This window comes from Mesocricetus auratus, unplaced genomic scaffold (genome assembly GCF_017639785.1).
Source record: "Mesocricetus auratus isolate SY011 unplaced genomic scaffold, BCM_Maur_2.0 Super-Scaffold_100015, whole genome shotgun sequence".
Classification (NCBI taxonomy): Eukaryota; Metazoa; Chordata; class Mammalia; order Rodentia; family Cricetidae; genus Mesocricetus; species Mesocricetus auratus.
In genome coordinates, this window is record NW_024429198.1 from 35,146,654 (window position 1) to 35,290,832 (window position 144,179).

Sequence of the window (144,179 nt, forward strand, 5' to 3'; positions counted from 1 at the left end):
CCAGACCTGCTGGACAGGGTTCCTCCCCTCATCTTATCTTCAGTACATCTCTAAACCTACCAGTCAGTTGGATGGATTCTTTTTGTTCTTTCCATATGGAAATTATGGGCTAGCAAGATAGCTCAGTGGGTTAAGTGCTTGCTGCCTGGCCTGAGGACCTGAGTTCAAACCCCGGACCCACATGGTAGAAGCAGAGAACTGACTCCTGCAAGTTGTCCTCTGACCTCCACACAAAGTGGCCCACATTTGTGCATGTGTACACACACACACACACACGTATGCGCACACACACACGTACACACACACACGCATGCACACACGCACGCAGGCACGCACACACACAAATAAATACATATAAATCTGAAAAAGCAGAAGTCGTGAGCCAGGAGAAACTCTTTCAAAGCTGGTCTTTGTAGCAGCCACAGGAAGGGAGAGCAGCAAGCAGCTGGCATTCTCTCTAGTGCTGCAAGTCTCGGGCATCTGAACCCTTTCCTGCAAAGGTTACAACTCCTGTGTGGGTGTCAGGATTCCTTAGCCTTTAACACAGCTGGTATCGCTGTTCTGCTTAGCACCAATCACAGCTATTGGGGGTCGTTTTTGACCAATAACAGTGTCAACCAAGCTATTCCTCAGCGGGACCACAAGGGCAGTGTTCCTCTGGCACAGACAGAACCGAGTGCTGTGTCATCTAGAGTTCATCCGGGCTTGTCTGGTATGACTGCTTCACGCAGCACAGCTGAGGCTGCTAGGAGTTGAGGCCATTAGCTGTCGTCACCATGTAGTCCTCTCAAGGAGGTCACAGAACATTCTATATGACAGGTCCTAGCATGAAAATAGCCCTGTTGGCCATTAGCTGACAGTCCCATTATTCAAAGCTGCCAGGGCAGGAAGGGAAAGTCCAACTAATAATTATTTGAATGGTTAACACCTGCTCAGTCCAGGCCCCCTTGTCTGTCTCATGAATACAGCAACAGCGGGAGTTACGTTTTCAGGAATGAATGAGGGCGGCACAGTACAGCCATAACGGGCATATGGTTTTTTGGTTTGGGTTTTTTGTTTGTTTGTTTGTTTTTTTACACAATTATTTCCTACTCTCCTCAACCCCACACTTGTCGAGATACAATAATTAGAGTCTGTGGTATCGATGCCTCACCTTGTTATTGGGATTTCTCTATTGAATGGTCACTGGGTTTCTAAATGAAGTGATGTTAAGGGAGGATTGACCAAACAGTGCGTGCAGTCAAGGATACATGGCTTGTCAGTTAAACAGTCTACTCCAAGGCCAGCATGGGGCAGTTTTTATAGCCTAAGAGAGGTCAGCTGCCAAGCCAGGAGGCTTTGTGTGCTATCAGATCTCCATGAGGCATGGAGGGACCCCCCCCCCAGCTTTCTCCACTGGACTCTCTACCATTGCCAACTGTGGGCGAGTTTCTCTGTGTCCTGGCTGCTGCTTCCAAATAACCACACTTATAACTCTGCCTATGGTGAGTATCATAGAAACTTCTGGAATTCAGTTCAAGGCCTAAAATATCTACAGAATGCTTTCCTAACTCCATGTAGCTCCCGTCAGGTTTGCTCAGTGTCAAATGACAGGGGAAGGAACATAGGGGACACGGTTACCACTTGTTTTCTAACAGAAGCTTGTTGCCCTTTTGGGCAATGCTCCTGACACCAGCGTTGGGCATGAGATTTCCAGTCTCCTTGGAGACACGTTCAACTATAACTCACCAAACAAAGGTGTGAGTGACAAGCAATAAAGGCTGCATGCCATGTAGAAAGATGTGTTACGTCCCTGAAGAGCCATTGGTGAATTGGTTATTAAAAGGGTAACCCTTCCCTACCTTTTCCAGAGAGCTATGATACAGATCTGCCTGTAGGAGGAGGGCTTGGACCAGGGTGGTGACCCAGGCTGGTGACTAGGGACAGTTACAGGGACTGCAGGTGGTAGGCTGGCCAGATACTTCTTTGTGACAGAGGGGAAGCAGATATGGAAAGATGCATGCTAAGGGAGCTATGTGGTGCTGTCTAGAATTAGGGGTGCCTGAGTGGGGCTTAGTTACATTTACATGGTAAATGGGAAATGTGAACAGAGAGGAGGGTGGATGTGTGAGTGCATACACACGCACACACTCGCACGCATGCAGCATGCACACACTCGCACGCACACACATGCATATGCACGCACACGCACACACATACACACACATGCACACACTCGCATGCATGCACACACTCGCACGCACACACATGCACACATGCAAGCACACACTCACACGCATGCACACATGCACGCAGCATGCATGCGCATACGCACACACATGCACACACTCGCACGCATGCACACACACACACTCGCACGCACACACATGCAAGCACACACTCACACGCATGCACGCATGCACGCAGCATGCATACGCACACACATGCACACACTCACACGCATGCACACACACACACACGGCACGCACACACTGATTTCCCCCATCTCTACTGGCTTTATAGACAATAGTGAGCACACCTACTAGTCAGTCCTTATTTCTAAATTGCTGTCTTCTAGGAGCAATGACTGAGCCCAGGCTGGGAAAAAACAACTAATTGTGCCAGAGAGAAAAGTGCCAGGAATGCAAAGCTACTAGAGAGAGCTCCTGGTGAAGTCTGGGGTTATCCGAACATCTCACTAAAGGCAGCCAGCTGTGGCCAGCTAAATGAAACAAAGCAGGAAGGAACTCAAGTCACATCAACAGAAATAAGCAAGTGTGGGAGAGGACCCTTTCCTAAGGTAGACCCACCTGTCAGGGCAGGAGGAAACTGGGAACTGCTGTCTGTAGCCCTAGATACCCAAATCTGGGAACATGCCAGTTACAGAGAACAACACCTTTGCTTATAACAAACCCAAACTCTCCTCCGGGTTACTTGTTAGAGCGCACACGGGAGTCCTGCGGGCGTGGTTGCCACAGTGCAGCAGCGTGGGAACGGGCGAGAAAAGCTTGCTGATGCTCAGTGCAGGTGCCACTTTCCAAGTCCACTTTCTTCCACGGTTGATGGAACCCAAGGGTGTGAAGCCCCCCGACAAGGTATTTGTGTAGAGAATCTCTGTCCTACTGTTTCCGAAGCAGTTTCAGAAAGAAAAAAGACAGTGAAGAAATGCTTGGCCATTGTGTACCTGGGACTAGAGGGTAAGATTTCTCAGCCCTCTGTAGAGCTTTGCTGCCAACAACACAAAGACTGCATGGATTGTGGAAAGCCCTCTCTTAATCAGTCCAGAGCAACTAGGGGCAGTGTGTCTGACCATAGAAGGACCTTGCTAAGTACTGCATGTTGGAGCCTTTCCTAAGGGGATATTTGATACTTGGTACATTTGTGGAAAAATTCATTGTGGGTTGAGGCAGAGGTGTCTCCAAGCCTCAGAATCTGCCTACATTCTGACAATATCCTTCCAGAAGCTATAGCTCTACCTCCCAGCCCAAGACAGCCAAGGGAGTCCCCAGGATTGAGACAAGGGGCAGTTTGAGTATCAGCACCGTAACCGCCAGAGGACAAGAGTGAGCCAGGGAAGCTGCCCAGAGAAACCTGACCATGGCGTCCTGCTTGATCCATAGTTATTCTCATGGTCAGGAAACCAGCCTTCACCGCTTTTGTCTTATGAGGCCCAACCCACCCTGCCTGGAGAAAGTGGCCCAGAGTCAGAGGAAGCAATGTTTTCCTCCCCAGACTGGTAGCCATGGAGCAGTCATGGAGGCCTGGAAAAACCTCAAGGCCCTTTACCCAAGGGTAGAAACACAGGCAGGGCTGGGCAGGATGTATGCGAGCAGTTAAGCCCATAGATGAGGTTTCCGTATCACTCCATGGCAGGCCGCAAGATAAGCACCTTACACATGGAAAGGCCGACAGCTGCACTCCGTGGCAGTAGCTCCATCATAAGCCTGTAGCACCGAGCCAAACCTTCTGGCAAGAAACAGCAGGAAGATAGAGAGCTGCTTCTCACCATCCCTCCCCACCAGCCCGCAACTGCCCCTTCAGCAGACCCAAACACTCTTCACTTACTCCTGCGGGAGTAAGAACTGTAGGCTCTATGCAGCCTGGAAGAGAGACAATAAAATGCAGCCATGTGCACGAAAGGCCTAGTCGTCGCCGCTCTGGGCCAGCCCCCAAAACTGCGGCTCACACCAACAGGCAGGTCTCTGTCACTTTCATCCCATCTAAGTCACTTTTAAACACCGTTTACATGACAGGGGAACAGAGTGTGCCCCAAAAGAAAGTCTGTTAGGCTGCGTGCCTCTAGAACACACTGGGCACATGATTACCACTCACCCCAGGCCACAGGAAGCAAATACACAGTAGTTTTAAAATAATACAAAAACTATTTTTATTGTTTTTAAAAGCCAGCACAGTGGCTTTTGGCATAACTATCCATTTCTAATACAAAACTGGATTAAATAAATATCATCCAATGTATAAATAGACCATGAGACAATTCTGAAGATAAAAAGAGAACTTTCTGTAAATTAAAAAATTAACTTTTGAATTTTCTTAGTGGTGGTTGAAGAACCATCACATCACTATGGCATTTTAGAACTTGTCAAATATACAAATCTTGATTCAATACAAAAATCTTCATGCCATAAGCATCACACATAGAAAAGATTAAATAGCACGGTGGTTTTGATTACTGCCTATTGCCCCTGACACACTAACAAATCTATACCATTCAGCCCATACGAAAAATGACCACAGCGCCTGTGCAGGTAGGATGTGAAATGAGCACATGTTCGCCTAACCTTGAGGGTACCTGCAGGGGAAGAGGACAGCCAGAGGCAGCGGTGGCCGACCGGGTGTGTGGTGCAGGCACCCAGCTTCCCACCAATTACAGGGCTCTAATTTTTAGACAGCAAGGAGGGCAAACGACCTGTTTACACAGCAAACAACCAGATTTCAAGTTGTTTCACTAGAATAAGGTAAAAAACAAAAACCAGCAAAAGTAGTTGACACTAAATTGGGCTATTGTGGGTAGTTTTTTGAAATTTTATTTTACTTGGCTTTTGGTTTTGTTTTCTTGAAACAGGGTCTCACGTAGCCCAGACTGGCCTGGAACTTACTATGTAATAGAGGTTCTGATCTTCCTGCCTCCATTTCTCAAGTGCTGAGATTACAAGTGTTTGCAACCATAGCTCATTTGAGAATTTCCTCTAAATTACATGACTTTTACCCACATCACATGAATATAAACCAAATGGACTATGGACCAATCTCACCGTGTATAAGGTTCACTACTCAGTAGCACTAGGCCCTGGGGTCACTGTTGGTCGGGGCTGGGAGAAGGGCAAAGTATGGATTTTGAAATAGGCTAGGGAGAAACCCCTTATGCAAGGAGGCATGAGATATCCCTTATACAGAACCCAAGAGTAGGCCTACAGATACGCACTTCCGCGTACAACGCTAGTTACAGATATCTATGTGGTGCCCTTTAGGTTGGAAAGTGAGTGTCAGTGACTGAATGACACTTCTCAAGACAGAGCACACAGGAAGAATGAAATCTACTCTCTAAAATCTGGGCTATACAGATACGCTCAACTCACAGGTGCTCATGAGAATTCTTTTAAAAATGGTGTGGAAGGCATACAAACAAGTGCATATTTTCTGGCGCAGGCTATACATTGTATCAGCACCACACTATGGAAGAAATTTCTGAGGAGCCTCTCTGGCCCTCCCCGATTTCTTCTTACTGCTACACAGCACCCAGCGCTGGGTGGAGAAGCATTTCCATTCACTCCACGTATCTGCTTTGATCTAGGGCCTTCGGAAGGGTCTGTTCATGCCAGATTCTCCTGTTGCCTCGGCCTCCTCGGCTGTGCTCATGACTGGCAGCACCATGGGTGCCTTCTAGGATCTGCCTAGCTGTTCTTCTACCAACCAGGAGCCTCCTTCAGGGACCAAGAGGCTCCACAGTACTCAAGGAGCAAGTGGCACCCGCAGACTACGCCAGATACAGGATGTGCTCAAGGACCATATCCGACTGTCAGCTCAACGTGCTTCAGGGAGACACCCAGAGGATACTCATTCTCTGGATTTCATACAGGTAAAAGAAATATTACAGTTCTTTTTTTTTCTGCTAAAAATACCTGAAATTTATTTCCCACCCAACCAGTGAATCCGAAACATGATTTAAAAACAAAACACGTACATCACATTTCCTAATGTCATTTTGCATTTAGTTATTTCAAAACAGATATGTTATATAGAGAGAGGTCTAAAAATACAGTTCTCTATCCTCTAAACCCTGGTTATACATGAGGCTAGAAACCACTTTCCTAAAACAGTACTTCGAACATTAAATACAGAGATCAACCTGTAAACCACAGTACTCAAGTGAGTTATCTTCTTGAAACCTGGTATTTTCAAGGAATGTTGGCAAGGAAGCAGCTTTGATAAGGACATAAGTCATAATGCATACATGTCATGTTTGTTTGCTAGTAAACTGAGAGAAGATGAAAGACTGATTACTGGTAGATTTTCTTTCCTTCGGATTCACCCAGAAAAGTCTGACTTCCGCAGGTCACTGACTGCCACCTGCATTCACTACACCATCGGGAAGCAGCTGACCTCTTTACAGATGTCCTGAGATGACATTTAATGCTGAAAGGAAAATAAATAACCCAGCAAAAACAAAAACTTTTAAATCCAATAATTTCAATTTGGGGGATATCTGTTCACTAAAATTAATATTTCTAAAATACTTTAATAAAAAATTAAAGAAAAGTGCATTAATAGCAGAGACTTCAGAACTCTCGCATGTTACAATTACTCTGAAAACACAACCTCAGCCGGGTGTACACACTGACATTCAGGGAGCCTTGGCGTCTTTAAGTCCAGTATCACAAGAAAAGTCAAGTAAGGCTTTTTTCTTCTTAAAAAAATATACAATACACAAATCAGTTTGGAAAAAAAGTAATAATATTTAACAGTTCTCTGACTTAAATATTTTCACATAACAAAAGTTTTTATGTCACTGTCAATATTACTTATATACAGATGACAAAATGAACAGAATCAAAAGATGCTCTTTTAAAACAATAGTGAAATGTCTCTCTCCAGGACTCTTAGTGAACAAGTCCACATAATATTTATAATAAAACTGCTCTCTTCAGGAACCAAGGAGGCAATGAGAGAAAATAAAGGCAATTTTTTTCAGAAAAAAAATAGAGCCCAGCTTTATGTTACAATGTAAAAGATATCCATTTATTAACAGAGTGAACACGACACTGGTCTGCAGTGCACCAGGGATGGCCTCAGATGTGCTCTGGGATGAGGACTAGTGCTTCTATTTACAAATATACTTCTCAGCCACACGGAGGCCCATATATCTGTCTATGTACACGGGTATTCACATATAGAACATATAAATAGTTTCAAGGGAATTGATATGAAGAGGGAACCTCCTGTCTTTGGAATGCTGAGGCGCACGCACTGCTCAGCCAGTGCAGGGGATTTGGTTTGGGATGTGTCTCATGTGGCACTGCTGATGTCACTGAAAGGATTCCCTGAAATGAAAACACACCTCCGTATGCATGAGGAGAAAAGTCGCAGGAGTTTGTGGGTCCTTAGCCTTAAAATACAGATAAATTTACTGAGGTGGACAGGGACAGCTTCCTGTCCCTTAAGAGACAACTCTGTCACTTCCTGCTCACAGGGTATGGCTTGTGCTTCTGCGGTGATCTAATACCATGTGACTGGACAGATTCATGCAGCAAGCGTGTGGACATCCATGTGAGCAGCTGGTCCTCGCCTGCAGGTCAGGTTTTCTCCATGGCCCTGCTGTTGCCAGATCTTGTGTTCTTCTAACTAGGGATTAGGTATCCGTGATGGAGAGAGAACTGGTCCAGCCATCTCTCAAGGCATCAGTTACATTAACGTAAGAGTGGGCTAAAAAGAACTGACTGTTACTAATTAGCAAAACGCAGAGTAAAAAGTGGAAAAACATCCATGTGTGATGGCACCACTTGTGAACTTCATGCATTACCATACATGTGTTTTTCCATATTGTCTCTTGCTAATAAAAATCTCACTGCAATGATATTCAGATCCAGGTCATCCGCTAAGGGCAGACACAGGCCATGAGAAGGTAAGAGTGACGGTGGTAGTGCCCAGGTTCTGTGATTTGTAGACAAATGAAAACAGTGCATTTGTATACATTTCCCAGTTTTCTCCTGTTAGTCTCTGAATGACAATGATTCTTCAAATAACTTTAGCTAAAAAACTACTGTGGTAGATTTTTAACACTTGAAGTTTTAAAACAGAAACTCTGAGCGATCTAATCTTCACAAACGTAGTTTTCATGGATGGTCTCAGCCTTCTTCCATGGCATCAGAACACATTGGTTAGGGTCTGCCACTCGCCCGCCGCCTCCTGCACCACTTCCTCTAAGTGGAGGGTCCTTAGCTCTTCCCCATCCTGTTCCTGGACCACGGCGGCTGCCTGCAAGGTTCCTGCAGAAGCAAAACGAAAGTTAGCCTCAGAAGCAGGTCAGCATGTACGTTTAAACAAGAGTATATGGGAACCATAGAAAAGGAATCTCTAGTTTGCTTTGCTTCCCATCTCAGTGAAATGAAAAACTCTGGACCAGGGGAACCATTTTCAACTTGTAATTCTAGGGTTAGAAGCCTAGGCCTCATGCATACAAACAAATGCTGACCCCTAGGTAGAACGTCTGTTGGTCACAGGCTCTGAGACATGGGCACTCACACCTTGAGGGCTATGCCAACACAGAATCAGTGACAAGCAACAACAATACAGACACTCCAACAGGCAGGCACTGCCGGCAACAGTGATCTTCCCTCCACACAGTAGAGTTCTACCCAGATATGTCTAGACATAGCCCCAGTGACGACACGAAGGTCAACTACATTCACTAACAAAACCTATCATCTCACAACTAAGTGAACTTTAAATAGACAGCTGTAAAACTCACTGCCCACTCCAGGGCTTGACTCAGCTTTTAATATTCCATATTCCTTTGTGTAGCTCCTGCCACAGTGCTACACGACCTAAATGCCTTAGTCTGTTACGGAAAAATGCTACTTCCGAGCTACTATGGGTTCTAGACCTCAAGCAGGACAGGTAGTTGTTCACGCCCTATAAGCCGATTGTGATGACATCAATATTTACAACCCACAGAGAAGGCACGACTTGTGTGGCCTGGACTAAGTAGATAGAATGGAGGCAGCGGTGTTCAACACAGAGTCTCTGTGCAGACTCCAGGCTGATCCTGCCTGCTGACACTTAGGTGTCTCTGACCTGCACACTCCAGAAAGGGAGACTGAAAACAGAGTCGCTGCTCACACTGACAGACAGTCACACTGCTCGGCCCTGATTTCCCTTTAGAAAGCACTGTCTGAAGCCGGGCATGGTGGTAAAAGACAGAAATCACAGTGCTCAGGAGGCAAAGGAGACTCAGAGTTGAGGGCAGCCTGGGTTATACAGTTAAACTCTTGTCTCAGGAGAAAGAAAGAAGCGGCGAGAAGGAGGGGCAATAAGAAAGAGGAGGAGGAAAAGAGGAAGGGAGGGCAAGGGGATGGGGAAGCAGACAGCACAGACCCCAACCCTGCGCAGCCGCCTCCCAGTTCCCTTGCTCAGGGCCTCTTCTATAAAATGCAGTCCTTACAGAAGCTCTGTGCACGGCCACTGTGAAATGTGTAAAAGCAACACCTGCAAATACCCAGAGATCAAGCTATCTACAAGTGTGCCTTCTCTGGGACAGACTTCTTACCCACAAAGCTGTGAGCTCGCTTCATGTGCAGTTTCATGTTGCTTTTCTGTGTGAAGCCCATGACGCAGTAGTCACACCTGTAGGGCCGCTCTCCAGTGTGTTTCTTCATGTGCACCTGCAGGGCGCTCTTCTGGTTGAAGGCTTTCTCACACAGAGTGCAGTGGAAGGGTCGCTCCCCTGTGTGCAGAAGGAACCAGTCAGTGCCATGCTCAAGACTGCACACTCTAGCACAGCACACACTGCCACTTACTCCACAAGACTCAGGGACAGTCCTCCGCCACCACCAGAGTGCTGACTAGCAGGATACTGACACACAATGAAACCTTATTCAATGAGTACCCAGACTCACAGAAATATCAGAGATAGAACACGCATGGTTTAAACAATATGCCCTAGTATATTTTATGTGACACAAGGAAAAGACATCTGAACATTAGAACATCAACTCTATTAAAGTCTACTTTCCTATAATCTTTAAAATGCTACTGAATGGCCTTCAGGTGAACACAGATCCAGAGGGGGCTGCCCAGATGACCGCCCAGCAAACCTCAGTATCTCCCTTGGCAAGCCATGGCAGCCCTGCTTCCTGGGAGCAATCCCCAACCACTGAATCATTTTGGGAGCCTATGGATGGGGTGTGGCCTCTCCCCCTTGACTACAAGTTCTTCCCATCTGTTCTGCCCGGCAGCCTGCTGCCGCACCAGGTCCCTTCCCCACAAGGCCTCCCAGACAGTCCCTGAACAGCAGGAGTCCATGACTACATGCTGAGTTCTTCTCCTTGGAGGCCATGCATAGCCAGTGAGGCTTTATCTCAGTCTCCTAGGGTGAAATCCCAAACTGAGAAGCTTCTACCCTCCTCCTGACTGAGTGCAGAGATTCTGAGCTGTTCATCGGCTGCCTCCAGGGGAGGAGACGACAGCCAGGCCTGGCTACGCGCACAGCTCTTAAAGCAGGCGTCTGGCTGGGAGTGACCCACACCCACAGATGCTAGACTCAGTCAACGGTCAAAAAGACAGAGGTGGCCTTTTCTGTAGAACGCCCTAAGCCACGGGCTGAGAGCTGACTCTGCCCTGTAGGACTGACTAAGCAGGGGCAGAGCAGCCCAGCTCAGTCACACCAGTGGTCTTGAGACCTGCTGTTGCACCTGCTACAGAACAAAAGGTGGCAACATTCTTCCCACCCTTGCACGGGTTAAGATATCAGCATATCTACCAGGACGTAAAGCACAGTCAAGAGTGCTCCTGCCCTCAGAGCTAAGAACAGCTGCAGGGAGAAGCAGTTCCAGCAGAGAACACTGGCCTGACTGGAGGGGAGCGGAGCAGCAGGCAGGAGCTCTGAAAGCACAGGGCGCACTGGGACCATCTCACTGACGCTCCTCCACAATGACATCCTGTTCAGGACGTGCGTGAAGGGCTCAAGCCCATCTCAGTCAAGCCGGTACGTCCACCCCACAATGACAACGTGGTAGAATTAGGTACCACCAATGCATTAGATTAGAGGGCATGAGGCAACCACCATCAAGTTCAATGTTTTCCTGGCAAAAAATATGTTGAAAATGTTGTTTCAAGTTCAGTCTCCACCACCCACAGCTACAGAGGGTACACAGCATTGTTAGTGCCACATTAACATTATAGAGGAAAGAATGGAAAAACTCAGAAACAAGAATGCAATTTTTACTAAGTGGTGGGGGTGTACGCCTTTAATCAACCAGCACTTGGGAGGCAGAAATAGATCTCTGAGTTCTGAGTTCTGAGTTCTGGGCTGACCTGGTCTACAGAGTGAGTTCCAGGACAACCAGGACTATTATACAGAGAAACCTTGTCTTGAAAAAATAAAATGGCAGCATTTTACCAATTACTTACTTGTATGTATACATTTGTATGTGACGGTGCACAGGTTTGGGGCAGTGGGGGGTGGGCGTCAAGACAATCTCCAGTGTCATTCCTCAGGAGCTGTCTATTTTGTTTATTCTCTTTGTTTTGTTTTTGAGATAGAGTAGTCCTGCAGGCCCTGAACTTGCTCCGTAGACCAGGATAGCCTCAGAGATTTGCTTGTCTCTGCCTGTCCAGTGCTGGATTAAAGATGTGCACCACCATGTCCAGCTTCTTTGTTGTTTCTTGAGACAGAGTCTCTCACTGTCTGGAACTTGACAGGAGGCTAGGCTAGCCAGACAGTGAGCCCCAGTAGCCTCTACTCTGCCTCCTCAGCAATGAAATTGCACACTACTGGGTCAAGAAGAAGCCTGTCTCTCTGCCTGTTTTTCCTCTGAAGAGGCTCAAGCAGATGCAGACAGCAAATGCAGCAGAGTGCAGAGGCCGCAGAGAGACCAGAGCAGTGGTCTAGAGGGCTGGAGGGTGCCTCCTCCTTCCAAAGGGAGGGGAGGGGCTGCAGCATGGAAGGGAGCACTCCTAGTCCCCAAGGTCACAATGAGAATTGTCAAATCTCAAGTGAAGAAGGTGTTAAGTTGATCAAAATGAGGACAAAGTGGAACACAAGGACCTTGTTTGTAAATAATGCATCACATCACGCAGACACATTTATACGCCTCACTCCACCTCCTCACCAATGACTCTCTGGTCAAAGAACAATGCACATCACATCTCACTACCTGTGTGAATGCGGCTGTGTCGCTCCAGCTGGCTTGGTTTGGCAAAGGCCTTTTCGCAGGTATCACATTTGAATACCCTGGGCTTCTGAGAGCTGAGCGAGGGGCCAGCCTGGTGTGTCAGCATGTGCTCCTGGCAGAACACACAGAAACCAGCACATGTTAGGCCCTAATGGAACTTGAGAGATCTGAAACAGCAACAGGAAAGAATTATCATGCAAATACAACTAGCTTCTAAGGCCAACATCATGGGTGACCTCTGTCTGGGATTTCAGGCCCTAGAGCTGATCATGGTAGCATGAGGAGGAGGAGCCATGGCCTGGGATTTCAGGCCCTAGAGCTGATCATAGTAGCATGAGGAGGAGGAGCCATGGCCTTGGTAGCTCCATGTTCACACAAGTGGCAATACCTCCCTCCTCAGGCTGCAATGACAGCTCAGGGAGACTGTGACTTTCACACAGTGTACTTCAGTGAAAAGCCTGTTCCCACATTTCATAAGATTATCTGGAAGTCAAGGCCCACAGCCAGCTCACAAAGGGCTTGGCCTCAAAGTCCAGGGAGACGGACATGGTCTCAGCAACTCTCACAGAACACTTGTAGCTCTGGGGAGGGTCTAGCAATTGCATAACAACACTGTCCAATGCATTCCACATCTTCCTACTATCAGATAGCTGAACTTTGAATGGGTCTGACTCAACCTGTCAGTGATCCCACATCTGTGTGATCTGGCTTTCTCAGAAATATGTGAGCCACTATGCTATGTCCCCTGAGGCTGGCACTGAGGCTACTTTCAGAGTTTTACAATGTGCAAATTACCCTGATAGAGGGGCACTTTTAAGTGCCCTACACCCTAAAGCAGGATTCAGAAAGAAGTAAACACTTTGACTGTTTGCACCTGCATCAGATTCATGAAGAACGCTATTCTACCCAGTCAAACAGAAAATGAGAAAACTGCTCTTAGCCAAGATGCTAAGGTCAGGAAGGGTTTCAGACAGACTGCAGAGCATAAGACCAGCAGTTAACACTGGGCTGTGCCAACTCAACGTCCGGAACTGGCACTTCCCCCCTTCAGCTAAAGTATACTTTATGTATGTGTGAACACCATGCCTTCAGAGGATAGGGTCATCTACTTCTGAAACCACTTCTTTTATAAAACCTAGGCACTTGATGCTTAGAAGACAGACGAATACAGGAGAATAGATAATCCCTTATTTGAAAAGGACCATGCTGTAACTCTGGAAGTAAGCAAGTTGCTGTGACATTAGTCGTGTGCACAGTACACAGGGGTGTCAGAGCTGCTGCTGGAGTTGATGCAGAGACGAGCCTGCACTGCTTCACCATAGCAGGTGGAGCGTGCTGCACTGTGAGTGGCTCTCCAGGACAGATGTTCTTGCAGGAGGGTCAGTCAAGTGTGGCTCTGATGTTGTCATCACAGATGCTGGCATGTCTGCTCTCTGCAGGGAACTCCTGCATATGTGTTGAGCAAAGGAAAGACTGAAGTGTGGAGCAGACAGACAGGTGGACAGAGCAGAGCCTAGGGGTGGGGGCATCATGGCCCTTGGGAGGCATGCCCTATGAGGAGCAGAGTCAGGGAAGGACAGCAGTGGCTCACTGTTCACTCCTAACCTCCCTTACTACAGAGTTCTTCACTATTACCATCAAATGATCAATTCTTCCAGGCTACCAGAAGAATAAAACCAACCCTCTGCCAAAAGTGACTTGCTCAGGGGGACAGAGAAGGCTACCCAGCAGGCCCTGTGTCTTGTCTAGGAATGGTTGCTGTCTCTTGATAAACTTCTTTTACAGCTTCAGGTATGGCCTGCATGCCTTCCTGGAGCTTCCATGGCAAAGAGCCAAGGCTTACAGGCATTCAGTCCTCTGACAGCAGGAGATGAGAGTACGGGACAAGGACAAGGAGCTTCCAGTAGGGAGAGATCTGAGAAGGTACGGCTACATATATGTGTAATCTATTCACAAACACTCAGCAGGCCTATTGCACCTACAAGTTGGTATACACATTTTCTAGAGTGTTTCTAGAATAGTGGGAGAAATGTGTCACTCAGTTTTCCTTTCGCTAGGAGTACTGTGGATCCCCTGGGTGTACCTTGAGGTGCGTGGCACGCTTGAAGGCCTTCCTGCAGACCCGACAGCCGTGGATGCGCTCCTTCCCATGCACCTCCTTGCTGTGGTGCATGAGCACGGCAGCTGACGAGAAGGCACGCTCACAGTCCAGGCACTGGTGTAAAGGGCCCTCCTTTTCAGGCTGGCTGTTAGGGGTCAGCTGGGCAGAGACGTCAGTCACCTGGACAGAGTCACAAGTCCTAGGTTACTAAAATACTGTGGTCTGCAACCACCACACAGGAAAGAAAATTGCTATGCTGTTGCCTAAAGTGGACACAGCTGGCCACCTTATTCCAGGAGAAACATCAGAAATGCTATAAGGCCAGAAAACACAGCTGCCTTGGAACCAGTGGGAACTGAAGCTAAAAACACTGGCTAATGAAGGAGTAAGGGGCCACACCCACCAAGGTCAGCGCAGCTCCCAAACTGCTCTTCTGGCCACATAAGCGTGTGCTTTAATCACAGCTGAACAACCAAGGACAGATAAGGCATATATGAAAGGTTCTGGCAAGTAAAGTATCAGACATTGTTTTAAAAATGCAGTGGTTTAGACCATCAAGATGTTTTAGCTGGTAAACATGCTATCTCCAAGCCTGATGACCCTGGACCCACACATTGGAAGAAGAGAACCAATGTCTCCAAGTTGTCCTGTAGTTTCCACCCCATGAGCTATTCGCCCACATACATACATGCATACACAAGGTACGTGCACAAAAAATACAAATGTAATAAAAATGCTCTGGTTTGTACCTCCATACACTGCACGAAAAACTTTAATAGCAATCAGTGGTGTTCCATCGAGTTTGTTTGAACCAAGTTATTTTACCTAAACTTTGCATAGAGACTAATGAGTAGGCTTTCAAGTCAATTTCATGGGATGCCACCAGAACTTTCAAGAAAAGCAAATAAAGCAGAAGGCTGTCTGTGCATCCCACAGAAACAGGAGACCTCTGCTTTAGGAATAAATCTAATGAAGCAACTACAAAGAAAATTTATGTGACTTGCCAATTTTTATTCCTAGTTTGTTAAATAATTTTTCAAAATACCAAAATATTCAAGAGTGTATAGAAAAAATTAGAAGACAAAGCAGAAACCAGCATAAGAAAAAAAAAAAACAATCAAACAAGAAAAAGATCTTACCTATATACATGCAGGTAATATGTACATGAAAAGTAAAGGAAGAAATAAAAGAACCAGTAAGTGCTTCAAGAAAATATACAAAAAGAACTAATAAATACAAGTAAAAAGCCATAAGAAGATTGAGCAGATAGCAGATAGCAAACACTAATTTGCAAGTTTATCACATCACTGTTGGTCACATCTAAGATGGTGGTTCTAAGCCATACCTACTACTGACCAAGGTCTGCACGCTATCATCTGCCAGGGCCAGAGACCCACAGAGTTCAGCATTCTGCTCTGGGGCTAACAGGGCACTCTTTGTTCATGACGGGTTATCCCACATGGCCCTTACACGGTCCCTTCTGATGCTGAGTATGAGTCATGCGAGCGTCATACCTGGTAAGCAATTTCTTCACCAGCAGTAGATGAGGACTGTGGAGTGTGGCTCACTAATATGACTTGTGGTGAGCCTGCTCCACCTTGGCCTGAGAGAGAGGGATCCGTGAGCAATGCTGGGAATTGCTGGCCCTGGTAAAAAATTATTATCATTTTAGAAGTTGTCACACTATCAAACCACATAGTCTTTTAAAAAGACCCTTAGAGGCTGTCAATATGGCTCAGTGGGTAATGGCATTTGTAGCCAAGTCTAATGGCCTAAGTTTTACCTCAAGACCTACATGATGGAAGGAAATAACTGACTTTCACAAGTTGTCCTCTGACCTCTACATGAATGCCAGAATACACACATGCCCAAACACACACACACACACACACACACACACAAATAAATAAAAATGTAATTAAAGACCTTTTATGGCACAACCACTTTGGAAAGCAAAATTCTCCCTATGACCCACAGCGAAAGAGAGGTGAAACCAAGGTCCATTTGACACCTGGTAGAACATCTCAGCAGAAGGTCTTGTTCACAGCAGCCTGACTTTGGGAACCACTCAATTCTCACCAACTTTAAGGGATACTCATGCAGAGAAGTATTATTGTGACCTGGTCACATAAAGGGATATTTTTCAGCAATAAAAAGGATGAAGCTGAGACATGCTATACAAAATCGGTGAACCCTGGAAACCCATCTGAGTAAAAAGGGCCATTTACAAAGACCCACATGATGTATGATGACAGTTACATGAAACACACAGAACAGACAAACCTGCAGAGAAAGAGTAATGGTTGCAGAGACTATCAATGAAATCAGGTTAGTGCTAACTGTCAACCGTATCTAGAGTCACCTAGCAAACTCTGGACATGTCTGTGAGAAAATTTCTAGGCTGTGTAGCTTGAAGAGGGAAGACGTACCCCAAATGTGGGCAAGACATCCCACTGGGCTGAAGAAAAACAAGAGAGCAAGGTGAGCGTGAGCATTCATCTCTCCACTTCCTGGCTAGGATGCCATGTGACCAGCTGGGGAACTGACACAGGGGCTAACTGGGGCTGGACACTGATGGATAGCTGCTGTAGAGGTTTGAATGACAAAGTCCCCATAGGCAGGCTCAGATATTTGAAGGTTTACTTCCCAGCCGGTGAACTGTTTAGGAAGGATTGGGAAGTGTGGCCTTGTTGGAAGAAGTGTGTCACGAGGGGGTGAGGGGTGGGGGGGGGGGGCTTTGAGGTTTCAAAAGCCTAGGCCAGCCCCACGCTCTCTCTACCTGCTGCCTGTGGATTGAGATGAAAGCTCTTAGCCACTGCTCTAGCACCATGCCTGCTGACAACTCCTGATCATGACAGACTAACCCTCTGAAACTGTAAGCAAGCCCTTCATTAAATGCTTTTTAAAAAAGATGTATTTATTTTGTATACAGTGTGCTGTCTGCATGTACATCTGCACACCAGAAGAGGGCACCATATCTCATTACAGATGGTTGTGAGCTACTGTGTGGTTGCTGGGAATTGAACTCAGGACCTCTGAGAGCAGTCAGTGCTCTTAACCTCTTGAGCCATCTCTCCAGCCTTAAGTGCTTTCTTCTATGAGCTGCCTTGGTTATGGCATCTCTTCATAGCAACAAAAAAGTTAATAAGACAGCAGGTCTGTACCTGATTATCAGGTACGTACAAGTCAATCTAAGTTGCTAGTTGATGTTATATAAGAAATCTAACCAGTTCATAATTTCCCCTATATATTACTTTATTGAGAAAACAAAACTATGTATTTAGTAAAGAATAATTCATGAAGACTTTCCAAAGGGTCCTACAAGTCCTCTCTGCAGGACACTCACCTGAGAGGTGATGTTCAATGTAACTGTGTCCAGACCTCCAGACAGCATGCCCTGAGTATCAGCCAGGGTCAGTGTGACACTGGCATCACCACCTACACCTGAAGAAGACATGACCAGGTTCTGGGTTGAAATGGCTGATGGGGACATCGGCGTTGTTGAAGGAAGACTCCCACTTGTAGGATTAAGTTCTAAAAAAGAAGCAAAATAAATAATCAGTAGAGAGCTGAGGAAGTGCTCTCATAGGGCGTGGGAAGTGCAGTCTGAAAGAGCTGAAGCCACTGGCATCAGCACTCTGTACCACAAGGAAATCACAGGTCATCTTTGATTCAATCAGATGAGACGCTTTCTTTGGTTTCTAAGCCTGTACAAAAGAACGTACTCTGCTTCTCCCCCACAATCCTGAAGGTGTGTCCAGCATTATCATCTACAAAGTTCATGCTTAGGAACCATGCAATTGAGTTACAAAAAGGCAAAAGAATCATGTTTTAAGTAAATCCATAATTTTGTGTTGGTCTGCATTCAAAGTTATCTAGTGCCACATACAGCTTTGCAAGTTAGACATGCCTGAGAGAAAAAACCAGAAGAGGGATGATAAGCCTCTGGCCCTAGTCAATGTAGAAAGAAAACTGGGCAAGGATTTCTAGGACCACAGACCACTGAAGAAAAGAACCAGGTCAGACCCCTAAAGCAACTAGTTACAAACTTTAGTCGACAAATTTGACTCTGTATTTCCTCACATTCACCAAGCTAAAGGTCTACTTATTCGGAAATGCAGGCTATCAAAGTAAACCTCACACAATTCTTTTAGTATTAACATATCCAGTATGATATCTTCATGTTCTTTGATGCAACAAAACCTTCAAATGTGTTACTGAGCAGCCAATGCTAAGAGAAGGGAAGATATTCAGAGCAGAATAAGCAAAACCAGACAAGGCTTTCCTTCTGGAAACACTCCTATGCCCTCCTGGCGCACGAGATGGGCTAGAATAGGACTGTCCATGTCCTGCAAGGGCACCAGCATTGAGCACACATGCACAGCCAGGTCTACATGCTCTGTCCTCACAACCCAAACCTGTAACCTGCAAACATATGCTCATCATCCTGGACCAAGTCGGGACCGGGCACGGAGGACCCTAAAGCACTACTGAAGCTGAGTTAAAAAAAAAAAAAAAACTGACTTTGTAAGGTATAAAAAGAAAACAGGCTCCTGCCGATACCTCTGTGACCTGTGTGACACCGATCCAGAGCCTCTGCTTAAGAGTCGGGGCCAACAGGAAAGCCAGGCTACTTACTTGTAAGTGCAGTTCTCCAAATACAAGGCCTCCATAGGTCCACACTCGTGGAGTCCCATAATGTGCTGCACAGACCTGGAACCTTCAAAAGCAGTATAACCATTAGGAGCCAGGATCGTGTGCACACAGCAGCCACTGGGGCGCCCTCCCACCTGCTCCCATCCTGCATGTTGCTAATATAGCAGATAGGAGTATGGGTCTGTGGAGGGCGTCGAGCACATCATCCCTACAGCTGCAGAACACCACCAACAGTGGTCCTTGTGCCGCCTCCACACGTCCTTGTCATGCACTAGCACATAGTTGCTGCACAAGTGAACAGAAACAAGAAAAGAAAGGTCCTCGGTGACACTGTGAGGAGCAGTGTCACAGAGAAACTGCCTGGAAGTCCAGGGTAACGGAACAGAAGTCTGTTTCTCAGAGTCCCATGTCAACTCATTCTTAAAATGAGCACACCAAAGCTGACTCCTGGGTGGCCCAGAGCTCAACCTCACTCTGCCTGTCTGCTGAGGTAAAAGAACCAAAGGCCTCCCCCACCCATCAGTTCAATGCACCTCACTTCCTAGTGATGATCAATCATCCATCAGAAAGTTCCAACACAGTACAAGAATCTAAAGAGAAAAATCAAAGTCCACTTGTTCAGGGAACAGCTTCAGATAATGCCACAGTTCATACACAACACCAATGAAGAATCTTTTGTACCATTCTCAACCAAGGCACTTTTCACAGAGACAGACAGCTGCCAAGAAGAGCTACCCTAGCACAACTGGAAAAGACATGGAAGTACAACAGGGAAACAGAGAATTTGTTTTGTTTTGTTTTTTAAACAACTGGGGATAAGCTATAAACAGCTCTTGGTTGTTATGTTAAAATCTCAAGAAGCCAGGCGTTGGTGGTGCACGCCTTCAATCCCAGCACTTGGGAGGCAGAGGCCGGCGGATCTCTGTGAGTTCGAGGCCAGCCTGACCTACAGAGAGAATTCCAGGACAACCTCTAAAACAATACAGAGAAACCCTGTCTCGAAAAACCAAAAAAAAAAAAATCTCAAGAAGATACAAATGAAGTAAGAATTAGACTTTTTTTTTCCTGAAACCACTGTTCTTCTAGGACACAACTTAATAAAGTCTTATTTTATTTGATGATCATGATAAAAGTAAGCTTTAAGAAGCACTGAATACGTCAGATGTGGCAGAACATGTCTATAATGCCAGCATACAGGTCACCAAGGGAGGAAGATCTCCATATAGACTAAAGTAAAACAGCTACCTAAGAAACAAACAAAAGCCATGTCCTATGAAATCATACTCGTGTCAATTTTGGGGGTTAGTTCTTGGGTAAATGGAGTCTTATTCAAGAAGTCCATTTCTGCACCTGCATCATGTAGGTACAGGCTATGCTGTCTTCCACTGGCTTCAGGAATTTGGTATTCAGGTTCACGTCTTTGATCCAGTTCAGTTCTTCTTCAGAGCAGTAGATGTGTGCATAATTTCATTCTTCTGCGTGTAGATATCTTATTTTACCAGCACCATTTGAAGATGCTTTCTCTTCTTCAGCACATACTTTTTGGCATCTTTATTGTATATTAAGTGGTTGAAGTTAAGTGTACTCATGCTTGGGTCTTCTTCAATTTTGTTTCACCGGTCTACATGTCTGTTTTTTGAGCTAGTACCTTAACTGCTTTTGTTATTATGGCTCTGTAATATATCTTCATAAAACTAAAAAGCTTCTGCACAGCTAAAGAAACAATCAGCTAGGTGAAGAAGCCAGCCAAAGACTAGTCGAGTCTTTGCCAGTTATATATCTGACAGAGGATTAACATTCAGAATATATAAAGAACTAAAGAATGAGTTTAAAAAAATGATCCATGGGCAGAGCTCCCAAAAGGGGAGGGAGTAGTCAAGAAATATCCCAAAATATGTTCACCATTCCTAGCAATTAGGGATAGATATGAAAATGAAAACAAGTTTGAGATTTCATCTTACTCCAGTCACAATGGCAATTAATAACTCCATTTTTAAGTAATGTCAGAAGCTATACTCAAGGTCTCACCAACATGACTGCCTAGACATGAGTTCAAAAAGGACAACAAAAGCATGCCAAAATGGACAGGACAAAGCCCAGGCAGGCAACTAAGGAATGCTGAAAAAGTTGAAGAAAACAGTTTTCTACAGGAAAGAGAAAACCTATTAATTATCCAATAACAAATGGTCAGCCCTAAAAATATGCACACAAGTTGTTCCAGGTGTGAGATAAAAGGCTGAACCAGGGGGCTGGAGAGATGGCTCAGAGGTTAAGAGCACTGACTGCTCTTCCAGAGGTCCTGAGTTCAATTCTCACAACCATCTACAATTCAATCTGGTGCCCTCTTCTGGCATGTAGACAAAACACTGTATATGTAATAAATAAATAAATCCTTAAAAAAAAAAAAGGCTGAACCAGGCAGAGTTTGATAACAGAATACAGTGTATTGCAGTCCAGAACCAGATAGCTGAACAGATGACCAGGCAGGCAGCTGAATAAGCCAACTTCAACAGTGGGGCTGTCTTACTTCTGGTGACTATTGCTGTGATGAAACAGCATGACCAAAGCAACTGGAGGAGGAAAAGGTTTATTCAGTTCAGCTTCCATATCACAGTTCTTCATCAAAGGAAGTCAGGACAGGAACTCAAACAGGGCAGGATCCTGGAGTCAGGAGATGATGTAGAGGCCATGGAGGGGTGCTGCTTACTGGCTTGCTCCATGTGGCTTGCTCAGCCTACTTTCTTATAGAACTCAGGGTCAGCAGTCCAGGGATGGCACAGCCCACCATCTACTGGGCCCTCCCTGACTGATCACTTGGGAAGGCTGCAGAGCCTTCTTTCTGGCGGAGGAAGCCGGCCAACGGGGGCAGGCTTTGAGGTTACAGCCTTACCCAACTTCCAGTTCGCTCTTTTCTGCTTCCTTTGTGCAGCTCAGATGTGATCGGTCAACTATTTTCTGACCCTGCTAATTGCCATTATGCCTCACCTGCCATTATGGTTCTCCATCTGGAACCATAAACTCAAATAAGCTTTTCCTTATATAAGTTGCCGTGGTCATGGCGTTTTATCACAGTGACAAAAAGTAATACAGTAGGCACAGTGATGCATGCTTATAACTCTCAGCACTGAGGAGGCAAAGGATGGAGGACTAGAGGTTCAACATCACTCCTGGTACACAATGACTTTGAGGCAGGCCTGGGCTACATAAGGCCTTGGTTTTTGGGTTTTTTTAAAGACTTAGTTTACATGAAGGAATAAATGCTGCAGAGCAAGGAATCGTAAGTCAACCATAACCGGGCCCATGCTACAAAAGCCGGAGCATATTGTGAGAGTGAGTCCCAGGAACAGGGATTTACAGCAAGGGAGGGGTGACACTTCCGACCAGTGACTGACATTAGGGGTGATTTGGGAATGTCAGGTGCTTTTTATTGCCAAATAGTATTTCCCACCTATTTATCGTCTTTTCAATGCTCTAACATACCTAAAGCTTTCTACATGATATCAATAGTGTTCTAGAGACACAAGAGTAGGACACATCATGATGAGTGATGTTTCGGTGGCGCAAGAGTCAAGAAGTTCTCACACCACTCTTTGCTAAGCAAGACATACAGCAAAAGTGACCAACTCTAAACGTTAACTCCATAATCAACACTACAGAACCAGGAAGTCGAGTGAGAAACACATGTGTTTCTGATACTGGATTTCACTGGATGTGAACCTGTCACATAATGAAATGTGAAGCCTTTATGCCACTGGGTGCTGAAGAGACACAAACAAGATGGCCTTAAGCTGGAAGACAAAAGACATCTAAAACATGAACTTACTAACCAGAGATTGTCAGTGTAATCTCCTGTGGAGAGCCCGAGGGTGACGTGGCAGCGGGGCCAGCAGCCTGGGCGAGGACCTGGCTGAGACTTGAGTTGTTGATGGTCAGGGTGATCTCGTGGGGGCCCGTCGAAGTAGACACAAGGCCTTGTGAAGTCATCACTTGAGTGAGGTCCTGTGTCCCTGTTCATCATCACAAAACAAATAGCACTGAGCTCTATTGAAACACACTTCTCCTGGTCTATATGAAAGGACTGTTGTTAAAAGACAAAGACTCAGAGTAAATTATCAGTCACTTCTAAGTGCTTTAACTAAAAGGATAAAACTTGCCCTAGAATTCACAAGGCCCTGTGTTTGATTCCCCAGTACCACAGAAAAGAAAGAGAAGAGAAGAAAGAGGGAGAGAAAGGGCACAAGGAAGAAAGAGAAGGTAAGTGAAATGACAAAACAAGGGGAAAACAATTCCATGGACAATGAAATGGACATATGCTGAATGTACACCATTAAAACTAAGAAAACAGGGTTTTTATTTCTTTGGTAAGCTTTACAAAGAGATGAAGAATAGCATTACACTAACATAACACCGAATGTGTTACCATGAGCAACAAAATAAAGACCCAGCTTCTACAGAATAGAGCAGTGGGCTCTTACCACTGCCGCTGGTGGTCAGCACAGAGTCCTGTTCCGAGAGTGGGCCAATGGTCAGATTGGCAGACGTCACTGAGGGCTGTAAGGACAGGCCTGAGATTGGTTGGATGACAACACTGGCTGGGACAGTGCTGTCTGATGTCTGAAGAGAGTTGCTCTGTGAACCTGTACCAGGTTCCCCTGTGACTGGCTGAGCAAGCAGGTTGCCCTGTTGGAGTGTTTGCTGCAGAATGCTTGGGTCAATCTGTAAAGCAACACAGATACGTTTAAGGGAAAATTCTGCACTTCCATGTGATTTAGGCAATGTTAACGCACAGAAAACTATGGTAGTCACCAACCTGCAGTGTGATATTGTTGATGCTGGAGGTATCAATTCCAGAAATCTGAACATTTGGTCCAACCAAATTAGCAGCCAGTTGTAACTGGATCCCTTCCAGGGTGGCCAAACTTCCATCAGTCAGAGACACTGTCAAGTCCCCACCAGCTGGTCAGAGAATGAGAAGCGAAAGGACTTACTGCTGTAAATGTTTTAAATCTAAAAGAACTCACTTTTTCCGTAGGAATTTTAGAACACAGAAGTTTTACATGTTGTTATAATATATCTAGTTAAGGACTACAAACATTTATACTACAGACATATCATCTGTCTTGTAAGAAAACAACCCATGTGAAATAAATAATCTTTCTATTTCAGACTCCAGAAAGCAGGCTGAAAGAGACAACTGATTGGTCCATCAACAAACACAACCCCGGTCACTGAGTGGTGGTCTGGCTCTCACACCCCCAGTGGAAAGACACAGAAGGGAAAGACCCACAGGATGTCAAATAACTGCAGGAATCGTGGCACTTATTTTTAAGTGCACAGATAAATCCAACTGGTATAAACGTAATACTTTTTAAGCATTGTGTGGCCAATGTCAATAGGATGACTCCACTAGATCAAAGTGGTGAGTGTCTGAAAATGACAAACGTCAGTGCTGACCAGGAGGGAGTGTGTTGAGACTCACTGCAGGAAAAGCTTATCAGAGCACTAAAGAGTTTAAAGCAGATATGGGGAGAAGGAAGCAGCTTTCCTACCACCTCTTGCAAAGGAAGGCTCAGAGGATTGTCTTGCTTTGGGAATGGATGAGAGGGGCATGCGATGGTTTCTTACCTGACACGGAGGCGGGAAGTATAGCCTGACCCACTAGCCCTTGCTGCAGCATGTTCTGCTCAAACTGCCCGGTTAGAACGGAGTTGTTCATGATGAACACATTAGGGTCATTGGAAGAGGAGTTGAGGAGGTTCACAGACTGGAGACTGTCTGAGGAGCTTCGGGCCACAGGCTTCCTGGCTTTCTTCGGGTCCGATTTGTAATGAAACTGCATGTGAGTCTTCCTTCGCCCGGAAGTACGGAAGCGCAGCTCACAGTGAGGGCACTTGAAAGGCTTTGCCCCCGTGTGCAGGCGCATGTGCACCTTCAGACTGCCCTTTGTGGAGAAGGCGTTGCTGCAGACGTGACAGCTGAACAGTTTCTGGCCTGCAAGAGCACCAGCAAGACTCAGCAGCAACCAGTGACAGCTTGAGCGCACAGGAACCTCCCCCAGGCAGCATGGACACACTGCACTGGCTTCATGAGCCAAAGTGCTTTAGGCTCTCAACCACAAAGGGAACTGCAGACATCTCCCCGTACACTGTCTACAACCTGTTTGCATACCCTCTGAGGTTTTGTACTCTGAAATCACTACACTCCATGGAACCAGGACTCAAGTATTTGATTTACTTTCTACAAGACTTAACCCTGGGCCACATTCCTGTCCTCTTTGTTTTTGTACAGAGGTTATGTAAGACCTCAGTGTATATTTTCTCTCTGTGAAACTAGAAAGAGAGATGCCAGCACAGACAGCACCACACATGGAGGGATGTGAAGGGGAACTCCATCCTCAGCCCACAGGCCCTGGGTCCGGTGTTATTTATGTATCCCATGACTTTCCCTCTCGTCCTTCTTATCATCACCTGTATAATAAAAGCCACCGAGGCACAAATGACAACGACTACCCTGTAAGAGCACAGGGTCAGAAACCCAGGAAGTGAGTGCTCTCTTTTACCCAGGATGACCAGAAAGACTCACACACACAGGCATTGGTAAGTCTGTGATCCTACATTGCTCTGGGGTCTCTAGAAGTCACCTTCATTCCAAAAGGGGAAAACAGTTTTTCTTACCCACGCAACCTAAGCTGAACTCCCACCCCGCATAGCCCGGAACAGCTGTGCTGATCTCAGGAACACACTGGGCATCAGCATGTGACACAGTGTGCTGGACCTGGGTCTTCCAAGCTGAGCAGAGTAAGCCCCTCCACCCTAAGCAAGTCCATAGCATAGTAAGAGACACTGGGATTCCAATGAAACACCAGGACAACTGCATATAAGAAAGTCTTCATAAATGAGTGTATCCATCAGGAAAGAATCATAGACCTTCACATAAATATATGAAATTCCATGTGTAGTTATTTGTTCAAACTCATGACCAAAAACTTTGGAATATGGGTTAATTTGATGATGCTACCCAGTGGAAAGAGTAATGATGTCTAACATTCACTGAAGAGTTCCTATGTCCCTACATACCAAACACACTACTGATAGTTATTTCTTAATACAAATAAAATCTCAATGGAGCTGGGGGTAGGGGGCTCTGTGACTATCAGCCTCAGGTCACACACAAGGTTCGTATGGCTCAGAAAATATGCCTTCTAATTCAGCAGTTCTCAGCCTTCCTAACACTGCAACCCTTTAATAAGTTCCTCATATGGTGGTGACCCCAACCATAAAATGTTTTATTGCTACTTCTATTATTATAATTATGAAACAAAATGTAAATATCTGTGTTTTCTAATGACCTTAGGCCGGGTTGTGACCCACAGGTTGAGAACCATTCTTCTAACAGCAGACTTTAAGGAGCAAAGATTTGTGGGGTTTTGCTTTGCTTTGCTTTGCTTTGCTTTGTTTTGTTTGGTTGGTTGGTTTTTTGAGACAGGGATTCTCTCTATAGTTTTGGAGCCTGTCCTGGACTCGTTTTGTAGACCAGGCTGGCCTGGAACTCACAAAGATCTATCTGCCTCTGCCTCCTGAGTGCTGGGTTTAAAGACATAAGACACCACCGCCCGGCCAAAGATTTGTGTTTTTAATGCAATTGATTTGTGGTGATATTTTGTTTATGATCTAATAAATAAAGCTTTCCTGGAGATCAGAATGTAAGCTAGCCACACTAGTTAGCCATACAGGTCAGGCAGTGGTGGCACACACCTTTAATCCCAGCAGCCACACTAGTTAGCCATAGAAGCTGGACAGTGCTGGTGCACACCTTTAATCCCAGCACTAGAGAGGAGTATAAGGTGGGAGGAGACAGGAGTGCAGTGTATTCCGTCTGCAGTCACGCTGAGGACAGGATCACCCCAGCCTTGATAGAGGTGAGAACTCTCTAGTGGTTGACTGCTTTGCTTTTCTAACCTTCAGCCTCTACCCCCATATCTGTCCCTGTGTTTTTATTATTCACGTTATACTGATTTTCATATCAAATTAGGTAAAGAAAAGGCCAAGGAAACAATACACAATTTTCCCCTTGATAAGATTTTCTCCTCACATAAAAAGATGCAATGATCTGGTAACCATCAGCAGGCTCACCCCCCAGCAAACTGAATCTCTGTGGCCAGAATGAAACTAAGAGGAACCTTATCAAAGAGGAGTGAGCTTGGATGAGAACACAGCGATTTTATAATTCAATTTCTGAGGTTTTACACCTCCCTCCCTTTAAGAATTAAACCTTTTCCTTATATCAGGAATAAAAATAAAAAACTTTTAATCTATTTTTTCATAGTTTCTAATTTTGAGTTTTGTGTAATTCTGAAGCATTTTTGCATAAAACATGCAGACACAGTCTAAGGAGTCTGCAGTGCTGAGGGATCAGTCCTTACCAGTGTGAGTCTTCACGTGGCAGTCTAGCGTGGACTTCACAGTAAAGCTCTTTCCACACTCATCACACTTATATGGCTTTTCTCCAGTATGGATTCTAACATGCCTATTAAAAAAGCACTTCTAATTAAGGAGTTTTACTTTTTAACTATATACATATTTACAAACAAGTTCATAAATTTATAATCATGAAAAAATCATGTTACTATTTATGATTAAATCTAGCCAAACAGAACTTATAAACGTCACCGTGTAACAAGGTGTGTAGTCGACACATGACATACTAACAAAGACTTCACAGCTCTACGGTTTATAACGCTCTACAGCCTCACCTGCCGGCTCTAGGATCTCCTGGAGCCAAGCTTGGTGCCATGATGCTGGAGGGCAGCACCTGGCCGTGGCTCCCTTGTTCCCCCTACACAGACCTGGCCCTCTCACCTTCTCCTATGAGTTTACGTCCCAAGTTCCTAACCACTCTGCCACACTTCATCTTGCACATCAGTTAGCTGCTTGGCCTGTGACATCTGGTAGTCTCTATAGTTTGTTCTGTGCTCTCACACTGACTGGCAGTCCTCTGTAAGAATGTATCTGCCAGTCTTCAATGCCTAACACAGCTTGGCACTCTGTGTTCCTCTATGAAGTTGGTTCATTTTCTATTTCTATCACAATCATACAGAAAACTGTGTAAGCAACAGAGTTCCTCGGAACCATTCTATATGAGCTCACTACCAAGGTGATGCAAGCTTAGAAGCACACACTCCATGGGTAACTTCCCACAGCGGAGTGAAAAGCATCAGGATACACCTTCAAGTCTGCAAGAGCTCTGGATGCAAGTGACAGTGTCCTCACCTCACCAGGTCACTGGGCTTCTTGAAGCTCTTGGGACAGTACGTGCAGCAGTTGGCATGCTTGGGTTCAGCCTCAAGCTCTGCTTGCTTGTCCTTCATCTCACTGATGCGGTCCTTTTCTGCAGCTGACTGCACCAGGACCTTCTCAGACACTGTAGCACTCTCTTGGGGCTGAATTTTGGCCAGCTGGGCTGTCTCCTCTTCTGTGAAAGTGATGACCTCAGGACGAGGCTTTCTTGATGCACCTCTGTCAGAATTTTCCTCCTCTTCCTCCACACATGTGTCTATTAACAGCATAGGAAAATGAGTTCAAAATCCCCATTAAAAACCAAGTTTCAACATGAGAAAAGGAAGATGAAGCACACAAGGTTAGTGTAGTAACTTAATTCAGCCACAGTTCAGACCGTCAGCAGCTGCCTTTCCAATTAGGGCTAAAGGGAACTCATCTGACCAGGGAAGAAGGAAGACAAGTGAAGGAGGGACCAGGAGTCCACGATGGTTAATGGACAGAAGCTGAAGTCCTGGGAACTGTCTGTTGATGAAGCTGACTGAATAACTAACTGCTTTGCCACACTGAATCAAAGCTTTTGTAATTTAAAGTGGTTTAGGCAAATTGTAAAGACTTACTTGTCAAATTGTAAGAGAAATCTACAGTACTCTCATTTTAGTATAACACAGGAGGGGCCCTATGGTCTGACTTGTAACCTCATGGGTAGATGACCACAAGCAAATGAGGGTAAACACCAGGAAGAAAGCACAGAATCTCACAGTATATCTCATCTCTAGTGCTGACCAGAAGGCTGTAAATGGTATGAACACTGTAACACAAGCAAAAATGAGATACACACAATACAAGGCCATGGGAGAACTGTCCTCATTAAAACCCTGCTGTGTACTGGTACCATCTGTGGAAATTAAAATAATGAACATTCTCATACCAGCTTCACTGGTATGAGAATTTAACAAAAGGAAACCATCTAATAAAAGCAGCATACGCACCAGAGTCATAAACCTAAGGTACAGGAGTTGAGCAAATTAGCTTATGTAACGTTTGGTAGCAAATGAGATTAGTCTCTCCAACCACACAGTGCCTACGTGATTAAATGAGGTGATGCAATATGGCACTGAGTACATTGGCCAGGGGGAATTCTCACAAATGTGGCTCTACAATTTCAGGGGAAATAAAAAATGAGCTCTACATTCATTCACAGAACATCATAATAAAATACGACTACGTGGCGCATCTGATACAGACCTGTGCTCACTAGTTTTCGGTAGAGGGATCTAAAGTGCATTATAAAGGCAGCCCAACCCCCAAGTTAGAAGGAACTCCAGGCACATGCAAGCTGCGTACAGCTGCAAGTCACATGCGAAGTTACGTTAGGTCTGTGCATGCTCACTGGGAGAGCTGAGTACCTTCACAGTGAGGCTGAGTTTGTTCTCAAAGGGCATGTAGGCTTTCATATTCAGAAAATACAACTCCACAGAGACACACAAACGATACCTATATTAATTCAGGGCTTCCCAGACACAGGCCTGGCAACTTGAGGTCAATGTCCAAGACCCATGCGAAAGGGGGAGGACAGCATCAACTCCACAAAGCTAACCTCTTACCTCTACACATGTGTCATGGCACATGCACCTACATACACATGTCCATTCAATAATACATTCTTAAATTAAAAACTCAAGGTGCTACTAAGCTTAATTTGTAAGATTACAATATTCAAACCAAATTGTAACTTGTAACTAAATTGGCAATTTGACCAGTAACCTTTCAATTCAAACAGAAAGTACCTCCTCCCTCTGTGTCTGCAGCTGCTGAGGTTGCAGATGACACTGCCTGGTGTCTCTTCATGTGCTTCTTACAGTGAATAGCTGTGCGAAAGCCCTCTTCGCAGAATGGGCACTTGTAAGGTTTCAAGCTCATGTGTGTGGCCATGTGCCGCGTGAGGCTGCCATTGGTGGTGAATGAGGCACTGCAGATGCTACAGCTGAATGCCTTGACTCCTATGTCAACAGACGGAAGCACGTCAGGGAAGTGTTCTTCATCATTTTGGAATCATAGGCATTCAAGGACTAACAAACAGGTACCAAGAAGAGGTTGTCCTGCTTACAGTTTAAGATTCGGACTGGATACTGCTAGTCATGACTCTAACCGAGCATGTCTGATCGTAGTCCCTACTACATGAAGAGCCCTCAGAAAAGGCTGCTGACAACAAACCTAGCCTGCTCTGTCCCCGTCTTTGACATCTCAGCTGTAGCAGCGCAGCCACAGCACAGGGCTTTTAGCTAGACCCAGGAGGAGCTGTGAGGCTTCCCATGGCCTCACTTCTGATAAGTTCAGCGTTACAGTCCTTTTCTGATGGAACAGAGCCTCAGAAGCACCTGGCCTGACCCTGCCTTCCCTCAATGGACTGGCTCTCCCTGCCTCCTGAGCAGTACTTCTGTGTACCACTGTATCAGGACCTTCAACATTTGCTGGTAGACATGGAAAATGGTTACCTGGAAAAGTTTGACTCCACTCAAAAGTCTACAGGTCAGCTTGCTTTTGCAGGGTTTTGAACCCAGGGCTTCATACATGCTAAACAAGTTTCTCCAAAACTCATCATCCCCAGAACCACCCCATCCCTAGAAAGGGCTATTCTTATGGCCCAACAATCATGTTCCTTGATGGACAAGTAAAGTCATATCCATAAAGAGTTATTCACAGAAGCCAAACAGTAGAACTGATAAATAGGTAAATCAAGCTTGATTTATCTGTCTAACGAAATACTATGGACCATTAAGAAAGATCATAGTACTAATACATCCTATAACATTGATGAACCTTGAACAGCACACTGTACTAAGTAAAAGAATACAACCACGCCGGGCGTTGGTGGCGCACGCCTTTAATCCCAGCACTCGGGAGGCAGAGGCAGGCGGATCTCTGTGAGTTCGAGGCCAGCCTGGTCTACAGAGCGAGTGCCAGGACAGCCTCCAAAACTACACAGAGAAACCCTGTCTCGAAAAAAACCAAAAAAAAAAAAAAAAAAAAAAAAAAAAAGAATACAATCACTAAAGACCATTTAGTCTACAGGAGACAGACAGTGCTGGTCTACAGAGCGAGTGCCAGGACAGCCTCCAAAACTACACAGAGAAACCCTGTCTCGAAAAAACCAAAAAAAAAAAAAAAAAAAAAAGAATACAATCACTAAAGACCATTTAGTCTACAGGAGACAGACAGTAACCTGTGTGTGTCTTCTCGTGAGACTTGAGGACGCCAGAGGAGACGAAACCACGCCCACAGAGCTTGCACTTGTAAGGTTTCTCCCCTGTGTGTGAGCGCACGTGCTGCTTCAAGTGGCTGGACTTCTTGAAGCCTTTGTTGCAATAGTCACATCTAGAAATGAAACACAGAGAACTCAGGCCCTGTTCACTCAGAACATGGCTACTTAGCAGCCAGACACCTGGCAATAGAGGGGAGCAAAGCAGCATTAGCATGCTCACCAAGTGGTCTGTTTTTGGCTAAACCATGCACTGTTCCATACTCGGGGCACAGAACAGGCAGTACAAGGCAGAGGCGAGGACATTAATTGCTGGATCAAGTTCTGTATAGGATAAGTGTAATCTTAAATGTACTACTTTGAAATTGGTAAATGCTGTAACTTCCCAGGAAATTATTTAATCATTATTCAAGAAGGACTTCTGGCTTCTCGATAAACTAGGGTGATGATGAAACCTACTTCCCAGTCTGAGAAAACTGAGCTGCAATGCAAGTGACCATTTGCTGCAGGCATTCAGTCAGCCCATAGCACTCAGGAGCTGGATCTCACTGTGATTACCTGTAAGAGCGCCTGCTCTGGTCCTCGCTGTCCTCCAGAAATTGTGCACGCTGTGTTTGTAGGTCTAGATCCTCTTGAGATGACTCTGGAAGCAAACGAGTTGCCTGAAATGATCAGAAATATAAAGCAAGAATAATGACTATCTACAAATAATATAAGATGACTCAGTAAGAACAAAGATATAAATGCTCATATTACAGATTTCAAAGAAAAAAACACAAGTAGTTCATTGTAATAGCCTGAAACAGAGAAAGTATAAGTTATTGACACAGGCATGACTAAGTATGTATTTACTTCCATTAAACTATTTATTCACAGGTTGTTTGAGGCAGTCCAAGTCTTGCTAGCCAAGACTAGCCTGAAGTGTGCTATGCTGATCAAGTTTGTGTCAATTTCATGACCCTCTTAGCTCACCCTCTCAAGAGTTAGGATTATAGAGGTGGACCTCATGCCTGACTAATAACCTGCTTCAGTGAAAAGCACAAACATGATTTATCCTAATAAGAGACTACTCTTTCATCAGCTTGACTCTACTACCTATGAAGGCCAATCTTAGCCATCCTGTAATATTCTAAAGGCCTAACTGTGGGGACTGGTAGAACCTTGGTGGGAGGACATACTTTGAGAAAATTGTTGGTAAGGGCATGCCTTTGTAGGGGAAATTGGAACCCACAATTTTCCCTTCTCTCCCCCAGATGCCACAAGGTAAGCATCTGTCTACACCATATGTGCCCCCAGGATGACTTTCTGCCATGCCACAGGCCCCAAAACAGCAGATAGTCATTCACAGACCAAAATTTCTGAAATTATGAAGCAAAATAACCCTTTCCTGCTTTTAAGATGGTCACCTGAGGTATGCTGTCAGAGCAGTAGAAAGAAACACACTGGAGTGAGTAAGTGTGCTACTTTCAGACAACAGTAAGACTTCTCTTGTCTCCAGACGCCTAGGGAAAGGAAAGCCACCTGTGCCTCTCAGAGACAATACTAAAGAGCAGTCACCCTGACCCCTACTCTGACATAAGGGCCACAGCCCACAGCAGCACATCAGCACTACACCCAGCCTAGTCAACACTTTGACTTCAAAATAGTAATGCTCACCCTGGACAGAGAGCAAATAGACTTCAGAACACCTGATGACTAAAGCATAGACTGTAAGCTCCCTGGCAAGGCAATGGAAACAAGGTCTTTTCTTACTTGTTCACCCAACTTCCATGACCAAATTAGACAAAGTCCCACCTTGCACTAGGCAGGGAACTCTATTCACAGGGATGTGCAGAAAAGCTCAGCTACGACACAACTCGTTCTCCACATCAGACTCATCACTCGCTAAAACTACGTAGTTCAACCTCAAAGAAAGTGCCCTGACTTTCCAGGAACACTACTAACATTGGCAGATTTTTAAAGAGAGAACTAAGGATTTGTCTGTCATTTTTAACACTATTTAAAAACTTGCAAAAGAAAAACATTCAAACAAACACTTCAGTGTCTCTAACCTAAGTGAAAAAAATTTAAGAATGAAAATGTTATAAGGAAATCTATTACTTAAAGAAATGTTTTGTATATTTGTTTTTATATGTCAACATTAATTTTACTTTCCTTCTAACATTTATGGCTCCACAAACAAAAAGACATTTTGTGCCGAAAGCAACATTCTTCAACATCTTATACAGCACACTAGTAATTCCAGGCTTTCAGTCAAAATGGCAAAGCTGCTCATGGTGTCAACCAGATGAAGTAAAGTTAAGATGCCTTAAGAATAAAGTTGGTTCTGTGTACTGCACATGCGGCATCATGTGAACTAACCCCGTGTACTGGACGTAAGCATGCCAAGATAAGCAAGTGCATTCGACATGACTACAGCATCAGACAGAACGCTATCTGTTGGGTGAGGGACTCTTCAGCCCTCCTACACTCACCACATTAATGGCATCAGAGCTGGGGACCTGCAGTAAGTTTTGCTGGTGGAAACTTGTCGACAAGGCCTGTGACTCAAGTGTGCTGGAATCCTGCAGCTGCTGCACAGGTGGGAATGGAGCCTGCTGATTGTACGTGTCAGTCACGGTGAAACCTGAAACAAATGAGGTACAGGAGCTCTACAATGCATGGTAATTATACAAATGGTAAATGTTAATTTACAAAGAAAAGACGTTTAAGCAATGTCGGCTTCCTCAATGAGAAGCAATATCAGAGTGGTGTTTTAGCAGCTCAAAGCTATATGCTAACAGGCAGAATGCTGTGCTCAGTCCATTTCCTTGGGACACAGGCTTTATACTCCAGCCATGAACACCAGTTCCCACCTGATCTTCATTCCGACCCATCACCTTCTCTGAGACGGAAACCCTGCATAGAATGGCTGTGAAAGTCATTTTTTAGGAGATGAGATTACAAAATATTATATAAAGAAAACATAAATGCACGCAATTATTGGTTTTAAACCATAAAATTTTACAGAAGCCCTCAAGAAATACCCTAAGATTTGCAAACTAAACCCAGTACAGGTCAGGTGGTTTGCAACTCACTGAAATTCACACTGACCTTGTGAAAGTTCTGCAGACTCAAAAGACTGCTGTGGCGTAGTCTGCTCTTCAAACTGGTCCATGTGCCCTGGGAGAGGGTCCTGGGGAGCTGTAAACCCATCTAAGGGTAAAAGAAAGAAGTACAATCTGTGTAGAATCATTTCCCAGCTGTGAGTTTTCAAAATTTAGCCCACTCATTTTGGAAACACAAGAGGAAGGTAATATTCCTTGTTCTAAAGTTATACACATATTGAAACATTCAGAAATGCAACTACACTTAGTAACTTTGTAAAACTCAGGTATCCTAGGGGGCAAAATGTGTACAATCCTGCCAATAGACTAAATACATCTTAGGACACCCAGAACAAAACTGTAAATGGGCCAGCAGACTGTCTGCTAACCCCTGGTATAGAGTTTGCTGGGCTGCAGAGCACCAATCATAATGAGCCCACTAAGGAGGCTCAGCTGGCGCTGTCTGCTGCCCAGCACTACGGATGAAAGAAAGCAGCAAGCTGCTCTACATTCTCTATCGGGACCCCATCTCACTGTGACTGGTGACAGTTACCAGCCTCAGTAGTCTGGGAATCTACATGGAGTCCTTGTCACAGAAAACTAATGAACACAGCTAAAAGGAAAAGTGTTGACAATGTATCTAAAGTTTATAAAATTTGCATAGAAGATCCTATTTCTATGAGCCATGAATATGCTGAATTTGGACACAGACAGACACACAGAAGGCCATGCTGACACATTTGTTTAGAAAACATCGAAAGAACTTACAACAAAATATGGACAGTAAGTTTTTCTGTAGGCCTAAGATTTCAAGTAATTTAAAAATTTGCCACCAAGAAGTCAGATTGCTTTGTGTTTAAAACAGACAACCCTTACCCACACCAGAAAAAAGCAAAAAATCACCCTAAAATAAAGTAATAAACTTGAGCAGCTGGTGTTCAGTTAGAGAATGTAAGGGACAACACTAAAGACCTAATATCACAGCTGTACATACACATACTTAGTACTAACTGTGATATTAAAAGGGCAAGCCAGACAGGGGACCTGGCTCAATCACAGAGTGCTTAGCCTACAAGGCTCTGCATGTCATCCCCGTACCAAAGGGAAGACAACAGGGATTGCACAAGGCTTCGCTGGGTTCATTAGACCTAAAGCTCCTGGAGTAGTACCTTCATCGGCTTCCAAAGGTTGATCTGCCAACTGCTGTCCAAGTTCCGCATCTTCTGTGCCTACTACATGCTGTGGCCCCAGTTCTAGTATCGCCTCGGGGTCTGCCGCCACGGTCTCTGGGGTCTGCTGCAGTTCTGCACTTTCAATCTCCACAGGCATGGGAGCTGTCACTTGCATGCCTTGCTGGTCCACAGTGCTGTCGTCCATGGAGGAAGCCTCCTGATGTTGCTGGAGCTGCTGAGCTAGTTCGTATCTTTGGAAAAGCAGCAACAATTCATAAAGGAGACACTGACAACAGTATAGACACATCTGTGAAAGATGTCATTTGCTAAATAACATTTTTATTCTTCAATTATTTCATTTTGACGCCATGGTGTGAATCTAGAAGAGCTGCCTACTTTATAATTCTAAAGAAAACCCTGTTGCCTTTAGTTGCTGTCAGCAGTCACAGGACTTGAAGGCAAGTAGAGACGGGAAGGACAACACATGCAACAATATCTTGAGGTTTAAAAATTCAGAAAGATAGTGCACACCTGTAACCTCAGCATTTAGGAGGCTGATGCATGAAAAGTGCTATGAGTTCAAAGCTATCCTCATTACGCAGTGACTAATGTATCAGAACAAAAGGCAATCTTGCAATCTGCTGACCCTTGGTGCAGGGCAGACAGTTTTTGTGGTCTGATGTCACTCATGGATACCCCAAGTCGTGGGCTGGAGACTTAGCTTCCTAAATGGCAGTGCTCACAAGTGAGACGCACATGGGGCTTCTGCTTACCTGTATAGGTGTTTGGTTCTCATTTTTATGAAGTTTACTTCTACAATCATGTATGTCTGTATTTCTTCTTTTGAATTTTGAGGTTATAATTACATCATTTCCCTCTTCCCTTCTTCCCTATTTCCTTGCTCTCTTTCAGATTCACAGCCTTTTAAAACTTAATTGTGGCTTCATAGCAGAAACATATATATTCCTCAATACATGAATATGAGTTGTTCAGTCTGAGTAATGTTACTCATTGTATGTTTTCGAGGCTGACCATTTGGCACTGGATAAACAATCAGTGTGCTATTCCCTGGGGAAGACTATTTCTCCTACTCTCAGCATTCCTGAGCTGCCTGTACTTCCTTAGGTAGGGTTGAGGTATCTTGGGCTTTCTCCTGTATTTTTAAAGCAAATGTGTATTGAATTTTGGGACCTCCAAAATAGATCAAGGAAGAAACATGGGATATATCACTCCTTGTAGGACAATTCAAATGTACAAAATTTGTAGCCAGTACCTATGGTACAGTATGACAGGCTGATTGGTCTCTAATACACTGCATAGTCACACAGTGATGCATTCTCCCACAGTATAACCATGACACACAGAGACCAAAAGTATTTGACTTAAGTCAAGAAACCCAGTAATTATGTCATTGTCCATCAGGATCATCAAGAGAGGTCTTAAAATCTGTATTTTCAACCTTTCATAGAAGGTACACTCTAGAGGCCCAGCTTCCTAACAAAAATAGCAGCATTTAACATGCCATGGAGCACCCTAACTCCTAAGCTCCAGGCCTCTCTATTGCTTGTGAGTCCCCTACTACCAAAGTAAGAATAGTACTAAACATTCCCATCAACAGGGATTCCCCGGTCCCAAATATCACAGCACTGAATGACCCCCACAGATTGCAATGTTGTACAGTCAGACATGTAACTATGAGGTGTACTACACCACCACCAATATGATACTGCTAAGGTGATCTGTAGCAGCAGGTAACTTCTCAGATAAACATTTCAAAATAAAGTCAATCCATCCTGTTAAATGTACTTAAAGTCTGGAAAAGACCAAAACAAAACAAAAATGACCTACTATAGTTGACTTATTCTACCACACAGGGAGTGGGGAGGTAGCTTTGTGGGGAATGTGCGGGCAGATTCATCAGAGTTGAAATGCTGTCAGTGTTCCTGGGCAGCAGGTTTAATACTCTTTCATTATGGGCCTAGGCTAGCCCTCACTTAAGATGAATGAAGATGCTTTGCACAGCACTACAGATTGATTCATAGGAACACTAGCCTCAGCCCTTAATCAGAAACATGTCGTTTTATATTAATTACATCATAGCTGACTAGCTTTGTCCAAATAAAAATATAGGTCACATTGAGTAACAAGCTCAGAGCATACCTGAGACTCATGGTCTATAATTCAGTATTAGAATGCCAATGAAATTCGTTTATGAAACCTAGAAATCAGGCCAGGGAGATGGCTCAACAAGTAAGGGCTATTCCCACTCAAGTCTGCCCACCTGAACTCAAGCTCCAACCAGCTCCCACAAACTGTCCTCATAACTTTCACATGTGTGCCATAGCAGACATGTGCACTCACACACACATATGAAAAATAAAGTTTTTTTAACCTACAAATCACAGGACTGACTAAAAGTTTCTTTTTAAAAATCTTCACCATGTAGCTGTGTTAGGGCTAGCCTTTGCCTACTAGCTCTAAAAGAGACTATACAGTAAGGCATTTAACCTAAGATAGACTGCGTAGGTATTAAAAGTAAAAACGTTGACTGGGTATGATGATATCCACATGTGTAATCCGCAGCAATCAGGACTTTGAGGTCATCTTGAGCTACACAGTGAGACCCTGCTTTCATAGGAAGGAAAAAGGAAGGGGGGAGGGAAAGAGAAGTGTGTGTATTGGGGTTGGTTTGATTTCTTTATTTGTTGGAGACAGGGTCTTACTCTCTAACCCAGTCTGGTCTTGAACTGACAGCAATACTTCTGCCTCAGCCTCTCATGTCCTTAGATTATAGGCATGAGCCATCAAACCTGGCTCAAAAAAGCATTAAAAAAATACACATATAAGTTTATGCTGTCATCTACAGCTCTCATTAGATCCCTAAGCACAGAGAGTCAAATTTCTCAACCCAATACACTCCAAGTTAGAAATAACAATTTTAAAAAAGAAAGAACAATAGACAACAATATAGGCATCAAAGACAATTTCTTATTAACTGGTCCCCAGACCATCTGGAAATTATAAAGATAATTAAACACCAGGTACATATACCTACCTATGAGTTTTCATGTGTTTTTTGCAGTTTAGTGAGGTCTTAAATGTCTTCTGGCAATAGGGACACATGTAGGGGCGGAGGTCATTGTGTATGCCCATGTGTCGCCGTAAGCTTCCACCTGTGGTAAAGGCTCCATTGCAGATCAGACACTTGAAGGACTTCAGTCCAGTGTGTGTCCGAACATGGGCTTTGAGCACTCCTGCAGAGACGAAGCCTCTGTCACACTGAGAACATTTGAAAGGTTTTTCACCCGTATGTGATCTGCAAAGCAGGAAAAAACCTTAGTGCATTTATTACACATTTATAGCAGGTGTAATCTCAGAGGTACCTCACTCTATGATACTCTCTAACAGGTAAGTTCTCACTTTCCACATTGTGAGTGAGCAAGTCTGAGACTCAGCTACGTGCTCGCCCAGAGACACCAAGCTGCACACACTCAGGTGAAAACATGCATCTTTGGCATAGTTCCATTTCCAGAATACCACACTACCTCTCAGGAACAAATTTTCTACTTTGTTTAAGCTCCGGTGAGAACATGTAAAAAAGTTAAACATTCTAATTAAAATAAAACATGCTGGAAATTGTAAACACTAAATATAACTGGAATATAAATAAAACTCAGGGGGAATTTCTGACTAAAATATTTGAATGAATATATTCAAGAATTTTTTAAAAATTACAGATAAATATTTCTGATCAAATATCTTAACCACAAGCTAGCAGTGCCATCCTGAACACCTGTCACCAGATCCCTGCTCTGCGCTTGCACTCCATCCCCATCCCCACCCCCCTGACCTTACCTGATGTGCTGCTTAAGATGGCAAGACTTTTTGTATGCTCGAGGACAGTAAAAACATTTGTAGGGTCTATCTGCTTCGTCGCCAAAATTATTATTAAAATAATTTTGGAAAAATTGGTTTTTTGGAATGGGTTGGATAAGACCTATAAATCCAAAGCAGGAATAATTTACTGTTAGTGTTACTATTAATATGCCAAAGGCATTTGCTTCAAGCTAACAGTAAGAACTCTGATGAGCTACAGACTCCAGTGCCATAGCAAATACATATTACATCATGAATTATCATCTATTTAATCGTGTCATTTCATCAATTACTATTTTCTGGCACTGAAGAATGTGTATATTATTATAAATATACACTAAATCACAGTATGCTTGGTATTGATTTTGCTCAGGTTAGATTACTTTGAATAGGAAAATTATTTAATATGGAGACTATATAAAATGTAAATCTACCTGTAAAACTTAGTGAGTGCTAAAGTCCAAATGTTTGCATCCATATGGAAATCTTACACTGAAAATCTAAAGGACAATGTGACAGTAATGAGGAGGGAGCAGCACACGAGATGACTAGCCATTGGGGTGGAGCCCTCATGAATGAAATTAGGGTCCTTATAAAAGAGGCCCTGGAAAGGTCAAGGCAGAGACTCATAAGTGGTCAAATGATGAGAATAACTGACTGTTTAGACCTCAGTCAAACTGCAACATCTACACCCCATCCAAAATCCAGAGGCGGTCATGGAAGAGGAGGGTGGGAAGAGGAGGGCTGGAAGATGAAAGGGTATCTTCTGGGTATGGCATGGGTGTTGCAATTCCAAACACAGAGATGAACAACAGAGATGACTTCTTGCATGATGTCTGCATAGGATAAAGACATAGAAGTAGAAGGGGGCTGGCTGGGAGGGGAAGGGGCTCAGTGGGAACTGAAGGGAAATGAAAGATGTCATCAATGAACTGTGATTGTGAGCACAATGCATACGTGTAGGAAACTGTTAAAAAAGGAAAGAGAAAAAGAGGCCCTGGAGAGCTGCCTGGTGCCCCTGTGAGGAGGGAGAAGGCTCTCACCAGACAGAGAATGTGCCACTGGCTAATAAAATCATTTTATGTCTTAATTATACTATCAGTGACAGTAAAAAAAACTTAGAAACCAGATTGAGTCTCTGTTTCTTTCCGATGCAAAGGCTAAGCAGCCAGAACAGGAATCTTTAACACACTACATGGAAATCCAGAGACACAAATAACTACTTGTTCTACATTAAAAATCCCTCTTCACCTTCATGGGTCCACAGAGGTGGAAGTACCTCTTCAATGAGGACTCACAGGACTACTTTTCCTTTTATACTAGCTATCTAAAACAAAAACTGCATTTTGAGCAATACTTTAAGATTTTCATCTTGACTGTGTAACATACTAGTCCAACAAAGCAATTTCTAAAGAAAACGTCATCAATACTGTGCCTAAGCATTTTCTGCATATAACATAGTGTATATACATCCCTCACATGGTCCAAAGGAAGAACATCTATGACCCATCTTACCTAAGTCAGTTATGAGAATTGGTTCCTGCAAAGGAATGTCGGGGACAGGAACACTGGTCTTGCCGACCCGAACCTTCGCAGGTTTGCGCTGGTGCCTCATCTTCCTCAGTTCCGTGTGTTTAAAGTGGGAAGTTATGTGAGTCTTCCTATGGCCTGAGGTTCGGAATTTTTTATCACAGTGAGGACAAGCAAAAGGTCTAACTCCTAACAAAACAAAAGGACATTTTAGAATTATTTCAAGGAATTACATGTCAACAACAACAAAAAAAATCCATGTAAAACACTTCAAATACTTGATGATGCTTATTCCACATTTAGGACTTCGTGTATTTTATGAATCAGTTATTTTTTTCTTGCTTTTAATTAGTACTATAATAGATGCTAGACTATACAATGGCTTTTCTAGTAAGAAAAGGCACATGCTTTTTTTAAGAACAAATCCAAGTTGTAAAACGTGTACATTCAAATAACAAGTCATCCTAAAGAAGTCCAAACAGTGTCAAGAGTTCTGTCTCCCCAACTAACATGCATAAAACAAAATAGACACTCCCCATGGGAGGCAGGTGAGATTCCACAAACCAGTATTCGGACAACAGTTGGTATCTTGTAAGAAAGCAGTGACAGGCAACGGTCATTAAGGAGTATGATATGGCATAGACATCCCCCCATTGTCCTCCACTATGGTATCCCTTCTATAAAAGTTATTTCCTCTCATAAGTTTACTAGTAAATGAAAATGAAGAGTCCTTGGACAAACATGTAACAAAGAAGGCCAATTTTAGTTTCTTCAGTCTCCTCAATCCCAACAAAGGAGTTCTAGGTTCATGACTGCCAGTGACTGTGAAGCTTGGGGTATGAGGGGATAATAAAGGTTTCAATTACAACCTCATGAGCTTTTTTTATCTCAATAACACTAAGTGTGGTCACCGATAGGAATATTTCATCCATTGCAAATGTATTCAATTATTAATATTGCTTTTCTAATGCCTCTCCCACCATATCCTCGTTTCCATGAGGACCAAGCCCTCAAAGCAACAAAAGGAAGAGGAACATGGAGGGAAGGAAGACCTTGGAGAGCTCCACCACTGCACTTCCTGTGCCCCAGCCAGCATGTGCACACCTGTGTGGAGACGGATGTGCACCTTGAGGCTCCCTGAGGTGGAAAAGCTCTTCATGCAGTACTGGCACTTAAAGGCCTTGATGCCAGTGTGAGTTTTGATGTGGGCGGTCAGTGTGCTCTTCACGGCAAAGGCCCGGAAACACTGTGGACACTTGAAGGGCTTCTCGTGGGTGTGAATGCGGATGTGGCGCACGAGGTCACTGGGCTTCCGGAATTCCTTTGTGCAGTAGGGACACACGTGCCACCGTACCCCGTTCTCCTCACGAATGGAGCCTGCAGTGACAAGGAAAAGAGAATAACCCAGATGACCTAGAAACTACTATAATACCACATAAAGGCCGTGCAGTGCCCTGTCCTTCCAGGAGAGGCAAGCTAAGGCAGCTTACTGCATCAATGGAAAGCTGTAAGTGTTGTGTCAAAAACACATGATCCATCAGAGAGAGATGAAAGCTCTACATTATGGACATTATCAAGGACAGTAATCTTGAGGGCAGTACTGTGTAACCCTGGGTTCAAAAGAACAGAGTACAGTGTGGAGAAGAGAGAAAGCAGGTGTAGTCAAATGACTCCATGACGGTGTGGAGTAGAGGCTGAAGAATGCTCAGCCCTAAATGGAACTGCACCCCCACTAGGCTCAGGGAACCCTGAGGAAGAGTGTAAAAGGTGGCAGGCTGCTAAAGGAAAGTGCTCTGGACACAGCGGAGCGGCTGTACACATGAAGTCAGCAGTTTCAACAACCTGCACAAAGCCTGTACAAGCCCAAGCAGACTAAATCCTAACATGGAGATAGGAGTCAGGTAGAAAGTCCTACACACTAGCCATAGAGCTGTTGGCAACTGCTAGCTGCTGGAAGAGGGGAAGACAGCTCTCTTTAAATAATAACTAAAAAAAAAAGACACAAAGCCAGGTGGGTAGAGAAAGGGAAGGGTAGTTTTGGGCAGAGTTAGGGAAAGGCATGAGTTTAATTCAACTATAAATGTTTCTTTACAAATAACTCCATGATCCACTTGAAGGATGAGGACAGTAGGAAAGACATTTGAGATTGATTAACCATCTTAAACCAGAAACATAAAGTGATACAAGTAATAAGGAAATCACCAGCTCTCATGCAACAGTAGAGAAGTAATAGCTAAGGCAAAAACACAGCATGTGTGAAGCTGGGGAATTCATAGACCAAAGAGAAAGATTCTGCCCTCTACCACCATAGACACTATTAAACAGCTGGGAGTGTAGTTGAAAACTATGGCTAGCAGGAAAAAAAATGACAATGTATGGAAATAAGTGATTTATTAAATTAAAATTTGAAATAAAACAGTCATTTTTACTTTTAGTATTTTCTTTTTGAAAATATTTCATTGTAAGTATAAATAGGGGCAGGAAGATGCACATGAAAGTTCAGTGTCCAGAGGCCTTGAGAGTGTCAGATCCCATGCAGCTGCAATTACAGGCATGCTGTGGGTGTTGAGAACTGAACTGCGGTCGTCTGAAAGAGCAATATACATTTGAGTTCACTGAGCCATCTCTCTGGCCTGCCTTTTTCATATTTTCAGCCAGATTTACCCATGAAATCAAACATGTATTCATAGTAATAACAAAATATTTAGATAGAGAACACACTTAAAATTACACCGACTTTAGTCAGGCAAATGAAGTTTCAACTCAAATTAGTTTTAACCTGTCTGTACAGGAAAAAACAAAATCTCTCATCTCCTCTTCATGGTCATAAAATACAAAGAATTTTCCATCTATGCCAAAGGAATAAAAGATATTTTCTGTAATAATCTGCTTTGCAAGAATAATTCAGACAGAAAAGAGAATGAGGGAGAGAAAGAAAGGAATGGAAAGTAGTAACATAACTACAATATCTACTAGCTAGACTTGAGAAGTCACCCTAGAAATCAGATTTAGTTTCTAGACATGAGAAATATGTACTTAGACATATAAGAGGATATAATATAAAACTGTCAGGCTGTAATTATTTCTAGGAATAGACTGTAACAGGGACTACAAACTTACAGAGCAGACACTGTCTCAAACATTATATGTTTGGAAAAAAGAAAAACTGAATCCAGATTTTCAACAAATAGAAAGATCTGGAAAACAAGATCTGCGTTAGTTAGGCAAGCTTCCCGAACCTCAGACCATAGGAAGATTCGTATAACTTCCCACTTTAAACACAAGGAACTGAGGAAGATAAGGCACCAGAGCAAACCTGTGAAGGTTCAGGTTGGCAAGACCAGTGTTCCTGTCCCCGACATTCTCCTACTCCCCACCCCACACACACACACCATGCTCCCAATTTACTCAGAAGATCTTGTCCTTTTTCCCCTTCTCGGGGAGTCCATATATGTCTCTTGTAGGATCCTCCTTGTTTCCTAGCTTCTCTAGGGTTGGCGACTGTAGGCTAGTTATCCTTTGCTCTCTGTCTAATATCCAGCTAAGCACTGAGACAAACTCCTGGAATCCAGTTGTAGAGAGGGAGGAGTGATGGGCAAAGGGGTCAAGAACAGGCTGAGAAAATCCACAGAAACAGTTCACGTAAGCAAGTGGGGGCTCACTTAATCCAGACAGACAGTTGGGGAACCTGCTAAAATCAAACCAGGTCCCCTGAACGTCGGTATCAGTTGGGAGGCCTAGGCAGTCCATGGGGCCGCTGGCAGTGGATCAGTATTTATCCCTAGAACAAGAATGGACTGTGGGAGCCCATTCCCAATAGAGGGATGCTCTCTCAGCCTAGATACATACACCAGCCCCGAATGATGTTATAGCCTTTGATGATCCCCCATTGGAGGTCTCACCCTCCCTGAGGAGTGGATGGGGGATGGGATGGGGATTTGGTTGGGGGAATGGGAATGAGAGGCAGAGGGAATTGGGTTTGGTATTTAAAATAAGATTGTTTTTAATTTAAATAAAAATTAATTTAAAAAGAAAGAAAATACTATAATACTTAAAGTAAAATAATTTCTCTAGCAGTAAGTGGCTCTCTCCTAGCTGTACTCTGAAGCCAGATACTGGATGCCAAGACCTTTCTGTTTCCCTCACTCGTCAAACAGCTTACCCAAGAGACAATACCTGGGAACATGGCCCAGTCAACTCAGTCTCCAACATTAGCAACAGCCACAACAGAGAAAAAAAAGGGAGACAAAATGACAAGGTGGACCTTCCCGTTGGTCAGCCCCTGGCAGTGCAAGAGGGGTGAGACAGCAGAGTGACAGGAGGGTCCCTGGGTTTTCCTGTGGTGTCAGAGGCATGCTTTATAACAAGAAAACTCCCATCACAAATTAAGACAGTCTGGAGTGGTGGTGGCAGTAGTGCACGCCTTTAATCTCAGTACTCGGGAGGCAGAGGCAGACGGATCTCTGTGAGTTTTTGGACAGCCCGGTCTACGGAGCAACTGCCAGGACAGCCAGGGCTGTTACACAGAGAAACTCTGACTCAAAAAACAAACAGACAAAAAAATATGACAGCGTGTTAGTTACCTTCTGACCACTATGACAAAATACCTGACACAATCCACTTCAAATGAAGTTTATTTACCCAGTAGTTTCATCAGTGTCAGTCCAGGGAAGGCAACACAGAACAGAACAGCTCATACTGAGAATGCCTGTGCAAATAAGGGCTCTCTCCCTTTCCCCCTTTTATTTTGTCTGGGCCTGTGGGATGGTGCCACCCACGTCAGTGGGCTTTGCCTCTGGCTAATTCTTTCTGGAAATACTCTCAAAGACACACCCAGAGAGGTGCTTTATTTATCTCTAGATCCAATTAAGTTGACAATCAAGATTTGCTACCGGGCTGGAGAGATGGCTCAGCGGTTAAGAGCACTGACTGTTCTTCCAGAGGTCCTGAGTTCAATTCCCGGCAGCCACATGGTGGCTCACAACCACCTTGGATGAGATCTGGTGCCCTCTGCTGGCATGCAGGGAGAAGACTTGTATACACAATAAATAAAAAAAAATTATATATATATATATACATATATATATATAAAAGATTAGCTACCACAGATAAAATGTTGGACCTATACAGAGCATCAAGGGATTCTCCCAGACACCTGGCAAGCACATGCTCAAGTTCCAGACCACATAACACATTGAAAACAAGAACAGCAGTGCTAGATCACAGGCCAACAGAGGCTCTATGGAAGACGCACATGATGGTTCACCTGAAAATATAACTGGGCTCTATTGACAAAGTGACACTACTCCAGCCTTTGAATCAAGTACTCCAGCACTCATCAGAAAGATGTCACCCTTCTGGCCAGATGTTTCAGGCTCACAAGTGTAGAAGGACAGTCACCAATAGTCAGTTGGATTCACTGATGTGGGCTGGTTATCAAGAGTGCTTAAGATGCACTTGGAGCTGCTGAAACAAAGGGGTCCTGATGTTGCAGTGACTAACTGATGATGATCCTGCTCTTAGCATGAGGCAGCACTTGCTATGGGAATCTTGGTAATTTTCAGCAAAAGGCCACTGGAGATGTAATCACATTGGCTACCATGAAAAACTAATGAGAAACAATTCACCTTTCAAATGATGTTTGTAGAACATAAGAAATAGCTCATGCCACTGTTAAAACTGCCTTACCTATGCTTTAGATACTGCTGCCTACTAGTGCTTGCTCAGTTCTCAGTCCTACAGGTTCCAGTAACAGACGTCATGATTTGTGGCAGTTGAATTTGTAACAGTGAGCCTGCTAATGTGTGTGCAGTACCTTATTGGGCAGCGTTTTCAGAGGATGGTCCAACGGATACAATGGGTACAACTAGGGTTTGGTAGCATCACAGTCAGCTTCTATCAGCAAATATGCAGACACTCTTGTGTCTTGCAGAGAACCTGAGTTTGATTCCCAGCATCCACATGAGGCAGCTCATAACCACCTATAACTCCAGCTCCGGGGGAGTTGCCCTCTTCTGGCCTCTACAGGTAACCCCACATACACCACATATATTCATACAAATACACATATACATAAATAAAAATAAAAAATTTAACTTAAAAATTAACTCTTGCTAGGCATGGAAAATTCCAGAGTTGAACCTCAAATATAGCCCATGAGTACCAACAGCTTTCTTACATCATTCTCATCAGAGACATTTTCTCGTTTCCAGATTTACCCGCTCTCAGGAAACCCTGGAATGCATCCTTGAGGATGCTCTGAACACAAACTCCCAGAGGTCAATGATGGCCACCTGTTTACTTCGGAGAGACAGTGGGGTGCTAATTACAGACAGTGAGATGTTTATGAGATAAGCAGGAGGCACTAAGAAGGAGTCTGCTGCCTCTAGCCACAGAATGGCTTTCAATTTTCTTGGAAAAGTTGTTGCTGACACAAGATGAAGATGACATCTCCAGCAGACTCTCTCAATCAGGCTATTAAATATAACAGATGACCTAGCAAAGCCCCCAAGAGCAGGCAGGCCACAAAATATGGCTCTTCTAAAATTTCCCTGGACTGCTCCAGAGGTTCTTCATAAGCCTGAGGCACCACTCACTAAACACATTCTCAGTAGGGCTGCAGGCAGGCTCAGGTGTGTGGTAATATACTGTTTATAATCTAATAAAGCCACTGGAGATCAAAATGCAAAGCTAGCCACATCCATAGGGCCAACCAATGGTGATACACACCTTTAATTCCACCAACCATACTAGTTAGCTATAGAAGCTGGGCAGGACTCAGGAGACAAAGGCAGATGGATCTCTGTCAGTTCAAGGCTACACTAAGCTACACGAAAATGATGCAGTCTAAAGAGAAATAACTCACACAAAGGTGATCAGAGTACTTCGAATCACACCCTTTAATCCCACCTCTTGGTGGAATTAGAGAATCCAGGAGCCACTGCCTATGGATGGCACCACCCACAGTGGGCTGGGCCCTCCCCATCAGTCACTAATTAAGAAAATGCCCACAGATTGGATCTTATGGAGGCATTTTCTTAATTGAGGTTGTGTCAAGTTGACATAAAGCTGTCCAATACATTTACCGAGGGTAGGAGATTCTATCTCTGCCACCTCACTAGTACATGTGCAAAGACTGAAGAGCCAGGAGCTCCTCCTTCTCCACCAGCAGCAAGGTGGGATAAGACCCAGGTACCCTGATGATGACAGATACCTGAGTTCAATCCCTGGAACCCACATGGAGAAAGGAAAAACTTCAGCTCGTAATCCTCTGACTTACACACACACACGCACACACACACACACACACACACACACACACAGAGACAGAGAGAGAGACAGAGAGAGAGACAGAGAGAGAGAGATTCTCTCTCAATAGATAGATAAAATCTAAAAAAATGTCTACATATAAAACACAAAATAATCTAGAAACGAACTGGCACAAAAAAGAATAAAGAGAGGGGATTGGGGGGGCTTGGGATCTGGTGAGGGGTGGGGAGACAGAGGGAAGGAGGAGGGGAGGGGGAGGGAGCTGGGATTGACATGTGAAGCAAGTTCGTTTCTGATTTAAATAAAAAAGGAAAGAAAAAAGAATAAAGAGACATTTAAAGTTCCTGAATTCATGATCAATATACAAAACTCAATCACCTTTCCATATACCAACAAAAAACAGGAAAAGCAATCTAAAGACAATTCATGCCCCCACAAAAGAGTGAGATAAAAAGAGAAGTACAATAGGAAATTTACAAGATCTCTAGAATACGAGACATCAACAGGAAGAAAACCATGTTCATGGGTTTCATGGGTTAAAGTCCATCATTAAGCTGACTGGGCATAGAATCACACCTATAAGGTTGTCTGTTTCTACCCTGAATACAGGGAACGTGGGTGATGAAATCCCACAGACTGGGAAAGAGAAAGTGAGCCGAGCACCACTGTTCATCTGTCAGTGGCCTGTCATGAGGGTGCAGTGACTCCAGCTGCCTCACTTTCCCACCATGGTCATCTGCTCTCTAAAACGAGCCAAAACAAATCCTCCAGGACTAAGTTGCTTCTCTCAGATACTTAGTCACAGCATTGAAAAAGCACTCACACAAACTGTTCCTCACTTGGTGAACTGCAGGCAGATATCAGAGTATCTTTAATTTAGCACAACAACCCGTCAAGAGTCATTATAACTCATGGAAAAGGTTCCCCACCATGGACTTTCTTTGAATTCTGTTCATTGCATATGCACACAAAAAGGGCTTCATCCTTTCCTTTCTCCTCTACAGACCATCAAACTCAGATGTTTCATTTCACCATCCCATTTCTCTCACAGGGAGCAACTGACAAGATCAGAGGAGCAAAAGAATGGTGTTGCAATGCTGGGTTGAATGAGAAACCGGGTTCCCCATTCACACGTCACTGATGAGAAAGTAATTATAGGAAAGATAGGCCCACAAAGATGGCCATGTTGCCCAAAACTTAGTCATATGGGAGTCTATATAGCACAGGGCTCTTGGTGAATGCCCGCTGCTGTGAAAGAGCAACATGCAACCCAGGAAAGCCAGCTGAGAAAGACACTCCAGGCTAGAGGCTGCAGTGCAGCAAGACATTCACAACAATCCCCAGCGAGCACCACACCATCCAGTGGTAAGCTGTACCAGACGGGATCAGATCGGAAGAAGCTCAGTCAAGAGCCTGCATGTAGACATCACACTAAAGTCACTCGTAAGAGACAGAGTTTTATAGTGACTGGAAGGGTAAAGAGAAAGACGTTCTCTGCGCAGAAAAGCCCCCCAAAGCAGGGTTGGGACAGCAGGGATCCAATTGTAAAGGAAAAGGACATCGAGAACAAAGCCTGAGTACAGGGTGGGCCAGGTGAAGGAAGACCTCGAACAGCAGAAAAGGGCTCACATGGAGTAAGACAGGCTGGCGGGGCAGGAAGAATGAGGAGAGCCTTCCAGGAGGCTGTGGGACAAGGGAGCCACAGTGCAAGCAGCAGCCAAAGCAAGACCTGAAGAAGCAATGGATCTAGAGCCACTAGAAGTCCAGATGAAACAGCAAGAGAGTGAAGACTCTGAGATGCAGTCCTGAAACAGGCACAGGAAAGCAGCCTTCGAGCTAAGGAGGACACCAACAAGTGCTGTGGTTGCCAACCCTTTAACTTCTCAACACCAGTCAACTCTAGTTAAGATTCAGAAAAGGGGGAGGCACATTTCCTAACACAAGCATAACACCACCAAAGTACCAGAAAGGAAAAGTATGTAGTAAATTACCAGGTAGAAATGGGGATCTCTTCTTTATAATCTTCTTCTCTTTCCTCTCCATCTTCTCGGGGCTTTCCTGTTCCTTTTCCTGCTCTGCATCCATGGAGTCAGCTTGCTCAGCGGAGACACTGGAGGCATGAGGACTCTGAGGAGACACTGTGGACGTCTGGGCATGGCTGCAGTCGCTGGGAGGTGCTGCAACTGGAAGTGAAGACAGCCCACTGTTTTCTAAGGCTTGCTGAGACAGAACAAAACTATAAGGTTAGAAAAGGCGACAGCCCAAGTGTGCCTACCAACAGTTATCCCAAGATGCCACAGCCTCACCCACAGAACTCTAACTCCACTCCACAACTCCAAGAGACTGCTTACTCTAGGAGGCTGCAACACCCCTTCTAATATCTGATGTCTCACTCCCACCCCAAACTTGATACAAGTAGATAGCTTCTTAAATTAGTGGGATTAAAAAATCATTAATTGACATTCAGAAATCTTAGCTCAGAAACGTGGGCTGTCTCTAAACATATCTGGGTCACAAGTTATCTCAGGCCCACCTGTAGGGCACATTCACAGCTCCTGACACCCTAAATGACCTAAGATGCAAAGAAAAGAGGACGGCCGCCTCTCTGGAGGTGGAGCACATCTGTGAATGGCCCACTCTCTCAGAGCTGAGAGAACGAAACTGGTACTACCAACTTCCTTCCTCCTCATGTCCCACACCAGTAACACAGAGCCAACATCGTGTCCTCTACAGTATGCATGCCGAGCACCTCTAAGCCTGCATCTTGGGAAGAATGACAGCCTTCTCAGGATGGACACAGGGCAAGCTTTAAAGAGCCTGCCCGTGTCCAGTTAGTCCATTTACAGAATAAAAAAAAAAAGTTTCCATTTTCTTCAATGTACAAATTAACTCAGCACTTCCTGTTGGTGATCGCACAGGCATATTTTGTTTTACTACAATCATTTAAAATACAGCCACATTTTTCAACCAGACTCCTTGCATCTCTACCGCTCAATCATAAACCCTGATTTCTGAGGACCCAAACGTGACAGCCTTGCCCAGCAGGTAAGCGTGCTTCACCTGGAGGATGTCCTGGTTGATGCCCACTGTCACACTCAGCTGCCGCCCAGACTGTGGGGACTGCTGTGCCTCCACCGGGCCTGGCTCAGACAGTTCCAGAAGCTGCTGAATGACATCAGTCACTGCCTGAGAATTCTGCTGACTAGAGACTGATGACACCTGGCCTTCCACCTGCTGCAGAGGCAAAGTCTGAAAGATCGTGGCCTGGAACACAGTAACATTTTCATTAAAAATGCAACTTCCACTTTAAACATAAACCATATTATGAGGACACCTCTTAATGGCATCAAAGGCTACTGCTTCCCAAACAAAGCTGAGATGTAATTCCTCAGTGATTTCTTTCTGTGAGACACAACGTTGGCTCTTAAAAGAATACACTCAATAGCCCTTCTATGATAGTCTGGGAATTCTTATGGGAGTGGTCAAGGCTATCAAAGCTCATCTTTGCATTATCATCAAATCAGAGTGTGTGAGTTAAAATGTATAGCGTTAAGGAAAGGCAGTGCCACAGAGGCAAAGAGGGAAAGAAAGCCAATGTGGTCAAAATACTTAGCACATTTCTGAGATGCTACAGCCAAGAAAGTACTGAAAAATACAGCCTGATTCCTGCCAGAACCCAGGAACAGAAATGTCAGGCCCAAAGGCAGTTAAGGGCAGTTCAAGTTCTCAGCCCGGTCCTGCAGAGGTAGACATAATCGTCTACAGCTGCAGAATGCACACGACTAACGGCAGCTACACAGTTAGGAGTAATAAACCTGAAGTCACTCATCAATTACAGCAAGTGAACCACAGCAACACATACTGCCCGCTAATTACAAGAACGACTGGTAATGAGAGTAATACTGGGAGGTCACTGTACTTTACTCTGTATTCATAAAAATCTGTAAAGATAATGTTAAATAATAATAAAGAACCCCATTGCCATACTCCATAGAACCACAAGGAACTTACCTTCAGGCAATGGATGGATAGATAGGTAGGTAGGTAGGTAGGTAGGTAGGTAGGTAGGTAGGTAGAGTAGATAGATAGATAGATAGATAGATAGATAGATAGATAGATAGATAACAGACAGATAAACTTAAAACGGAGGCCGCCTCTACCAAAATAAAAAGAACAAACTAGACTATGGCTACTTTTTATGCATTTAGTACCTCAAACTAAAGTCTGTACTCTGACAAAAAAGAGGGGATGGAAAGCATATGAGCCAGAGGCTGGCGAAATGTGAAGTCAAAGCGAGGACGCTGACATAGCCTTTCCACTCATGAACTCACTGTAGCTGCAGTTATCTGCACAAGATAAGCACAAGATTGGATCCCTCGCCATTTCCTTATGGGTGAGCGAGGGGCCTATGAGCCCTACCCCTCCCTGGGGGACTAGTAGCAATTCATAGCTGTTGAAGGAGGGGGTGTCATTTCCCTAGTAGTGTAGTCATTGATACATTGCCCTTGTTCCAGTAAATTAGCACACACTCATGCTCAGGCAAGAGCCTCAAATTAACCTCACTGGTCACACACAGAAATGTAGTGATATCTTGTTTATACTCTAACAAATAAAGCTTGCCTGAAGATCAGAAAGAGGAGCTAGCCACTAGTTAACCATAGAGATCTGGAGGTCTGTACAGACTGGCAGGAAGTGATATGACTGGACAGAGAGAGGAAGTGGTAAGGCAAAAGGAGACAGGAACTGGTGTCTTTTTGGCTGGGAAGTCGAGGGGGTAAGGAGGCTGTGGTTTGCTCCTTCATCTCCCTATCTCCCAGCATCTCCCTCTATATCTGACTCCAGGTTTTTATTATTAAAACCTATTAGAACTTGTGTTACACAGAAAGAAAACATGAAAGTAGAAAGAAAAAGTCTAGTAGGGGAGGGAGAGGAATAAAGAGAATTAAAATAACTACTCAAACAAAAAAATTAAAACTTAAGGAAAAACAAACAGGTTCCTCGGTGTGCTGGCCATTCTCAGTTGTCAACTTGACTACATCTGGAACTAAAACACAAGGAGGGAATTTTTCATAATTAAATATTTTGAGTTGGGAATGTTGACCTTAAACCTGGGCCAGCCCTTCTGTGAGCAGAGTATATAAGGACATGGAAGAAGGAAGCTGGCTGTCTCTGCCTGCTGTCCTCACTCTCACTAGCAAGTTCCCTTCTTCACTGGCATCAGAGCCTACTCTTCAGGGTTCTGGTAGACACTGAAGACCTGCCGAGACATCAGTCTTGTGGACTGAACTGGATCCTTGGGCCTTCTGTTATAGACAGTCATTGTTGGACAAGCTGGACCACAGCCTGTAAGCCACTCTAATAAACTCCCTTTGGGAGGGGTACGATAGATGGCAAACAGAAAGACAGACAGGCTGATGACAGATAGATAGATAGATAGATAGATAGATAGATAGATAGATAGATAGATATAGATGAGAGATAGATAGATAGATAGATAGATAGATAGATAGATAGATAGATAGATAGATGAGAGATAGAAATAAATAGATACAGATGAGAGATGGTAGATACATAGACAGATATAGATAAATGGTAGGTGAGAGATATGATAGATGGATAGATAGATAAAGATGGTAGGTAGATGAGAGAGAGATGAGAGATGGATAGATATAGATGAGAGATAGATAGATATAGATGGTAGATGGATAGTAGATAGATACATAAATGAGAGATAGATAGACAGACAGATAGATAAGACATATACAGACAGACAGACAGACATTCTCTAAGTTCTGTTTCTCTAAAGAATCCTGATGAAAACACTTGGTCGCATACATACAAAGTAAGTCTTCACTAACTGTGCATGGAAATGTGGCTTAACTTTGTCTTCTGAGACACAAACAGGCAGCCAGAAATGGCAAGAGTCGTGAAGGATGGAAGAGGGAAATGACAGAAGCAGATCAGATGCCGCAGGAGTGGATTTCAGAAGAAAGTGCCTCACTTCAGAAAAGGTTTTAAAAGAAACAATACTGTGGATGCAGCTCTCTCTCTCTCATATGCTGTCTCTCTGTAGCATGCTCCGTCTCTCTTACACACACAAATTACTATCCAAATTATTTAGTATAACCACCTTTTGATTTACATACAGCCAAAGGAAATGGTGAAACTATTATTTGGTTATTAACACAGTAAAATACTCATTTTTTAAAATAGTAAATCCAAAAATAGAATTTTTAAGATTTAAGACTCAGTTATTCCTGTTTGCAATGCTTTATAACACTTTAAAAGTAACTACTGCCAGGTGGTGGTGGTGCATGCCTTTAATCCCAGCAGTCAGGAGGCAGAGGCGGGCGGATCTCTGTGAGTTCAAGACCAGCCTGTTCTACAAGAGCTACTTCCAGGACAGCCTCCAAAGTCACAGAGAAACCCTGTCTAGAAAAACCAAAAAAAAAAAAAAAAAGAAAGAAAGAAAGAAAGAAACTACTATGAACTATGAAACTATGAAAAATTAACTACTAAACTATGAAGAAAGAAAACAATTACAACAAAGGAATGTCATATTTATAACTCAGATATGAACCAGCACTGAAGAAAAGAAGCCAAGATACTACCACCATACGCTCAGGTGAAAATTCTTCTGCACGCTGTAGTCAACTTTAATGATACTACATCTTAGGCTTAAACTTTGCAAATTATTATCAACTGATAAAATATGGTAGAAGTTACTAATTAAAGCTGTTGTAAAATCCTAGGGGGGAAAAACACACAAAAATGTATGTATGTCCATGTGTGCATTTGTGTGGGATTGTGTTCTTGTGAGAAATATATTTGAGTATGTCTGTCTGTCCTTAAAGTCATTCCATTTCTAAATACATGAATTAGAAAGCAGAATTTGATATCCCAAAAGATTTAGGAGATATTATTACTGCCACATGAGAAAATGAGGAACATTACCTCAAAATAGACTAACTCTTAAAAATAAACATTTAATAGTTATCAATAGCAATGACTCTGAGATTTGAATCCCATAAATTGATAATTTTTTCTCAGTTTTACAGATTTAGATGACAAGTCCTAAGTCAAGACGGTGTGTCATTACCCTGAAGTTTAGACAGATTGATTTTTATTAGTTAAAAAAAAATAACACCTAATTTAGAAAACCTTAACTGTACTATTGGTACTAAATACTTAACTTAGACATTCACATTTAAAATGAGATTTGAGGTTTTTTTAAAACCCTTCTATAAATCAAATTATTAAACTTACCGTTATAACATGCGCAGTATCTGCAGAACTTGTGGAATTTGAGGGTCCACCCATATGCATCTTGCTGATATGAGTATTTAAGCTACCTAAACTTTTAAATATGCAGCTACATTCTGTACAATTATAAGTAGGCCCATTTTTTACCTTTAAAAAAAAGAAAAAGTAGTTTTTCAAATCTTTAGGTAATAGATAAGCATATTTAAGCTATAGCAAAGAAAATGTACCACTTCAATCAGAGTAAGATAATTATACAACTCTAGCATTGGGGTATTTTGTTTGTGTTAAAATAGCTTGAAAATCAATGATACAACTACTTAATCAATATCACCAGTTAATATCAATTGAAATTTCAGTGTTTATCTAATTGAGAAGTGTCTAGGATTGGAGAAACAGACTACTGTTATTATAGTTTAAACATCAAAATGTTATCATATGTTCTCAACTTCTTAGATTGCTAAACATATTCCCCAATGAAGGCTGGGTACAGCTGAGAATACCACTGTGTATGGCAGAGTGGTTAAAAATCTGTAAGTTTTTTGCCAATTTAACACCCATCCATAATCACTTTTCACAACTACAATTATGCCAGAAACAGATGATGAATAACATTTGAATGAATAAGAACATCTATGATCAGAGAATGTTATCTAAAACATTCTCTTGCTATTATTCAAACCTAACCTTAGTTACCACCATGGTTATGAGGCAGGCTTGAAAATTCACAAGTCACCTCTAACCTGGAAGACTTCCACTCTATTTGTAGTACTTCGTAAGAACCAAATTTAAACCAGGTATGGTGGTGCACACCTTAATCTTAGCACTTGAGAGGCAGACACAGGTAGATCTCTATGAGTTTGAGGCCAGCCTGGTTTATAGAGCAAGTTCCAAGACAGTCACAGTTGCATAGTGAGACCCTATCTCAAAACAAAAAAGAACCAAATTTAAAGATATGGACATCCCACAGGACCGGATAATACTTTAAAATACATCTTTAGAGGCCCTTTGTAAAGTCACCCATCATAGGACAGGGCCCAAGATGCATCGTGTACACACTGCAAGGGTTCTCCTAACATGGAGTATCTTAATAAGTATCTCAGAGGACCACCCTAAGGTCCCAGGGAGTATTTCTGAAATATGTGCTACATAAACACACAGCTATTCCTAAGTGATCAACTCTACTCAAAAGCAACTCCCAAGAATGACCCTGATGCTCCAGTGCATTCTTCCGAGACCAAATTATGCAGGTTAGTATCTTACCACTATTTCATGTCTTAAAGACATAAGAAAAAAACAACTTAGTGAATACAGAATTCCAAATCTTTTTCTAAAAGTATGTGACATATATGTTTGCTCACTTTTTATTTTAACCCATTAGATGTTAGAGACCAAATATCTCTCCTCTTCCCCCTCCCTCCCTCCCTCCCTCCCTCCCTCCCTCCCTCCCTCCCTCCCTCCCTCTCTGTTATCTTGCTATCTGCATGTGAAAGTCAAAGGACAACCAAGGGTAACATTCTTCAGGAATCATCTACTTTGTTTTTGAGACAAGATTTCTCAATGGCCTAGAACTTGCTGATTCAGCCAGGCTGGCTGGCCAGCAAGCCCCTAGGAATCTGCCTGTTTCTACCTCCACAGCACTGGGATTAAACATACATGCCTTCATGCCTGGCTCTTTGTCCCCAATGTGAATTCGGGAGACTGAACTCAAGTCTTCATGCATGTAAAGCAAGCGCTTTAGACAGAGCTATCTCCTAAGCCCTAGTTGTTCTTACTAAGGGGACTTCTGTTGGGTTTATTTCCATTTTTATTGTCATTATTGAGATAAATATTTGCTAACTAGCCCAGACTGTCCTCAAACTCATGCTCCTCCTGCCTCAGCCTCCTGAGTGCTAAGATTATATGTCAATCATTCAATTTTTAATATTTTTTTTAGCTCCCGTCACTAAGGTAGTACTTAAGGTTTAATTCCATGAAAGAAACTTAAAGATACATATTTGCTTTTTAAAATAAGTTTTCATTGTACAATAAACAGATTCATGATATAGGTATTTGTAAGTAAATATTCCTTTATATTCTATAATCAGGCCATAACTAAGACACTATGACTAGTAGACACACTGTTCCTAAAAACAGTTTAACCTACTTAACACAGACGTTTCCAAGAGGTCTACAATTAAGCAGGGCCTGCAGACGACAACCAACTGCAATCACAGGGCTGACCCACCCACTGCAGGGCCAAGCCACCCACTGAGGGCCAAGCCACCCACTGCAGGGCCAAGCCAGCTCCACTGGGTCTGCAGTGAGAACAGTGCTTTTTGTTGACTTCTTGTCTCTTACTTCCTACATCTGATAAGATGTAGACAAGATAGGATTTGTATTTATCCCACATAATAAACCCAGAAGAGCCTGGTACAGTGGTGCACACAATTCCAAAAGTTAGGAAGCTGAAGCTGGAGGATTGCTAGAAGTGCAAGGTCAGCCTGAGCTACATACTGAGTACAGCACCAGCCAAAGCCACACAGCAAAACCTGTCAGCAACAACAAAAACAGTATATTCCCATCAACATATATTTGCTAAAATAGGTTACTGTACGTAAGCTCATTCTGCATTTATCAAAACTGTAGCATACATCCTCAGGCTAGTCATTATCAAGGGACATCTACTACACCCTGCAATAGTGCATAGAGCCCAACACCATGCTCACCTCTGAGTGGACCCTCTGCACATGGGACTGCAGGTTCCCCTTCTGAGAAAAGGCTGCAGGACAAAAGGCACAGGCATGTGGCTTTTCTCCTGTGTGCTTGATCATGTGGGTCTGCAGCGCCCCTTTCTGGTTAAAAGCTTTTCCGCATTCACTGCATTTGAATGGCCTTTCCCCTAGCCAGAGAGGAAAAGAATCACTATGTGAGCATTTTAGGATAAGAAAAATAAGCAAGGTACACAAACTCAAGGCTCCAGCCTATCCCTCCAGTCAAAACATCTCCCGGGATTCTAAATTCACACATACAGGTGTCTTAGACAAACCTTTCCATATCTCCAGTGTATCCCACAGCAGTTCTTGCGGAGCTAGTGCTTTCTCTCAGACTGCTTACTCCCAGGTCAGCCCTGCTCCCTGTCCCAAACTACTATGTAAGCAGGGCACAGCCCTGTCCAGCCTCATAATCTCTGACCGGCCCAGCTGCTTCCACCAGGCTCTGTGTGGGCTGCTCTGCTCTCAACAGAGGGACTCTTCCTAAATGAGACCACAGTAAGTCTGGTTTGCTTAATACCTCCAGAGCTCCTCAGTCCCACTCAGCTAGCTAGTCTCTTCACACTACCTCTCTCCACTGAACCTTCTGTTCCCTCAGCACAGGACACAGCTCCATGGAAGGTCTGTCACCTATGCCTGCCCATCCTCCCTGAGTCCACACAGCTTGCTTCCTCATGGTGCTTCTGCCCCTGGCACAGTATCACCTCCAAGAAAGAATTTTCAATCAGTTCTAGTTGATTTCAAAATCTTTCATATCTATCTTGTAATCTTTGCTCCCCTTTTCTGCTTAATTCTCTCCATATGACCTTTAATCAATAACTTTTGACACTTATTATTCAATTTCTCTTACATGTTCTAAGAAAGATAGGTTTTTAACTGTCCTGCTAAAAACTTCTGTATGCCACATGCATTATCATTCTATAGGTATTCACTCACTGAGGAATGACTGCAAAGAGAAAATTATATAATTAAAATCTAACTACAAACTAGTTCAATGTCTTGTCTTACTAAACTTCCATTCCCTAGGAAACTATGTGAGCAAACAGATCCCTACTTCTCTGAACTGATCTCAGGGTTAAGTAAGTTACTCATATAGAGATGGGAGGGATGTCTGTCTCTCACTGGGGAGACACACAGTTAGGATACTCAATGAGAACTGTGGGTCCTACGTATGGGGTGTCCTTCCCAGAGGCATCCTTTCTGTTCTAGTGGTATTAGCTGAGATACCCCTTGCCTTTCCTGAATGGGGTTCATACACTCAAGGAGTAGCCCATCAGGAGATCACACATCACACCATCATATCACATGAGGCACATCTACTCAAAGACCACGCGGAGAACACACAAGTCTTCTTCTATTTAGGAGCATCTTTGACTGCCAACCTGTGCTGAGTCTTGCAGGCTAGTAAGAAGATGCTGAGGACTATGGCAAACCACCTTCCCCAACATTCCATGCACTCAAGAGGTCAGCAAGGATGATGAATATATGTGATCAAAAGCTCAGTGCCAAGAAGACAGCATATGATGAATGTCCAAAATCACATGAAAGTGTCTAACAGCATTGTGCCTAGGGGATGCACATCCCCTATGGATGTGCAGAAAAAAATTTCAAGGGGCAGACATCAAATCGTTAAAGGTATAAAAGGTCTAAGGAAGCAGTGTTAAGTACTGTCTTCTTTGCATGTTCCTACTGTAAAGGATGTAACACCCTTCAAGCAATCTTTTCACTAAAGGAAAAGAAGCCAGAAATTAACACACAAAAACACAACATTTTATCTCATTTTTCTTTTTGATACAGGGTGCCATATATCCCAGGCTAGCCTCAAACTTACTATATAGTTAACAACGACCTTAAACTTTTCTTTACTCTTTTTGAGACAAGGTCTTGGTCTGGAATTTCCTATGTAGACCAAGCTGGCCTTGAACTCACACAGATCCACCTGCTTCTGACCCTAGGGTGTTGGTATTTAAGGTGTGCACTACCAAGTCTAGCTGACCTTGAACTTCTGATCTTCCTACCCCCTCCCAAATGCTGGAATTACAAGCATACACCACCACACCTAGTTTGTGTAGTGTCAGGAACTGAACCCAGGACTTTATGCATGGTAGACAAGTACTCTACCAACTGAACTATGTCCCGGTGCCAACATTTTAAAGAGAGCACTTCTTTCTTCCCTTGATTTAAGGAATATAGAACTGGTCAAAGTAGCCAACCAAACAGCTGCAAGTTCATACAGTTTTGCCACTATAAATGAAAAACAAATCAGAAGAGAAAAAAAGGGCAAAGCATGGATCATTATTAATTTTAAATATATAAATATTCACCATTTCCTTGGTCTTTCTCAAGAGAACATGTGCATTATTCATAATAGCATAAATTCAGTTGTGAATACTGCTTTCATTTCAAATACTCAAGCAAGCCTAATAAGCAACCAAGGTAATACACAGAGAAATACAATTTTTATTACTTTAGTGCTGTCTAGTTGGTTAGTTGACTGGTTCTGTGAGGCAGGGTCTCACACTATAGACCAGGCTGGCCGGGAACTCGCTGTGTAGCTGAGATGACCCCAAAGCCCTCATCTTCCTACCTCAGCCTCCTGAGAGCTAGGATTACAGGTCTGTACTGGTGTGCCCAGCTACCTCAATGCTTTGTAGCCTGCTTCATTATAGCCAATTGTCACACACACAGACCCTGTGCTGCCTTTACTCCTGAAGGTCTAACCAGCCCAGGTGCCACACAAGTAACAACCATAATGTCAAGGCCAACTGACTGGAGCCAAGTGTGGACCCAAAATCGTCTCTGCATTTCGTCATTTATAAAGTAGGACAACTGCATGACAGACAGACTTCATTTTTCTGAATGGAATCAGACACACTAGCTAACTGCACCAAGGTTGTACAGCAAACTACAAAGAGCTAGGGTTAGAATGCAGGTTGAATTAGCAGTAGACACACATAATAAATCATCGGACAGCAAATGTTTCTCATACCTGTGTGTATCCTTATATGCCGCGTTAACTGACTGGGCTTTTGAAATGTCTTTCCACAGTGTGGACACGAGTATGTGAAGCCGCTTCTGTCAATGTTCCGATTGTAAGATCTTGTACCTGATGCCCTAGTATGACATATGGGGAAAACACTGAGTCGTCATGCTTACATTACAGAAATACTACCGCAAAGTTTAGCTGGATGGTCATCAGGATATGCTTTAATGACAACTCAAACATTTGTCTGTCCAATATACAAACACAGAAGCACACATATATGAGTCTAGTGATATAAAATTCATTTCTGCCTATTTCTGGTAAAAAGAGAAGTTTGGTTTGTTCAAATCCTCACAGTGACTGGGAAGTTTTAAAGCATGTTTTGTTGGCTTAGTCAGCATAGAGACCCATGCAGATCCAAGATCTACACCAACAAGCCCATGCTCTCCCAGAGCTCAGCAGCACCTAGATGCTGATAAATCCCCACCTCTCACCACACAGCTTGACAACTGACTATCTGCTTGACCTCCCTGGGAACTGTTTGGCAAGCAGCAACAGCCAAACATGGAAAAGAACCCTGTGCCCCTGCCTTAGCCTCTGAGCAGTTACCTCACCACCTGCTACAGGTGCCTTTCCACTGTCAGCTAGGTGACACTGCAACCCTTAAAGGTGCCCGTCCATCACAGTCCCCTGTCTTGTTCCTCTTGATTTCCTGTCTGTCTGTCTGTCTGACTCTCTCATGTCCCCTCTTCAAATGGCCTTTCACTCTTTCACCCCCCTGCTCCCTGCTCTCTCAATAAATCTCTTGCACTAACAACAACAACAAAAAGAGCCCTGTGCCATCTCAACCTGTTCCTTTCCATGTCAAGTAATGAAAACTCCTTAGGTTTAAAAAAGACCTCACACAGGATTCTCCAAATCCATCTTCAAAACTGCTGGTTGTACTCTCAGACATGTCACCTGCCAGCCACCGACACTACTGTATACAGGAGAGCACTGCCTACCCACAGAACGTACAGTCTCCTGGCATCCTACTGACCTCCTGCTACGACTGTCTATGAGGAAAGCAACCACTCGTATTTTTCCAGTCAGCTCCTGAACCCAGTGTATGCAGAAAGTATGTGTTTAATTCACATGTATACAGACACATGTGTAGAGAGAATGAGAACACTCCTGGTGCTCCTGCCTCCATCTCCCCACTGCTTAGACTACACACATGCACCATCACGCCTGCTTTCTATAGTGCTAGGGACTGACCCAGAGCCTTGTGCATGGTAGGCAAGCACTCTACCGTCTGAGACACATTTCCAAACCATACTGCATTTTAAAGTAAAAACCACTGAAATAGCAACGCATGCCTATAAACTAGCACTCAGGATATTGAGGTAAGAGGATGGTAGGGTTAAGGTCAGTCTGGACTATGCAGCAAAACCCTGTCTCAAAAAACAAAAGCAATTCAGACACTAAATAATGGGGATATTAGTCAACAGCAGGCAAAATGAAAGTGAAAAGACAAGAGATGGGAACCAACTACTCCGTTCCCCTGTCTAAGTGCAGCACTAGGAGTAACTACATGCTGCCCAGTGTTTATAGATTTCACAAACTTTTTGAGTTAACTAGTATGAGACTTCTTGTTAAAAATAACGGACATTTCCTAACCATTACAGTTTGGCATGGTGGCAGACTAAACTAGTAACATAACTTCTGACACCATCCTTTAGAATAAGCCTGTTGAAACCAGTTTGGTGACAAGCACGGAGGCATATACCTATTATCCTAGTAGTCAAGATCTCCATGCAGGATCTCCATGAGTATGAGGCCAACATGGGCTATGGAGGGAGACCCTACCTTTAAAACAAACAAACAAAAACCCACATGCACACACACAACCAAAAAACAACAAAAAGACACCAGAAGTCAGCTCAGTGACTACCAATCACCACCAGCAGGAAAGGGAAGGAAGGCAACCAGGACTACCTCCTTTGCTTCTTTTTTATTAATAAACAAAAATTCCTCCCCACCTTAAGGCTCAGGGAACATGTGAGAAGAAGGACCATTAAGAACTAGGAGCCAGAGGATGAGGAGGGATGCTGTGGACCATATCTCTTAGACAAGGTGTGGCCACTGTGCTCATGAATTACCTACACAGGATCTGTACAATATTGAGCCCATCAACTCTCACAAGCCACTCCTAAGCTGTCCATGATGCAGTAAGTAATATCACAATCGTGCACATGCAAGCAACCTTAACTAAATTCAGTGACCATTGAAAAAAATCATAAAAGTAGGAATGAGAAATGTTGGAAATAAGAATTGCAGAGAGGAAGTAGGAAAGAAGGGAATGGATGAGTATGATCAAATACATTATATACATGTACCAAATTGCCAAAAGATACATTAAGGGCTGGAGAAATGGTTTAGAGGTTAAGAGCACTGGCTGCTCTTTCAAAGATCCTGAGTTCAATTCCCAGCAACCACATGGTGGCTCACAACCATCTATAATGAGATCTGGTGCCCTCTTCTGGCATGCAGGTGTATATGCAGGCAGAATACTGTATATAATAAATAAATTAAATCTTAAAAAAAAGATACATTTAAAAAAATCTTTCTTTAAAAAAAAAAGTTAAAAAACCACATAAGTAAGAATTGGTAAAATGCAAGAATTATTAAGTGTGGTCAGGAGTATATGTATGTCTCCAAATACCAGTAAGAAAACTGGATTTCTACTTGAACATGTTAACAACAGTATGGCACTAGAACAAACCAGCTGTGTGCTCACATCTGCTGCTTCTCTTCCTAGAACACCAGATACTAGAGTCAAACACAGAAAAGCAGCCCACTTTTCTGGATCTGACACAGGGTTTTTTACTGTGCAAGTCTAGGAGTGACCCATACCTAACTTTACAGTGAGTTTTCATGTGTTCCTTCAGCTCGGGCGTCGTCTCGAACTCCTTCTTACAGGCCTTGCAGGTGTGGGCTCGGTTGTTTGCCAGCTCCTGCCGGTGTTCCTCCATGTGTATGGCCAGCTGGCTGTGCAGCGTGAACTCATCCCCACACTCGGAGCAAATGAGGTTCTGGAAAAGGAACATTTCCAAGCCTTAAAAGAACTGGTGCCACTGTGAGCATCAGTCCACAAGTGACACCTTCCTCTGGAATAAATATCACCTTTGCCTCTCAAAAATGCATCCTTGTTTCCAAACTAGAATGTCTAAAAGGCATTTCTACCAGTAAAGAATAAAAAACGAAAACCACCATTTTCAAACAAACTGAATTCTACATCAAGGCTACTGGGCACTTGACAACTGGTCCATCTGTTCCATGAAAACTTGAGAGAAACAGAAGGACTTCAACACAAAAAGGTCAGAAAAGAATGCTAGGTGACTGTAATCTACAGAACACCATCAAACACAATGCAGGAGATACCTTTCTCAATGGAAATTGTCCACTGAGTTTTGACTACAGACCGAGTGACTACATGGATGGGCAGCTGGACTGCTGTAAGTGGGGTACACACAGGACTTCCCTGTGCCCAAACCAAAGCTAACAAAAGTTCTCCAGTCTTTAGGACTTGAATAGCGTACGTCTAAGTATATTTTAACAAAGTCACCTCACCTGCTTAATGAAGGTTTTTGCTTTGGTTTGAGCTTTTGGTTTCTGTTAGACAGGGTTTCATTCTGTACCTCTGGCCAGCCTGGAACTCACTATGGAAGTTCGGCTAGCCGCAGACTCACAGGATCTGCCTGCCTCTACCTCCTGGATGGAAAGATTAAAGCTGTGAGCCACAAGGACCAGGGTTTTGTGGGTGTTATTTTTTGCTTCACTTTTTCACTGTGGCTATTAGAAGGTATATGTCAGTCCATTACAATAAGGCAGTGTGGTCTAGCCACTGTGGAGCTGGGTCTGATTTTACCACAGGGCTGCCTGTGATAGTCTACATGAACCCTGGTGTGCTCACTTCCAACCCCCACAGAAGAGAGGGCAAAGCTAAGTGAAATGACAGAGATGACAAAATAGCATGGCAGTGATGGTAACTTCTACAGATGGCAAGTGCTGAATTGGGACATTTCAATCCATGAACACGTGTGTAATCTCATGCGCAGCACTTCCTGATGTCATGACCCAGCCAACTGTCCAAATATGAAAAGTAAGAGTACGCCATCAACGAGCATAAACTGTTAGTTCCGAATCAAAAAGGTCGTTTTCTTTGTTGTAAAACAGTTTCAAATAATCCCAGCTAGCCTCAAACTCATTATGCACCAAGGATGACCTTGAACTTCTGACCCTCCCTGATTACCCCCTGGGTAGGTGCTAGGTTTACAGACTTATGCTACAACACCCTCTTTATGCAGTGTTGGGGGCTGAACCCAGGGCTTCACACACGTTTGGCTCTAACTGCAAGCTGTGTTAGAACCCCAGCCCTTCTGTTTCTTTCCATCAGGGTTTTATTATTCTGCACACCAGTTATGAATGCAAAGCTCAGTAGAATTAGGTTATTAACTGACTACTCACAGCCCTGCTGCACAAAAGGGTTAAGATTGAGGGAATTACCTTAAGAAATCTACTAGTATTAAATTGACATTTAATACAATAACTTAATGAATTAATAAACTATTAGATTGTTAGTAACTTGGAAGATAATGAAAATTTACTCTAGGACACTGCCAAAGGGGGAAAAAAAATAACCCTCTCAACCATGAATGTGTTTGGCAGAGAAAATATTTATTTTCATATTAATAATCCTATCACTTGTCCAGGTTCAAAACTACAAGATAAGGCTGGGGAGACAGCAGTTGTTAAGAGCACTGGTCATTCTTCCAGCACACATCTGGCAGTTCACGACTGCCTGTAAATCCAGTTCCAGGATTCGTCTGACCTCCCTGAGTACATGGTGCACATACGTAAACTCAGGCACACACATAAACACATAAAAACAAGCATATAAATACTTTTCAATTACAAAACAGCTGGATTCTGACATTCCCATAGTGTTCTCTCATCGCTCTGACTCGCACCTTCCCTTTCCTCCCTCCCTCCCTCCCCCTCCCTCTCTCCCCTCCCTCCCTCCCCCTCCCTCTCTCCCCTCCCTCCCTCCCTCCCTCCCTCCCTCCCTCCCTCCCTCCCTCTCTCTCTCTCTCTCTCTGAGACAGGATTTCTCTGTGTGGCCTTGGCTGAAACTCACTCTATAGACCTGGCTGGCCTTGAACTCCCAGAGATCTGCCTGCCTCTGCCTCTGCCTCCGGAGTGAGTGCTGGGATTAAAGCCGTGCACCACAACCATAGGGCTCTCTTGCTTTTTTACAGAATGGTCAGATGAATGCATTGAAAAGCACTCTACAGAAACGTATGTGAAAACGTTGGTTTATATACAGTTTGCTCAGATGAAGACAGGAAGATGGAGCATACCTCTAGAACCAAAGCCAACATATGCCATCACTGTCTCTCTGCTACTGAGCTGACCATTCAAGAGAAGCCAGGACCTTCCTCCCACCTCTCAGTATCCCACAGGTAACTGAGGAAGTCTCTCTGCACACTGCACATCATCGGCAGCATCAAGTCTCCTCCTAGCCTATCCTAGGTAATTTTAATGCTCCTGAGTAGGCAACAGAGGTTATGGGAGAAACTTCGCATAGCACCTTACTTGGCTGACGCTTACCATTTCTGAAGAGCCTCAGAGCTCCTGGAATGGAAGTACTCCCTCAGCAGGCCTGAACACTGACTCCTCTCTTATCAGCACTCCAGGGGCTGATCTCTCCTAGCCTCTGTATGGACTCCAAAATGATGCTCAACGCATCCAGTACTCCAAGTTCACCTCACAGAACACTTCTCCCTTCCATAAAAAGGACGCCCCCTCCATCACAGCAATCAGCAAATGTGTACAGCCTCCCTGTGAGATGTTCAGTCTGCCAAGTACTGTGGGAACACATCTGCTATTCCCCACGCATGCTGCAGCACCCTTCAAGGGATTAATGTTCTTAGTATTTAGAAACTATAGGTATTTTTCTTCCCTAGTTTGAATGATTTGATAGAGTACTGATCTCAAGGGATCTGAGACTATTAATTTCAGCAGAGCAGCAAGGAAAATAGTTTACAGTACTCTAAAAATGCCTCTATCAGGGGTAATCTTAAATTTAAAAGTCGCTCATGCTTCCTAAGTACATATATCAAAATGTGTTTTTGTTATTTTCAAATCAACTTATATGCAACAAGTACACATGTTTCAAAAGTAACTTTAAAAAAGATTGATTGGTTTTTATTTTATCTCTATGAGTGCTTTGTCTGCGTGTATATAAGTATGCCACATGCATGCTGCACTCAAAGAGGCCAAAAGAGAGCATCGACTCTTCTGGAACTGAAGTTATTGCACTTGTCAGCTACCATGTGGGAGCTGGAACCCAACCCAGGTCCTCCCCAAGAGCAGTCGTGTTCGCAACCACCAAGCCATCTCTCTAGCTCCAGGAGCAACTTTCTATAGCTGCATTTCCCGTCACTTGGAGCACCACTCCCAGGTCTTTGGTGACCCCATGACAACAGAACAAGGACCCCAGCAAATGGAGCCAGTAGCAAACCAGTACAAGTTCCACCTGGAACCCACCTGGAAAAGAACTTGAATAAAGTTTGTAGAAGAATAAATATAAGAAGGCCAGCTTTTGAAAATATCATATGAAAATCCAAAGCATTTTAGAAAGGATGAATGACTATGCACTCCTATTTCTAGTCACAAAGAAAAGCAAAATAAATTTTAAATTGTATGAAGACTACAAGAAGAGCAAAAAAAAAAAAAAACCAGTCTGTTCTGCATCCTACACAGATGCTGGGGGTTAGATGAAATATAACTAGGCCAGGTATGTAGATTGGCTGAAGTGCTTGCGTACTAAATATATGATGACCTGGGTTTTATCCCCAGCAATGCACAAACTAGATGTGATACAGCATGCCTGAATCTCAGCACTCCTCTACAAGTAAAGGTAGGAAGAAAAGAAGTTCTAGGTCATCCTTGACTACACAGGAATTTCCAAGTCAGCCTGGGATACATCAGACCCCATCTCAAAACAAACAAACAAACAAACAAACAAATAGAGGAAGCATGCCCAGGAGAAACCAAGTACTGTGACCCTGGAAATGGGCCTTGCCAGAACACAGAGTACAAGCGGAACTTCAAGGACCTTCCCCCAGTGATCTTACCATCGAAAGCATTAATGTGCCTGTGCCTCACGGCCCAGACTACACAGTTCATCATACACTCTCCTACCATCACCCCTGTGCTCAGACCCCTAGTTTTAGCACGTGCTTCATAGTTCCTAACCTCAAAGACCACAACTTTGTCTGCTGCTGAGCAGCACAAATGAGGTCTCACAATCACTGACTCTGAGCAGTCTTGGACAGTCTGTATACTTGCCCCCACCTATACTCTGTTCCCATTTCCAAAACAGGGTTCCCACATTGCCTAGGGCATTTAATTGGGTTAAATCCACTTAAACATTTTAGAAGAAATCAGTATTAATATCAAGACCTAGTGGAACAGGCCTGTAATCCCAACTACTTAGGAGGCTGAAGAAGACTATATGTTCAAGGCCTGCATGAACTAAGGCCAGTCTGGAAGACTAAGGAAAACCTTGTTTCAAAATTTAAAAATTGAATTATAAGTAAATAAAATGTAGGAGATGCAGCTTAGTGACAGATCATCTCCTTAGCAGGGTCACTACTCACTGCTGAGAAAAGCAGAGGGCCAAAAAGAATGGCACATCGCTACTGGAAGCATCGTGATGGGAGTCACAGACTGAACACCACATGACAAGCCACTGTCTGGACCCTTCACAGATGCTATAAGGAAGCTGTGCTCTAACTGCAAAGAGCACTGCATCTCAGCGGGGGCCATAGCATCTACTCTAGGACTTTCTCCACTCACAATCATTCCAGACAAACGGCATTAGCTCGGGGAGACCACTCCAGGAAAGACCAGCCTCGAAAATTCTACATAATCCTGCTCATTTCTTAAGAAGGTCAGAGGGAAGAGCACTTCCCCCAGTAACAGGACAGAATGTGATTGGTTTAACCCATGGTCTATGATTGGTCCTCATGTGAGACTTTGTGATTGGTGGATCTGGAAGCTGTGCTGTGATTGGTGCAAATTACAATCATACATTTGCATGCCATGACCCTCCTGGCTATATATAATCAGGCTTTTCAGATTACTTTTTAAGTCAGTCCACTATGCTGCCTGTCTGCACCAAAGCATTAGGACAGATATTCTCCTGAATGGTCTTTCTTGCTTACTTGTAATCTTTATCAAGGGTAGAATGGGCTGAGCTGGCAGCAGGAGTAGCTGAAGTGGTAACAGCAAATGCTCTAGAACTGAGACTTCAGAGGTAAAGAAGCTGTGAGGAAGCTGCCCCTCTGTAAAATCAGGCTAATGATTAATGCATTTAAGGATCAGTTAACAAACACACATTAAACAATTACCTCTTCCTTCTCATGGAGCATAATATGTGCTTTGAGACTGGCCACACGGGAGAACTTCTTGTTACATACAGGACAGACAGGATCTTCTGCATTATGTGTACATTTATGAAGGGTCAGGTTGAACTCAACATTAAATGTTTGGGGGCACTGGTCACATCGGTGTGGCTGTTTGACAGAAAAGAAGGAACCGAGTTACAATCTTCCCAAAGATACTATTAAAGTATTAAGTACCAGGTGGGGGTGGCGCACCCTTTAATCCCAGCACTCAGGAGGCAGAGGCAGGTGGATGTCTGTAAATTCAAGGCCAGCCTGGTCTACTGAGTGAGTTACAGAACAGCTAGGGCTCTCAAGTATGGAGGGGGTGAAAAAAGAAAAGGTGCCCTTTCTAAAACAGTCTCTTTTGGATCCTATATCCAAAAGCACATAGTAAAGCTTCTTATCAAATTTTCAAAGCAATGCAAAAAGAACATCACATGTAAAAATACTGGTCTCAAACTTTCAATCCTCCTACCTCCACCTCCCAAGTGTTGGGATAAGCATGTGCGGCAATACCTAACTCCAAAACTATTTCTAATGTGGAATACTGCAAACAAATCTATTGGGCTGTAGTCACCGAGAGATGTGAGAAAGCCCAGCCCATTAGACGGAGTTTTCCTTCTATTTCTGACAAACATACTCATTGTAAACAAAATCCCTTCTAGAAAAATAGGTGACTAAAAAGTTTTCCTCTAGATTTCAACAGTTGCTTCTCTCAGTCCAAAGTTTCCTCTACATGGAGAATACTCTCTCTCATACCTGTAAAAAGAAAGACAAAGCAATGGCTGGGGTCTCTTTGCAGCCTTTTAGACTGGGACTTCAGAGAGCACAGCCCATGTCTTCCACCAGCACATGAACATGAAACCTGAGCTTCCACTCTCTAAGCAAAGGAAAGTCAGTCACCCCTTTTAATTGCACTTCAAGCTACCTTCCATCTAGTTTCATTATGTCATATCTGGAAGGATTAGCATAAAAGGGTTCAGCTCTCTCTTTAGAGGGACATAGGGGTCTAAAGGGCTGGAGGGAATGGTAGAACATATGCTAACACACACAAGGCCATGCACATAATTCTCACCTGGAGCCATTCCCCAAAAGACAGTACTGATTCCTGTCAAACCAAAATTAAAGCCTCAAGAATGCCGTGAAGACAACTTGAAAGCAAAATACCATCTAAGGAAAACACATTTCAGATTAACCACCAGGAATTCAGTCCTATGGAAAACTAACTACCAAAAAGTCCTACTTCTCTGTCTACTCACAAATAATCTCAATACAGACATTCACTAAAGCACATTCTCAAAAGAAAGTCAAAATGTTTACATACTATGAAATGAACTGTAAGTTTATCTTACATGTTGAATCTATACCACCTCCAATTTCAGAACCCTCTTTCTGGAGTCCTTTTGAAAATACCCACCTTGTCATTTTGCTCATGCTCCCTCATGTGACGCTGAAACTGGGACTCTTTTGGGAAAGACAGCAAACAGATTTCACATTTGTGGAAGTTTGGTATCTGACAGTCATCGTCAAGGTCGTCATCATTCAATCCCAAAATTCCATCTATAAAATTTCATATGTACAGACAATGAGTACCAGGTGTTAGTCCCATTACATAAATAAACTAAATCATTTGGGTATTTTAATTTTTTATGTTATTTTGCATTTATAGATGTTTTGCCTGTGTGCATGTTGTGCCCTCAGAGGCCAAAAGAGGGAGTTGGATCCCCTAGACCTTGAGTTATAAATGGTTGTAAACTGACAGGTGCGTGTAGGGAACTGAACCCAGGTCCTCAGGAAGAACAGTGAGTGCTCCTAAACACTGAGCCAACTCTCTGACCCCTCATTTGGCTACTAATAGAAACAGAGATTTATAAGAGACTTTTAGATAAAATAAGTGCTGAATTTGAAAAATGGATGTTGGAAATTAGAAATGAGAAATGTTGGGATGCCTGAGATGTGGGACAAGAAAATTCAAACTACTTGGTAGGATTTCGAGAAATCTGAAACGAATTTCCTAATGCAACCACACAAACGAAGGTTCTTTGAACTTTGCTAGCTTATCCAATACTGTTTCCTTCCTATAGCCCATGGAGGCATGTGACACCTAACTCACATTACATGTAGGCACAACACCAATACAAGTAAAATAAAGTAAATAAATTTTTTAAAGAGCATACTAGTTTCTTATACCACTTAGTAGGTTCAACTCTATAAAATATAAAAGCCTTCAACTGCTAATCCATTTATTTCTGGAAACTGCTCCAAAGAAAGATTAAGTCAAAAGGAAAATTTTCTTGTTTTCTCAGATAGTGAAAGACTTGCAATCCTATTGGCACAAAAGGATTTCCCACACAGGGCTAATAATTCAGACTTAAAAGTATTTTCAAGTATCAAAAAGCATAATAATATAGTATAAATAAATTTGGCAAAAATGTCAAATAAAGCTGTTCTAAATAGTTACAATTTTTAAAGTACATACATCCCAAGTCTTGGGATTAGGGTACAAATAAATAACACACCAGAACTACACAAGGTTAACAAATAAATTACAGACCATTCTGTATCAAATCCGGAGACTAGGGAAGGAGTTTGCTTGATAGAGTGCTTAGTTAGCATGCCTGGGGTCCTGGGTTCAATCCCAAGAAACCAGGCACAATGGTGCACAATAGTAAACCCAGCTCTTGGGAAATGGATTCAGAGAGGATCAGAATATCAAGGTCATGCTAGACAAGATGTGCCCGCTGATGCAATAGTGGCCTGAAGGTTAGAGGGGTAACCAAATACTTTCTGATTAGAAGTCTGCTCCACAGAAGGCATTAAGATCTGGTCTCTAAACCTGGCTCCAGAGATCATAGGCCCTGATGGGAAAGCTAGGACTCATGTTTTGCTAACTAAATATGTCAAACTGCTCGCTCCCTCTCTCTCTCTCTCTCTCTCTCTCTCTCTATATATATATATATATATATATATATATATATATATATATATATATATAATCCTCATCCTTAGCCAAACAAGTCTCTTGCTGTAGCTTATAAAGACTCTTAAGTGGTCAAGGGGTTTGAGGATAAGTTTTAAAGTCTTGGTTCTTAAATGAGATATTTGTCCTGATTTGAACTTACTTTTGTAAGTGGTATGAGGTAAGGATCTGAATATATTACTTTACATATAGCCACGCCCTCTGTCCTGGAGCCATTTATTGAACTAACTGACTGGCACTCTTGGTAGGCTGTGAAGGGTTATTTCCAGACTGTGAGTTCTGCCTCAATAGTCTCTATGTATATCTTCATGCCAATTCCACCCTGTTTTGGTGTGCACTTATACTTTATACTAAAATATGTTAAATGCATAGCCATTAGAATTGCAAGCCGTGTGTGTGTGTGTGTGTGTATGTGTGTGTGTGTATGTATGTATATATGTATGTATGTATGAAGTTTCCTCCAAATGACTTGTGATACATGCCAGACACAGAAGCTATTCGCACATCAAAGAAAACTATCAATAAAATTTTCATTTTCTTACTACTAATTACAGAATGAGAGAAAACATCTGCAAATCAGTAAAAACACATGGAACTCAACATTCAAAAGGCAAACCAATAAAGTTTGAAATGAGGAACAAATTTAATGAACATTTTCCTAAAGATATAATGTCAACAAGTACAAAGAAAACAGGCATTATAGTTTAGATATGAAGTGTCCTCCAAAAATGCTTGCGTTCTGAAGGGCTTGATCCCCATCTGGTTGCTTCTATTTCTGGAGGTTCTAGAAGCTCTGAAAAGTAGGTCACTGGGGACATGTCCCTGGGGACATATGGCGTCCAATGCCCCTCTGTTCCTTTCCCTATTTCCTATCTGCCATCAAGTGAGCAGCCTCTATGTAAGATCCTGAAATACAATGTTCAGCTTTACTAAGGCAAGCCAGAAGCTCTGAACCCATGGGCCAAAATGGATCCTTCTTCCTTAAGACTGTTCCGTCAGGATGGAAAATTCTACACAGACATCCAATACCATTAGTCATTAATGAAATACTACTTGCTATAATGGCCAAACATAGATTACAAGGGAAAAATAACCCTTTTCGGAGTTATTGAGCATTTATGATGATAACACACATGGGTTGTCTGGCAAACAGAGAATACAAAACAAGCCTCAGTCCATCCCAGTGATTAAAGTAATCTAATGTAGGTCTTCTGACCACAGAAACAAAAAGGCAATCTTAAAAGCTCCAAATGTGCCCGGCGGTGGTGGCAAACAGAGAATACAACACAAGCCTCAGTCCATCCCAGTGATTAAAGTAATCTAATGTAGGTCTTCTGACCACAGAAACAAAAAAAGGCAATCTTAAAAGCTCCAAATGTGCCCGGCAGTGGTGGCGCACACCTTTAATCCCAGCACTCAGGAGGCAGAGGCAGGAAGCTCTCTGTGAATTCGAGGCCAGCCTGGTCTACAGAGCAAGTTTCAAGACAACCTCCAAAACAATACAGAGAAACCCTGTCTCGAAAAAAACCAAAAAATTAAAAAGATAAAAAAATAAATAAAAATAAAGCCGGGCGTTGGTGGCACACGCCTTTAATCCCAGCACTCAGGAGGCAGAGGCAAGCGGATCTCTGAGAGTTGGAGGCCAGCCTGGTCTACAGAGCGAGTGCCAGGATAGGCTCCAAAGCTACACAGAGAAACCCTGTCTCGAAAAAAACAAAATAAATAAATAAATATGATAATAATCCTGCCAGGCAGTGTGGTGCATGCCTTTAATCCCAGCATTCAAAAGGCAGAGGCAGTGGGATCTCTGTTGAGGCCAGCCTGGTCTACAGAGGAAGTTCAAGCCAGCAAGGGTAATACAGAGAAACCCTGTCTTTAAACCAAGAAGTAGACAGTAATAATCCTAATGTAGTGACCAAAAAAATGGATGACATCATCACAGATTATAAAATGGTAGCAAATAGTGGGGCAATGGACTCAAACATTTTATGTACATCTTAAATATCAACGAGAACTTCAAGACCTGCAATTTCTACACATTTTGTTAATATCTATCCTGGAGAGGTAACTCATTTTTAAATAGAATGCGGTGCTCATATCTAATCCCAGCACTTGGGAGGTGAATACAAAAGGATTGCCATAAATTTGAGCCCATGTGAACTACATATGAGACCTACTCCAGCCTGGCCTAGTATGAGACTCTTTATCAAAACTAAACTAAAACAAAATAACCAGGAGGCTGGAGAGGGTTCGGTAGTTAAGAGCACTTATTGTTCTTGTACAGGACCTGGGTTTGGTTCCTGGTATCCACATAGTGGTTCACAAATGTCCTTGACCTCAGTTCCAGAAAATCACACACCCTCTTACCTCCAAACAACAGGCATGCATGTTGTACCCATACGTACATGCAGGCAAAACACTCATAAACATCAAAATAAATCTAATTTCTTTTAAGTCAGTTTGTTGCCTGTTAACATAATACATTTTTTGTGAAAAATATTTTTTAGAAATTACTAATCTGTTTTTCTCATTTGTTTAGACATAGTTTAACTATCCCTGACTGGTCTGGAACTTGGAAACCCACTACCTGCACTGCCTAACTGCTGGGATAAAAGGCCTGTGCAAACATGTCTGGTTTGCAAAGCGTTTACTAAAACAAATCTGGACTCTCCTATCTGCCTCTGCATGCTCCCTTCTGTGACGTTTGGCTAGATGTAAGACACAACAGTCACACACACAGATCTGGTACACCATCAGATCCTGTATGCTACACTGGCTTCAGTTATACCCACAGCTGTGTTCATGTGACTAAAGCACATAAATGTTAGCCCAGTGAAAAGGCCCAATACTCTTAGTAACACTACAACAATATTTATCTCACGTACTTCTGAATGCACCTCACAGCCCCAAGCACCACAATTTGAGAACCACTGTGGTGAGCCTGACTGGTGTAAGGTTGCCTTCAAACAGGTCGGAGGAAGATCTCTGAAGAAACCACACTTGGGGTACACAGTAAAAGAAGACGATCTCTCAAAAAAAGGAATTAAAAAGGACAAAAACAAAGAACAAAAGCAGGCAGGAGGAGGAGGAGGAGGAGGAGGAGGAGGAGGAGGAGGAGGAGGAGGAGGAGGAGAAGAAGAAGAAGAAGAAGAAGAAGAAGAAGAAGAAGAAGAAGAAGAAGAAGAAGAAGAAGAAGAAGAAGAAATCAAAACCATAATTGGCACCATCAAGGTCAGCGACGACAACAATTGATGCCAGAGTGAAGAGAGGGTTCCGGAGAGTGTGAGGCTTATGTCAAAATCCCGAGTTGACCTGCTGTGAAGTTTAATCGGGGTGTAGCCCTTGATTACATTTGGAAAGAGCACCCACAAGGAAAAGTGAACTGAAAGTGACAGACAGCAGAGCCCAGTCTGAAAGCCCCACCTTTGGAGTTGTGGGTACCTAGTTCTGAGGAAACAGCTAAGATCTTAGCTATGGAACTGGAGAGATGGGTCAGTATGCAAAAACAAAACACTTACCAACACACACAATAAAAAATAATTTAAAAAATTTTAAAGTTATGAAATATCTTGGAAAACAAGAGAAACAGAATTATTCTTAGATTTTGGTTCTTTGTGGACAGTGATACCATCTGGTAAAATGTAGAGTACTGGGAAAGCCTTGTCTCAATGGAAATTTTACATTTTTTCCTCTCTAAGCCTTTTTCCACACTGTTCCTCACATTATTATTAGCATAAAACATGTTATCAAAACAAACACCATAAACACAGGAACACACACACACACCTATGAAAATATGGCCAAGGCCAAAGCAGTGAGCCATTAGCCATTGATGAATACTCTGAGCACTTATTCTCAACCACAGATACCTGCTAGCATTACTCTACAGCCACCATTGTTCCAAGCAATCCATGAAAACAACAGTTAAGTGTGAAATCACTGGCTGAAGTTCAGAAAGAGTGTTCATATTGACCTAACTGACACGCCTGTTGACTTTGTCAAGAGCAACAGCAATACTAAGTAGCAACTTTCTAGTTTGGGTGTCCTGTTCCCAAGCTCGCACAGATGCCAAATCCTCCCTCCCCTCTTTCTCCCAATGGACCAATTTAGCATCGTCCTTTGTAGGTGCGGACCGGACCTGACCGTGGGCATCTGAACCTGGGCTCCTTGATGACAGCTCTGGAACCTCCAGGGCACTCATCCCCAAGGGCAGTCAAACCCTGAGTCACTAAGCAGCAACCGGCTAAGTAAACATAATACAAGTTGGGGGCTATTCACCTTGCATTGCGTCCCAGACAGGCACCGCCTTCCCAGCGCCCAGGCAGGGTCCTTTCCCAGCCAGCTTGACTGCACAAACCGCCCAGGGCTGCTTCGGGACCACAAAAGCTGGGACTTCAGGGCAGGTATTTCCCCAGATTGGGACTAAACCCTGGCTTGCACAACTGAGCTCTGTGCCTCTCCACCCGATGACCCCCATCCCATCTCAAAAGAACGCCTTGGCAATGGATGCCTGTTTCCTCCTCCTCCTCGCGCTGGAGGAGGGGCCCCCACTAAGCGCCAGGCTGAAGGGAGGCGACGGTGTGGGTGACATTTTTCTCCCCATCGCTTCGCCTGCTGCACAACTGTGCTCTTCTCTTTCCTGAAGAAAACAGACCCCAAGTTATCTCAAACCAACTCAGCCAGCCAGGCATACAAGTGACAGAGGGTAATGCCTTCCCGAGTCCCTACTGTGCGCACGCAGGACAGCCTACTGTGTGCACTCCCCGCTGCCCCCCTCCACCCGAGGCCCTGGTCCCCGCCGGGCTGGGGTCCCTCAGGGGTGAGGACGGAACCCCGGATGCGCCGGAAGAGCGAGCACTCCCTCGGGCCTGTGCCGAGGACTGGCGAGGCAGGCGGGCGGGCAGGGGACGGGCGGAAGAGACAGGGAGACATGGAGGGAGGGGACAGAGGGGACGACGACGCTGAGCTGAGCTTAGCAGGCGACATGGAGGGCGGGGGACCCGGGGAGGACGGTCAGGAGACTCTTAGGACTGCGAACGACTCTGAGCAGCCCGGAGCGAGGGGCTCAGGGAGGGAGCCGACAGGAACTCGGGAGGAGGAGGAGGTGGAGGAGGAGGAAGCCGCCGCCCGCGCCGCCGCCCCCGCGCCGCCACGGCCCGGAAAGTAGGCCCAGCGCGGAGGGGCCCGGCCGCGGCGCCCGTATCCGTCCGCCCGCGCTGCGCCCGCCCGGCCAGTCGCCGCCGCCCGCCCTCCGCGCCGCTCCCGGCGCACCCTGCGCCCATCCGGGGACTCGGCGGCCGCCGCGGGCCTTACCGGAGTCGCCGCGCGCCGCGCCGTCCCGGGACTTCGGGGGGCGGCCCCGCGGCATCGTCGCGGCGGCGGGCGGCCCACCCCTCACTCGCGCTCTCACTCGGCGGGCGCGCACGCGCGGCACCGGCGGGCGGGCGGGCTGCGGTAGCGGCCGGACCCAGCCCGCCGGGCTCACGGGGCTACGGCGCCCGGACGCTCGGGCAGCAGCGCTCGGACCGCGCCGGCCTCGGCGGGTTCCATGGCCCGCGGGCCGCGGCGGGGGCGTTGGGAGCGGGCAGTGGGGGCGGGGGCGCCGCTGTGCGCATGCGCGCGGCCCGACAGGCGGCGGCGTCACCTGGCTCGGCGAGCCGCCGGCCTCGGAGGCCTAGCCCGCGGGGCTGGAAGCCTGAGTGTGAGCTCGGCGTCGGAGGCCCGTCATTGTCGCCGGCTGCGCTTCCACCTCGGACCTCGGAGGCCAGTGCGGACAGACAGACAGCCCTCCCCCCACCCCTGCATCCCCCCCACCCCAGGAAATGGAAAGGGTCCGAATGTGGTTTGCTTATCACGCGCTTGCCTGCGCTCAGTTAAGTACGTGTCTCAGCACATCCTTCTACTCCCGACTCCTTTGTGAGCATCCCTGCAGTGACGGAACCCAGAGAGATGCCCGTGGACTGCCGGTAACAGGCCGACTTGAGAGATGTGCCACTCGCAAGCCCCATTTTATTTAGGCTTCACTTGTACCATTTCGGGTGTGACTCCTCGTCTGTTTTGTTGCCCCTTTTATTAACTCCAACCAGTGATCCATTCACAGTGGCAAGGCCTGAAGCAGAGTGTGGTGACTCGCCTTTAAAGAATCCCATCATTCGGAAACCTGAGACTTGTGGGAAAGCTGTAATGTAATGTTGAAGCCTACCTGGGTAAGTTCCAGGCTCAAGTGGCACTTTATGTCAAAATGTAAAAAGGAAAAAAAAATGATCAGAGAAAGGAATGGCTGTTTACTCCAGTGAGCCGGATGTCTTATATGATCCCAGAATTCTCAGTGAGGTAGCTAAAAGTGATATACCATATGTACCAGCTACATGCCATGTTTCCTGAGGCATACAAAAAAATAATCTGCAAGCTGAATGATTGGAGCCAAGGTGATGGAACAAGAAAGACACAAAAGTAGAATAAATTGTTTTAAAAAGTCAAAAGACTTGTAAGACACTAAGAGAAACCAGATAATAGATCAAATGTTAAAATAGGAATTTTAAAAATCGTGGGCTAAGGCGTTGACTTACTGGAGTAAGGCATTCCAAGGTGAACTGACTCCACGGAGTTGTCCGCATGTGCGCTCTGTAAGAATATAGTCTTTTAAAACAATGTACCAGAGTAGATTTTTGAGAACAAGATTGGTTACAACTAAAAAAGTAGAAAAACTGGGCAGTGGTGGCACACGCCTTTAATCCCAGCATTTGAGGAGGCAGAGGGAGGTGGATCTCAGTGAGTTCAAGGCCAGCATGGTCTACAAAGCAAGTTCCAGGACAAGCTGGACTGTCACAGAGAAACTCTAGGAGGGGAGGAGTAGTAAAGAGGCTTTGAAGTGAGACTTGGGAAGTGGCTGCATTTTAACAGGCAGGCATGGTGAAGAAATGTCTTTGTAGATTGACAAGCAGGTTACAAAGGGAGAAAAATCAAGTTTTATGTGCTTGGTACTTGTTTGCCGGCAGGCCAGAAGAGGGTACTGGATCTCATTTCAGATGAGAGCCACCTTGTGGTTGCTGGGAATTGAAGACCTGGAAGAGCAGCCAGTGCTCTTAACCCTGAGTCATCTTTCCAGCCTCTGCTCTTGTTCTTTTTAAAGAGATTTTGCTGCATTTACTTATCTGTGCTGGTGGGGGCCAGCAGGTGACATAGCACACATGGAAGATAGGGGAGAAGTCAGGTCTCTCCCGATGCATGGGTCCATCAGGTCACACTCAGGTTGGCAGGCTTAACAGCAAGCACTTTTTTACCTTTACCCACTGAGCACTGGAGCCATTCTTTGGACTGCAGGAAAATGGGCAGCAGTTTGTCAGTCATGACCCCTTTGGGGTCACATATCCATATCTTGCTTATCAGAGACTTACATTATGATTCATAACAGTAGCAAAATTGCAGTTAAAAGTAACAAAACAATTTTGTGATGGGGGTCACTACAACATGAACTATTAAAGGGTTGCAGCATTAGGAAAGTTGAGAATCGGCCAGGCAGTGGTGGTTTATGCCTTTAATTCCAGAGCTACACAGAGAAACGCTGTCTCAAAAAACATGTATGTATGTATGTATGTATGTATGTATGTAAGTAAGTAAGTAAATCCCTCCACTGAATAGATGGTTGAAGCCCAGGCCAGTTTCTTGGTTGGGATTCCCAAGGTGCCCGAGGAGTTGAGATCAAGAACAGTTTTGACTAGAGTTTCAACCTGGAAGGAACCTTCGGGAAGCTCACAGTGCTGACGACCTTGTGGGGAAGAGGAGCTGTCATCCTCCATGGGCTCCAGGTTTGCAACAATCACAATGCTGTTGTGCTCTTCTGGCTAGGTGGAATCCAACAGACTCAGTAGGGGTAGCTGCCCCTCTGTTGCCTCTGCTGTTGAAAGACAGGGATGGCCACCTCCAAGTGCTGGGCAACTCCCTGTCCAAATCATGACACACTGGGAAAGTCCACCCATCCCTGAATGTCTCTCCTCTCTGGCTGCTTGTGTTTCGTGTCCAGCAGACTTGTGATGGCGTCCCTATGAATGGATCTCACACTCCCAGACATTGTTTGCTAGTTTCGGGATTGTTTTTAGAAATTGTTTCTTTTTTCCTTTTTTGGTTTTGTTTTGTTTTGTTTTGTTTTGTTTTTTGTTTTTCCAGACAGGGTTTCTCTGTGTAGCTTTGGAGCCTGTTCTAGAACTAACTCAGTAGACCAGGTTGGCCTCATACAAAGAAGTCCAGCTACCTCTGCCTCCCAAGTGCTGGGATTAAAGGCATACACCATCACTGCCCAGCTAGAAATTATTTCTGTAAATATGACTTCAGCCTCTTTTATGGAATTATACCTTTATGACAGGCTTTTGTTTTTATTTTATACCTTGTCTCTTTCACATTCCCTGTCTCCATTTTTCTGTAACTAATTTTATTCTTTTAGCCAGTTAACCTATCCATTGAAACTGGAGGCTCAAACCTTTCTTTTTTGTATTTTGATGCCTTTTAAAACATTTGTTCAAAGCCGGCTGTTGGTGGTGAATGCCTTTAATCCCAGCACTCAGGAGACAAAGGCAGGAGGATTTCTGTGAGCAAGTTCCAGGACAGCCTCCAAAACAATACAGAGAAACCCTGTCTCAAAAAAACAAACAACAAAAAAAAAACATTTGTTCAATAAATTTTTTTCAATTTCTAACATTTATTTATTTATCTCTAGTAATAAAAAACAGGAAGTTTATTAAAGAATAGAAAGGCACTCCCAATGGAAGTAAGCTAAAGGTCCATGAAAAGTCCCCAAATCAAAGTTTGATTGCTTTATTTATTTATTTGTTTACTTAGAAGATCTCACTTAGCCTTGAGTGGCTTGGATCTCACTAGGTAGCCCCAAGCTTTGAATTTTTGCCATTTTGTAAAACTCCTCTGTTAACTTGTTTTTGTACATTCTTGCTCTCCCCACCTTCAAAGTATATTCTACTGTGGTGGTTTGAAAGAAAATGGCCCCAGAGGGAGTGGTACTATCAGAAGGTGTGGCTTTGTTGGTGTAGGTGTGACTCTCAGTGGCAGAAACCATATCATGTTGACTGCACTGTGTCTGCACGCCTCTGTGCTCCCCACCATGATAATGGACTAAAACGCTGAAACTGTATGCCACCCCAATTAAATGTTTTTATATAAGAGTTGCCATGGTTATAGTGTCTCTTCATAGCAATAGAAGCCCTAAGTCATATACATACAAGCCCTAGGCTAATAGACTCCCTCCCTATGCCTACCAGCCAGGAATCAGAGGCAGTCTGACTGCAATCATACTGTGGACTACATACTAGTCACATGACAGAACCTCTGCCTTCCTCTGAAATATGTAAGAAGGGACCTGACATTCTTCCTCATGTTCTGAACTCTCCTCAAGGTCCCCACAATGCTGCTGTCCACCAGGCTATGCAGTTAATAACACTTGGATCTGTTATCCAAGAAGATAATTCCACTGTAGTGTTCCCCTGGAGCCCCAGTCCCCAAACCTTTGTGTTAGGACCAGAGAGAAGCAAGCACTCTCAAGATTAGTAGAGTGTTAGGACAGAATGCGAGTCAAGCTTATGTGAAAATTCACAGAAATACAATAGTAGCTTCCTTTAGAGTAAAATGACAGCCACTGCTGGAAAGCTGGCTCAGTGGTCAAGAGCACTGGCTGCTCTTTCAGAGAGGACTTGGCTTCAAGTCTCAACACCCACATGGCAGCTCTCAGCTGTCCAGAACTGAACTCCAGTTCCAGGGGCTCTGATACCCTCTTCTGACCTCAGCCATCAGTCATGTTCATGGTACACAGACCTACGTGCAGCATGTATTTTTCTAATTTTAAGTAAAAACAACTTTGGCCCTGGAAACTGCTTTTAAAAAGAAGGGGGCGGGCAAAACATTGTAATTCTGAATAAAATAATTTTGGTTTGTCCTGTTGTGTTTTCATATAGCTGTCTGTGGTTATTTAAATTGGTGCCCATTGGTGATGCTGTTTATGTTTAGGAGATAACAGCTTTGCTGGAAGAAGTATGTCCCTGGGGGCGGGCTTGAAACTTTCAAAGCCATATCAAAATCTCAGTTCCCTTTTTCCGCTTCCTACTTGTGTGTTAGATATAAGCTCTCAGGTGTTTCTGCTATGTGTGCCGCCTGCAGCCACTGATGGACTCATCCCTCTTTAACTGTAAGCCCAAATAAACTCGTTTAGAAGTTGCCTTGGTCGTGGTATCTTATCACAGCAACAGAAAAGTAATTACCACATTGATTCTGCCACGTCAGTGCTGCAGTGCAGACATCACACTCTAATACACACTCTTAATACACACTGCTTCTGCCCCCTAAGTGCTGGAGTGCAGACACCACACTCTGCTGACATGCTGGAGTACAGATACCACACCCTTCATGTGTACTGGGCAAGCACTCTACTGACTAAGCTATATCCTCAAACCCATTTATATTAATAATAAAAGGATACAAAAGGACCCGAAATCCAATTTGGGGGCATTTTGCAATGTAACCATTGATCCTTTTAAGAGTCACCCAGCTTTACCCATGAGCATAGAGAGACCTACAAGTGTCAAGCAGTATCCTTTGACTAATTCATGGAAAGTGTGTAGTGGGGCCATTCTTTTCCTGGCCAGTGTTTTCTCCATGTGATATTTTCTGCCCAATTCCAGGTTTTTTGTTTTTTGTTGTTGTTGTTGTTGTTGTTGTTTTGTTTTTTTGGTTGGTTGGTTGGATGGCTTTTTTTTTTTTTTTTTTTGATTTTTTGAGACAGGGTTTCTCTGTATTGTTTTGAAGGCTGTCCTGGAACTCACTCTGTAGATCAGACTGGCCTCGAACTCACAGAGATCCACCTGCCTCTGCCTCCCAAGTGCTGGGATTAAAGGCATGTGCCACCAACGCCCGGGCAATTCCAGTTTTTATGTTTACCTTTACCTGGAGCCCTCTTCAGTTCTAGGTGGTTGGTTGTTTGTTTGTTTTGGTGTTTTTGTTTTGTTGTTGGTGGTTTGCTTTGTTTCTGCACTAACCAAGCTTTTTGACAAAAAGTAGCAAACTATTTCGTCTCCCACATTTGGGATGTGGTAGACAGTATGCTCACATTCATCCCAGATCAGCAGTTGAGTCGTGCTCACTTTTTTATCACTAACGACTTCACTACAGTGGGAAGCAGTCCTGGGCCATAAAAGAACCACAGGGCATGTGTGTTCCCTGACCCTACACACTTCTCAACCACTGCCTCCTGGGCAAAGGACACAAACCTTCCTAGGAAGGAACAATTACACTTGTCCCTCTGATAAGATGACATGGTATTTCCAAACTCCACGACTAGTCCCCCACCTCAGGGAAATAAAGTATAGGTTTATGCTGTCTGATTGTGCAATAAATCTTAGGGTTTCCATGTCTATAAACCACTCCAGGCAGTGTGTATTACGAACTGCAGTGACATAGGCTATCATTTTGAAAGTAGGATATATGTGTCTAAGCCATGAGTAAGCACATGGTATGCTGGTTCATCCGCAGACTGGGCCCTTGCAGCAGATTCCTGGCTGGTTGACCTTGACTGACAATGTCAGTTTGGAAAGCTGTTTGACTTTCTGGGTGAAAAAGTTTGGTGATGTTTCTTCTGAACAGACAAGGACGTACTTTCCAGTTTGGAGGTGGATACTGTCCTGTGTAAAAGTCTTCTCTCTGCCGTTCTACCTCTACCAGCCAGGACAGAGAGGATGATCCACACCTCCATCACCTCAAATCTCAGGAAATGAACATTCTATACAGTCAGCATTTGGGGGTGACAAGTTGTGAAGCTGGAAAACAACTTCTGCTACTTGAAATCATGTGTCAAGCAGGATAACCCCAGGAAATCACTTTACTTTTCTAGGTCTCAGGCTACAAAAGGGAGCATCGATCCTGCTACTCCTCAAGGACTCCAAGGTTTAACCAGCTACAACTGTCCCTCCAGCTAATATAAAACATCTATCACTCCCTTTCTCCTGGAAGTTGGCTGGATGAGGGTTAAGAGTCAGCACACACCCTCCAGGGCCAGGCCATGCCTGCTTACCTGCCTGATCACAGACATGGGTTACTCTTCGCTGGAATGAAAAGTTTATCAGTGCTGTACAAGCTTCCTGATACCATGGAACAGCCCCTCCCGGGAGAGGTGAGGGACACCAGGGCAGCCTCCCACTCTCCTCTCTATTCCTGGATACTCAAGCCCAGTGCCCTCCGCTTAGCCTGGAGGGGGAGGTGGGAAGCAGGAAGGTGCCCAGTGATGATTTACTTGCCTGTCCCTGCCGATACAGGTGTACTCACCCTCCCTCCCTTGAGACAAGACCTTATGTAGCACAGGCTGGTTACAAACTTGTTAAATGGCTAAGAATGACTGGACGTATGATTGCACATTCATTTAGTGTGTGTGGCAGTGGATGGGTGTGTGAACTACCACCCATATTCTAAAGCAAGCCTGTAGAGATCAGAGGACAACTTGGAGTCACTTCCCTCCTTCCGTCGTGTGGGCTCTAGTCTCAGACTTAGGTAGTCATGACTGGCAGCATGCTTCTCCTGGTGGGCCATCCCTCTGCCCCTGATCTTGAACTTCTAGTCCTGGAGCTGTGATTCACAAGTCTCTTGAAACACCATGCAGACAGTCATCCAGGCAGGCTCTGGCAGGAACTGTCTCGCTGTACCAGTTCCCAGGACTTCTTCATGGTGGTTTATTTGCTCTCAGGTTCCCCTGCTTTCTCAGTAGCTAGACTTCATCCTCTGCCCATAGCAGAGGTGTCAGCTCTCCTAGCTACCTGTCCGATCCATTCTCCCCCAGAAGTTTCTTGTGGGTCTATAGGGAGCTCTAGTTCTAGTCCCAGCACAGCTGGAACCCAGGCTTTCAAACATCTGTCAGGCTCACAGCCGTCCTTTGTTAAAGGTAATGTTCCCTACGGTAGCTCTGACTTTGCTGATCTGAACTTATCCGTGCTTTCCCTGCCTGTGGCCCAGTTAACACTTCCTGCAGGTGGTCTCCAGAGGCAGCGGTTTTATCTCTATCTCTTCCTCTCCCATCAGCCATCAGAGCCTGTCCTCAAACCTGAGTCCTCCTAGTTAACTGTTAACATTCCTCACCTCATCACTGTCTCTGCTTAACATCAGTTCTCGGGTTTCAGCCTGTTCTTCCCATTCTGTTTTGCTGATCCCCACACTACGAAGAGATCATGCAGCAGTTGAGGCGCAGTAACATAAAGCTACTGTCACTTGCTTAGTTAGCATCACTGTGTCTGCGAGGGATGGGGGGGGGGAGCCCTGTGTGTGCACAGCAAGTGTAACCTCAGGCTGCTGCCACCCAGTTCAGGACAGATGCAAAGGGTCCACAGTGGGGTGGGCGAGGAGCTGAGAGTTTGAGCTTCCCAGTCCCTCTCCCCCTCCAAGCCCCTCCAAGAAGGATTCTCAGAGTCAAAGCACAGAGGTTATCATTTGTGATCATTAGCATTGACTGTCAGGGATGGATGTTAGACTCGCCTGGGAGAGGCATCTCTGAGCGCATCCAATGGGCAATTGGCTTAATTGTGTACATTGGTGTGGGAAGATCCTCTTTACTGTAGGCAGGACCTGTGGAAGCCGTGAGCTGAGTCTAGCACACCTGCATCCGCTTCTGACCGAGGCCCCTGTAATGTGACCAGCTGCTGCTATAGGTAGGACCTGTGGTATAAGTGGAGGCAGTGAGCTGAGGCCCCTGTAATGTGACCAGCTGCTGCGACAGGTTCGCACTGTCTTACTTCCCCAATACGAGGGACTCACTGTGACTTGAAATGTGAGCCGAAATGAGCCCTTTCTCCCAGACAGCGTTATTTACCTATTTTCTCCCAGTTGCTTTTGTCAGCGTATTTTATGGTAACAACAGGGAAAGAGACTAAGACATCGTCTACTGTGTTTAAATCTCAAAGCCCAACGGGACATCATTTGGCCCACCTCGAGTGAGTACCCAGATGTGCACACTTCCACAACATCTTTTCTACTGTTGTGTAAACTGCATTCCATTCACTGTCAGTGCTACACAAGTTCCAGTGTGTGGCTATGATGTTTTAGATCTATAATATTCTCTAGGAGTTTCCAGGTGGAGCACTTGATCTCCAGCTGGTGGCACCATTTTGGGAGACTGGAGCCTTTCTGTGGCATAGCCTGGCGGGAGGAAGTAGCTCACCACTAGAGGGAGGCAGGCATGCCATTGAAGTCCGTAGCTCAGCTCAGGCTCTGGTCAGACCCTGCTTTCCAGGTTGCAGCCACAGGCTCATCCCCTGCCACATGTCCCCGCCACCACAGGCAGAGCTGCCAGCCACTATCCCTTCCCTGTGGTGGACTTGAAAGTTTGCTCCTAAAACTAGAGCAAAGGAACTTTTTCTCCTTCCTTGATTTTTTTTCCTGCCAGATATTTTGGTCACAGCCACACAAAAGTAACTATTTCAATAGCTATATTTTTTCTCTTGCCAAAAAGGGAGGGGCTATTTCTGATTATTGTTTTTGTTTATTTTGTTATTATTTTGGCTATTATAAATAACATCACTCAGTGCTCTTGCAATTGCCTCCCGCATTATAGAGTGCTTCATCTTCAGTGTGCTTGTTATATCCAATTTCCTGGCACAATTGTCACCAGCAGATATCTTGTTTGTGATAGCCTGAGAGGTTTTCCTTTCCCACTGATTTCCCTGTTTTTAATTTTGCCTGTTTAAACTTAGGTTCATGAAGCCTTTTCAAGATAGGGTCTTCCAAGCCGGGCGTTGGTGGCGCACGCCTTTAATCCCAGCACTCGGGAGGCAGAGGCAGGCGGATCTCTGTGAGTTCGAGGCCAGCCTGGTCTACAGAGCGAGTGCCAGGACAGCCTCCAAAACTACACAGAGAAACCCTGTCTCGAAAAAACCAAAAAAAAAAAAAAAAAAAAAAAAAAAAGATAGGGTCTTCCGTAGCCCAGACTGGTCTTGAACTCTCAGTATAGCTGAGGACGACTTGAACTTCTGATCCTCCTGCCTCCACACACCGAGTACTGGGATTACACGGATGCATCAGCACACCGTACACGGTTACATTTTTCACTCCTGCTTGGGTGCGGATGTGGAGGTCAGAGGAGAACATGTGGAGTCATTGTCCTCTCCCTCCAGGTAGGTTCCAAGGATGGTCCTCAGGCCACCAGGCCTTTACGTCTTTTTTTTTTTTTTTTTTTGTGGCAAGCGTCTTTAACCACAAAGCCCTGTCACAAGCCTGTCGGCACTGCTTGGTGTGGGTCAAGACCAAGGTGAAGAGAGCCCTCATTTGGATCCATGCCTTCTCTGCATCTGCAGGACAGGCTGTGAGTGGCAGAGCAGAATGAGGTGTCCTTAGACGGTAAGGGGAAAGATCCAAAAGGGACAGAGGACTAGGATCAGCATGATGCCACCTTGTGGTGACACATCGCAGCCCAGGAATCTCAGAGCTGCCATTGCCCCACACAGGCCTGACCTCCAGCCGTGGATGACAAGGCAGGGTGTTCCGAATAACCAAGCCCTGACCCAGGCTTTCAAAAGTGAACAGACTTTAGTGTTTATAGTTTCCCTGCACTCCACCACACGGCAACTCTCTGCTGCAGTCGGAAGGGTGGAGGAGCAGTTCAGCAGTGACACCAGGAAGGTCACAGTCGGGAAGCAGGGCCCATGAGGCCAACTGTTATTTGCACTCTAAGCCTCCTCCCTTCTCTGACACCCATTTACTGAGCTCTTCAGAGTATGCACTGGTAGCCTCCATAGTTCTGACACTTCTGCAATTCTAGAATCACTGAGGCTTTACTCTGAGACACAGAAAATTGTTTCTCAGAAAACAACAAAAGCAGCAGGAGCCCTTCAACATCAGTCCCCCCCCCAAAGAAAGCATTTGCTTCATGTCCATGGAGACCAGAGACAGATTACAGGTAGACTCACAGTTGGCCCTTCAGATCACCATGACAACAAACAGGAGCGTATAAATGTTGATGGACCAACTAAACACATTGAGCATTGGTAAGAAGTGCACACATGGCACACATGACACATCCTCATCTCACACACATACACATGAAGAAGAGGCATTAAAAAATCCTTCAACTAATTCTACTGATTCTGGAGACGTAGCTCAGTTGATAGAGCACCTGCCTAGGAGGCACAAGGCCCTAGGTTCAACCCTTACTACCACAGAGACTGGTCATGGTGGCATATGCCTGTAACCCCAGAACTCTGAAGGGGAGGACAGAAAGGTCAGGGATTCTAGGTCATCCTCAGCTACATGGTGAGTTTGAGAGCAATCAGGGCTATGTGAAATCTTGTCTCAAAGAGCAAGCTACAAAGTTATCTGGGAATCTATTCTAAAGAACAATAGTTATTGTGTAACTTCTACTCTTATATACTTAATATGTTAGATATTCAGGCAATGGAAATTCAAAGCTTTTTGACTTGAAATTAAATGCACAATTAGACTAGATACAATTTTTTTTTTTTTTTTGGTTTTTCGAGACAGGGTTTCTCTGTGGCTTTGGAGGCTGTCCTGGAACTCGCTTGGTAGTCCAGGCTGGTCTCGAACTCACAGAGATCCACCTGCCTCTGCCTCCCGAGTGTTGGGATTAAAGGCGTGCGCCACCAACGCCCGGCTTAGATACAATTTTTTTCCTAAAAATATTTAGATATATTTGGTAGCTGTCTCAGTTAAGGTTTTTATTGCTGTGAACAGATACCATGACCATGGCAACTCTTTTTTTTTTTTTCATTTTATCTTATATTCCAACATTTATTAACCTCATTGTCGTTTATACCTTTGGGGAAGAATTGTTTTTCATAATAGTCAGTAGATACATGAGCATATGCAAGCACTCGTATTCTGCATAAGAGAAAAAGCACATATGCTATTTCCTCTTTCCGAATCCAGCTCATTTATTAGCATGATGATCTCCAGTTCTATCTATTTGCATCAAATGACAAAAATCTCAGTATCTTTTCTTTTCTTTCTTTTTTGTTTTGTTTTTGAGTTATGGTCTCACTATATATCCCTGGCTGGCCTGAAATTCCCTATGTGGACCAGGCTGTCCTAGAACTCAGAGAGATCCTGTGAATTCTAGGTCCTGTGAGTTCTAGGTCCTGTGAGTTCTAGGATCCTCACCTGCCTGTGCCTCTAGAGGGCTAGGAGTGTGTGTGTCACTTTGTTTTAGTTCACCCCCATCTCGCCCTCCTATATGCTGCCCTTTTTATTGTTCATGACTGAATAACAACTCCACTGTGTGTATCATGCTTGCTTCATCAAGTCTTCTGCTGATGGACACACAGGCAATTCCACACCTCAGCTGTTGTGAAAATTAATGATCATGGATGTAGGAAACATGGTGAGCTGACATCTCTGTGGTATGCTGGCACTGTTTATTTTCCCATTGGCAAAAAAAAAAAAAACAACCCACAATTATATGGCTCATCTCCGAATTTTGTGGACATAGATATCTCTATGGCAACTATCGGTCTTCAGGGAGCTAAGGGCATCCTCATCTAGACTGGCAGCAGTCCTTTTGAGTAGGTGAATCTGAGGGACAGCACCAAGCACCAAGCCTTGTCATATTATTAATCCAGAGAGTGATGTTGCAGACACATCAGGGTTGTGGGCAGGGACTTACAGTGTGTTGGGAGTTGGGACAGCAGGCCCTAATTAAAGGTCAGAAGAGCATGCATTCAACATTCCAAGGACAGTTTTCATCCCTGTGTTCATCAACCACCGATTTACAAAGCACTCACCATGGAGGACAGCAAGAGTGCTTACATATGCTTATGGGTCTACCGACTTGTTAGTCAGTATTTATGGAAAGCCATTCTTCCCTAAAGGTATAAACGACAACGAGGTTAATAAATATGTCTTTTCTTTTCCAAATGCTATCCAAAGTAGCAGGAGTTTTTGTTTGTTTGTTTGGTTTGGTTTGGTGCTGTTGTCACCCTAGGATGGCAGAGAGCTATGCAGACTCATGGGGAAGGAATAAGTACTGAAAAGTGAAGCTAGGACCATGAGTCTTTTTAATTTGCAACTTATACTTTTTTTTTTTACCAGTTTTTCCCTTCCCCAATACAGTGACAATGTCCTATTTTTATAATCAGAAAGATCTCAGCTGAGTGGTGGCGGAACTCCTACAAACCTCAGAATTTAGGATGTGAAGGCAGGAGTATCAGAAGTTCAAGGTCATGTTTCACTAGGCAGTGATTCAAGGCCATCTTGGGCAAATGAGATCTTGCATTTGAAAAAAGAAAAAGAAAATGTATGGGCTGGGGACAAGTGCTTGCCTAGCATGCACAATGCCATTAGCTCTGTCTCCAGCATAAACTGGGATAATGGTGCCCTCCTGAAGTCCCAGGATTCAGGGGACACAGGCCAGAGGCTCCAAAGTTCAAGATCATCCTTGACTACATAGTGAATTTGAGACTATTCTGGGCTGCACTGAGACTATGCATCAAAAAAAGAAGGAGGGAGGGAGGGAGGGACTGAGGGATGAGGGACAGAGGGACAGAGAGATGGAGGAAGATCTCAATGAACACAACTTAGCTGCACATTCTTTCCCTCAACACACAGGTTTCCATTACTAATACAGTGGAGTTGGCGTGGTGATTCTCCACACCAAGGAGGAGCATGGACTCTTCTGACGCATCTGCTCTTCTGTATGGCACACAGGATAAAGGAGTGAGGACATTCTTTTACCTCCAAGTTCATTTCTGTTACTGTGGGAAAAGGCTGGCCAAAACCACTTGAAGAAGAAAGGGTTTTGCTCAGCTTACAGGTCACCAAGGGAAGCCAAGGCAGTAACTCAGGGGAGGAACTTGATGTAGAGACCAAGGAGGGATGTTGCTTACTGGCTCGATTTTCCAGGTTCATGGTCCCATTCCTTTCTTAGACAGCCCATGCCCATGAGGCACAACCTGAGCTCTCCTACATCAATAAGCCATTAGGAAGATGCCTCACAGATATGGCCATAGGCCAATATGATCTAGATTGATCTAGATTGAATACCTCTAATGAGGTTCCCTCTCCCATGTGACTCTGAGTTATGTCAACTTGATAGCTGAAACTATGACAATCATGCTCATCTTCTCATTAGAAAAGTCTAGACAGGAAACATCCTGTGAGAAAGATCTGGATCTGGAACGTCCCCTGGAGGCTCACAGGTGAAAGGTGGATCCCAGCACATCTGTTGTCGTTTGAACATGAAGTGTCCCTCACAAGTTCATGTTTGAACACCTTGTGCCCAGTGGTGGTGTTTGGAGAGATGAAACCATTAGGAAGTGGAGCCTGGCTGGAGGAAGTCGTTCACTGTGTCAGTTGTGCTCATTGTGAGGCTTTATGATTGGCTCGCTTCAGATACCGTATGTGGGTCTGTAACTGAATAGACTCATGTCCTGCCTTCTTTGCCACAGGGGGAGTGATGGAGCCAAGAGACCATGAACTGAAGTCAAAAGCCAAATTCCCTCTTTTAAAATGCTTTTTCAGTCCTTGCCTCAGTGGTGAAAAGCTGGGTAGCACACCATTTATTCCATCAAATAGCATGTAAATTTGCACACTTCCAAAGTCTTTGCAAAAACTAACTAAGCATTGTTTTTGGGGCCAAAGGCTTGTCATGCTGAATGGACAAGGAAAGTTTTTTTTGCTACTCTGTTCTTTGTTTGTTCATTTGCTGCTTTGTGTAACCCTGACTGCCCTGGAACTAGCTCTGTAGACAAGGCTGGCCTCAACTCATCGATGTGCCTATCTCTGCCTCACGAGTGCTAGGATTAAAGGTGTGCACCACCACCACCCCATTACTTTGCATTTCATTAGCTGTTTGTGAGGCTTAACACTTCTCATTAGTTTGCTGGTCTTTTAAGTTTTCTCTTTGCAGAATACTTGATGGCCTTTCTTTCTCTTCTTTCTTTCTTTTCTTTCTCTCTTTCTTTCTTTCTTCCATAGTTTTCCTGGGACAGAACTATGGGATTGCCTCTTAAAGATTGATCCATGAGCAGTGTCATTGCTGGTGTGATTAATCAGCAACCCATTCTAAATACATCATTGTCTGTAGGAAACTTCCAGCCTCTGACCTTGCTCATCCGTTAGTCCCCATCGCTCTTGGAATTCACTAGTGAATTGGTTGTGCAGGTTCCTGGACCCTGCTGGTGCTGAGGCAGCGTTGTGGGCAGGGCCTCTAGCAGAGGACATGCTTCTGGGCAAGTGTTCTCTCCTCTCACCATCGCTTTCCCCAATTCATCTGCCCCCTCACACAAAGAGCATTAAGACTCTCTCAGGGATTAACAAGCTGCACAGTGTACTTGAGGAATTATTTGACATTTCAATTGCCCTGAAGTGTGAAAGGGTTCTACTGTGTTCACATTCAAATTCATCACGAGCATTCATAATGTCCTGGTTAGGAGCCCATTTTTCATTTTCATTTATATATCACAGGCAATTTCCTTTTGCAGCTTGAAGACAGTGTTTCAGTTATACATCCTGGAAAGAATAGTTTGTGCCTGGTAATCAAATCAGCCAATGATTAATCCCTCTTAAATCACGCTTAGTGCCTTCATAAAGAACATCTAAAGATTTCTTTCCCCGAGGATTATGTAACTGGAGTCTGTGTGTGTTAATAATCTCAACAGGGTTGAACACATAGAGAACAGCGGACAGAACACAATAGGGTAGGGGAGAGAAGAGTGTTTACGGGATTAAGTGGAGTGCCTGGCCAGCCTCAGAGGTCAGGAGTGTGTGCCCCTTTAAAGAGAAGCCATAAATTTTCATTTTCATTCAAATTATTATATAACACACGTTAGAAAGATAGTTCGTTAAGATGTTTGTTACTTCCAAAGCATCTTTATCAAAGGGAGACCATTTGCATAGTTGAGGAATACCAGGAAGAAGCCAGCCTCATTCTTACAATGTCAGGGAAAGGAGCAGAGGATGGCTTTGCTGTCGGCCTCGAGTGGTGCCTGAGTCGGCTTTGTCTGCCAGTACCAAAGCACCAAACTGTACGCCCTACTTTGTGTCTGCCAGTACCAAAATACCAAACTGTATGCTGTACTTTGTGTCTGCCAGCTATATGCCCTACTTTGATTTTTTTTAATTTTGTAGATAAGATCATAATATGTAGCTTTGTCTGAAATGTATGTACCCTGAAACTCATGATAATACTGCCTTAGCCTCCCGAGTGCTTGGTTTATAGGCAGGCACCACTAACTGACCTTTCTTCTTTTTGATATATATGCACCACTTGTATGCTTGGTGCCTAGAAAGGCCAGAAGATGGAAGGCCTCAGACCCCCAGCAACTAGAGTTATAGGCAGTCATGAGTCAACCTGTGGGTACTGGGAGTTGAACCCAAGTCTCCTAGAAGAACAATCAATGTTCTTAACCACTGAACTATCTCTCCAACCTCCTACAAGAAGAAATTCTTGTGTGGACCAATTCATCAGGAAAAAAAGAAATACAATGTGTTCCACATCATGTTTCCTACATGTTAGGCAAGCACTCCATCCCAGTGTTGAATTTTCATAAGTCCATATGGGACCACTGGGAATCTCTGCCTGCCAAAAATGTGGATTGGCTCTTTTCAGGTCTCTTAAACATTGTCACACCAACAGTCCTCGCTGCTCGCTAATACTAAAGCTAACATTAAATTAAGATCTTTTTAGAGAGCTTCCCACCCTCACTCTCAGTGCTGGGTGGGAATTGAACCAAGAGCCTGGGCAGGCAAGGCAAGTGCTCTACCACTGAACTATAATCTCATCTCTAAAAAGATCTTCTAGTCTGATTTTAACTTAGAAATGAAATGACTTTTGGAACACTTAAGGGAGGAAGGATATGTTTTGGCTTACAATTTAAAGGTACAGTTTCTCATGTTGGGCCTGACACAGGAGCAGGACACATCTGAGCAAATCAGGAAGCAAAGAAAGGGGAATGCCAGGATCAGTTGACGTTTGTGGTGGATGAATGAGAGATGTCCTCTATAGTCTCAGGTACTTGGACACTTAATCCCCAGTTGGCAGTATTGCTTACGAAGACTGGATAGTAATGGTCTTGTTGAAGGAAGGTGCTGCTGAAGGCAGCCTTTGAGAGTTTAAAGACTCAAGCCATTATCAGCTCTGTCTCTCCACTTTTGTGGTTGGGTCAAGATATGAGCCCTTGTTCTACCTTCGTGGACTCTAACTGGCATCATAAGTTCAAAGAAATTACTTCTATAGGCTGCCTGTGGAAGCCCACAGAATTGACTCCATTCCATTTTGACTAAGGTCAGGGAGTTTTTACCTGCCCTTGCTCTTCCAAGGTGAAAAACAAGAAAGTCTGGCCTAAGATGTGAAGGAACAGGATTCTTGGCCAAAGGTGTGGCCGCTGCATGTCCTGCCTACACAACAGAATACTTGACTCAGGATATGGTCACTTGATGTTTACATTGAAGAGGTAATCACTGTTTGTGAAGGAAGTCTTTTACCTTCACCTCCTCTTTGATGGGGTATAAAAAACCTTGAACAATAAACTTGGGAAGATTCAGTATTCACTGAATGCCCTCCTGATGCCATCTCTTGTCTCTAACCTGTTTCTTCCCTCAATTTACACTCCCCTTCTCAGGTAGGCACCTGAATTAGCTGGTGGACAGTTGCCTTGGTCATGGTGTTTTTTTTTTTTTTTTGTCACAGCAAGATTAATAACTGATACCTCTTTCTTTTTTGTTTTTGTTTTTTTGTTTTTTTTGGTTTTTCGAGACAGGGTTTCTCTGTGGCTTTGGAGGCTGTCCTGGAACTCGCTTGGTAGTCCAGGCTGGTCTCGAACTCACAGAGATCCGCCTGCCTCTGCCTCCCGAGTGCTGGGATTAAAGGCGTGCGCCACCAACGCCCAGCTCTGATACCTCTTTCTTAATTTTCTCTTTTTATCCATACCATGTGATAGCACTGCCCCAGGCATATTCAGGGTAGATCTTTGTTCTTAGATCTTTCTGTAAACACCTGCAAACACGTCTCTTAAGTAGTTCAGCCCAGTTGTGGTGACCTTGATACAAGTTAAATCTAGACCCTATACATGGAAGAAATCATATTTTATCTTTCTCCCTTCCCTATTACCGTTCTTCCTATCCCTCTTCCCTCCACTCATGTTCCCCTTTTATTTCTATGTCATATATGTATGTATGAATATATGTATATATCTATACTTAACATATTAGTAAAAACATGTATTTATTTTCTGAGTCTGGCTTATTTCACTCAGCATGATTGTGTTGGATACTTTTTGGTTTTTTGTTTTTGTTTTGTTTTTGGTTTTTTGAGACAGGGTTTCTCTGTAGTTTTAGAGCCTGTCCTGGACCTCACTGTGTAGACCAGGCTGGCCTCCAACTCACAGAGATCCACCGGTCTCTGCCTCTTGAGTGCTGGGATTAAAGATGTCACCACCACCGTCTGGTATGCTGTATAGTTTTATGTCAATTTGACACAAGCTAAAGTCATCTGAAAGGAGGAAACTTTGTATAAGAAAACGCCTTCATAGGTTCAGGCTGTAGGCAAGCCTGTGGGGCATTTTCTTAATCAGTGCTTGCTAGGGGAGGGCCCAGCCTGAAGGTTCAGGAATTATGCTGGCCTGCCCTGCTACCTGGAAGAATGCACTCAGGCAACACTCTGGTCAGCCCAGGTTCCATGAGTACAGTCTGCACGCAGGTGCAAAGGACCCCTTTTAGGACAGACCCCCGCCCACTTGCACTCTCTTCTCTCTTCACTGTTACTCTTCTCCCTCTAACTCTTCACTCTCTTGCTCTGTCCCTCACCGCCACCCCCCCTGCCCCCACCCATGTCTCTCTCTCCCCTCTCTCCCGCCACTGTAATAAAGTATGTTTAATGGTTCCTGTTCCATCTTGGCCATGCAGCCTTGCTTGGGAATGGGTTTATGGAAGCAGCCATCTTGACCCACGTGACCCAGCTGTGGGCACGCCCACTCAGTCTAGGCAGTTTCTGCTGACAAGCCCTGCTGACAGATACAATTCATTTATCTTTTGCCTTTTATTTTTATCTCTGATTTCTTCTTTCACTGGCCCTGTTGTGCATGGCTTGTTTATGGAGTACTGTGCCTTTCCTGGGCCCCCTGTTCTGTCTGCAGCTGACCTGCTTTCCAGTCACTGGCAGTTTAAGTCTACTCTGTCTCTTTAAATCTGTCTGTTTGCTAAAACGTGAGAATCAGAGCTTACACTCCAGTTCTCCCTTTTACTGTTACCCAATCCTGTTTGATGTGTCTGCTTGTCTCTGTACGTGTGATTTTAATTTAAATATATATACATATAAGCTAACTCTATACAACTTAAATTCAACTATACAAAGTCTCAAATATTTCTAAATTGTTATATATCTTGAAATGATGGTAAACATTTAGAGTTATAAAGGTCTATTTCAAATTAACAAAATATACCACCCAGTACAAAGGTAAAGCTTCTATTACAAAAGGGGATTTTTCTCTAGTCACCTATATGCTTAAAGCAAGTCACTAAAGATAAATATTTTCTGTGGGAACACCAGACCTTGTTCAGAGACCCACTTCCCCATCAGCCTGGGAGTAGGCAGCAGTAAGACAATGTTTACTAAAAACAATACAATGCCCGGGGCAATAAATTCCTGAAAAGGGCATGCCCACGGGAACCGTCCTGCCCTCGACCTTTTCCAAAGACTAACCGCATCCTCAGACCCACCCATCCCTACCTCTGGTGTCAGGGTATATAATAACCAGCCAGAGTAGGAATAAAGGAGAGCCATCTTGAAGAACCTTCGGGTCTGTGTCATCAATCCCCGACACCCTCGCCACATTCTCGGATACAGGCTGTGCAGCGGGCGTGGCAATTTTCTGCTGAAATAATCTAAACACACAGACAGACCTCAAATGCTCAAAGGTCTAGAGAACATGGCATTTAAAAGCTTTTTATAACAGATAGGCCAGCTGCTGGCCCTACCCCATTTCCCCCAAGAAGACTGATGGGCACTGAAGAAGCTCCACCCACAAAGTGGAAATGCTAGCCACTAACCAATCCTGCCTTTCACCTCAGCTGCTGCAAAGGACTCTTCGGACCATGGACAAGAGGACAGTGGAATCCACTTTCTCCACGTTACTTGGGTCAATGGCAGGCAAGTGTTCCTAGAGTTCCTGGTCCACAGGTCCCAGGCTATCAGCAGAAGGCAGGTGTCCTTAAAACCTTTGACCTCAACAACCATGGAGGACCTAGGGGTGGCTGTCCTATGAAGCCATGAGACCAGTTAGCAAGTCTCTCTCATTCTTTAATAATTCAGATAAATTTTAATCCTTCTCAAGAACTCTGATGCTAGTAGTTTGCCAGCTTAAAGCAACAGACAAGCCAAGGTTCTAACAGTTACAAAACAGATTTCAGGAACAGGTAGTTTAAGGTTTATCTATATAAGATGGTAATGTAAGGTGTATGAATTAAAGTTATAAAGATCTGAGGTTAAAAAGGCTTAAGTGGCCAGGCGTTGGTGGCGCAAGCCTTTAATCCCAGCACTTGGGAGGCAGAGGCAAGTGGATTTCTGTGAGTTTGTGGCCAGCCTGGTCTATAGAGAGAGTTCCAGGACAACCTTCAAAGCTACAGAGAAACACTGTCTTGGAAAAAAAAAAGGCTTAAGTGATGACAAATAAAGTGAGTTGAAACTTTATAAAAGAATGAAATACGTTCCAGATTTCTCTCTTTTCTCTCTTTCATTATGCTACAGTTCCTAGTCTTAATATAAAAGTTCTGGTAAGCTACTAATCCAACTCCAATAGAGTACTACACATCAAACTATACCACTATACGATTATAACTGCAAGGTCAAGATTAAGGTACTTTTAATTATGCTAAAAAATCTGTCAGTTTTAAAAATGTTAATGCTTTCAGCAAGTCGCTTCTAACATAAACATGCTGCTAATGTGTCTAATACTTATGTCTTCATAAACTCAAAGGACTCTTGTAAGTTCCAGGGAGCCAAATTGGACCCACCCAAACAGGTCAGATTCACTCATAATAAGTATTATTCAACCTCTCCCCCAGTCCTAGGATTCTCTCCCCTCATCTCCGGAACCCCTCCCTCATCTTACAATCTTCCCCTCAAATACCAAGACCTATGATTTTTTTTTCTAAGTTTAACCTTGTCTGCTAACATCTTGCCAGGTCTAAGAGATGCCACAGAGTTCCATACAGCCTGAACTTCAATGGAGCAACCAAGTACCCCAGGGCCCCCAAAGATGGTCAACGCCCCCCAGTTCAGCAGCAAGCAGTCTTGAGAACTTGACGTCCTTATTCCCTAACCTGCCATGTCTAACACCCTCACCTCTTTTTAATAATAAGTAAAGGTGAGAATGAAAGGTTCAGGCATTATGCTGGCCTGCCTTATTACCTGGCAGAATGCACTCAGGCAGCACTCTGGTCAGCCCAGGGTTCCATGAGTACAGTCTGTACGCAGGTGCAAAGGACCCCTTTAAAGGACAGACCCCCATCCACTTCTTTCTTCCCTCTTCACTCTTACTCTTCACCCTCTAACTCTTCACTCTTTTGCTCTGCCCCTCGCCCCCCATGCCTCTCTCTCTCTCTGTCTCTCTGTCTCTCTGTCTCTCTGTCTCTCTGTCTCTGTCTCTGTCTCTGTCTCTGTCTCTCTCTCTCTCTCTCTCTCTCTCTCTCTCTCTCTCTCTCTCTCTCTCTCTCTCTCTCTCTCTCTCTCTTTCCCACCGCTGTAATAAACTATGGTTAATGTACTCTCTATGGCTTGGGCTCCATCGCACCGATCCCAGTCCCATCTCGCACGACCTTTTCTCATTTTTAAACTTTTACAAAAGAACAACACAGCCCATTGTGGGTGGTGCCACCCCTAGGATGGCAGTCCTAGGTTCTATAAGAAAGTAGGCTGAGCAAGCCTTCATGAACAAGCCAGTAAGCAGCACCCTCCATAGCCTCTGAGTCAGCTCCTGCCTCCAGGTTCCTGCCCTGTTTGAGTTCCTGTCCTGAATCCCTTTGATGATGAGCAGTGATATGGAGGTGTAAGCCAAATAAACCCTTTCCTCCCCAAGTTACTTTGGCCATAGTGTTCCATCACAGCAATAGAATAGTCACCCAAATTAAGACAAAGGTGATCTCTACTTGCATCCATTTTTTCCCTGCAAATATCATAATTTCATCCTCTCTTACTGCTGAAGAAAACTCTATTGTGTATATGTACCACACTTTCTATATCTATTTGTCTGCCAACGGTCTTGTAGGATGGAAATTTTTCTTGTACCAACTATTGTAACCAGCACCTTGAATATTCTAGACAAGCATTCCACCACAGAGCTATGTCCCTAGCCCCTCCCCCAAGTCCTTTTGCTTCCTGTTCTTACATTGGTGGAATTGAGGGGAACTGGCCACCAGACTCACAGACGTGGCTGCAGAGGACTGTAGGGGACAGGAGTCAAAGGATTCTCCCTGCACAGACCCCACTGTCCTGCTGCCTCCTGTCCCCAGGCGCGTCACATCCATTTACTGTGGGGTGCTTTCTAAGGGAATTTGAATGGTATATGCAGGGAGCACATTGTGTCCAACCTACATGCTCCATCTTGACCATTTTTCTTTCCTCTTTTTAAAAACATTTATTAATGATTTACTTACTATTATTTTAGGTGCACTGATGTGTTGCCTGCACGAATGGTCTGTGTAAGGGTGTCAGATACCCTGGGACTGGAGCCACAGACAGTTTTGAGCTGCCCTGTGGGTGCTGGGAATTGAACCTGGGTCCTGTGGAAGAGCAGCCAGTGCTGTGAACTGCTGAGCCATCTCTCCAAGTACTAGGTAGAAGAGGGCATCAGATCCCTTGGAAATGGAGTTACTGATGGTCACAAACACATGGGTGCTGATAACTGAACCTAGGACCTCTGCAAGAGCCAAAAGCTCTCTTGACTGCTGAGCCATCTTTCCAGCACCTATTTTGACAGTTTCTTGCTTGAGTAGAGGTGTGGGTGCCCATACCATGGACAGTGCACAGCGTATTTAATCTGTGTATGAATTACACAGAGCTGGGCATCTGCCATCAGCAATTCCTACATCTCTTCATGGCCCCACCAATCGGCTGGGAAGTGAGAAGCCTTCATTGTCATTTATATCAGATTCTAGCACACAGAAAATCTCCTGTTACCTCACATCCCTCCACGTTAACACGCCGCTCATCTGACTTGCTCAGGTTAACCTCTCACATTGCAGGGCGGTACCGTGGTAACTCCCACCACTTTAACAGGACACTCCCCGACTTACTCCGGTTACCCTCTCACACAGTAAGATGGTACCATGCCACTTTGGACTCTCTGTCTAAGTAAGTCTGGAGTTGGAGAGACAGGTTGTCTTTGATCTGTCCCTTCCCTCTGTCAGGAGGCACATTCCCATAGAAGAATAAAAATGGGGACTCACACCCTGACAAACCTGAACGTATATATGAAAACAACAAAGCAAAACTCTTGAGACTGTAGTTGTCTAGAAAATGTGGGACAAAAGTTCACTGTGCCAGTAAGAAAATCCTGACTGGGACAATGTCATGTAACTATCACACCCTTAACAGCTCCAGAGGAGAGGCTACCCCTCTTTCTGTCATTCTGCAACAACCAGATCTACCATGTTTATAAAAAATGTAAACGTATTTATTGTGTGGGAGGGTACCCGGGCATACCACATCACTCATATGGAGGCCAGAAGACAACTTGCATGAGTCAATTCTCTCCTTATCCTGGGGTAGAACTCAGGTCCTCTTGCTCAACAGTAAGCACATTTACTCACTGAGCCATCCCTCTGGACCCAGGCCTACTTCTCCTGGGGCAGCAACAAGAAGAGAAATAATACTACAGCTGTGTTTGCTTTATGCTTGCAAATTGCTTATGTGATTGCTTGTAAGAAGCAGTCCTAGAGTACAGACACAAAGGCGCTGTCACCTTGCAGAGCAGGCAATCTGATTTCCTGCACTTCCCTATTGCTTCAACCTAAACGTTAAGGTGGTGAGGGCTGCTTGTAGTTTGCATCCATCACCGGGAGTGGCCAGAGAGAGTATGTTTCAAGCAACAGGAGGATGAAGGTGTGGGTGAGTCAGCTGCTCACTTGCCTGTCAGGCCACACTGTCTGCCTGATGGGGATGGATGGGTGTTCCAGTGCATTCTCTTCATTTCCTAAGTGACCTTATCATGAATCACAGAGGGAAATCCGTGCTCTAACCCAGGACTTGATCACAGTGACCACAATGTTTCTTAGCTTCCCCAAAGACCCTTCAGGATACCCAGCAGTGGGGATAGCTGTACCTTTGTAGGTTGTTGAAAGATCCTGCTGGCCTGAGAGATACCCCCAGGAGATCAAGGGATGACAAAAACAACAGCGGTCAGAATGGGGTGCACGGGTACCCCCAATGCATTGCTACCTCTGTGCTCTTAGCAAGTACCCCTGTTTCTGGTGATATCAGGTGCTAATTCCACAAAGTTCTATCCAGAGGCTTCTGATGAACCAAATTTGAAGCTACACCACACATACTCTATGCTTTGTTGGTCTCTGAGATTCTCAGCTTCTCCAGAAGCAAACCAAACATCCAATAGCTCTGAGTGGGCCCAGGATGTCTCTCTTCCTTTATCTACTGCCCCTTCTGGTGTTTTGTCCACATTGCAGAGGGGAAAAGCAGACCTGAACAGCCCAGAAGCTCTAGAATCTCACCAAGAAGTCCCACATTGGTATCCCAGGCCCAAACATACCTGGTGAACTCTTTTAAGCATGATTCTCAGACCTGGATGTGCTGGGACTGAAGTCTGAGCTTGTAACATGTCTCCCAGGGCATGCAGAATCTGTGGCGCACTGACAGGGTCGCTCTTTCCATTTTGAGGAACCTTTGGGGGAAACATTGAGAGAGTGCTGAGCATGTCACAAAGACGGGAGCCACAATGGCAGTGATAGAGCAATGGGACATAGTTCAAGGACTGCCAGGAGCAGCCAGAAACAGAAGGGGAAGAAAGAACACTCCCTGGTTTCTTCGGGAGGCAGGAAGCTCCGTGGCCTCTCCAACCTGAACTTCAGCTTACAGACCCGTGGTTAAAAACAAAAACAAAACAAAACAAAAAAACAAATATCTAATGTTGCTTTATATGACAGTTTGTGCCTTGCCTAGGAATCTTTGCCTCCTCTACAATGGGGAATCCCTGAGAAGGAAGGAATTTTTCATGTACAGCTTTTGTGTGTGGTCCCTGGAGGTTACAGCTGGCCTGGTCAGAGGGTGTGGTGGTTAGAATGAGGATGCCACCCATAGATTTGATATACTTGGTAGTTGGTAGAATTGTTGGAGAAGCACTGGGGTATGTGTGGCCTCTTGTTGGAGGAGGCATGTCACTGGAGGCTGGCTCCAGGGTTCCAAAAGCCCATGTTGTTTTGAGTTATCATCCCTCTCCTACTAAGGTAGAAAGACGTAAGCTCCCCACTGTTCCTGCCACCATGCCTTTGCTCTGCCACTGTGACACTGACACTCTGGAACTGTAAATTGAAATTTAAATGTGTTATTTTGTATGTTGCCTTGGTCATGGCATTTTATTACAGCAATAGAAACGTAAAACAAAGGGACCCTTCAGCTAGACACAGAGTAGGGTCATAAGCTAAGCCTGGGACTTTAATGCCTGTGGGGGTCTTCATACAGCAGGATGTCAGAGGTCATCAGGGTAGGTTATTTACTTTCTCCTTCAAGATTTAGTGTCGTTTCCATCTCTTCCCAAGGCTTTGACAAATAGGGAGAAGGCAGCTTTTGCGGGTTGTCCTGAGTCTGCAGGGTAAATGTACAGGGTCAACTGTCATAAATAATGCTGATAGTGTTAGCTCTGTCCTGAGTGAAACCAGACATCATTCCTGTAAGTGTGTCCTTAGGGATTGTAGGAAGAAGGCAAGACAGTAATGCTAGGTCCAAATAATCAGTAAGTAACTCCTGTCCCACAGAAGGACACATTCTCACCTCATAAAGCTCACCCTAGAACCCCCTGTGTATGGGATAACCAGCATACTCCAGCAGCCTTCTAAAATTCTGGAAGAAGCATTTCCTGTTCCATCCACATGGCAGGACCTACCAGCCCACCACAAAGTGAGAAACTGGAAAAGCCAATTGTGTCCTTGAGGCCTGCAAGTGTAGATGGATTTCAAATCCAGGCACGAAGAGACATTATTTTATTGCACTCCCTCCTAATTGACCCCAGATCACAAAGCCCTTGAAGAGGAAAGATGAGCCCAGATCTCTGTAAGAGCCCCGCCTCCTCCCCTGAACTGTGACTTCAGACAGTAAAGAAACAGGAACCACAGCTTCACTATAGTACATCCAAGAGCCACATTCGGTCTCCACAGTCTCCACAGCTTCCCAGTCACTGGTGCTCCGCCCTTTCCCCTGCTCCTCCACACAGACTTCAGTAGGAAGGCATTCCACTGGCAGGGAGGAAGCCGTCTCTGAGGCTAGGGTGGTGCCAGACTCAGGGTTAAGTCGCTTGTGCGGTCACCCTTGCTGCCCTGCATGCTGGCCACACCCTGGACCACGAAGTGTTCCTTTTCTAGGAGTGCTACATGCCTCGGACAGGGGCTCCAGGGTCTGTCCTGGCTGTGTCCTCCTTGCCCTTCCAAAATGCATGCAATTCAGGAGCAGAAATGCCAAGCGTGGGTGGTTTTTGTTTTGTTTTTTTGTTTTTTATTAGATTTAACATTTTCTTTCATTGGGTTATCCAGGAGGAAGTGTGAATCTCCTACCATGATGTAGAACAGGAAGGGAGTGTGAATCTCCTACCATGATGTAGGACAGGAAGGAAGTGTGAATCTCCTATCATGGTGTAGGACAGGAAGGAAGTGCAAATATCCTACCATGATGTAGGACAGGAAGGAAGTGTGAATCTCCTACCATGATGTAGAACAGGAAGGGAGTGTGAATCTGAGACTCTGTCAGATGTGGCCACTGGGGTCCCAGGTAAAGAGAGGAACAAGGGTATGTGAGTGGCCCACTCCACAGACCACCTGAAAACTTGGTCTTCCACTCTGAATGCTGAGTGTGTTCAGGGGCAGCTTCAGGCTTTCTTTGTTCTTATAAATCTTATTTTTTTCTCCCAATTTCCACCTCATGTTCAACCCTTAGACATCATTGCAAGTTCAGGAATTTTCTCAGTTCATTCTCTTAGCATCATGTTCTTCTGGGATTGGTCAGTCTGGTGCCTTCCTTCCAGGATCTGACCCCATGATGCAGACTCCTAAATAAAGGGTACACAACACACACAGTCTATGTCACTGAACTCACCTGGGAGAATCCCAGGGATCCCATCCATAGGACACGGAGCCTCAAGCACTCATGAAGGGAGTAACTGGTTTTACCTTCCAGGAAATCACCATTCATCACCAGAGTTGCTATGCACTGATGCTTCAAATGTCATCTCCTGCCTTGCTCCACCCCTGGCATCAGGGCAAACACTTTCAGGTTATAGGAAAAATCTGAGCTCTGAGCACGCTTAGCCCAGACTCCAGACTTGGGCTCAGTCAATGCTTGTAGCTTGAGGCAGTCTGTCAGGGTCCCATATATACTACTGTTACTCTGGACAACTGGGTGTTTGGGGGCATGGAAGAGTCACCTAGTCACCCTGATAAGGTACTTTCCGCCCTGGGACCCTGAAGCAAAAGGAGCAGGAGACCCAGTTCCCCAATGGGTTAGAGTGGGGTGGCTTAGTGGCACAGCAAGACACTATTCTGTCCAATCCCAGGATGTGAGCACCCCAGGTGCTTCTCAGCAAGTAGACACTGCCTGTGGTGTACAATGAGGGTCCCAGGCACCCTCTCAGGCTCCAGTGAGAAGCTCCTGGACTATGGGTAATAGGGATATTGTGCCCAAATTCTGAACCCCAAAATCACCAAGAGACCGATTCAATGCAAAAGCAAAGAGTCTTTAATTATTTAATGAATTAACTGTATTAACTCACATCCTCTGTTGGTTTGATACAGTGGGTGGGACAAGAAGAACCTGGGGGACCATGGGGCAGTGAATTTATTGGGGTAGAGCAAGGGGGGTGTCTGTGGTCTGCAGCAGTTTCAGAATTGGTGCACTTCTGAGCTTGGGCAACTTATCCTGTCTTGATTGGCCAGCAGCAGGAAGGTTGCTATGGCCTATAGGCCCTCCCAGAGCGGTTGCTATGCTCTGCACTCCCGTTACCATAAAGCACATCCAGAGCCCACCAACTAACTTATGATTGGTCCCTTGCCATATGGAGGATATTTGGCTTCCTAATGACTGGGACAAGGTCAGAATCTTAGCACATGTTGCTGAGTCAGAGGCCTACATCTTGCTGGGTCTTTTCTGCCTATTATGGCTGCCTAAGCAGGGGGCCAGATGTGGGTGTGGTCCCTTCAGGGGCTGTTCCAGCCAGTCTTGCCTCTCCTTCCTTCCCAGCACAGGGTGTACCTGGATTGTAAAGGCCTTGAGCAAATGTTGTCTACAACACAAATGATTAGCCCATGGAAGCTTCTAGAAGACATGCTGGCCCACAGCACTTAACAGCACCATTCCTCAGGCCCTGCCTTCTTCTGGAATGCATCATCACACAGTCCATGCTCAACTGACTGTGTCCTCACTCTCTGGGGGCATCTCCATCTACCATCTGTCCTAGAGCCCTCAAGAGGCCCATCCTGGCTTTGCACATCCCAGTGGCTGAGACTTCCTGGTGTTACTTATGGGCTCGTTCCTGTGGAAGGGGCCATTTCTGAGGGAGCTCTCAGAGACCTGCAGTCTGAGGACTTATGCCACTCAGACAGCAGATGAAGAGGCTGTAAAAGCACCTGACAGAGCTAAAAAATTAAGACATCTGCTTCCAGAATCCACAGGGTGAACAAGCTTGACATTTTTTTTGTCTGGTCCCTAAGTCACTGGACCCCATCTCAAACCAGTGTTGTGGGATATTTTTACAGTGTGTGAAGATATGTTGCTGTGATTGGTATAATAAAAAGCTGAATGGCCAATAGCTAGGCAGGAGGCACAGGCAGGACTTCTGGGAAGAGAGAGAAAAGAAGAGGAAGAGGAGGAAGCTAGGTGCAAGAGAGAGGTTGGGAGACATGGAGAAGAAACGGGAGGTACAAGATGAAGGAAAGGTAAAAAGCCATATGGTAAAATGTAGATCAACAAAATCTGGTTAATTTAAGCAATTAGAGCTAGTGGGACAAGCCTAAGCTAAGGCCAAGCTTTCATAACTAATAATAAGTCTCTCTGTCATCATTTCTGAGCTGGTGGCACAAAGGAAAGTCTAACTACAAATCAATGTGAATTTGTTGGTGCAAAAGCAGAGTTGTCCCTGAGGGAGGGCACAAAACCCACAGTTAGCAGGAGTCAGGACATCTAGTCCTCTTTAATTCTGGAGTAGCACAAAGCTGGTCCCGAAGGCTGCTAAGCTGATTTGAATTTTCTTTTTTTTTTTTTTGGTTTTTCGAGACAGGGTTTCTCTGTATTGTTTTGGAGGCTGTCGGTCCAGCCTGGCCTCGAACTCACAGAGATCCGCCTGCCTCTGCCTCCCGAGTGCTGGGATTAAAGGCGTGTGCCACCACCGCCCGGCCCTGATTTGAAATTTCTACAAGGTTTTCTGAGAGCTGGTGAATCAGAGAGGTTAATTAGTGCAAAGAAGCCTCAGTCCAGATGTTTTAGTTCCAAGTCCTGAGAAAAACGTCCAGAGTGGCAAGAGAAGGGATGGGCTGGGTGGCCCATTTGTCCCTTCTCAGAGGCCACCTGACCTGCTGTGGGGCGCAGAGCTCTCTTAACTGACTCCAGCTGACAAAAGAGGTGATGGAGAAGGGCAGCAGACAGAGTGCCCTGGAGAAGAGTCCATCTAAGAGGCCATGATGAAACTTAGCAGCTGGCAAAGATCCGTAATATATGGTGACATTCGATGACAGTATGTACTCTCGGAGTGTGTTAGGTGAGTTAACATCTGTGACATACAAGAGTCAAGAGTGAGATGGGAATACTATTATAATTCCTACTGAGTGTGTAGTTTAAAAATAGGCAGTTGTACTCCTATTAGAGGGAGACAGCCAGCAAGAAAACCATGTGAGGAGCCCTTGGTAGGTGTTGTCATAGACGTTAGAGAGATTGAAGATTTCTGTCATCGTTGTCCATTACAAGATGGAAGGCCATTGGTTGGTGGAAGAGCTTGAGTCATTGTTTTCAATGACCAGTGTAAGTTCAGAATCAGCCATTGGGTCTCCTGTGCTAAAACCTTTTGGGGAACATTAAGAGAGAGTTAATGAGGAAAAAATTTAACATCATGATTAACGTAAGTTTTGTTTAATGAGGTGAAATGTGGTTGTGTAACTGGCTGGACCATGTACCAGAGGCCTGGAAGGAAAAGGCAACCATACCCAGCTGTTTGCTACATCAGATTCCTCCATGAGGATCAAACTAACTTTGCAAGAGCAGTCAGTTAAGTCAGCATCTAAAGAGAAATAGAATCCTTGTTAGGTCATTTTCATAGGATTATCTAGCAGCAGTCAAAGAACACTGCTTGGGTATCTGTAATAATTTCCCCTGCTTGGGTATGTAATAATTTACCCTGCTTGGGTATCTGCAATAATTACCCAAGCCTGTGAGTCTGATGGCAGGGTATCTGGCAGCCTTGTTTATTCAGGGAACATGGCAGTGAGGCCACACTACAGCTGTGAGAAGCTCTCTTCCAAAAGCAGCTGGTGTCCACAGCTGGTGTCTTAGGGTTTCTATTGCTGCAAAAAGACACTATGACCATGGCAAGTTTTACAAAGGAACATTTAATTGGGGAGGCTTATATTTTCAAAGATTTCATTCATTATCATCATGGTATGACATGGTGGTGTATAGCATACATGGTGCTGGAGAAGGAGTTACATCTTGATCCATAGGCAACAGGAAGTGAGCTGATACACTGGGCATGGCTTGAGCACAGGAGACCTCAAAGCCCACCCCCACAGTGACACACTTTCTCCACCAAGGACACACCTTCTAATAGTGCCACTTCCTATGAGTTTATGGGAGCCAATTACATTCCAATGTATACTACTACAGCTGGTAAAAGCAGCTTTGTGATTTGACCTCAGTATTCAAGAAGATAGGCCCATTTTTCCCAGCTACGGAATGAGACTCCAGTACTTAAGTAAGCCAAGGGATTAAATTTTTTATAATTCTCATTGTGAAAGGAAAGCTTAACATAGAGTTCTTCAGTCAACATATTTTTAGCTCAGAGAGAAACAAAGGCAGACACCAATGGAACAAAGGGGTATGGGGGAGGATGCATTTTATCTCAGAGAAGAAAGGGCCTGGAGAAACCAGGAAGAAATAGCAGGCATTGAGTCCCAGCAGAGCCGAGGTAGCAGCTCCACACTGGCAGCAGCTTGTGTAGCACTTGGTAGTTCATCCCCTGAGTCTCTGCTGGGATCTGTGAATCTCAGAGCATGTGTTCCCTGTGCTAACATGCCAGTGCTGGAGGCTTGGGGCCCGAGAAAACCTTAGGTTCCCTGTGCTAGCATGCCAGTGCTGGAGGCTTGGATCCGAGAAAACCCTTAGGTTCTCCTTAGAAGCAGTAAATGTATCTTGTGAAAACTATGTCAAAATCAAAACAAAACAAAGCATTAAAATTGAAAACAAAAAGAGCAAGAAGAACCACTTAGACAACTAATGTCACCTTTGTCTAATATAAAAGGGATGCATTGATCCCCAGTGTGACCAGGAAGTTTTATTTATGTCTCCCTCTCAGTTGAGCTCAGTTTCATAGGAAAGTGAATGCCCACCCCCAATCAGGGTGAAAGTAGGATCCACATATCTCACAGACCAAATGTAGATAGTTACATCCTTTCCTTAGGAAAGAAGCTTCACTAAGTTAGTATGGAAATTGGAGGAGATGGTACTTATAACCTAGGCAGGCAGTCCAAAATAGAAAAATAAACAGAGGTAGGAATTTTGTGATCTCACCTCAAGGAGCTTAAGCCCATAGGTGCTGTTAGAATAGTTGGACTCGCAGGTTGAGGTCTCTTTCAGAGTTGCAGGGGTCAGAAAGCAATGACAGTGCTTCAGAAACACCAAAGGTTTGTCTCCAGGTGATAGCAACACCCAAATCTCCCCAAGGTACATTACCAGCCCAGTTCCAGGATATGGGAAAAGTTGGGCTGTCCTGCTTTCCCTTTCCCTGTCACAACATCAGGGAGCCAGGCCTGACCAGGACATGACTTTGGAGGGCATTTTAAGACAAACGTGCTTGAATTTAAAGTGGGAGGGTGTGAACAACACAGGGCACTGTGTTAGTAGCAACGACTGCTCTTCTTTGGCAGAGAGGAGCCTCGTCAGCTAAGTTAGCATCCAGAGAGAGCTTGGGGAATCTGCTTCAGAAGTCTGTGTGGGTCAAACCTGATCTGCAGAATGGGGGAATAAAGGATGGAAGATAGAGAGGAGACTTGCAGGTGGGAACTTTGGATCACTTTCCATTCCGTCTTAGGAAGTTGTGTTGAGACAGTGATACAAAACTTCTGTCCAATTTGTACTGGGGCCAGACAGTTGCCTTCAGGCTTAAGCCAAACCAAAAGTGTAGGAATAGAGACTTTGGACCCCATTTTTGACAAGGTAAGACTGAGGCTAGTTCCCGGTAATTAGTCATCACCTATAACCAGAAAGCAGCTGAAAATGAGTGACCAAGGGCTGCAATGTGTGTCCCAAATCCCAGTGGTCTGGTAGGCGAAACTGGAAGCAGAAAGTCCTGGGGTCCAGACAGACAGTGACATTCTAGGGTGCCTAAAGACTAAACCAGCATCTTACTTTGGTGTGAGGATATTGGATGCGCTGGTGTCGTGAATGGTGGAAGGTCTATGCTCTGGAGGTCAACAGAGAGAAAGAGACAGAGACAGAGAGACAGAGGGAGGGAGGGAGGGAGGGAGGGAGGGAGGGAGGGAGGGAGGGAGGGAGGCTAGGTAGATGAGTGTACATGACACACCAGCAAAGCCCCAGAGTAGGGCTTACACAGACACAGGCAACCACAACTCAGAGGTTTCAGGTCATAACTGGTGGCTGTTTAGACCTCTATGGGATGCATATCAGAAAAAGGGAGAGAAAGTGATAGGTAAGGGGAAAGAGGACAGGTCACTGAGAGGGAAGATCTGCTGGGCAGAACCCCGATCCTCTCCCAGGTTTTAGCACCAAATGATAGATTGAAATTGATGGAGGCGATGTAGAAAAGAAAGAAAGAAAGGATGGATGGAAGGAAGGGAGGGAGGGAGGGAGAGGAGACCAACCTACACAGAAGCAGGAAACATGTTGTCCTGTGATCAGAACAGCAGAGGGGTGCAGTCTTCCCATGGGATGAAGACTGTGTGCCAGACATAGGTGCTTAGGGATTTATAGGTCAGAAAGTAGTATTTTTGTGGTAGAAGATTCCCTATGCGGATCTGTTCCCCTGTGGTCTCAAAATTGGGAATACAGCAGGGTTGGCAAGGTGAACTTATCAGGAAACCCTGGGTCCTAGAGTCCCAAGGAAAATCTTAGCAGCTGGGTCAGCTTCCTTGTGCTGGGTTCCTCGGTCCTCCTGAGGTTTTTGGTTATTAACCCTTTAGGGGAATAAATGGTTTGTTTCATCTTAGAATGCACAGGGCACACTCTGAGTCAGAGCAGGAACCTTGAGGCAGAAGTTGATGCAGGGACCATAGAGAAAAGATGCTTGTGTCACTGAAATATGAATCGCACACTTTATGAAGGGTAAAGATGAGTATTTATTGTGGAAGGTACTTACAAGAGAAACCGGCAACCCAAGTTGGTCTCAGCAGCTTCTGAGACCCAACTCAGATCCCCATCAAGAGAGCGAGCATCTCTCTTCCCAGGCCTTTATTCCCTGCCTTCTCCCGAGGACCTGTGACCACGCCCAAACAGACATAGTCAGTGCTATGCATATGAATTCCCCTTTTAGTCTAAGGAAAAGATTTAGACTTGAAACAAAACTAAGTTGTGTCAATATACAAAATGTATCAAACATATATAAAGCATATATACATAGAAGATGATAAACAAATTATAATTTACCTATATCCTATCCTAAGCACATCTATCCCATCTAAACCCTAAACTTATCTGAAAGTGATGCCCAAGTCTGAACACCACTGCAATGTGTACTGTTTCCTGCCAGCCGCCTAGGTCCTGCCACTGTCTCTGCCCCCAAATAATACATGAGACACAATATTAATTACAAAGCTGTTGGCCGTTTGCTATGGTTTTTTGTTGGCTAGCTCTGACTTAATTATTAGCTCATAACTGCTAATCTGAGTATTTCCACATGGTCTTCTCTTACCAGAGAAAGGGTCTGGAAATCTTACTCCTCTGGCATCCTACAAGGTGACTGACTGTGCCTCAGTTTTCCAGAATCCTCTACCTCTCCTAGTCCCACCTGTCTTGCTTCCCTATTGGCCAAAAGTGTTTTATTTATTAACCAATAGAACAAACATATACACAGAAGAACTTCCTCCATCATACCACCTTTCAATCCCAACCCTAAACAATTGAAAACTAACTTTAACAGGTGTAAATTATCCTGTTAAAATATCAACAGTAGGGAAAAGGAGTGTAGTATTCTCAGAATTACTTCATGCTGAAATGGGATGACGATAACCTCATGAGATCCTGTAGGAAGAAAATGTTTGTATAGTGAGAGTCTCAAGTGGACTAGCTACAACATTTGTACCCAGGCTCTGTTTGGCAGGAGATGCTTGATTGAAGTTCTTGACTTAAGTTCTAATCTTTATTGAAGTTCTTGTTTAAGGCTCTGTCCAGAGTGTAGAAGGTGCACCATATCAGTTAATTAGTCTAGAGTTGTGTAGAGTGATGTAGTCCCAATTCAGGGTGGTAATTGTCAGTTCAGATGCATCAGTTCTGATCAGGTGGAATCGGTGAAGTGGGGCCCCATTTTCTTTCTGAAGTGTTTGAAGATTGCTGTTAGGAAATTCTTTGTTCTCTGTGGAAAACTCAAACGTTAATGTCAAGAAGGAAATTTCAACTTTTATATGTATGCATACCAGGAAAGGCAACAATAAGGAAGATAGTAAGTGTGGGGGAAATTAGACTTTCAGAGAAAGAACCTAGTGTAAATAGATGATAGTCCTTAGATTTTGTTTTCTTCTGTCTTACATCAATTGGCTCATTGATATAATACAGAAACTCTGAATTTTATTTTAACAATGTGCTTGGATTTAGAGGAGAGCCAAATCCAAGTCCAAAGCCAGCTTTTGTTTAAGTGAACTGGGACCAAAAGAGTATTAGGAAGTAAAGAGAGATAGATTTTATAAGGACAAAAGTTGAGAGAATTAGACATTGATACCAAACATTAGATTCTTCTTTGTTTGATGGTTCTTTTGGGTAACCATCCTCTCTTTAGGTATCTTCATATTCAGCATCTTCTTGCCTTTTGGAGATGGGTTTTCCTGTTAAGACAAGAAAAATAAAATACTTCCCTTTCCTTTTGTGAGGTCTCCTTATACCTCTTAGAATATAACTTTGTGGATGAGCAGTCATCTTTCCTCCTCTGGAGATTTCTCCTGTTTGGATCGAATCTTGATCAATTTTGATGGAATCCAAAGCTTTTCTTCTTTGTAGAAACAAAGGCGAAACCCCTTTCCCAATGTAACACATGTCCTGGTTTCCAAACTGAGGTTATTACATCCTTGAAATATACCAGTTGATTTAGTTCAGAAGTTTTTTCCATAGTCCAGTGTCTTTCTGCAGCTGTTGTCCTTTCTCATCAGCATTAAGAAAATTTAATGTTAATAAAGCATTATGTAATCTGTGTTTGGGGGCCTTTGTTCCCCCTGGCTGTTTATGGAGCATTTCTTTTAAAGTGCAGGTAGATCTCTCAACCGCTGCTTGTCCTGTGGGATTGTACGGTATACCAGCTATGTGCTTTATGTTATAATATTTGAAAAACTGTTCCAGTTTGCTGGAGACATATGCTGGAGCACTGTCTGTTTTTATTTGTGCAAGTATACTCATAGTGGCCATCACCTCTAAGAGGTGTGTGATAACAGAATCAGCCTTTTCAGAGCTAAGAGCAGTAGCCCATTGGAACTCTGAAAATGTGTCTATGGTATGGTGCACATATTTTAAGCTTCCAAATTCTGGAAAGTGAAACACATCCATTTGCCATATTTCATTTCTGTGAATACTGCCTTCTGGTAATGGTGTTTGATTATAGAAGGAACAGATGGACTAGTTTCTTACTATTTCCTTGGCTTGTTACCAAGTGACAGAAAAATCCTTCTTTAAGTCTTTGCTATTAACATGGTGTTTTTATGAAATTCTGAAGCTTCTAGCACACATCCTATTAATAAATGATCAATCTCATCATTACCTTGTGCTAGAGGACCTGGCAGACCCATATGGGATCTGATGTGTGTTACATATATTTCTGATAGTTTCCTGTAATTATATAAACAATGACGTTAATTCCGTATTATTAGGAATAAATTCGGTGGTCTCAATGTTTAAAACATCTCTCTCTGCATATTGAGCATCAGTAACTCTATTGAGAGGCTCTGTAAAATCCATAAGTACCATGAGAATGGCATACAACTCTGCCTTTTGTACATAGTTGTAAGGGCTTTGAATTACTTTACTTATATTTCCTTATTTATAACCTGCTTTCCCTGACTTGTTTGCATCAGTGTAGAATGTAGGAACTCCACATTATCCTCACCAGCCTGGTCCCAGAACCTCATCAGTCCCAAATGAACACACAGGATGCTATATTAATTATGAAGTTGTTGGCCATTTGCTATGGTTTTTTTGTTGGCTAGCTCTGACTTAATTATTAATACATAACTGCTAATCTGAGTATTTCCAAGTGGTCTTCTCTTACTGGAGAAAGGGTCCAGACCTCTTAATCCTCTGGTGTCGTACACGGTGACTAGCTGTGCCTCTGTTTCCCAGAATCCTCCACCTCTCCTATCTTGCTTCCCTATTGACCAACAGTGCTTTATTTATCAACAATAAGACAAACATATACACAGGACTTCCCCAGTCATCCTTACTCCCTCATGACTTGCTCTGTCTGTTTTTTTTACACCCGAGGACCACCAGCCCAGGGTGGCACTGCTCGCCGTGAGCTGGACCCTCCCACGCCAATCACCAATCACTAAAATGCATCACAGGCTGACTGGTGCGGGCATTTAATCACTGGAGGCCAACTCCCTCCTCCATCACAGGCCTCAACACTGTGTGACCTCAAGCCCATTCTCAAACTTTTGGAGTAGATTGTATTCACTGGTTTGAGGTGACTTTACAGGTAGAAATGCTTGCTGGGCGAGTCTGAAAACTGGAGTTCAATTCCTAGAAGCCAAGTGAAAATCCAGGTGTGGTAGTGCACATCTGCCATTCCAGGAGTCCTCTGGTGAGATAAGCCGAGTCAGAAGAATTGCCAGAAGCCCAGTGAGCCTGGAGTTTGCAGTACAGCAGCAGGGGCCAGAGAGGCAGAAAGTTGGTAGAAAGTGAAAGCTGGGTCCTGAAAATTGTCCTCCACACGCATGCATGCACCTCATACACACATACAAGAGAGGAGGGGGAGGAAGGGAGGGAAGGAGGAAAGGAGGGAAGGAAGGAGGGAGAGAGGGAGGGAGGGCCGTTTGTTTTGAACTTGTAGTTTGGAATTACAACCACCAAGTGGCAGTAGTGCCTAAGTCTCAGGATCCCAGCACCCAGGAAGCAAAGCACTTGTTAAATCCTACTGTGCTGAATGCCAGGACCAGACGTCTATGCAAACTCTACAACTTCCTTACATATTTATGAGCAAGCTGTGGCTCTTAGCACTGCACAATTTAGTTGGAGTCACATGGCTCAGCATAGCAACTCAGGATGCAGACCCGAGAGGCTGTACCCCAGGCTGCTGCTAAAGGGTGTCACAAAGGTAGCCTGGCTTGGTTCCTGCCTTCTCCATGAGTTCCAACCCAAACCCATAAGCGTCATGCACACCAGCCCCTACCCAGAATGTCATGTGTGCTCTGGGAAGTGGAAAAACTCCTTCTCCTCCTCCTCCTCTCTCGGGGCTGTTTAGATAAAACCCAGTTGAAGGAAAAGTTTTGTTGTCTGAACCGATTCTTTTTATTAAAAAATTTTCAGGGGCTGGAGAGATGGCTCAGAGGTTAAGAGCACTGCCGCTCTTCCAGAGGGCCCGGGCTCAATTCCCTGCACCCACATGGTGACTCACAAGTGTCTGTGACCCCAGTTCCAGGAGGTCGGATGCTCTCTTGTAGCCTCTGCAAGCACTGCACACATGGTACACAAACGCACATACAGGCAGAACACCCATACACAGAAAGCAAAAGTAAGGGCATCTTCAATTTTTAAAATGAATCCGCTGAGTGTTTCACACAGTGTACCCTCTCCTAGCTCCTCCCAGATCACCTCCTCCTACCTCCCTGCCCACCCAACTTCATGCTGTTGCTCTTTTTTTTAACCCACTAAATGGAACAAATTCGTAACACCCACCACTTTTCTTGAAGTCCATGTAACATACAACAATTTCAAGTCAAAAGCCTCCCCACATGCTCTTCCTTGAGAGACTGGCACAGGGAATATTTTTATCAGGCTTATGTCCGCCCAGCTATTTACTTCCCCGGTATCCACTGCCAGTACTTCGCCATTGTTAAATAAAATAAGGGTCACTGGGGCACAGGCACAGAACACAACTACTAGAGTCCTGAGACCTGCTGGGGACTGAGGCTGGCTGTAGGAACAGAACGCTTGCACTGGACAAAAGATGATTCATGTCCCAGCTGGGAGATGTCATCTTGCTACTCAAGAGTAGCACATGATCTGAAATCTAAATTTGCTTCGGGAGTTTTCTGTGTAACATTTTCAGGCCATGGTTGACTGCATGCAATATAAACAAGAACTAGCCAATAGGTGGTGGGGTGCTACTGTATCCTAGAGTGCATCCACGGGGTGTGACAGGAAGAAAGTCCACTGCACCCAAGACTGCAGCCCCCTCCACCTTGTCAAACAGGAAGGAGAGGGACACAATTTCCTGGTGAAGCTGCCTCCCAGTCTGCTGTGGTCTTTGCAAACTTGCCTTAATGATGTCCCCATAACGGTCAACGAGGTCTCTACACCTTTGTCAGAGCAGCTCCGCTCCCAGTCACCTAGTCTGGGCTGTGTTAAATGATCATCTGATGACTGTGTGACCCCCCCCCCCGCTTCTGTCTCATCTCATGCCTAACCTCCGTGTGCACCTAGTGGAGCTCCAAGTGCCCCACTTGGCTTTCCTATATACCCTCCTCCACCTCTGCATCTAACTTTCTGCTCCTGTTGAATTGTCACGCTACCCTCTTGGCTTCTGGGTGCCTATGAGGTTGGTAGGGCTCCTCCTGCCTCAAGCAGGCTCTATCTGTTTCAAGGTTTCTTTAGATAGCCCCTCATAGAAGCTAGACAGTGACTGTCCACCAGGAGAGTTCGAGCAGGGCCAGAAGAGTTCTGGTAAGAATCCTATGAGGATGGCCCGGCCCTGAAGCAAGTGGGTATCACCAGTGAGGCTGGCCAGACAGCAGGAACCTGAGGCTTAGTGACAAGGTGACCTGGATCTCCTGTCTGTGGCTGCAGCACAGGCTGTAGACCCTGTATCCCAGGAGGGTGGTTCCATGGAGAGGCAGACTGCAGCCATGTGCTGGTGGCCTGTGTCCACACTCCAGCCTAGTGACACAGGCAGCACAGGTTGTCCCCGGGTCTCCTAATGAGAAAATAGTGGTCTGGCTCTACAGTCACTGTCTGTGGCTGACGACAGGTGTCCTGGCCCAGAAAGGGGCACAGAGAGGCCATGGCCTGTGAGAATATGAAGTCAGATCTTCTAGGTCCTTCCAACTTTCCAGGCCTTTCAGAGTGCAGCTAAACCTTTGTGACCCTGGCTTTCAGGAACCCCACCCCCACCCCATCTGTCTTCCAGGTTCCCCGAGTCATAAATCTCCTCTCTCAGTCACAGCCTCTCCTTGGTTTTTCCTTTGCCATCTTACAAAGAAAAACAAAGCCTTAAAAGGGAGCCTGCTGCAATCTCAGTAAGTTCTGCCCAGATTCCCCGACACACCCCCCCCCCCCGCCCCGAGTTCTGACTGTATGGGAAAGCAGCCCCCTGATTGGGCAGGAGGAGTCTCCCTGTGGTCTAGGAAGTCCTGACTGCATCTTATCCCTCTGATCCATCTTCCTCATGGCACCAACCTTGCTATCCTGTGAGCCACCATGGAGGAGTGGAAGAAGAGGCTGTGGGGACAGGTGCTGTGGGGACAGGCCCTGAGCCTTCTCTCAGGTATCTCCTGTTTCTGGAAGCACAAGACCAGGGTCAACAAGAAAGGTGGCATTTTCTAATGACCTTCCAAAGATGCAGGAGGGGTGGAAACTTCCCCTCCAGCTGCTGTGCGTCTGAGTGCTGTGTTCCCAGCTGTGGGTCTGCAGAAGGGACTCCCCAGCACTGAAGGCCAGCCTCCCATCAGGCCTTGCTGGAGGTCTTAGGTCAGTAAACGCTCCCCCCCCCCAGTGGTCTGGGGAGGGGCGTGACCTTGCATTTTAGAGTAGCAAACGTTTGTAAAAGCTGTACAAGTTTCTGTTTTGTTTCGGTTGGGTGAGCCTGGGGACCCTGCAGCCCAGGCTGGCTTCTGACAACGAACTTTTGCCTTCTCTACAGCCTTTCTCTCAAACATTCTGGAATTTGCAGATTCGACAAGTAATCATGGAAACCACCCCCCAAATCTGCTAGGACAGGACCAGTCCTTCTAAAAGTCTCACATACCTGAATGCCTGTACCTTCTGTTTCCAAACCACTCCCTGGAGGATGGAGTTATTAGTCACATCTGCACAATACTGTCAAGGGAGCTGATAGAACACACTGCCCAGATTATTTAAGCTGAAAGGACATCAAGAAAAGGCACAAATAACCTCCATTTTCAGAGTCCATCATTCCTTTCTTTCTGAATTCTTAAAAAAAACAGTTATTGTTGTGTTTGGTGGTTTGAAAGAAAATGGTCCCCAAAGGCAATAATAGGAGATGTGACTTGGTTGGAGTGGGTGTGGCCTTATTGGAGGAAGTATATCACTGTGGAGGTGGGCTTTGAGGTCTCATATATGCTCAAGCCACACCTAGTGTCTCAGTTCACTTCCTGTTGCCTGCAAGATGTAGAATTCTCCTTCACCATGTTGCCTGAATGCCACTATGCCCCCCCCCCCCCCCGTAATGATACTGGACTAAACTTCTGAAACTGCAAACCACCCCAGTTAAATGTTTTTCATTATAAGAGTTGCTATGGTCATGGTGTCTCTTCACAGCAATAGAAACCCTAAGGCATTTTGTATATATGATGTGTGGTTTTTAAGTCTTATTTTTAAAGTGTTAACAACTGTGCCACCGATTTAAATTGTTGTTTTGCTTAATTCTTATAAAAATTCATGGTTCTTCCTCTGTCCTTCTAGCCTATCAGTCTGTAACACAGCCCAGTAATTTACATTTATTTTATTGTACTGTATTTATGTTCTGTGCAATTTTACCAGAATAGGGTAGTTGGTGACTTGTGTGCAATTTTACCAGAATAGGGTAGTTGGTGACTTGGGGAGACGGCAGTAGTGGCCCCTGCTTGCTCTTTCCTGTCCTCCTCTGACCCTCAGAAGAAACAGACCTTATTTTTTTTTAGTGGTTTTCCTTTCCTAATCACTTTCCTGTCCTGACTTCCTTTGATGAAAAGTGTTGTGAAATATCAACCAAATAAACCTTTTCCTCTCCAAGTCGCTTTAAGGGTCATGGTGTTTCATCACAGCAACCCTAACTGAGATGAGAGCAAACTCCCACAAGGTGCCCACTGCTCTGGCCTCTACCTTGGAACTGTAGCATGCATATGCCTACCAGTCCCATCTCCCAACCACACACACACACACACACACACGCACGCACGCACACACGCACGCACACACGCACTAAACTTTGAACGTCCAGAACACGATCCCACATGTAAAACACAGATTACCTTTAGCCTCACAAGATGATTTGGAATGAGTTCAGAGTCTCTTGATTTTATTATTTAAAACAAAATCAACTTGCTGCAGGTGTGCCAAGTTTAATTATGTTGAAAGAACTGGGTCCTGCCTTTTGCAGTCACCAGCCAACTCGGACTGAAGTGATCTAGCAGTATGGGCCCCTGTTTGTCTTGGCTCAGTAACAGTTGCTATGGGAACGAGTCGCTGACCTACTTCCTCCCACCTCCAGGTAAACGCAGGGTTTCCTCCTTCTCTGGTTTCCTGTACCTCCCCCTCTCCCCAGTCAGGAATTCCTCGGACTGATTGCTAAAGGATCTTAACGGAAGTGTCATTTCATGCTACTTCCTGTGGCTCTCACAGTCACAGCCTGTGTAGGTTCCTCCTGGAAAGTGCCCGATCGGAGGCAGCTGTAAGGCTCCTCCTCCCGGGAGGTGCAGGCTTGACCCAGAAATCCTGAGAGGATTGCCCATCTGGACTGACCAGCTTCAAGTGTTCCCCAAGGTGGTTTTCCACCCTAAGCTCCTGAAAGACCAAGCAGGAAGTCCACACGCACCGTCCCCTCTTGTCTTGGACGCATTCCATCACCCCACATGCCAAAACCACTTGTACTTGGCTGAAGCCACAAGTGTCTAGATAATAGAAACTGTACTGTGCCCATGCTGGACACCGCACAAGGCTGTCCACACTTGGCGTGTCTTGGGCACCTGAGTCCCAGTAAACCAGAAACCCAAACCCTTCAATGCATCTCCACAGACAGGCTTCTGTGGCAGTACTCAAAGGAAGCGCCCTGCGATGCACTTACTGCTCGGCATTTTCACGACCTCGAGAGAGATGGAAGACTACAGACATGCTAAAAGGAAAAGTCCTTACTAAGTGTCGACTTCAGAGGATAAGCCACAGGATATGCGGACTATGAGGATCAAACTCAGTCCCCCGATTTGGCAATAAGCACCTGTACCCACTACGCCGACTCACTGGACCCTACCTTACTTTTTAAGGCAGGGGTCTTTCACTGAAGTTCACTGTTTGGCTGGATTGGATAGCCAGTCTCCAGATCTGCCCCCTACCTCTCCACCCCCCCGCATGGGATGGCAGGTTATGTGCTGCAATGTTTAGGTTTTTATGCTGGGGATCTGTGCACTGCTCTTCAAGCGTGCGCAGTAGGCACTTTACCCAATCAACCATCTCCCAAGCCCTCCACAGTTTGTCATTGTGTGTACTCTATTCGTCATCTTGAGATGTAGGACACAGGGCCTATGCTCCCCAGGGGAGAATTCTTATCACGAGAAGAAAGTTCCCCGATTCCTCTTCAACAACCGCATTTCAGGGCACAGCGGGTAGAAAGGTATTCGCTTGCTAGCAAGTCTGACAACCCGTGTTTGATCCTCAGGTTTCACACACCGTAGAAGGAGATAACTCCGTCTCTGGGCTTGGACATTTCCTGGGAGAAGCACAAGCTCCCCACCCCCACTCCAGCAAAAGTCCTCAGAACCTTCCCTCACAGCGCAGCGGGAGTGGGGGTGACTTGACTGACAGAAGCAACCATTCACAAGACCTGCGCTGTGCTCTGTGCTCTGTGCTGATGTCACCAGTGTGGGAAGCACTCTTCCTGAGGGTTCAGACTCCCTGTGAATGAGACAAACTGAGTTGGCATGGCTTCTGGGTGCCATCCAGGAAGCAGCTTCTGGGGTCAGATACCTACCTGAAGCCCATGACTGTAAAAGGATTTTTCTTTGGGTGGCCGGCTCACACACACAAAAAAAATGACATGGAGACTTACTATTAATTATGAAAACTCAGCCTTAGCTTAGGCTTGTCCCACTAGCTTTTTAAAAAAATAATCTGATCCAAAAATTATTTAATAAATCAAAATTAATAAATTAAAATATAGTATTAAATGAGATATAAGAAGAAAAACTTACACTTTCACTTTTGATTACAATAGTACTTATTTTGAGTAGTTTTATATATTTAGAGTGAATCTGTTAGTAACATTACTCCATGTTGTCACAATTGTCCCCATAATCATTAAAAACAGCTTGACAAATCCAGTTTTAAAAATATGAATCTCCCCATCACATAACACTATAATTTTTTAAAATTATATCTAATATCTTTATTTTTACATTGTAAATTGTATAATTTTAATTTTAATGAAGTTGAAATCAAAACATCGAAAGGTCTGATATCTGCAATAGGCACTCACTTTGTCATACCCTATTAACCAGGCAAATATTGTTTGATCAAATGACAGAATGTGGAAAGCAAAAGAGACCCACCAGCTCTTATAACTTAAATTAACCCATTTATATTAATCTACATTTTGCCTCATGGCTTCTTACCTCTCTTCCATCTCCTGTTTTCTCTGTGTCCTCTGGCATCTCTTTCATGCCTAGATTCATCTCCTCTTCCTCTCTCTCTCTCTCTCTCTCTCTCTCTCTCTCTGCATCTTCCTGCCTTGTTATTGGCCATTCAGCTCTTTATTAAACCAATCAGAAGGCACCTTGGCAAAAGCACATCTTCACAGTATACAAAAAGGTTATTCCCCAACACAAGATCAGGTTGGAAGCAAACGTACAACTCATTTCTCGAGGGTGGGCTGCCGAAGGAACTGATTGATCAGGTGTTTGAGCATGACGCGAGCAGCTCCCTGGACTTGGAGGAAGCTGGTGACACACCATTTCTCAGGATCTTGTGATTTGCTCAGTGGTCCCAGGGCTTATGTGTGTCTTGCATCAAGTGAAAGGACAGCTGGCAAAATGCCGAGGTCCTGATGATTGGCAGCTGGGTAAGGAGGCAGCTCGCAGTCTTGCTAGGATTTCTGGTGGGCTGTGAAGTGAGACCAAAGGAAGCAATGAGAGGCTGTGGCAACTAGATACATCCTCCTGGGGCACGGGCATGGCAGCTGTAGGGCCAGTATCCCACCCCTGATATACACCCTTTGGTGCCTCATCTGCCTGCTCTTCCCATTAGAGGTAGCATTGGTTACCAAGCCTCAGAGTTCATCCTACAGGTTAGAGCAACTAGGTGTGGCCCAGGATGGGTCCGCAGCTCTCATAGTCTTGTTCTTCACGTGTCACCTGGTCCTGCACAGTGACAGCTGCTCCAGGGAACTGTTAATATCTCTGCTCTGCCTAGGAGCTCGTTCATGGGAGAAACACCTATGGGCCCACCAGAATGGGGAGAGTTGTCTCCCACGTGGGCTGTGCTCTGATAAAGTTCTTTCCAAGGGGACACATGTTGGTGTTTAAGGAAACAGCATTCAGAACTCTGCCTTCCATTCTTTAAAAATGGAGGATTTTTATTCATCTGTTTATTTAGTTTGTGTGTGTATATTATGGGGCAGCGCACACATGGAGGTCAGAGGTCAACTCTGTGACTTTGTTTCTCTCCTCCCACCAGGTTTCAGGAATCAACCTCAGGTTGCCTGGCCTGTTTTGCAGGTGCCTTTACATGCTGAGTCATCTTGCCTTGGACTTTCTCAACCAACCTTCTGGATAGCAGGCATATTCCAGGCTCTGGCAGTAGGTGGCGCTGCAGCCAGTGGGACTTTTATCAGGGTTTTGCAGAAATGGAGTCTGATGTAGGCTTCACATCAGCATAATGGCTTCATAATTCCAGTTTAGGAGGAGAAAATTCCCACATGCCAGCTTTCAGTGAATGAAAAAGACTTGAGATGAACAACATCACATCCTTCCAAATGAATCCCGTTTTACAGGTGGAATTTTCTGTGTTCTGAAAATGAATGAGCCCTTTGCAAGACTATGGGATCAACAGATGGCCTTGAACAGAATATTAGAATTTACACTTGGACTTAGCTGTTTATGACCAAGCAGGATGTCTCACGTCCTAGCTCCCCGCCTTTTCCAGTGTTGTCCTAGGATGTCCACCCAAGTTTAGTGAAGATTTAACTCAAGTTTAGTGAAGATTTATCAAAGGCAGTATCAGCACACCGCTGGACACCCTTGAGTGAGAACGTGCTTGTCACTGAAATAACAAAGTGAGTCCAAGATCACACCTACTGCTCTTCACGTGTGAAGTGTGCTCTTGGCAATACTCTCCAGCTCTGGTAATAGTGGGTGCTCCGATGAGGTCCCTGTGACAACAGTGAATGTGAAAATGACATTCTCCTGAAAGCCTTTCATGGTGGGCTCACTAGCCACAGGGGGAGGGGACCCGCAGAGGAAAGGCTGAGCAGGAAGCACATCTAGAGCCTGGGACATCCTCCAGAGCATAGCATGAGACACACCTGTCCTCCTGTGGCATGGTGGGACTGCTCTCCATGTGGAAAATCGTGAGACACAGAAGCTGGAGTGGGCTGAGGACCAGAGACTGTAAATTTCACACCCTTGCACAAAGGCAGAGTAAAGGACTTAGTGATTCTATGACTGGCTCCCACTCTGGGAGTACTGGTCTGACTGCCAGCTATGGAAGGACAGATGCTCTGAGCCCACAGGAGGCTCAGGGAGAAGGGTGACTCTAGACATTTTTCTTTTGAGAAAGACTCTCAGCTGGTAGCCCCAGCTGTTCTGGAACTTGCTATATTAGACCAGGCCGGTCTCAAATTCAGAGATCTACCCGCCTCTGCCTCCTGAATGCTGAGATTAAAGGTTTGTGCCACCGTAACTGGCATGACTTCAGGACTTACCTGATGTTGAACAAAGATTAACTTTGGGTCCATCTGTCTGGAGATGGTACCAGGGGAAACAGATCAATAAGACTCTGCAATACAAAGTTCAATTCTCTGTGGCCAGATGAAGATGATAAGCCTGGGGGAAAGAATGGGGAAGAAAAGAGGCTTATTAACATGTTGGTGTGTTGGAAAATGGCTGGTGACACAAAGAACAGTCATTCTAAGCCTTGCAGTCCAGGCACAATGGAGCCTCTCAGGACAGACCGCTCCCGATGGTCAGGCTGCACTCTAGGGCAGAAGTCACATCTTGTAGAAACCAGAATGATTTTCTCAAGGGATGACCACAATAGCTTTTCCTCTTGGCACCGTCTGGCAGTACTAGAAATGAGACCGCAAATGACAAACCCACCATTTGATCAAGACCGAGTAATTATGCATGTTCCTCCCCATCCCCACCCCATCTCTCCTCTAGTTGAACTTAAGGTTCATGCCAGTACCCTAGAGATAACCGGAGTTGCTGTATCCCCTTGTCAGTTCCTCTTCCCAACATATTCATTAAATCTCCCTCTGTTTTTTACCATCACTGTCTCTTTAATCAGAGATTGGGATGCGTTACCAGGCAGAGGCTGCTGGGGCCAGGTCTCTTTCGTGTTGGTGCACACCTTTAAGTCTAGTACAGAGACAGAGGTAGATGGATCTCTGAATTCAAGACCAGCTTGGTCTACAGAGCAAGTTCCAGGACAGCCAGTGCAACACAGAGAAACCCTGTCTAAAAAAAAAAAAAAGACAAACAAAAGAAAAACTGTAGTTATATTTCCTCTTCAGCGAAAGCCTCTTGGAAAAAGCTGAGTGTTCTAGTTTGCTTTTCTGTTACTGTGATAAACCCGGAACAAAACCAACTTGGGGAGGAATGGGTTTACTTGGCTTACACTTCTAGATTCCAGTCCATGGTCGAGGGATGCCAAGGCAGGACCTCACACAGGAGCAGAGTCAGGAAACAGAGGAAGGCTGCTTACTGGCTTGCTTTCCTGGCTTGCTCTGCCAGCTTTCTTACACAGCCTAGAACCATCTGCCTGGGGATGCCAACATCCGCAGTGAACCAGGCCCTCCCACATCAATAAGTAATCAACAGAGTGCCTCATAGGCTTTCTTATGGGCAAATCCGATAGAGACATCTCCTTAGCTGAGGCTCCTCTTTCCAGATGACTGAAGCTTGTATAAGCTGACAAAAATACTCACCAGTACACAGAGCCCATAGCCATTCCTGTCCACCATCTTTATGATGTCTGTGCACGCACCCCAGAGTTCCTGTCACCATGCCCACAGCCATTGCTGTCTGCCACCATCTTTGGGATGCATGTGCTTCTGTCCCAGAGTTCCCAGCACCACTTTAACCTTCTGAGCAGGCTCCAAGACCTTGAACTAAGCATGCCACCTTGCCTTTCTTAAGCTGTGACCTTGGGCTGAGCCCGCTCAGTGAAATACCCCAGTATGAGCATGCTCAGCAATGTGCCTGCTGCTGAAGCTCTGTGCCAGATGAATATTCATCAGGCTCCCTTTGTTCAAGGAAGGCATTGCTTTGACATAATTTACCTGTTGCAGATAGTAAATCTTTTCCTTTCTTATTTCTTGGCTGTGCTTGTGTATATGTGTGCACACCTGTGTGCTTGCATGTGTGCGTGCATGTGCGTGTGTGTTTGAGCATGCATCTGTGCACACGTGTTTCCTCTTCTTGGACTTTGCTTTCTGCACTCTCCTTGGAGGATTCTGCACTCCCATGTCCACCCTTGCACCCACTAGGTCATGTTATGATGCTCCCAGGGCCTCCACCATCAGACTCTCCGGTAATATTTTGAGCAGACTGGGATCCTCAGGCGGTTCCAGGGTGCCATCCAGTGATGACCAGCCAAGACCCAGTTAGACAATGATAATCAAACGTGACCAACAGAGATAAGCTGCAGTAATCATTTACTTCCCTGCTTCCCCATGCACTCCCTATTTGCCCTTCCTGGGGGCTTCATGAACCCTTGACCTCCAAGCAGTTGCCCCTCTTAAACCGTGAAGAGAGTGGAAATGACATCTTGTTGCAAGGGCTGTGCAACTTCTGGGAAAGATGACTCACACTAGTTTAAGAGTCTGTCCAAATCCCTGTGTCCTCCTGGCCTGACAGCCCACCCTGGGATGATATAGTGGGAGAAAGGAGGTGAGGGTTAGGAGAGAGGTAGTGTACACAGCTTCAGTTTTGGACCTCAAGGCCTGCAAATGCTCTGTTTTAATGCACTTGACCGAGGAGTTTGTGACGAGATGTATTCTGAAACATTTGTGTATTCTGGGCATTTGGGACAATGAAGCTATAGCTGCCACACCCACAGCTTCGGCTAAGAAGCAATTTTGACTCAGTCTGTAGCTGTTGAAATTTGTTGCCCTGTAACACAGTATTACGCTGACAATGGCCTCCTGACGTCAGTCTGGGGCAAGAGGCATTTGCCTGCCAAAAGGCTCAGAGGCTGTGTTAGAGCTTGCCCTGCTGCACTTAGGATGGGAGCTGGGTCAAAGTGACCTACTGTGGATCTGGAATTACCTCCACAAAAAGGAAGAAACAAAACGTGCTGCTAAGGGGTTGCCTGGCATAGGGCACTGGGCAGTTCCCTTGGCAACAGGGAAGGGGCATCCTCTTTTTGGAAAGTAGTCCTTAAGCTTTTTGTCTCCTTTCCCAAGGTGCACACAGTGGCTGCCTGCAAGTCCGTGGGACTACACTCGGATGGGCATCTGAGCTTTCTTGAAATAGGCTCAAGGGGTGATCTTACTAGGGACAGGATGCACCCTGAGGATAGTTCGTCTGTCGAGGAGGGTCGCAGTGGGCCTGGAGCAGAGTGTTCATAATAGGCAGGGATAGAGTGCAAAGTCTGACCAGAAAAGAAGGTGTCACTTTAAAGCGCTTAAACAAGTGTGAGATGCTCTAGTTGTTTTAGGTGTTGGGGATTGTCTGACCTCTACACACCACATTCAACACTTGACAGCTCCAAAGCTAAGCAAAAGCTGCCAACTTGAAGGACCAGGTTTCAAAACTAAACACTAAGAGAGAAAAAGTCATGGCTAGATGGCTGGGCAGGTAAAACACAGTCTCCAATCATTACCACCTGATTCATCCCCAGGACACATCCACAAGTTGTCCTCTGACCTACACACACACACACACACACACACACACACACACACACACACACACACACTTGGCCTGATTAGCTAGACAGGGACCATGACATTAGCTGAAGTCTCCATCATCCCACTGGAGCTGCCTGAACTTTGACGTGGACCCTTTCCTGGTATGCACAAGGACTTCACAGAGAGTGAGGGTGTCACTGTGTCTGTCTCCTGGAAGGAAATGTGGTGGTGCTGGGGCTCCACTGAGGCTTAGGTCTATTCTGCTGCTTTGTTCTCTCAATTCAAAAATATTGGAATATTGGCAACACCAGAAGTTGGCATCTCCCTTTCTCCACTTCTATTTCAAATAGACAAAATCACCAGGTGTTGAGTTTCAAAGCTGACCCTGGGAGGTGGGCTTTGAGGTCTCATATATGCTCAAGCTACAGCCAGTGTGTCAGACCACTTCCTGTTGCCTGTGAGTCAAGATGTAAGGACTCTCAGCTCCTGCTACAGCCCTGTGTCTGCCTGCATAACATCATGTTGCAACAAGTTGATAATGAACTAAACTTCTGAAAATGTAAGTCACCCCAATTAAATGTCATGGTGTTTCTTCACAGCAAGAAACCCTAACTAAAATAGTAATCTTCCTGCATGTATGTCTGTGTGCCACTTGGGTGTCTGGTGTCTACAGAGGTCAGAAAACACTGTCAGATTCCCTGAAACTGGAGTTACAATCAGTGTGAGCCAGTGTGGGTGCTGGAATTCTGGAAGAATAGCCAGTGCTCTTAACCATTAAGCTATTTCTCCAGTCTCTTCTTATGAGTGTGTCAGCAGGAACGGCAGATTTTGCCAATCACAACTAATTCTTCCTCTTGATTAACTAGGCACTTATGATAGTTGCTTCTTACCAATGGCCAGGCAAACTGGTTTCTCAGTCCCTTCCAAGGCCTCTGTGGGGTTCTGATGGGAATAAAGGAGTCACACAGTCCAGCACAGGGAGTCACAAGCAGCAGACTTTGAAGGACCTACAGATTCACAGTATCCTCCCCCTGAGCTGTGTTGAACCATACTAGGAAGGGATGTGTGTTCTCTGAAGTGCGTCTAACCTATTTGTGGGCCCTGGGAAAACCTTGTGCTTTGGGTTGGATGTGTGCCCCTCAGATTTTCTGTGGAAAATACAACCCAGCACCTCATATGTTAATGATGACTATTGGGGCCATGAGTTTGGGGTTCCCACACTGACACTATTGGCCTCTGTGCTGGGCCCATATAGAATTTACTTGGTGCCTCTACATTTCCTCCTAAGTTTTCATTTTCTCTTACTTCTTTTAGTTAGTTTGGTTTTTAAGAAAAAAAGTTCTTTTACCTTTTATTTTGTTTTGTGTGTTTGTGTGTGTGTGTGTGTGTGTGTGTGTGTGTTTGCGCGCATGCATGCCCATGCGTACTGCAGGGCATGTGTAGATTCAAAGAACAATTCACAGGAGTCTTTTCTGTCTTTCCCTCATGTGATTGTAGGAATCAAACTCAAGGCTTTGGGTTTGGTGGCAGTCCCATTTACCATCTTAGCCATTTCGCCCCTCTTCCTTAGTCCCTGTAAACAGTCAGGAGGACAACAGAGAGCACTGGCAAATCAGGTGAAAATGAGGCTGGAGAGCAGGCATATCTGAGGTCAATGATGAGGGGGCCCTTTTCTGCCCACTCAGGCTCTGATAATTGCTATCAGCAGAGGACTGTCTCAGAAGTGCTAGTGTTGGAGCGGCGCCCAGCTTCTGCTCGCTTGTACACTGAAGGAGAATGTGTTTGTCTGTAGATTACATGAGTGAGCACTCTCAGATCCTGGTAAGTCGAGGCTAGTGACATTTCTGTTCATAACCAGTGCTGGAGCACTGCCCGGCCCAGCACCAGTGACCACTGGGGAGGTGGCCTGTCCCCTGCTGTGTGTGTCTTGTGCAGGGTGTGAGCCAGCACCTGGTGAGTCTCCTATGGAGCCGAGCAGGGACAGCTGCAAGAAGGAAAGGTAGGCTGTAGTTAGTATCCTTGATGTATTGTATTTATAATTATAGAGACAGTCATTGGCTTCCCAAGAAGTTCATGGGAGCAGGAAAAAAGCAGAGAAATAGATATATAAGCAGTCTCATTACACAGATTTACCCACTATTAACATTTTGTCACATTTCCTTTGGAGTTTTTATTACTGTTTTTAAAAGCATAATTGATACCATGCAGTATATATAATTTTACAATTTTTTAAAAAAAATCAATGTATCAAAGAAAATCCTTTGTAAATTAAACAATTTTGTAAACAAAAATGTAAACATAGTTTTTAATGGCTTCACAAAGGTGAACTTTATGAATAGACCACACTTTAAGTTATTTTCCCTCTTAAATCATGACAGTAAAATATTGGTCCTGGCTGGCACACATTGAACTAAGGCTCTGGGCACGTGTTGAGTAACCCATGAATACCTGGGTTTGAGTCTCAAGTGAGTTCATGAATTAGAGCAGGCATGTGACCGAGAACTGAATGAATGAAACCCAGTACAAATGTTTTGAATTTCTTTTTTTTCTTTCTTTCTTTTTTTTTTTTTTGTTTTTTTTTACGAGACAGGGTTTCTCTGTATTGTTTTCGAGGCTGTCGGTCCAGCCCAGCCTTGAACTCACAGAGATCCGCCTGCCTCTGCCTCCCGAGTGCTGGGATTAGAGGCCTGCGCCACCACCGCCCGGCTTGAATTTCTTTAAAACACGATGAGATTTTTTATGTGCAGTGAGGGAATTGTTTGGTTTCATTTTTGAACTAGATTTTGAGCTTCTGTATTTTTTTATTTTGAGACACGGTCTTACTGTACAGCCTTGACTTGCCTGGAACTCGTTTTGTAGTCAAGGCTGGCCTTAAACTCACAGAGGTCTGCCTGCCTCTGCCTCCTGAGTGTCAGGACCAAAGGCCTATGCTATCCTGCCCAGTAATTGTTTGGCTCTTGACTGTGAACTTTGTAGGTTATAACCTTGCTTCAAAACATCATAAGATGCTTAGCAGATAGTATTGTTTTATCAGTATTACAGATAAGGGAACTAGATCGAATAGGAACTAACCTTTCTGACCCCAGAGTCAGCACAAGAGACTTGTGTGTTACTTACTAGGGCTTACAAGTCATGCTCATCTTTATTTCTTGACCCCCGTGTGTGTGTTGGGTCTGTCTAGGGGGCTGGAAGCTCAGAGTCCAGCAGGTAGGGATTTGTCTCTTCCCTCAGATGGGCGGTGACATTGTGTTTAACTTTAGTGTGACACTAGGCATGTCTCCTGAATGGTGGAAACCCCAGGACCCTGTCAGGACCCTGATTTGCTGTCACCACAACAGCATCAGCTCTGCTTTCCCTGTCAGGGCGGCCAAGGCTGTGCCCTTCATGGCCTCCAGGCAAGAGTTATGTCTCCAAGGAGGGAGGGGAAAGGCAGTAGTAACATTCTCAAGGGAACGACCTAGTGGCTGCAGAAAGCAGAGACAGGATCCGGAACCAGGAACTGGTTATTTAAAGTCCCTTGAGAAACCAAATCAACCGTTACAGAGTTCCTACATGAAATCTTAGGCCTCTTGCTGATAATCAGATCATCATTTGCAATCTACCCCTAAAGACAGCACACGCAGGCTTGGTGACTTGATTCTTCAGCTCACAGGAGATTAGAACATCCATGCCTTAGGAAAAGAGAGATTTCTAGGCATTGACCAAGCCATCAACAGTACAGAGCCAGCCCAGAGCCCAGGGTTCCTTGAACATTCAGCTTTCTCCCTCTACGCAGACTGCAGAGCCGAGAATTGGAAGTAGACTTTGGTGAGACCCTGGCGGCACGTGTTCTACCGCTGAGCTACACCCTCAGCACCACATGCGTTTTGGGGGTGAGAAGGGGAGTAAACTCGAACCACAGCAGCCTAGTGGGGCTAGGCTGGGCTGAGAGTGCAGCTCGGCGTTAACACTGGGTAGTGGCAAAGGCTGTACAACCCTGTGTATGTGATAAAACACACTGAACCGCGCACTGTGAATTCAACTACATACGGATAGTTCTGGCACACTATGGAGTCATTGCACGAGAGTTGGTGTTTTCCTTAGAGACATCTCCATACTTTCCTAATCCTAATCAAATTAATGGGAGCCAGCGACAATTCAGTGTTTTGTTTGTTTTCTTCTTCTCTCCCTCCCCCAAACAGAGACGACACCTTCTGCTGTTGTTAAAATGAAAAAGCACTCCACATTGCAAACTCAGTCATGAGACGTGAAACTTGAAGGAAGAGACGGCTTCTTCTCTCATCTCTCTCCTGACTTCTCACCTCTTGTCACAGTTACAGAAATGCATGGCACTATACGGAAAACTCCTTTAAAATCTCTCCTCAATTAGGAAACATTATCTGTCGCACCATGGGAGACTGATGTCGACATGGCAAGCTGGCCATTGCTGAGCATGTGGTGACAATGGCTGGAACTGTTTAGGAGTAGACACCTTTGCTTTCACACTGCACAGATGTGAGGCTTGCCTCGACCAGGTAACTTGGACCCTGACTATAAAACAAAGGGAGGGAGGTCTATGTTGTTCAAAGTCACTGCTCCATCAGGAGAGCTGTGACTTTGAACTATTCGTGGAAAACCCCACATTATGTTATATCAGAGACAGAGATGAACATAGGAAGAGAAAACCGTAACACCCCAAAACCTGGAATAAAAGGCAGCTTCAAAGCAACCCTGTTTAATCTATCCAGTCCCCTTCAGTTCCCACCAGCACCCCCAGGAGAAAGTCAACCTCCTCCCCAGGGCTGTTCTGAGAGCCCAGTGATCTGGTGACATAGACTGATAGCACCTTGCTGGGACTCCGAGAACATTCTGCCAGCAGTACTTTCTATTGTTACTTATTGAATGTTCACTTAATGCCTCACTGGAGCATACCCATGCTAAACTTCCTAGCTGTGCTGATCTGAGCTCTCTGTCTACCTGCCAGGCAGCTGCTGGCTGGGAGAGGATTGTCCATTATGGCTTGGGTTCCATGTCTCCAGTAACCATCAGCTCTCTCTCTCTCTCTCTCTCTCTCTCTCTCTCTCTCTCTCTCTCTCTCTCTCTCTTTCTCTCTCTCTCTCTGTGTGTGTGTGTGTGTGTGTGGTTTTTCGAGACAGGGTTTCTCTGTATTGCTTTGGGGGTTGTCCTGGAACTCGCTCTGTAGACCAGGCTGGCCCCGAACTCACAGAGATCCGCTTGCCTCTGCCCTCCTGAGTGCTGGGATTAAAGGCGTGTGCCACCAATGCCTGGCTGATCGTCAGTTCTTTAAAAAAATCATTTATTATTATTTTTGAGAATTTCATACATGAGTACTGTATTTACATAATTTCTACCCCCACACTTTCCTCCTCCAACTCTGTCCATGTCCCCTGCTCACTTACTCTCAATTTCATGACCTCCTTTTTGATTATTGTTGTTACATATACGAGTATTATGTATAAAGACAACATGGCTGAGCGCACTTAGAATTGAAGCATTGTTCTTCTGGCTCTGAGGCAGGAGGAGGGCTAATTCCCTACTGGAATCAGAAGCAGGACCAGACTGGGTAGTCCAACGCCAGGGATATCACCTGTCTATTCTGCTCAGAGAACAGAGGTTGGGAGGGTGGGTGGCAGAGCAAGTCAGGGAGCAGAAAAGCACCAGACATTTCATCCTGGGAGTCTGGAGCGGAGGGTCTGCAGACTGAGTAACATCAGGTAAGCAGACGCTGTAGGAGAGCCTGCACTAGACCCCAGTCTGGAGCGGAGGGTCTGCAGACTGACTAACATCAGGTAAGCAGACGCTGTGGGAGAGCCTGCACTAGACCCCAGTCTGGAGCGGAGGGTCTGCAGACTGAGTAACATCAGGTAAGCAGACGCTGTGGGAGAGCCTGCACTAGACCCCAGTCTGGAGCGGAGGGTCTGCAGACTGACTAACATCAGGTAAGCAGACGCTGTGGGAGAGCCTGCACTAGACCCCAGTCTGGAGCGGAGGGTCTGCAGACTGAGTAACATCAGGTAAGCAGACGCTGTGGGAGAGCCTGCACTAGACCCCAGTCTGGAGCGGAGGGTCTGCAGACTGACTAACATCAGGTAAGCAGACGCTGTGGGAGAGCCTGCACTAGACCCCAGTCTGGAGCTGAGGGTCTGCAGACTGACTAACATCAGGTAAGCAGACGCTGTGGGAAAGCCTGCATGGATAAGATGGGAAAGGCAGTTTGAAGCTATGCCCCTTGTTCTGGGGTACCATGGGGAGTCAGAGAGACTCTGCTCTGCTTAGAGGAGTGGCCAGCATGGGCTCAGAGATGGCCAGGATGGGGCACTACATGATCTGAGTGGGTCAGGGTGAGAGGAGACCAGCCTCTCTCCAGCAGAAAATGCGGGTAGGGACCCGTGCATGGTGGGGTCCAAGGTTCCAATGGGTGATATCCTGGAGAATCACAGAGGGACCAGATTCTGAAGCTAGCACCACACAAGGCTTTCCATACCTTGCATGTCCTGGGCACCTGAGTCCCAGTAAACCAGAGACCCAAACCCCTCAACTCATCTCCAGGCTTTGGTGGAGTTATTGAAAGGAAGCACCCTGTGATTAACTTACTGCCTGGCATTTTCATGACCCATGTCACCCTCTGCCTGGAGTATCTATTTCAATCTTGGATAGGTCAGTAGCCTGTCCTTCCAGCTCCCAGATGCTCATCGGGCATTCAAATGTGGCAGGTGGACCCTGTTGCCCCCTCTTCCTCTGATTGGAGGGAGCTGGGCCCATTCTGGGGGTCAATACTCACCTTGTAGATCATGTCCTCATATCATTCCATGGTAGGGCACTTTCTGCTTTAGATAGAAAGCCAGGCACCTTCTGAAGAGAGACTTAGCTAGTGCCTCTCTGTGATCCCAAGACAGTGTCAGGACAGTCCTCAATCTACCAAGTAGTTATACCTCAGCAGACCACAGAGACTGTTGGTGTCCTGATTGTCACAGTGTCCTTTGACCCTTGGGGCATCTGCTTCACCTTGTCCTGGTGCATATAGTAGCTATCAGCCCGTACGGTCACATGATCGCTTGTGATGAGTTCAGATGTTCCCAGGATTCTCCTTTTACTTTAGGAGGGCCAGGTGGGGGGATGCTTCCATTGCTTCTCACAAGGGTCTGGCCATCCATAATTTCTTCAGATCAGGAACTAAAAGACACGGGTCTCTATAGCTGTCACTAAGCCCTAGACTATTGATAAGAAGATTTGGAAATGGGCATGGGGGTACCTTGTGACAACATGGTTGGGGACAGGAGAGTGTTGTCCACAAACTAAGGCAGACTGTGGATTATGGAACTAGTAGGAAGTGGAGGAGGTGGGGAGGAGCCTGCTCTCCTGCCCTCTTACCCTCCTGCTCTCCTGCCCTCATGCCCTCATGCCCTCATGCCCTCCTGCCCTCCTGCCCTCAGAGGGAGCATGTCCCTGCTCCTACCTTCAGTTCACTTGGAACCTCCCCATGTAGGAGGATGGTGTGGCATCTCATGCTGTCCAGTGTGGGGAGATTATTACAGGCAGTCCCAGGAAACTGCTCGACCTTAGCATGTTGAGACTGCAAAATGTAGGCCCGTCTGCGTAGATGTATGTATTACCAATGCTTCATCAATAGCTCTAAGAAAATGCCATGCCACCTTATGAAAATACTTAAGAAGGAAAGTGGCTACTCCCATGATTCAGTGGATAGTCCCCTTGCCTTTTTTAGCTCAGACCCAGGAAGACGGAGCCCAATCCCCATCTATGACCTTGGGTATGTCATTTCCCTTGCGCTCCCATCTTTATCTCTCCAGTGGTCTTTTTTTTTTTTTTTTTTTTTTTTTTTTTGGTTTTTCGAGACAGGGTTTTGTAAAGTGAAGCTTTTTCTTTGCTAGCCGCTTTGGTTTATCCCCTGCCAGCCGCCTGGACTCTGCTGCATTGTAGTCCCCAAATAAACACACAAGACGCTGTATTAATTATGAAGCTGTTGGCCTTGCTTGTTTCTTACTGGCTAGCTCTGACTTAAGTAATTATCCCATAATTGTTCATCTAAGTATTTCTCTTACCGGAGAATAGTTCCGGGCTTCCTACCCCATGGCGGTTACATGTCGACTCTCTTGTGTTTCTCCTTCCCAGAATCCTCCTGGACTCCTAGTCCCACCTATCTAGATTCCTATTGGCTCAACAGTACTTTATTGACACAGGACTTCCCCAACAAGGTTTCTCTGTGGCTTTGGAGGCTGTCCTGGAACTAGCTCTTGTAGACCAGGCTGGTCTCGAACTCAAAGAGATCCGCCTGCCTCTGCCTCCCGAGTGCTGGGATTAAAGGCGTGCGCCACCACCGCCTGGCTCCAGTGGGAGTCCTTATAGCAGCTCTCCAGCCTCCCTGCACTGTTTTAATGTAGAAATGAAATGAACTAGGAGGTTTTCGTGGGCAGGAAAAGACAGCTCAAATGACCAACACTAGCCATCTTGGCACAGAGAAGAGCCACAGTAAAAACAAAGGAAGGGCCCAGGGTAAACTGAGAAGCCTCTTTCTTGCTTGCCCTGCAACATTCATTTGCAGTGATTCGGAAGGTTTCAGCTATGTTTAAAACTCTCCGGGCGTGGGCACACCCTTCCCACGATTCCTGTATCCACCTGTGCTGGCACTGAATTGCAAATTTCCCCAGGAAACGAGAACTTCGAATCAAGGTTGGGATGGATCATCTGCTATCTTACATGGTTAATTTTACCCACTGGTAGGAGGGTGATTTTCTTTCAACTTTGATTACTTGGACATATTTCAAAACCGTTGATGATGTACGTTGTCATGGTGGATAACACAATCTTACATTTTAGTTGAGAGTCCACAATGCAATGGATGGAGCGTAACAAGATTTCCCACCCCTTTCCAGAGTGGAGGGAGAGGGAGATCTGACTGTTCTCAGTGCAACCAGAAAGGCCAGGGAATCTGGGAGGTAATTAGTAAGGCTAGTGGGAAGCATTCCTTTGGCCCTATCTCTCTCTCTCTGTCTGTCTCTCTCTCTGTGTGTGTGTGTGTGTGTGTGTGTGTGTGTGTGTGTGTGTCAGTCTGTCTGTCTGTGTTAGTAAGCACATGTGCATGTAGGTGCCCACAGAGGTCAGAAGAAAGTGTCAGCTCCTTGGGGGTTGGAGGTACAGGAGGTTGTGAGTCACCTGAGGAGAATGCAGGTCATTGGGAAAGGCGGCGAGTGCTATTGGTCACCAAGCCATCTCTCCAGGCATGCACCTAGCATTTCTAAAATATTCCTCCCTGCTCGGTGGTGGTGGTGGCACACACCTTAATCCCAGCACTCCAGAGGCAGAGGCAGGGGAATCTCTGTGAGTTTGAGGCCAGTGTGGTTTACAGAGCTAGTTCCAGGGTCACCAGGGCTACCCTGCCTCGAAAAACAAACAAAAAATATTCCTCTCAATTTTCTCCAACTTCATCTGATTTCAGCATTAGCCTTTGTGAGGGAAAATTCTGAAAATGAATCTTAGCAACACTCAGGGGCTGGGAACGTCCACAGGGGAAAGTTCACAGGTTAGGCCCTGGCCACAAGCAGGCAAGTACAATGCCTTTTTGTTTTCTTAAGGTGTTCCCTGAAGGTTTAACAGAACGGGGTCCTGGAAACATTTAGAAGCAGACTATTGGTTTGCAAAGGAGAGAGGCTTAGCAAAAGATACCTGTTTTCTTCAATGCTAGGGTCTGTGATTATAGCAGACATTGCTGGAGTTTCCCTCATCTACCCATGGATGGAACAGGAAGTCATCCTCTGGTACCTGCTTCCCTGGGTCTCCACACCAAGGCTCAGGCACTCAGTGTGTAACCTTTAAGGGAATAGGCCCTGGTCTCTCCACAAAACCAAGCTGAAAATGTCCCTAGTAGCCCACAGTGGGCAGAGTGACACCTGCATGTGTTCACAGCATCCTCTAACCAAAATGTTGAGACATGTCCCCTGCTGCTTATATGACCATTTTAGGTCAGGATAGTGAAAATGAAGGCAGGGAGGATTGAAGAGAACAAAAGACTCCTCCATGGCAGACCTGGGACTTCAGGGCCTCTTAGGAAAGAGATGGACCCAGGGTTATCTTCTGCCACACTGGCCGCCCTGAGGTCTCAGACAAGACAATCTGTCCTGTTGTTTCATTTCCTGTAGTGGACACTGAGGTTTACTGCCTGCCGGGCTCTTCTAAAGCCCAGCTCATTTTCTTCCCTGAGAGACAGTGGGCGTCATCACTCACCCTGCTCTGGAAAGGCGAAAAGAGGCAGAGAGGAGAAACAGCTCTCAAGAACCACCTTGTTAGGCAGAGGAATGGAGCCTGGCCCTGTGGAGGCTAGCCTGGTCCTGCGGCTCATGAAGCTAAGCATACACAGGCTGAGAAACGGCTCTGCAGGTCTCCCCGAGGAGCTATGTTTATGCAGAGGTGAACGACATTGCCGGGACCCGCTCCCACCCAAGGACTCCTGGTGCCTGGAAAGGAAGCCAGGCCAGCAGCACCTAAATGTGTTAATTTAATTAGAATGGTTTCTTGTTGAGCAATAACTGCTCACCTCATAGGAACAACTCTCTATGTGGTTGAGTTCAAACAAAGTAGCAAGAGGTAGTGTCACATAGTCCCATTTTTGGCCTCAGGAACTTCTTTTGCAGTAATAGCTAACCTCAGGAACCTGGGGGAGATTCTGGAAGCCATGCTGACAGCTTTGCACAGTATATAATGAAGAAGCGATTTCAAGACTTTAAGGAAGTGTGTATCAATACAGCATCAAGCATTGAAATGTTTAATTTAATATAAATACTGGTTATTTTATAATACATGCACGGGTATTTCAACTGCTTCCATTGAAACAGTGGATATTTTAAGATAATTACATGATAAAACATGATTTATTGGCATACATTTTAAGGTGAAACACTGTATCTTATTTGATTTTGACACACAACAGTTTCAAAAATGTACATGGGCATTTTAATTGGTGTGTTATCAAAACCAGTAACATTCTATTTGGAGTTCTCACATTTTGCCCTTTAATAACCGACTGATTTTATAGTGTATAATTCATATGGCCACTAAGTATCATGTGGATGTAGATAATAAGCCCACAGAAAGACCCAGAAAATGATTCTATCTTAAATAGAACTTGATGACATTGTTTCATGTTTTGATTTTTTTTAAGGAATGTAATGTAATTACCACTCAGCTACATGACCCCTTACCTACATTTTCCTGTTGTTGGGATGTTGAATTGCTCTTGGGAAGGTAGTTTGGTGTATTGATAACTGTTCAAATCGGTGGAGAATTACAAAGTCTTAGACAGTAGCAGAAGGGAAAGAGACACTTGGGTATGACTTCACTGTGCACCTGTCCTTAGCAGATAAGATATTATGCTGTTAAGGGGCAAGAAAAGAGTATTATTTTCATTCAAAGATTTGTCAGAAGCATAAATTCCATAGCTTTTCTCATCGGTGCACACCAAAATTCTGTCATTTTAGCACAGCTTGGGAAAGTGAAATTCAAGTCTATAGGAATCATGCCCTCATGGAGACTACCTACTGAGACAGGTGGGTTCAAGCCTTCTACTGGACAATAGAGAAACCGTGAATAAGAACAAAATATAAGGACAGAAAGAGAAAAAATGGAATTAATTTCAGAAACATGAAACAAAATACAGAAATTTTCTTTTTCTTTTCTTTTTTTATATATAGATTTTTTATTTATTTTAAATTTAAATTTAAATTAGAAACAAGGTTGCTTCACATGTCAATTCCAGGTCCCTCTCCGTTTCCCCCCCCCCTCCTCCCATGCCTTCCCACCAACCCCCCCCCCCCCCCGTTATCCCCTCATTTCCCCAGTGAGGGTGAGGCTCTCCATGGGGGTGTCCATAGTCTGTCATTTCATCCAGGGCAGGGCCTAGACCCTCCCCCAAGAGTTCAGGGTGAGAGTGCATCTCACATTGTTGGATGGGAGTCCAAGGTCCATTTGTATACCTGGGATAAATACTGATCTACTGCCCAAGGCTCAATAGAGAAACCGTAGATAAGAACAAAATATAAGGACAGGAAGAGAAAAAATGGAATTAATTTCAGAAACATGAAACAAAGTACAGAATTAAAAAAAAATTTTAAGCAAAACTCAAAACTTAGTTTTGAACAGTCTGGCACCCAGGCTTAGGATGCCTTTCCCCTAAGACATGTACACCCGCATACCTGGGTTAGCCTAGGGGTACATCTCTGGCACCAGGGAGGCTAACAGCCCCAAGCTGCAGGGAGACTTTCCAGGCTAGCTCCCGCATCCCTCCTCTGGACTCTCTGGTCTCATTAGAAGGTAGGGATGTCTTTTCCAGCTTTGGTCACATGGGATTCCTTCTTGGACTGTGGGGCTACTGATAGAGACCTTCTTTCTGACTCACATTAAAGTGACAAAACCATGGGAGCATCTCACTGCCCCCAGATTCCTTGTCTTTTGCATAGATGCGGATTTGCTTTATCTGTTTTTAGTACATCTCATTGTTTAAACTGTTTCACACCTGCCCTGGGTATCATACTATAGGTGTGTAACTTATCACCTTCGCTATTGAGTGAAGAACAGAAATTGCAGCTCCCTTAACTCTATCTTGCCCCTGAATAGTCTTAAGGACCTGCTGTGGTTGGTATCTTAGATGTCTCACGCTAGCCATTTCCTCACGCTGTGACAAAACTACGTAATGGAGGAACGATTTATTTAGCTCATGATTGCAGTTCATGGTGAGCTGGTTCCAATTGCTCTGGGCCTGTACAGAGGCAGAATGTGAGGGCATTAGAGGCATGTAGCAGAGGAAGTGCTTGCCTCACAATCACCAGGAAGCAGAGAGAGAGAGACCGGAAGGAGCCAGGACTTATTAGCCAAAGACACTCTATTACCGGCCCATTTGTTCTGCCCAGACCCCACTTCTCAATCATGCTGATAAATTAGAAATCCATGTACCCACAAATGAGGTCAAAGCCCTCAGGATAAAAATCATTTCTCAATGGCTGCTTCCACCAGCTGGAGACCAAGCCATCGGCATACGAATCTTTTGAGGGACACCTAATATCCAAACCTTAATATCCATAACAGCCAAAGTTTCAGGTGTTGAAGGCATGGTCTCTAGCAGGTGCAACTTTCAGAAGCGTGGGGAAATCTTGGGAGATAGGTCCTGGCTGGGGAAAGTAGCTCACTAGTGCCAGGCATTTGCAGAGTGTCTTTTCGCCAGTCCCTCTTCCGTTCATTGCTTCCTGGGTGCCACGAGGTTCTCCACTGCTTGCCTCAACCTCACTAGCACCTCACAGTGTAGTTAGGGATGACCTTGAACTTTTGATCTTCCTGCCTCTTCCTCTCAGATGCTGGGATTATAGGAGTGAACCATTACACCGAGCATGTACAATGCTAGATGAAATGCAGAACTTTGTGCATGGCAGGTAAGCACTCCGCCAACTGAGCCCCATCTTCGTCCTCTTATTTTCATGTGAGAAGTGTTTAAATGGTCCGATGCCGAAAGCACCAGGGCCCTGATCCATCCGTATACCCAGTTTCCTTGGGTTTCCCTTGTCATCCCTGCTCACTCCTTTAACCCCAGCACTCAGGAACAGGAGACAGGAAGTGATAAGGTAGGATGGAGACAGGGTCTCAGCCTTTTGGCAGAGGAAAAGAAACAGATTAATTAGATTCACGCTTCACTCTTGACTTATTCAATTTCCCCCGTTGTCTTGATTTGTTTTCATGGCAGCTTCTAAAATCAATAATTTTTAAAATCCTAAATATTTAGACGAGATAGAGTTAGTTCGGCACCCCCATAAATACCCCTCATTAGCCACAACTGCCCGGCTTCTATGGTTAACTAGTGGCTAGCTCTGCCCTCTCATCTCCAGGCAGGCTTTATTTGTCGGAACACAAACAAAACACCACACAGGAGCTGCCGGTGTGGTCCTCTAGTTTCAAAGCAGGGATGACAAGGGAGATGCATGTTTCTTTTCCTTCTGCTGTTTGGCAGGTCTATTATGTTTGGGCATTTGCATCTTTGATTCCTTCATAGAGATTGTTGGGGTGTTTCGTTTTGTTTTGTTGTTTTTCAAGACAGGGTTTCTCTGTGTGGTCCTGGATCTCACTCTGTATGTCAAGCTGGCCTCAAACTCAAGCCTACCTGTGTCTCCAGAGTGCTGGGATGAAAAGCATGTGCCATCACCGCCTAGCTTCATTCATGGAGATTTTTATCTTTATTCGATTATGGTTTACCCAAATTCTAAGAGCTTTTTATTTATTCCGAACGCATCCATCCTGTCACTGTTTTACAAATGCAGTGTTTCCTCATCTGCCTACGGAGTTTAAACCCTGCAAAGGTGCGCTCTTTACTTTTGTTCTGCTTTTCATCACGTGTCTGTGTCTGGCGATGCATGTGTGCCCTCTCATGCTGACACCGACTGAGGCATTGCAACCCAGACTGCCTACATCCCAGGGCGGGCTGTCCTCAACATGTGGGGGATGCTGAAAGGGGTCCCCTCACCGGAGCCTGTTCTTCAGTGTCCCCTGTAGACATGCTTTTCCCTTCATCCCTGCCTTCTGTGCCCTTACTGAGACAGCTCACCAGTTCCGCCCTTCCTCCCATCCTCATTACTGTGAATAACACCTTTAAAACTCTTTTCTAGAATGTTGGAGAGGGGAGAGAAGACAAACACATTAAGTAGAGCATGTGTTTGCTTTCCTAAAGGACATGGCATTCTTTCTCTCTTTCTTCTTTAGTTATGTGTGTGCATCTATGTGTTGGCCGGTGCTTATGAAGGCCAGAGGTCTTCCTCTGTCACTGTTCACCTTGTTTTTGAGACAAGTCTCTCTCGCTGGTACTTCAACTATATTAGGAGGTCAGTGAGACCCCAGTGATCCTCCTGTCTCCATCTCCGCAGGGCTGCGATTGCAGGTCCATGGTGGTGCCCCCCCCCCGTTCACATGGGTACTGAAGATTAGAACTCAGGTCTTCATTGTAGCATACAAGTGCTTTACCTGTATGCTACAATGCTAAGAGGCCTATTTTTAGATGTCCTCTATGTGTCTTCTTAAGGACCAGGATGTTTATACCCAACTCTGTTCAGTCCCTTGAATACCTTGAAGAAGGAAAGCCTGATGACCAGCGTGCTCGTGCTCTCTGGTGGGCTGGGGTCAGCCCAACTGTCAGGCTGTGCAATAGTCCCCACAACATCCAGACAGCTGCTCCTGGGAGCTGAGGCACATTGACCAAAAAAGGTTTCCTTCACCTCTTCCTCAGTGGGGTCTATAAATAGACTTCACCGCGATGGTGCCCTCAACCTTAATCTCTCCCGTCTTACTCTGTCCGGTTAATGGCTCTGCTTTCCGGAGGTTTGTTTGATTCAGCGGCTAGAGGTTATTCACCAGGTCTTGGTGTGTCCTGTCATGACAATACCAGCCAAGAATGTGTGGGACTTTCTTCCTCTCAAAGGAAGGACCGAATTTCTCATTACAGTGAAAAAGGTTTTATGATCGCTGAATTATTCAGACATGATCTGTTCAGATAGCTGTTGCAGGGGTGTGTGTGTGTGTGTGTGTGTGTGTGTGTGTGTGTGTGAAGGATGAAGTCTTGATGACAAATGGTGTTTTGTTGAGCAAAGCTTAAACGTTTCTTTCCAGGGAACACTGTCTGCTTCACACATCCCTCTAGTGGGCAGTGGCCTCCCAGCCTCCCGGGAAAGGACAGAGTGCAGAGTGCCAGGTTCACTTTCCTGTACTGGATACTGGGGTCACTTCCTGCCCCAGCTGGGCTCCGCCTCTGTAGGAACTGAATTTTATTTGCTCCATTTTCCATGCTCAGACGTTCACAGTCTGGCTCTGCCAGTGCAATCACAGCTGCAGTGGAAGGAAAGATCCAGACCCAGAGCCTGTGTGGCCTGAACTTAGTGTTCTAGCCCCAAAACAGTGACTATAACCAGCATCCAAACCTTAAGCAAAGAGCCCTGGGGAGACAGGAGAAAGCTCAGAAGAGAGAGGGGGCGACTAATCTTCTGAATTAAAGGGGAGGCTCGTTCCTGTTGCTGCTTTGAAAGAACTGACACACACACACACACACACACACACACACACACACACACGCACACACGCACACACGCGCACACACGCACATGCCCATGAAAACGTATTACTGTCACACACACACATCCATACAAACTTGTTGCTGTCACACACACACACATACATGCACATGCCCATGAAAACGTATTACTGTCATACACACACATCCATACAAACTT

At 44.9% G+C, this 144,179-nt stretch overlaps 1 protein-coding gene and 2 long non-coding RNA genes across 5 annotated transcripts; 1 reads left to right on the forward strand and 2 right to left on the reverse strand.

Annotated features, from left to right (window-relative positions):
• Window positions 1-4,341: 4,341 nt before the first annotated feature.
• Window positions 4,342-78,525, reverse strand: Znf236 (zinc finger protein 236). 3 transcript variants are annotated; one of them, XM_040757796.1, is made up of 31 exons: window positions 78,401-78,525; window positions 71,525-71,667; window positions 70,072-70,236; window positions 64,508-64,686; window positions 61,619-61,743; window positions 58,585-58,757; window positions 55,883-56,026; window positions 51,677-51,880; window positions 50,608-50,836; window positions 42,452-42,724; window positions 41,333-41,536; window positions 39,797-39,938; window positions 38,997-39,257; window positions 35,939-36,192; window positions 34,777-34,878; window positions 34,158-34,309; window positions 32,242-32,345; window positions 31,648-31,799; window positions 30,212-30,424; window positions 28,416-28,698; window positions 27,569-27,672; window positions 24,772-25,137; window positions 23,957-24,102; window positions 23,622-23,862; window positions 22,974-23,153; window positions 17,837-18,024; window positions 16,005-16,136; window positions 14,473-14,670; window positions 12,372-12,501; window positions 9,764-9,940; window positions 4,342-8,483 (listed from the first exon to the last, which is right to left on the reverse strand). In XM_040757796.1, exons 1-31 carry the CDS (start codon window positions 78,453-78,455, stop codon window positions 8,362-8,364), a joined length of 5,541 nt encoding a protein of 1,846 aa, XP_040613730.1. In that variant the 5' UTR covers window positions 78,456-78,525; the 3' UTR covers window positions 4,342-8,361. The 3 variants fall into 3 exon arrangements, with proteins under 3 accessions (XP_040613730.1, XP_040613729.1, XP_040613731.1); XM_040757795.1 differs by lacking the exon at window positions 78,401-78,525 and adding an exon at window positions 77,366-78,197; XM_040757797.1 differs by lacking the exons at window positions 71,525-71,667; window positions 78,401-78,525 and having other exon boundaries at window positions 64,508-64,719; window positions 70,072-70,140.
• Window positions 78,526-78,645: 120 nt separating this feature from the next.
• LOC121144313 lies at window positions 78,646-86,999 on the forward strand. Its single transcript, XR_005881640.1, has 2 exons — window positions 78,646-79,293; window positions 84,975-86,999. It is a non-coding gene; the product is annotated as an uncharacterized LOC121144313 (long non-coding RNA).
• Window positions 87,000-122,546: 35,547 nt separating this feature from the next.
• Window positions 122,547-125,501, reverse strand: LOC121144314. Its single transcript, XR_005881641.1, has 4 exons — window positions 125,363-125,501; window positions 124,762-124,882; window positions 123,604-124,209; window positions 122,547-122,942 (listed from the first exon to the last, which is right to left on the reverse strand). It is a non-coding gene; the product is annotated as an uncharacterized LOC121144314 (long non-coding RNA).
• Between the last annotated feature and the right edge of the window lie 18,678 nt (window positions 125,502-144,179).

Excerpts from the sequence above, each read along its gene's own strand:
- Znf236 (XM_040757795.1), bottom strand. The coding sequence starts at position 77,564 with ATGGGGGTCATCGGGTGGAGAGGCACAGAGCTCAGTTGTGCAAGCCAG. Across the intron at positions 61,744-64,507 it reads AAAACTCACTGTAAAGTTAG|GGCATCAGGTACAAGATCTT; the intron begins GTATGGGTCACT and ends ATGTCATACTAG. Across the intron at positions 28,699-30,211 it reads TGCAGACACAGAGGGAGGAG|ACACATGTGTGGAGGAAGAG; the intron begins GTACTTTCTGTT and ends TGCTGTTAATAG.